General features: G+C 42.8%; 1 protein-coding gene across 3 annotated transcripts; it reads left to right on the top strand.

Moving 5' to 3' along the window:
- Positions 1 to 42,833: 42,833 nt before the first annotated feature.
- Positions 42,834 to 118,908, top strand: tcerg1l (transcription elongation regulator 1 like). 3 transcript variants are annotated; one of them, XM_023820240.2, is made up of 15 exons: positions 42,834 to 42,867; positions 43,294 to 43,644; positions 44,409 to 44,708; positions 47,037 to 47,183; positions 47,432 to 47,612; positions 62,742 to 62,918; positions 103,902 to 104,030; positions 106,971 to 107,053; positions 108,266 to 108,354; positions 112,984 to 113,138; positions 114,066 to 114,138; positions 115,902 to 116,040; positions 116,453 to 116,542; positions 116,686 to 116,804; positions 117,701 to 118,908. In XM_023820240.2, the coding sequence occupies exons 3-15, from the start codon at positions 44,445 to 44,447 to the stop codon at positions 117,855 to 117,857; spliced, it is 1,803 nt and encodes a 600-aa protein (XP_023676008.2). In that variant the 5' UTR covers positions 42,834 to 42,867; positions 43,294 to 43,644; positions 44,409 to 44,444; the 3' UTR covers positions 117,858 to 118,908. The 3 variants fall into 3 exon arrangements, with proteins under 3 accessions (XP_023676008.2, XP_072559873.1, XP_072559872.1); XM_072703772.1 differs by lacking the exon at positions 42,834 to 42,867 and having other exon boundaries at positions 42,900 to 43,644; positions 103,905 to 104,030; XM_072703771.1 differs by lacking the exon at positions 42,834 to 42,867 and having other exon boundaries at positions 42,901 to 43,644.
- Positions 118,909 to 144,179: the final 25,271 nt, after the last annotated feature.

The raw sequence follows: 144,179 nt of genomic DNA, 5'->3' as shown, positions 1-144,179 counted from the left end.
TGACATACAATCAAACCCAGTACATTAACAACCACACCACCTGCTGTTTCCCACACGCTCCTTCTGCGGTAACCATGGCAATACAATAAGGTCATGGCTTCCTCCGAAAACTGCAGTCTCATTACAGAACTTGTCCCTTAAGACAGAGCTGGCCGGTCAGCAGGAAGCTGAAACCAGGGTGAAATTAGCTGCCTGTCCCTCTTGCTGCGTGTTTCCAGGTGAGCCCCTCTGTTCAGGCCAAAACCGTACAGCTCGTCTAGCAGGTCTCACCCTCCCGGATGACATAGGCAGTGGCCCTAGTTGACCGTACTCCCTAACCAAGGCAAAACAGCAATCCTGCTTTGCGATACAGGCCCCAGTTCAAGTTAAGAGCAAAAATCCCTAATATATATAAATTCTGTGTACAGGTGTCCCCCTGTTTCGCCAGTGTTTACTTTATGTCAGTTCACTTTTACAAAAGACCTATATTAGCACCTGATTTTGCTAACGAAAGAAATCTGAAGAGGATTTTAATTTTCACGAAAAAGGAGCTAATTATAAATATAACAACGTTTCGTTTAACGAGGGACCATATTTATGACGGTGGTCCCATAAGATTATGATATTATATCGATGTTGTAGCCATCTTAACATCGAAGTGCAATGCATTACTCACGTGTTAGTGGTGATGGTGGTGTAAACATGTAAAAGTATAGAATATATAGTTATGTACAGTACATAATACCGGATAATGATTTTTATCACTTAGGTTACACCATATAGCTTAAGTGTGTAGTAGGCCGTAAGCAATGTGTAAGCAATGTGTAAGCAACGCATTGATTCCAGTAAGTGAAACTACACTGTACTTGCATTATTTATACTTACTATAGGCTGTGTATTAATGATATCATTCCTGATTTTACTATACTGTATGTCAGCGTAATTTTAGGGTTAATCTGTTGTGGTAGGTTATTTTTTTGGGTCAATTTTTTTTCCCCAAATAAATTAACGGTAACTGCATCTTTACTTTACACCATTTTGGATTACGGGACGTTTCGTAGCAAAGTTTTCTCGGACAGCATAGGGAACCTGCATGTGGGAACCTGCATATGGGAACCTGCGTGTGGGAACCTGCGTGTGGGAACCTGTGTATGGATTATTCATCATACTGAGTGTCAAAAATAAGGAGAACAAGGGATTCAAACCAGCTGACGCAAGACTGAAAGTGTGCGGCTCATCTATACTGCAGAATTAACCAGCAGCATCGGGTTGATTAATTGTGAAGAAGGTGGTCAAAAAACTTCTCAAAGTGTCCTGAGAAACTAACATCATTCCCCATCCATTTGCTGAGACCCAAGACGAGGTCACCAACCATGGCAACTGTCAAGAAGAAACAGCAGCTCCCTGGCGAGAATAAGGAGTCCGATTTGCTGCAAAATAATAAGCATTGGTGTTGGTTATCAGAGCGAAACACTGCAGACCCAACATGCCCCCCCATGATGATTTATTATGCGAATGAGACCATCTTTGTCCTGCAGACTAACAGTCTCACAGGTCCGTCGTTGTGGACTGTTGGGTGTCTGATTTTCACACTTGTTAGTGCCATTTTGGAAGAAAAAGAAAACACATTATCACATCACCCCCCCCCCCCCCCATTCTCATTAATTTCCAACTTTCCCAGAGCACCAACCCCAGCCCCCACCCCCAAAGGTTTTATCAAGCTTTACCTTTTCTTTTCCGCTGACGCCTGGTTGGCCAGTGCGTGTGAAGGTGAGAATACCTTCGGAAATCATGACTAAAATGTAATGTATAATAAACAGATGTTCTCCAAACCCAGGAGATTCCACAATTATTCAGATCGAAGACCACACAATGAATTATAAAGTGTGCATGGGGGGGGGAGGGGGGGTCTCGTAATTTTCCTTTTAACATCCTCAGGAAAGAAAGAATTGCGGTAATTAAAGAACTCCATTTTGAACAAAGTCACCGTAATGCCAGCTTGCCTTTAAATTAGCTCTCCAGTTAGCACGCCGGATGTTTCTAGATTTCCAAGCTACTCTTGCTGTAATGAGATTGCTCCCCTCAACACGACAAACTCATTACCATCCCGTGCTCTTTCCTACAGAATCGCACGCAAGCAGTGGGGCTTGCGTAGCTCTGTGAACTCGGAACGGCGAACACCGAGTTTAGAGACGCGGCTCGCTTCTCTCTTTCATTTCCACCGGAGAAAAATTATTGATAATTTATAATGACTACTGCATCAAGAAAGTGGTGCCCAGTATGTGAGGATTTGCTAAGGCTAGTAGCTTGTATTATGATTTTGGGGGGGGGGGGGACTTCTACAGCCACATTGGGATGAAGAGTCAGGTGACTGATTTATACTGATTCCCCCCCCCCCCCCCAACGGCACGGCTGACATCATATTGTTTGTTTGTGTCAAACCATCTTCTCCGTTTTACCGTCTCTCTTACTGTCACACTTGCCCCATCCTCATTTTTTTGTTCTAGTTTTCCCCAAGGAAGAAACCTCCAATCAATGAACTATTCCTCACCGCTGAGTCGCCTGTCCAGATGCCTGATCCTGGATCAGTATGCATGCGACTATACAGCACACATCTTCCTTCCAGACACATAGCTGGACATTTTGCTGGAGCTGGTCAGGGCTGAAGTCTTTGCTCTGGGGGGAGGGGTCCCTGAGTTTCAGTGCAGTTACTGCGGCCTCATTGCCATGCTACCTGCGAATGATCGTTTTCACATAACGCTCCGGTGCTATTAAATCTGCATTCAACTACTTCCAGGATGGTGCATCATTATCGGCCCGCTTATCCGGTCCTTTACAAGGCTTCCCAGGACCTGCTGTTATGGCCTTGTTGATGGAGATAAAGCACTTCTAGTTAATACTCAAGCCACACAGGGCAAATGCTAAACTAGCATGTTGCATGAAGACTATGTAAAAAAGAAAAAAAAAATGTTCTCGGTGTTGCAAGGCCAGATTTCTGAAATGATACTTGTAAGGTCCAGACTCTTTACTTAGGAAGAGTTCGTTTTGAATTACATAATAACACTTATTTAAGTTCAAGTGATACAATAACATTGCACAGAGAATCGCTGCTGTGGGTCTCCTAGACTACAGGCACAATCGTTACCTTGAAACATGCAGTAGATGGAACGAGGGTCATGTGATGTGACTGCGTTATGGAAAATGACAGCAGTGCTGTGACAGCCAGCCAGTCTACCTCTATGGGGCTGCTGGCAACAAGACTCGCAATGCTTCTGTGTGGAAGAGCAGACTGCATCCAAGTGCTTTAATGCTACAATCATAGTCAAAATTCAGGATGCAGGGGTCGGGACCAGGCAGGTAAAACAGAGTTTAAAAAAAAAACTGAAACAAGTCAGAAAGCAGGGAGTATTTTTACCGGTCCAGATGGTATTAAGATCAAAGGAACAAAGAAAATTTGGGAGGGACATAGTGAGGTAGTGACTTTTTCCCCAAACATATTAAGGAGAAACTGAAGTTTTGTTAGAAGGGGGCATCTAGTTCGGGTGTGAAAAATCATGTTTCTCTCTTTAAGTTTCAGGCACCATAAATGCATTGTTAAAGACTACTGTGAATAGTGCCTGACTCACTGTCTGGGTCAGTTGCTGGGTGTGCAGCACAGAAACTGTAAAAATCCTGGCTGTGTGGGGGATGGAACTGGGTTTGACAAGCCGCTCGGTGCCCGTGAAGAGACTCACAGATGCTGCAGTACATTACGGGCACAGGCAGGAAGAGCGGAACGCTTAGGGGACCCACGTGCTTTTCTGGGGTCCTTTAGCAAAAAACCGCAACCTGCGGCAGTAGATAAAATAAAAGACTTTAATAGTCTTCACAGGAAGTGGGATGTTGATAAAGAACACAACTAAACTGTTTATTTTTTTCAGAAATCCCTAAATTCTTATCTATATGTATCTGTAAAATGTGCATAAATATCTCGTGTGAAGAACAGGACATGAGGCGGGAAGCCAGTCCATTGCAGAGGACACGCTCAATTCAACTGGGACTTGAACCTACATCCCTGCTTGAGCCAGGCTGCAGTACTACGCAAATCAATCTGATCATAAATGACATGTATGCTAGAAACCACGTCGGCGTCGAAACGGAAAGCATGCTCATGTTTGCTCATGTCTGAGGATGAACAGTCAGCCTCCTTCCTTGTGGACAAAGGCCTTCGTTCACAGTCACAGTCACAGTCACTAGACAGACTGTTTCTCCGTGGGAGTGAGATCAGCCATAAAAAGACCAGCAAATGTAATTTGCATAAGTCAGGGCAATAAAAATAACTAACAGTAAACATTTAAAAAATTAAATGCATTTAAACGTCCATTTAAATAAGCTACAAGTACGAGACTTTATATCTTTGATATCTTTTATATTAGCAATAAAAATGCATCATATTAATACACAGATGCAAAATTAAGATAATGCATTACAAATTCACATTGCTTGGCACTGCTGAACAAAGTAATGTTAAACAAACAAATGACATGCTTTTAAATAAACAAATGATTGTTCTGGCGAGTGTGTAATGTGTCACCATAAAAAGCTAATTAAAGAAGTTTCCCGGGGAGAGAGTAAACTCTCTATCAGGTGTGTGCTCTTCCAGAGACTCCTTAGGCACTCTGAGTGAGTCACTAACAGACGCGCGTGCTAGGGGCCGGCGAAGGGGGAAGTCTGACGCAACCGCGGCCGAGAGTTACGGGGGCTGTGGCTCGTCAAAGGGAGCCTGTGTAGAAGGAGACAGGGAAAACAGGGCCTACTGAAGAGGTGCCGCTACGGGAAGGGATTAGACTCACGCGGCACGCCACCGACATGACCGAGATATCTACAGGAAATGACACGCATCCAGAACAGTGCCGGTGGCATGGTCCCCCCATGTCGCTGTGGGGTTTCCTCCGGATACTCCGGTTTGCCCCCCACTGCCCACAAACATGCTGAGGGATTACCTCCTAGTCCATAGTGCGGCTGTGCCCTGCGATGGGTTGGTGCCCCATCCTGGGTTATTCCCTTTTGACCTGTAACCTCCAGACCCCCACGACCCTGTGCAGGATTCAGCAGGTCCTGAAAAATGGATGGATGGATGAAAAGGGGTAAGAGAATGAAATGCCAAAAAAGATGACGAGTGAGCGAACATCAGGAAGCGTTTGCTGTCGGCAACACTGGTTACAAAACAGAAGGAAACATATACAGTAGGTGACTTGGACACTGTCACACGCATCGAGGTTAAATTAAAATTCTTAAAGTCTAGTAAAAAGCTGGGCTTTTGATACCTATCTCCGTTTCAACCTACACACTTCCTGTTTATACATACATTCCTGGGCCATTTCTATGCGTCAGGGCATTTCTGTTCTCAGTACACCAAGCAATTTGAATGTGACATAAAAACACCGACATGAGACATTCCTAAAAAAATAAAACAAAAATGGCCTCCTTTGCTCCTGTCCCTTGTGGGTTGTGCTTTGGGCTGTTCGACGAGCTGTGTGCACATCTGTTCTGAGCCAATCTGTCTGCAGCGTGTCAGTCGGGGCTTTGACAGCGAGCGGGCTGCCAGACTGCACGTAGGACGAGATGTTACACTGGACATCACCGCTTTTCGTCAGCCCAAAAACGTACAAGGTTCGACTACCGTGTTTTGAAATGCCTTGGAGAATGACTTGATTCGGTAGCACTTTACATTAACTGCGCCTTCATAATGCCTTTATAATGCATTCATAGAACATTCATAAGCAGCACATAAGTATACCTTAACATCCTAACATACCTTAACAGCTTTAATATACATTGATAACAGACATTACTTGATAATAATAAACATTTAGATCTATAATATTTAATCTATAATATTTAATCTATCGAGTTTAACGTTTTGTCAGCAGACACTTCTGTCCAATGCAAAAAACATCCCTTTTGCCCATTAATTAGTTACACAGTCTGCTGCACAGCAGTAGAACATCGGGACCCAGTCCAGGACGTTAACAAAGCCTTTTCATCGCAAACGCGGGTCTTTAACGCTACCTGCAATGCTAATAACAAAACGGCGGTCCACCGCGGCCCTCTAATAAAGAGACAGCTGACCCGGGACGTGCCCGACGCGGGGCCCTTTATCGCACGTTATTACAGCCTTAGCGGACCTTCTCCCCCAACAGGTGGAATCGGCTGCTCCCCGAGAGAAAAGCCCAGCGTGCCACAGAAAATTTAATCAGTGCTTAACGGCACAGCCGAGGAATGGAGGCGTCTGCTCTTATCACGCGGCGACGGAACGGCTGAGGCGCACACGGCTAACGCCATATGGTAGGATTCCCTGCCAGACAGCCGCTGAGTCGCGGCTTAAGTCGATTTTCAGATATTATTCACTATTTCTCTTCTTTGTGCTGTTACTCCTTCAGATGAGCCTGACAGATACCCAGTCACTTCCGGCATTTGTTCTTATCTCCAGCGGCACATGAGACACTTTTGTACAAAACCGGCAGTTACGGTCCTCTTGGGTGCCCGCGATCTCCATTTCCATGAGTCCGTCCATCCGACGCATGCTGCACAGTTGACAGGAATTAGACCAAGGAGATTCTAATTAAGTGTCTTTCTTTGGCCAACTGCGACGTCCGCTGAGATCGCGAGGCTCCGACCTTCCGATCAGGAGCTCGTTTTTCAAGAACTGTGCCTCCTGCTGGCTGCAGTGTAACAGAGGAGAAAACTGGATCTAAGGCTAATATGTACAGAAAGGATGTGTGTACAGTTAAGTGTTTCCGGAGGCGGTAGTAGGCTGGGTCGTGACCACATCCTGTAGTGTTATCCGTGAGTCAGTGTAATCCTGCAGTAGATAAATCCCAGAGAAGATTGATACTCGCATAGTTGGGCCAGTGTAATCCTGCAGTAGTTAAATCCCAGAGCAGACTGATACTCGTGCAGTTGGGTCAGTGTAATCCTGCAGTAATTAAATCCCAGAGCAGACTGATACAGTGTTGGGTCAGTGTTAAGCACTCACATGTTTCCTGACACAGTTTGACACAGGGCAGAAATTAAGTCAGACAGCTGTGGTTGGTTGTGTCTCTTTATATTACAAGCAAGCCTAGTTCTTACTGAACCTGAGATTCTGGTGGTACTGCTTTTGGGTAGAGAGGTGCCTCACAGGAAAGGATGCCGAAACAGACAGAGCTGTAACTGAACTACAGCCTAAGCTCTGTTTCCCAAAAGGGGAAAAAAAAACTCCTCAGTCAATCTCCAATCCCCATAAGGGAAGCAGGCGCACAGTTTAGGCTCTGCAGTAACCCAGAATGTTTTGTGAGCTGTAAGACCGACTCGGTAGGCTGTGATGTCATCTCGTGGGTTTCCTCCCCATGTCACTGTGACATCCCCCCCGTAGTCACGCTGCTCGGGTAAAATAAACGTGCGACTCAGATGCCCAAGTGCATGATCTCGGTGAATGTTTGCGCGTGAGCTTCTCGGATCTCAGACTAACCATAATCGTAATTGGATAAAGGCTATTGAAAATGGATTATCTAACGGGGCAGCAAATCGCAAACTTAATGGCTTTGTCACCATCACCAATAAACATTTCACACTCCTAAGGAAGAGTTTTCAAAAAGTGTCAAGAATTTTTATTTACATCTTCAAAATTTTTAAGCAAACAAGGACAAGAGAGGGCTAAGAAGATTCTGGCCCTCGGCAAAATATTAATAAGAAATTCATTCGAGAAATAAGGAAGTAGATGTACAAACTAAGTCTGAAAATCCCCCTGTATCCAAATCCCTTAACAGCAATTGATGTTGAACACTTTAGAAAAGGGATTAACCCGATTCACCCCAGTTCTTATCTAGAAATGAGTTATATTGTGAGATACGTAATTACTTCAGATAAAAGCACCTTGTTCAGCGGAAAATGGAAGCAACGTCAAATGCGGCAGTCACACTGCCAATATAATCTGATTCATGCATTCGAAAAAGCGTTTAAGTGTTCGTGCTCAAGAGTGTACCATTGACCGTCGGAATGATAAGGTTTTGCGTGACTTCCAGAGAAGATCATGTGGCACCGCGAATCAAAGCGGATCCTCTGTGAGTTCTAGAACTTCGCTTAATGGAAACAAACTTGCGCTTTACCACCTCCTTCAATGTTTTCTTATGGATTACACCATATGGTCTGACGATTATACCTGCCTCCTCGGCGTATTTGTTTCACTCCATCGACAGCCTGCCTGATTTAGCCCATTAACGGCCAAATCAGTAGTTAATTAGGGTGAGTCGATCGTGGAATATGGAGGAACAACAGCAGCATAGATGCAACTGCTCTCGGAAATGTCGTGTCTTTCTGTTCGGAGGTGTGGCTTCCGGGAGCATGTTTTGGCTATTTAGCCAATGGCAATTACCCTCGAGGCTCCAGATAAATAGCAAGGAACCTGTAAAAACATGAGGCATTCTGACAGATTCGCTCCATCCATCCATCAATCAATCTCAATGTATTGAGTATTGTGCCTTTTTACAAACAGGTCTGTCACAGTGATTTACGGTAACCCAACGGGAACATGCGGATACACAGCCAATTACTCCCTGACCACTTCAGAAGGCAACAGACAGGTCTGTGGCCCATGGCTGGAAGAAATGCCCTGATGTTGGGGGGGGGGGGGAATCATAGTCTGCTGCTGCAGTTTCTGGAGACATGGGAACATAAGCAGGATAATCATCACAATGCTAGGAATTCATTCCATCTGGAGAAATGATTCACTTTTGGTCTTATTTATGACTTCATATAGGTTTTGTATGGAATATGATGGGGACTGGATGGGATGCAAAAAGCCCCCCAGCAAAAACAAAACAAAACAAATCACATTTCTTTAGCTCAGCTGGGAAAGGACTGGATTAAATTTATCTTACAGAAAAATAATAAATTTGGTGCTGCAAGCAGGCAACCAAAGTCCCTAAATTCGCTCCATGTTAACATCAAACGAAAGCGGTCCTATTTGGCCTGGTTTTTAAAATACTGGAAACACTGAATTTTGGGTATCAATCCAATACACAACCGTGGTGAGTCTGAACCGGCACCGATCCATCGCAGAGCCCAGATTCACACACCACTACACACTAAACCACTACACATAATTTTAACCAACCATGTTGACGGTCAGAATATACTAGAATAGCTGGAACCTATGAAAACCCAGAACAACATCATGAACCCTGAAGGTGCGAGGCCACAATGTTACCCACTGAGCTATCATGCCCCCCCCCCCCACTGAGCTATCATGCATGGTAAAAGCTGATGCATGGTACAAAGCCGTCATAATGAATAGTACTTATTTACTTTTCAGCTTGCTGTAGGTAAAGATGAATATTTAATGAAAAACCAAATTAAAAGTTCAAGGGGAAACTGTCAGAAAATGACTCCGAAATGTAGCCAAATCAATAATAAATTACTTCCCCTTAATTGGGATTCAGATGAATATACACTTTTCATATGCCGAATATAGGAGTTTAAATATTTACTTAAATTTGTCAAAATATATATCCACGGGACCACAATTAGGGGAAAGCCACGAGACATTTCTGTGTAATTAAAATTTCACTGGTTTTCATAGAGGCTAATGGAAAACAGGACATTCTTCAGGTCAGATTTTTCAGTTTTCGAGGAGACTTTGAGCTGTCAGATCATTTATCCGTCTTACTGAAGAGAAAATTGCTGCGCCCATCAAACAGTTGGCCCTTCAGCTACAATAATCTCGTTAAAATAGAACAGAATAAAGTCTGAAAGATCTTTTCAATTTATTGTGTTCGACGTACAGTACACTAAATTGGCTTTGGCTCACGTTGGTCCCCGCTTTGACATTTCAAACACATCGTACAGATTCCCCTTCCCCAGCAGGAATAAAGTGTGCTGTAAACAGTCACCGCTAATAATGATGATGCTACAATAAACGTTTGACCATCTATAATAAATAGGGGCGCTATGTTTCTGCCTTGTGGTCAGGCTAACGCTGCCTACGGCCTCGCGTTGGGCGTTTGGTAACATCCGGTCATGTGCCTGACCACGCCCTCCTCGCGTGTGAGGCTCCCTCATCATTTCCTCAGCGAGAAGCAGCGATAACGTGAACGTGCAGATGGCCCCTTAAACCGGTCATTCATGCGACGTGCTTCTCTGTTCACTACAGGTGCTTCGTCGGTCTTTTCCCTGGACGGAATGAAGTTTCCTTTCCTTCTTTTGGCCACTTACCGCTAATGCTCTGCACTCACATGTGAGGGGGGGCTGTTTATTAACTAGTCATTAAGAAAGTCAGAAACCCTGCCAGACACCCCAAGCCCAAGCAGAGATGCTTAGCGTCCAAAGCGTTCGCCCAAAGTGCATCTGCTGTCTGGCTGTTTCTCTGGCATCAGCTACCATGTTGGACAACTGAGATGAACGTTCGGCAAAACGTTTCTTTGCAGAGGTTTGTGCCTGGAGTTACCGGCACACCATTGGTGGGTTTGGCACGTGACACGTGTGGCTGAATCAAAGGACCACATTTCAGTAACCATGGCGCTCGTGTGCTGTAGAAAAATTCAAATTTAATCATTCACAAATGATTTAATTATCTCTTCAGTTATCATTAATACCAATTGATAGTAAATCTGCGGTTGCTATTTTTAACATCGTTATTATCCTTTAAGTGTTGTCGGTATCCAAAGCAGGGGTGGCCGATTCCAAGCCTTGGGTACTCCTGGATGAGCTGGCTCGCGTTCCCGCAGAGATCTTAATTAATTAGCTGTCGATTAGCTGTTGGCAGTGCGAATTTGCACGCTTAATTTTTTTCACTGTTCTTCAGTCTCGTTGTACCAAATTTATGTTAGACGAAGAATACCTGAAGGCCAGAAAGTGGAGAATGAGACAGTGTCACGCTTGTCCTCATAAAAAATGTTTCCCTTCAAAATTCCGGGGAACCACTGAAGAATTTCCATCTGAATTAAATTATGTGAATTGTTTAGGAGCTTGGAACAGTTAATTAAATGTTGATTATTTAAAACATGGACATTTTATTATTTATAAAGGAACAAAAGCAAATAGGCTTTGGGATTCTTGAAAAAGAAATTTTTAAATCTTTTATATGGGTTTTTCATCCTTAAGATTGGTTTAACATACATTAACAATAAAGACTACTTCATTAAGAGCTTACAAACAGCTCCATACAATAAGATTACAAACACCAGAGCAAAACCATAAGTCTTTCTTACTGATCCTATAGTATGCTTTATTCTGAAAGTCGCTTTGCTGGAAAGCATTTGCCTAATAAACGTAAATATCTGGTGTGAGCTTGGTCTGTTCTTCAACAGCACAGCATTCCCCGAGCGACTATCTGTATGATTGGCCCTTGCTAAATGTCGACAAGATACCCACTCTTTCGAGCTCATGAGCTGTTGGCTTGCAGCCTTCTGCAGGTCATTAAAAGTGAACGACGCTGTTTACGGAGCCTCGCCCTGCTTCCATTTCAAGGGCAAAGCCACTCGACTCCGAAGCCTCATTGGCGCACTCATCCGCGGTCGTCAAACGAGGTCGTGCCTCTTGGTCTTCAAAGGGATCGAGATAAAAAAAAAAAAAAACAACAACGGCAGAGTAAAATTATATCACAGCAATCGCCTCCACAGCATCTGTCAACAAGGGATGTCAGGAGGAGATGATCGCGGGGCAAATTCAGCCTGTTAGTGCACCCAGTGGACCTCGCACTTTGTTTCTCGACTTATAAGGGCGCTCCTCCGAGGTCGGGCCTTTGAAGAAACCTCCAAACGACCTCAGCCGACGCGTGGCCCTGCTCTCAGAAGAGCTTTAAATATTATCCGAGGGGGGTCAGCAGGCCGGCGGTAAAAATAATTCAGACGGCGTTCCGGTTAATTAATCACACTTGTGAGTCGGGAGAGGCGTCCCAGGCTGAATTAAGATGGGCGCCGCGCTGGTCGTGACGCGGTCAGTTCGAGTTAAGATTTCAATTACGTGAGAGCCTGTGAAGGGGGGACTCTGCGGCGATGTCAGGGGGAATATCGCTGACAAGGGCTGCGGGCGGCTCTGCGCAGCTGGGTGCAGCCCGCGAAGACCGGAACCTTCCACGGCAGTGCCGTACGTGGCCGGCGAAAGCTCCTGTCACAACGTTTTAGAGGTTCTCCTCAAAGTGCTGAGACAAAGTGTTTCCTTCACACTTACAAGGAACAGCGTGACGGTGTCGGGACCCGGACTCGGGACCCGGGACTGGCACATCACGCTCCTCCAACAGATCCGTGTTTGTCCCTCCGGACCGAGGACTCAAAGTGAATCACGGCGGTAAAAACGTCTCCATGCTGTTTGACACTTACGCTTGTAACTGGCCGTTCTGCGGAAGCTCAGCCTAGTCACACTACAGCTGGCTGGCTCCTTGACTGCTGTAAACGTCTGATGTACTGTCTGCCTCGCTTGTATGTTGTTATGGGCAAAGTGTCTGCTTAATTAATAAATGTAAATAAAATAAATACATGCACAGCACCGGGCAGAAGTCATAGGCAGTCAGAGAAAATGACGTTTAAATTATCTTCATGTTAGTGTGAAACTGATATGTCGGTCTGTCAATGTATATCAGCTTAGCCATTTCCAAACTTCCGTTAAAGTCACCCCAGTATTTACAGCAACCATCCAATACACCAAGGTATTTATTAATAATTTTTTTTACTTTTTTTGATTATTGAATTCATTCATTTTTTTCTCTATTTGCTTCTGTTCTGTAATTTTTGCATATATTGTACAGTGAAGCTTTCCGCTGTCTTGGAATATTGTCCAATACCTCATTCTTGGCACCAAACCACAACCAAATCCGGTATGTTTACACATACTGGCAACGAAGTGCTCCGAGTCGGAATATAGGTGTGAGCACATCAAGTGTGCAACTCCTCTGAGGTTCATGAGTCATGGACTGGCAGCAGCCGGGATGCTTATTATCACCTGCGCCGATCCGCACAGCAGCACGTCCGCTAATGCGACCGCCGCATCCTCAGAAGGCGCAGCGGCCGTCCCCTTCACGGGACTCAAACGCGAACAGTCAGCTGCTGTCGTCATATTACGCCGATGCTTAAAACCACGACGCTCAGAGAAAATGAGGAGAACGATACTTTGAACTATCCAGCTGTAACAAATGTACTTATACTTACTTATAAAATGTATATAATTTAATAAATGAAATTAATAAATGCATGAAATTTGTACTTAAACTCTCAGTTTAAGTACATTCTTCATTTAAGCAAAGTATTTCTTTGAATATATCTTCCTGGGTTGTGGGGGGGCAGGGGGGGGGAGTTGATGAACCCTTTGATCACGCTACTGATCTTTTTGGTTGAGGTTCACAGTCATCTTGTGAGACATTTCAATATATCTAACTAGCTACTGAATTTAGTCATTCAAATCCAGCCAGGAATACAGCAGCCATAGTTTGAGGTCCTAATCTGTGCTTAAACATCACCCTGTATGGACCATCATAGAGGGTGAATCACTCCCAGCCAATTGGTTAATTATCATGGATGTTGAACTTAACCGACTTGATCTGGTCATGACACAATGGTTCTCTGAACGTTTGCTCCGCACTTCTGTTGGTTACCCATGATTTTTTTTGAACAAGCCATGAACAAGAATGATTTCTGCAGATGCGAAGGTGACATCAAAAGTTACCAATCCAGAGCAGTGCAACCCGAAAGATTACGACAACCAAGATGGTAAGTTTACTCTGCTTTTCAAACTTGTTTGGGGAGACACACGATGGGGACAATGACAGTAACGCAAAACGGCTTCCTTCAGTTCTCTCTCACAACGTGTCACACCTCTCACTCTGATTCTCAGCTACATTTTTTGTATGCGCGTTGGCTCTGCATTATTAAAAGCTTGTCCTGAAGTTTTTTTCTACCCCGAGTTTATCACATTCGGCGCCAGGAGAGAAGCCGTCAGATGGCCGGGCGTTTTGTCTTTTTCGGTTCACGCTGGAGTTCTTATGCACGACGGCGGCTGATTCACGACGCGAACGCATCACAGCAGGACTGGGAAATGACATCTGAGGAACTCGCTTCTGAGATGAGAAAATGGGAAACAGTGAGGAAACAGAATTGAATTTGTCCTGGCGTCCATCTCAGACATTTATACTTCTTAGATAGTCAGTATTCATCATCCATTTACTTCATAAAACTATTTTTTTTTTAACTATTAGCTATTTATAACTATTTTAACTATTTATATTTATATTACATCTAAAAGTACTGCTTACGACTTACTAATTAGAATTATAGTTTATAAAAGAATGTCATATTATTAAGTGCAATTACCATTACTTTTGACTTAATGATACCTGATATTGATTTCATACTGCAGTGTACTGTACATGACCAGTGCATAATCATAGAGACTAAGCTATCAACACTAATTTCCTGGATCTGGGATTTCAACCTGCCTCCCTGCACGAATTCTAAATATATCTTTGGCCACCTGTTTCACACAGAACATGAATGATTATTTAATAATGAAAATGAAAGCCTCACTATCTGTGGGTCTGATTGATCCATGCTGGTATATTCATCCCCGTCAGTGACTCCGTAATGGAAACAGCATTCGTACAAACAGACTGGCACCATCGATCATTCCACCAGGACCCTCTTAGAGCGCAATGTTGGGCGGTATTGAAAGCGAGCGACTCCCCTCTCGACGGAGACCAGTCTAATCATCCTGCACGCCAGACAGCTACCTGGAGAGGTCCATCTGGACCTGCTGGGGGGGGGGGGGGGGTGAGGTGGGGTGGGGCTCAGCATGCAAGCTGGCCTTTGCTGGTGGGATGACCATGAAATCCACGAGCATCTGTTCAGATTTCTACCACCGTTTTAGACAGACGCAGGTCCACAGAATAAATACTCTCAACTGATAATGCGCAGATGGGGCGTCAGTGAAGGACCATGCTCTGTGTTCCCATGATAGCAGATTCTCCATGGTCCTTGGCTTGAAATTGTCTCTACAAAATACATCAAACCTGACCCACTCCCCTGGTTCTGACAGGTGTCAGTAGACTGTGAAAGCCTAACCTGCTACACATCTAGCCAAAGGCTGGAAAACGTGATCACCGGAAGCCGACACGCTAAACAAGACGACTGCACAGACGCCAACCGTATAATGATGTCATATAATGATGTCATAACGCATCCGTCTGGAAGGTCCTGCTTATCGCTTTAGAGGTTTTGATGGATTGACTTTCACTATATGACGGAAAGGGCTCATTACCATGGATTCTCATAACCGTCATGTTACATTTTCTTTTTTTCCATCCATCCATCCATCCATCCATCCATATTCTGAAAACACTTGTCCTATTTAGGGTCAGTGGGGTCTGGAGCCTATCCCAGAAGCTACTGGTGCAAAGCATGGAGCACCAGTCACTGCTCACACATGCACACTTTGGGGCAATTTGGTAACAATCAACTCAGCATGTTTTTGGACTATGGGGGGAAACTACGAGTTACTTTTCCTTGTATACCTCAAAAACTCGTATAGCCGTAATCTTTTTTTGTTTGCACACGGATTCTCTCGACTGTGATATTGTCTTGTCACTCATGCCGTGGCAAAACCATCACAGCCGCTGGGAGGTCTAACGCTGACAGAGCCCCGATTTCATTCCCAGCAATGCTGAGTTGATCCTCCCCCAGGTTTTTAAAAATTTTATACATTAAAAGTAGCTTCTGTCACACAAAGGGGACCTTTTTCAGCTTAATTGATTTCGGGGGTTGGGGGGGAATCTTGCTTGAAGGGATCCTTCCGGAAAGTTCCCCGTAAGAGCTGAAGAACTTTTGCGGCACTGTTAGCCAGACCCCTGGTGCCCAGCACGCAGCCCTGGTTTTACGCTCCGTCGGGGCCCGGAGTCGGGGCCAGATCTTTCGGGTCATCCAGCCACCAATTAAGGCCTCCGTTCATCAGGCAAACAGTCCGCAGCAGATTGAGGACCCCTGTCTAGGCTCTGTTTTTACAAATAATACCATTAATAGGAATATAGAAAAAGAAAGGCCCTGTGAATGTTCTGTCATTTTGTATTCACTCCAAAAGTGCAGCTGCACGTTTACACTGTGAGCAGACAAAACTATTAGAAATAAATAAGAAAAAAGGCCCAATTGCAAAGCGGGAGAGGGGGCAGTGGGGGTGAAAGAGGGGCAGGGAAAGGCCAATCAGCTGACAGGAGGGAGAGGGGGAGTTAGGTGACTGGGATTATCCGTATTGATTTGTTCCACCTGTCCTTCATTCTCAGCCGTTTGTATATACTGTGTTCCGATTCACTCTGTCCCACAGTAATCTGAAATGTGTTCCCAAACCCTCTAACCCTCACTCCTCTGCTTGGGTCCCATTCTCCTTCCTAAGCTCCAATCCCAAGACAGATGAAATTTCATTTTCCATTGTCCAACCGGTAACAGTTTGCTGTTGTGTTGGCCCGGTCTTCATCCCTCGCAGAAAACAGAAAGTTGGTTCCTAGTAAAGCCGTCGGCTGAGGTTCTGTTTTGCGTCTCCGTCCAGGACGGACTGCACAGAGCCGGATCCAAGCACAGGGAAACCAGACAGATGCCTTGGGCCCAGAAATAGTCATGAATAAATTATGTTATGTACTACAGAATTTAGATTTAGACAAAATTAAAAAATATAAAAGTAATAAAACCTTATACATCAAAATGAATGTTTATGTGCAGGCAGAAACATGGCCGGCTCTCACTTCCCCAGTCAGGCTTTATATAGAACAGTGTTTCACAACCCAGTTCTTGGGAAGTCCCAGATGCGCCACATTTTTGCTCCCTCCTAGACCCCTATCAATGAAGACCACCGAATACCTGGTATGGGTGTGTCGGGAGCTGGGAGGGAGCAAAAATGTGGGCTGTCTGGGGATCCCCAAGGACCGGGTTGGGAAATGCTGGTTTTGAGCCCGTGAGAAAGTAGATCCGGCCTTGGGGCTAAACGAAGGGCAAAGACAATTAGCGGTAACTTCAAGTGCTTCAACTGTAATTAAGGAGCCTTATGACGGCTACCAAATCAATTGGAGAACAACACCGAGACAAGGAGATGAAAACACGATGCCCACACACACACACACACACACACACACACACACACACACACACCTGCGGAGTCTCTGCTCGGGGACCTTCATTGCTTGGCACTGTTATCTTGTTGATTTATGCTCACCCTTGAGTCTAAGACTGAAGATCGTAAACCTTTCCTGCTGAGGCTACGCGGAGGATCTCCGTTCTGGGAGCGGCCTTGTTTCTGACCGCTCAGGTGCTCAGCCCAGACGCCGACGGGAGCCTGCACACCTCTTATCTCCTCAGTGTCCGTTCCTTGGACTTTAAGAGCTCCGTGTCTGATCTGCATGCAGACTCCATGGCTCCAAATGTCGCAATAAATGACGTCCCTCTCGTTTAACTGGCTCCAGCAGTATTTTATCCGTCCGTTTTCGTTTACTGCATATTATAGTGGAAAAAAAATGTCAGTCTACTATGAAATTTCACACTTGACCGCCGCCATTCCCGAGAGAACATAAAATGGTAACAGGGGACTTTTTTCTGTGCACAGGTTGGTCTGGTCTCCTGTTAGACACCATTTTATTCAAACGGTCTTTGATATTATGGTGACTGTCATTTTTTGTTACTTTATGAGGTCAGGAATGGTCTGGAAGGCACCGTAGGCTGCTGGTTTTCCCTTTCTGACAGTCATATTGTATGGAAAAATTACATTTATAATACACGTTCAAAGTTTTCTTCCCAAAACACAGGTACCATGCTTTTAATTCCATTGCATCCCATAATCCCTTTGGCTGCATATCCATCCATTTTCCATGACCTCAGGGTCACGGTGAGCCTGGGGCCTATCCCAGAATGCACTGGATTTGAGGACCCCCTGGATGGTCTCATTCCATCACAATGCACTTATTGGCCAAGTAGCATTGTCTCAAAAATTTAACCTTGCAGCCAACCAACCAAGTAAACAAACTGGCCCAGGAGTACATCAAAATGATATCCATGAGCTGTGTATTTATTATAAACAGAAACAGTTTAAACAAACCCATCCATCTTTGTCCATATACAACATGTGGAAAAGCTGTGATCTGTTTCAAAGTGGGCTGCCCTATTTAGGGAAAAACATGAACGACCACCATTTTGAAAAACAGTTGTGGTGCCTCTCGCACTTTTTCTAAATGGCTTTTTAACTTTTTTATGTGATGTTTGTCCAATGTATTCACACAAATCTTTATCAATCTACCTGTTCTTGGCTTTAGAACCAAGTTAGACAAACCACCTTGGCTTAACATGGGTCTTTTAAAACTTTTAAACCGTTAACAACACGTCTACTCTAGTACCACTCGGACACAGATATGAATATGAGGCTTTGATTCTACACTCAACTGGGTGGTTGAAACAAAATCTTGGCCTGGACTTTTACTCTCTGGACCTGGACTACCCGCCTCTGATTGGGTGTGACCAGGGTTCCACAGATCATTGCCTTGAAAGGTGTGGCTACACAAAATAAAACCACACCGACACCTTCATGACACACGCCTTAGTGCTTCAGTCTCACATATGGAGCTTTTCCACTGGTATACAGGAACCGAACCGTACGGTGAAGAGAGACTAGTTACAGTGTGGTTCCAGTTCACTTCGGCTTTCCACTGCAGAAGGATCAGCTTGGTAAAAGTGTTGCCGGGTTTGGAGAGCCCGTAAAACTGATGCTTACTTACTGTTCACACGGTGTACATCATGATTTACACAAGCTGTCTTACGTTACTATCAAATGCTAATGCAATAAGCATTCGCTTGCGTCCATTTGCATTACGAATCCATTCTGTTCAGCTGTTCTGTAGTACTTTTTCAAATAGGAGGTTGGAAATGTTCAAGTTCTGAGTAGACAGGCATGCATGAAATACATCACGATCTGCGATACTACTAATAATGAATAATATGTACGATATACCCTTTTTTCATTCGGATAATGTATGCATATTGACGCAGAACACCCGTATCTGTGTGCATTCATCAATCAGATGGCGGTGACACACATTACAATGGAAAACTGCAAGTTTGTGGTATAGCTTGGGTACTGATTGGATTTGAGAGACAGGAGAAAAGCACAATTACGATATAACAGAGAGACACACATATGTTTATGTGAACAGTATTTAAAAACAAAATACTTTAATCATTTAAAGTACATGCAGTTCACCGTGCCTAACAGTTAACCTTCCAGGTCTCTAGGTAGCTATCCTTGCACATCACAGTAATAAAGTATCTCGAATCCCTTATGCAGTCTCCTTCAATCTGCATGGAGATATTTTTTTAAGGAATCCTCTCTAATTGGAGGGCTGTATATTAAACTCAATGAGCAGAAGGTGTCAAGGACCATATTGTTTCCCTCGCCATGCAGGCATTAAGAATTCTCTTCGCATGCTAATATGCTGCACTTTCAGCACAGAACATCTGCTACTGTAGGAAGGCCTTTTACGTGGCCTGTGAAAGCTCATTCTGAGAGCAGCAAGGCAATTTTCCAAATTTCCACTATATACTTTGCACGTTATATTGTCTGGTCGCGTCATGGACATGCACAGAAAAGCGCGACGCAAGATTCAGAGCGCTGCGTTACCCCATATTTCACTCAACCGACTGTCCTATAGTGTATAAAAGGATCCCTGAATCAACGTATAAGTCTGCTCAAAATATTAATTCCAAACCTAACAGTTCCGAGACACATCAGCTCAACCGCCTGGCATTGTGGGACGTGGCTTATGGCGTATGCGTGCGCCTCTCAAAAGAGAACAAGATGGCATATGCGAAAACGGGCTGAGATGCTGTGCTTGTAGTCGAAAGGTCCCTGGTTCAAATCTCGTGGTCGGCTGAGTAATTTCACCATTGGGCCCTTGAGAGAGACCCCTAACCCACAATCGCCCCAGGGACTGTCTGACTGCTTTCAACTGCAGGTCACTTTGGGTAAAAGCATCCCCTAACAAAATAAATTGTCATTACAACATGCATACATTTTGTTTGAATGACTTTATTCCTGTTTAAATGTTTCTCGTTTGCTCTGATCCCACCTGCTCTCCGCCATTAAGTTGTTGGTTTCCGTCTCGTTGCTGCTGCTAGTATTAAACCAATAGTGGCTGTTAATAAAAAGAGCAGCTTCCATTTTATTCAAGCTGCCATCTCCTTTACAAAACTGATTCCCGAACTCACAGTATATTTATTTGCGCTCTGTATGTGGGTCTGCGCCCTTGAAAACATTCTGCGCCATCTATGATCATAGGGTGACACAGAACGAACAAGATGGCAGCGTCGTTTTAAGTATGTGCCGTTTCGTTTTGTCTGGACGTCGTTCGAACCGTGCGGCCAGCTTTAGGACTCTGCCTTCGGTCTGACCTCAGAGTGTTCAAGGCCTGAACTGCATCCCTCTACGCGCGTCTATGTGCTGTTGTACTGCATCCCTCTATGTGCTGTTGTACAGCCGTATATCTGTAAGCCTCAGGGGGTAAATCAACCGCCATGACTGCTCAGTCGCCGAAAAGCGTTCATAGATGCCCGGTGACACACGCCGCCGAGCTGCAGTGACATCGAGGACTTTGCAGGGAGCCCTGCATCGGCATGCAGTGTGTCACCCCCACCCACCCCAAATGACTCGAATCACTTCTCATTTTCCAATCCCCGATTTTTTTATACGATACTTTGTTTAGCGGCTATGAAAAGAAGAGCAAATTCATTGGGGTGATAAAAGGGATAAAGAGAGGAAATAAATCTGGGCCGTAAAACTGCTGGTTGAGCTTTTTTACACCAGCGGGATCAGGGCTGCTGAACTTAAATCAGCTGAAGACTCACACCTCTGGACGAGCTGATCTAATCAGTAGGCAATTAAAAGTACTCATTTCCTCACCAATGCTGAAGTAAAAAAAGGTATTTCCAGAAAGAAGTTGCATTGCTGAGATGTACTTTTTTAATCAGGTGAAATGGATCTAATTAAGATCGTTTTCACGGATAAGGCATATTTAGGTCTTCAGGGATGTTACTTAGATAACAGCTGCCTTTTAAAAACAGAAGCAGGAATGACAATAACTACAACAGCAACTGTTATTTACCGCAAAACCCAGAGGTGCCGCGAATAGGAGCTACGCTGCATGAAATTGAAGTTCTTTGTTAACCTGGTTTTAGATGTAAATGGGCCCCTCTTTGATAATTAAGCCATAATGTTCGGGACACATTCCGGAGTCACAGTTTTCTTTTTATAGGAGTCTGATGCAGAATCTTTAATGAAAAAGCCGCGCGCGCAGGCGCTCTGCGGGAGTTGCTCCTAACGAGGCTCCGCTTCACGTTTTTACGAAACCAAAGTCGTGCCAAGATAATTGTGTTCAAAGGGGGAGGGGGGAGGGGGCATGTTGCAGTTCAAGTACAGACACAGAAATGATGTTACCACGTTTTACCTTACTGGTACCGGGTCAATGAGGTCGATAGAGTGGATCAGTGAAGTTCTCTTAACGGATCCCCCATGGCAGAAATTGGGACGCCTGCCGGCTTGATGGGACCGTGATCAAGCTGAATTTCCGTGAAGGTTTAGGGGCGTAGGCTGCAATGGATGGTCCCCCTCCAGTTTACACGGCAGCACTTTCACAGCGCTATCAGGCTCCCGAATCACTTCCAACGCCCACATATGAAGTCTGGGCGATAATAAACACCGTCTGACTCCAATCGGTGTTTTTTAATTGAACCGGAGTGTCTTAAAAGGGCGCCTGCTGAGAAAAGGCGGACCGCTGGGGCTTTTAAAGTGTCACGTCGCCGTTTTTTTTACGACCAGCGACATTGTAACTGCGGCGGGCGGCGGATCGGTTCTGAAACGCTCCTTGCTGGGAGCCCGATCCGGCTCCCGGGGTCCCGTCGGCGCTGAGTGGCTCCCCCACCACGAATCCGCATTTCCAAATAGACCCATTAAATAACAGCGTCTTTTCAACGTAATGGTTGATCAAGAAGTAATTGTCAGATTTCTTAAATGTCTTTCTGCGCGGCGTTGCTATGGCTGCCTACTGTACCGTAACACAAGCTAAAAGTGCGTTGAAATATCTCAAAGAGCGGTTACCTGAATTTTTGTATCATTTTAATTTTCTCCCCATTTGTATGCTTCACTGCCTGTTTTCTATTAATTATTTACATTTAGCTTGTTCATTTCTCCGGGGCAAAATGGATTTCAATCAACGTTTGCTGTTACATCCGGGCAAACCGAATCTGTTCATTGCACGCCTCATTTTCATCCTGGAAAAATGATCATTTCTGTTACATTTACTAGCATTGTCATTGCAATGCATAATGTGGTGTTTTCATAAATAATTAGGTTTTTTCCCCCTACTTCTCCCTCAGTGGAGTCTCTGATTTTACATCCTTACAGTTTAAACACTCCGTTATTCTTTTGAACACGTCAGATTGTAATTTTATATCTCGTTGATACATGGATGTGCATAATTTCCCCCAACACAGCTTTGGATGGATAATTATTTTCATTTCACAATTGAAATGAAATATTACTTGTTCTGTTCCCTTGGCTGTTTTGAAGAACTATTTCTTTGCGTTGTCACGCATGCAAACAGAGCATCCAAGGTCCCCTGTAAAGCGTTGAGTCTGCTGAGTTCCCTTACTGCACTCCTGTATGTCAGGATCAGCCCTTGACCTGCTGCTTTTGTTATGTCACTTCCCCTAGTGACCAGCAGGTGTCGCTGGTCATCTCAGTGGCTTAGACTCCTAGTATGTTCTCCTGTTCCCCAGGTGGCTTAATAGGCTGAGTGGGTGGCTGCCATTCACATTCCTCTTTATTGTCATGGTTTATAATTAACATTTCATTTGTTATTATTTGGTGTTTTTGTACAGTTTCTTGTTGTTGTGTTGCGTTTGAGCTCTTGCATTTCCTCCCGTGTTACTGTGTTTTGTTCCTTGCTTGATCCCACCATGTCTTCCTAGATGTCTTTTGATGTTAGATTTGCTTCATGTTAGTTATAGTCAGAGGTGCACATAACTGGTGCACAAGTACGCATTCACCTTTAAGAACGATACGTGCGACAATCGATTGTTTGTAAAAGCGCAAACAATACTTATTTTATGTGCATTTGCGCTGTTATGACAAGAAAATACCTTGCATTTTGACCCATATACCGCAAATGAAGTCGAGTTAGCATATAAAGATTAAAATACATTATATTTTGTTTTCATATCAGCGCAAATGCACATAAAATACATACGCATTCACGCTTTTACAATCGATTGTCGCACGTATCGTTCTTAAAGGTGAATGCGTACTTGTGCACCAGTTATGTGCACTAGTTTTCCTTTTTTATTTTTATCTGCTCGGTTTTTACCCCTCATGGTGCCTTTGTTTTCCGGTTACCCTTTTGTGCGTCTGTTATTAATAAAACCCCTTTGTCAGATGTGCTGCTACATAGATCCTCCCCCGTGTCATGCCCCACTGTAACGTTTACATGTGTATGTGTGGTTGTACATCCATATAACTGTACATCTCAGAGGTAGAAAGAATGTCATACTGCCATGAAATTATACTACGGTACATCAGTACTGGTAACACCTCACTTGAGGGGACACAGGTGACTTAGTAACTCAGTTACTGCTCAAGCATGAACCGTTATGATTATTGATGAATGAACATGGGATCGGTATGGAACTAACACTTAGTTCCTGGTTAATTAATACATTAAGTAAGAGTGTAGTACCACATTATTCGTACCCCCTCAGTCCTCATTGTAATGAAGGCAGGGCATTCTGGGGGAGGACTGCTTTGGACTTGGCCTTCAGGAGTTAACTTGACATCACTTAATAGTCATACTACTACTACTACTACTACTAATAATAATAATAATAATTTCATAACACATTAGCTAATATAAGGTATGGGCAGGTGTGGAGCCTATCCCAGAGAGGACATGGCAGAGGTAGGGAACAACCTGGACAAGATGGCTGTTCATTGCCAGTCACACAGCCAGAGCCAGGGGGAGGAATCGAATGACCACAAAGCCCACAATGCACCACTACTCCTGACTGGATAAGTGCAGTAATCTTGTGAAAAACTGGAGTCCCTTATTGGATTAGTTGTAACAGAAGGCGGAACCAGTGCCAGAGGGTGGGCAACATGAGGCCGTCCAGGAAAACTCAGCTCTATGCCAAATGGCTTCTAATTAATGATGACCAGCTGCCGGTAATCGTGGCTTACAAACAGCAAGGAGAATCAGAACAACTGGGACCCAATGCGTTTGTTTCCTGCCGTAGGCAAAGTGAGGTCTGCAACCTGATCTCTCACACCTGGCAGAATCGCTAAAAAGTTAAAAAGTAGACGATGTAAACATGCCTTAAAGAGCCTAATTATCAGGATTATCACAGTTAATGTGCAAATACCTGTGATTTAGCACCATTAACTGTACTCAATGGCTTAAAAGCTGTAGCACAATAATAAAAAAACTAATTATAGTAGTAAAGACACATGATTATCATTAAATTAGTCACCAGGAAAAAGTCAAAAAAAGTCAATCTTTCCAATTTAATACATCTTTTGTGTCCCTATTTCCTAGGTTGTTTGGTACTGTTGTTTGGCAGTTTTTCCTTTCCAATACCAATGCAGATATCAGAATGTGTTGTTAGTCAGGCTTAGTTGTACAATCTGTGTTAATGGAAAAATCTTAATCAGTTCATTATCAACCCAGCATATTCATACATTATATAGTCCATCCGTCCATCCATCCATCCATCCATCCATCCATCCATAACTGCTCATGTTCAACCTGGATGGCCTTCAAGAAAGCAGAGGACCCAAGCCAGGGGACAGTATCCATTGCACCCAACAGCAGGACACAAAAATCTCTGTAGCCCTACGGATGTATTTATTCAGATTATGATATTTATTTGTTTGCCATTCAGATTGCAAAATTCATATTGTGTGCAGGGACTGTCTTTTATTCACAGTGATTAAAATGTTTCTCATTAATTGATGAAGAATGCGTATTAAACTAGATGGCAAACTGTTGTTTCGGATCGTCGTGATAAATTGAGCGGATATTGCAGCCTTTTCCGTAATTTCTCAGTACACAATAAGTAGCATCAGGAACAAAAAAGGGGCAGCGCTGAATAAACAGTCATGTTTATTATACACGCATCTGCATTTATTTTAATTTGGCTGTTAATCTGCCGTCAAAATGATTATTTGCTTCGGAATGTCCCATTTAGCTGGTAAGTAGGCCAGTTTTTAGATCATCTGTGGCAGGCCTCATACGATGAGCATTTTAATATTCGCTTTCTAGATGTTTAGTCATTACGTGGAAAAGTCTGTGCTTGACTGAGTAGAAAATCTACGGTGAGAGCTGTTAATGTGAGCGGAATATGGAGGGAAACCCTAAGACATCCACTGACAGTGAATTCAGAATAAAGAAACAGATTTAGTGTCGGGCACAATGTATTTCATGACAATGTCTTTTTAAGAGGTCGCAGGTGTTTACCTGATGAAACGGTCAAATAATCAGGTATTGATGGTTGAGTTTATGGCTATAAGTATTTAAATATAAGTAATATTAATAATATTCTAGTCAAATCAAATAAAATGGGCTTTATTGTCATACTATCCACATACTGGCATACAGTGACAGGAGATGATATTTCCCCGGGACCGCGGTGCGACATTCTGCCAGCTAGTGACAAATGGAGGGATTTATAATGATTTTAAAAGGGCAAAAACGCAGGATTGAGCGAGAAAAGAGAGGTTAGGTTTAAGACGGTATGTACAAAGTGCCCGAGTTTCAAAGCAATGAATAATTAATATCAGCTGAGAACAGTGTTATAAATTAATTCATTAACAGTATTATTTTGCTGTACATTCATAAATGAGTATATGGTCCTTGGCAGAGCCAGGCGCTCACACGTAAAAGTCGCTGGTGTCACTTCCTGCCCAGGTCCCAGTCACAGCTGGTGTCTGTCCCCTTAATGAGAACTGGGACAATAAGAGCCAGCTGCACTGCCTGGGGAGGCAGAGACGGAGGCAGAGACGGAGGCAGGCGCCTTACGCTATGTGTGTGTCTGCCTGCGTACCTGTGTGCTTTGGGGGGGGATCAGCATTCTGACAGGCAGCCTGTGCTCAATCAGCTCCTTTTGGGGGGGAGTTCCATTAAAAAAGTGAAAGTTTTACATCTTATTCTGCAGTAGACTTGGTTTGTGCATATCCACCCTGCCCAATAATAACTGCATAAGTATCAGTAACATATGAAGTATTATTTCGTCTGCACACTCGTGAATGTCTGTGCGCTTGTCCATATTCCACATTCTTTAATGCTTTAAAAAATGGCTTTTTCCACATACATAATAATCTAGTTGGACTGCTTAGTGCCCCTTAGTACATAGAGAGAAATATACTGTATTCAGGGTTCGATAATACTTTGGGCAGAAATCAAGCTAACTCAGCCTAGGAGACCTGAGAAAGACTCTCATTGCTGTCATTGTGAGACAATTCTACCAAAAAATGGTTTGTTAAGGTTTTCCTTATGTGTAGCTAATGTTTTTTCTCTCTCCCTGTCACAGCCTGCAGTGGCTTCCAAAAAGAGAAGCAGGAAGCTATTTTACGGAAGCCGACATGCCGAATATATCATATCACCGGCCGCAGTGGCTGATGGGAAGTCTGTTAGCCCATTAACATATAGTTTTACTGAAATGCTGGGTAAAAGAAATTTGTTTTTGCTGGATTACACAGAATTGTTGAGTTGTTGGTGTTTTTGTAATTTTTTAAAGAGGCGTTGTAACTGTGTTCTGGATAAGCGATTATAGAAGATGGAGGGTAGGTGGATTTTTAAAAGGTCTAGAATTTCAAGGTCAAATGTTAGGCAGAAGCAGAATTAACACCCACTTATGTACCGTTATTGGATAAAGGGGATTTTTTTGTAGTTTATTTGGTGCCAGTAAAGGATTTTTGCAAAACTACCCAGTTTGCAAAATTCACGAGACCTCTGCACAGTGCCTGCTTCATTAAAGTAATTTCGAGCCATGAAAAGCATCATCCTGTCTGACTTTGATTGGTACCTAGAGAAAGATGACGTAGCTAATTTAGAAGCTAGGAAGCTTCCTCGAGCCCTTTCCTCAAACGTCCAGGAACGCTAAGCTGCAGACTGCCTTATGAGCTTCAGGGGGACCTTAGAGGAGTCGGCGTGATGTTTGTGCAGCGATAATGGCACACTGGCAGTCTGGAAATCCCTTATTGGCTGTTGATGGAGCTCAACATGGCTCTAATAAAAGACGTTTGACAGTTCAGCCCTGATTTTGTATAATGGTCTATTCCTTTGTGGGGTAATATGTGCTTAAGAGCACAGAGAATTGGATAGGTAACTCAAATTTCCATCCATCCATCCATCCACTTATCCAGTAAGGCTGTAGCGAGCTTGAAGGCAGGAACATCTTGGACCAGCACATCCTGGGCCAGTGCATCTTGGACCAGCACATCCTGGACCAGTGCATCCTTGACTGTTTTCAGTAGTAAATCAGTAAACAGTGCCTTCATTGCCTTTCCATTGAGAGAGTGGGTTCCCAGATAGAAATGCGTGTGTGGCTCAAATTTGGTAGGATGCAGGGACACAAACAGTCTTTTTCGGGAGCTGTCTGTCAGCACTTCCAGTCAACCTGCGCATCCGTGGTGGACAAAAATAACCTGGCTGTCTGTGTCTGCTCCCCCACTCTGCTGGATTGGAGTGGCTGAGCACAGGCAAGAGGCTGGATCAGTGGCTGAGCACAGGCAGGAGGCTGGATCAGTGGCTGAGCACAGGCAGGAGGCTGGGTCACTGGCTGAGCACAGGCAGGAGGCTGGATCAGTGGCTGAGCACAGGCAGGAGGCTGGGTCACTGGCTGAGCACAGGCAGGAGGCTGGATCAGTGGCTGAGCACAGGCAGGAGGCTGGGTCACTGGCTGAGCACAGGCAGGAGGCTGGATCAGTGGCTGAGCACAGGCAGGAGGCTGGGTCACTGGCTGAGCACAGGCAGGAGGCTGGGTCACTGGCTGAGCACAGGCAGCAGGCTGGATCAGTGGCTGAACACAGGCAGGAGGCTGGATCAGTGGCTGAGCACAGGAAGGAGGCTGGATCAGTGGCTGAACACAGGCAGGAGGCTGTGTCACTGGCTTTGCACAGGCAGGAGGCTGGATCAGTGGTTGAGCACAGACAGGAGGCTGGGTCACTGGCTGAGCACAGGCAGGAGGCTGGATCAGTGGTTGAGCACAGACAGGAGGCTGGGTCACTGGCTGAGCACAGGCAGGAGGCTGGATCAGTGGTTGAGCACAGACAGGAGGCTGGGTCACTGGCTGAGCACAGGCAGGAGGCTGGATCAGTGGTTGAGCACAGACAGGAGGCTGGGTCACTGGCTGAGCACAGACAGGAGGCTGGATCAGTGGCGGGAAGAGTCAGATCACTGTCAGATTCCTTCAACTGTCTACTCTTTACTCTCCTTAGAGTGAATTGGGAGTAGCGGCAGCCTCGAGGCATTTCTGAAGGGGGTCTTTAGTCACGATTTAGGTTAAAGCATGGGTTAGTCAAACTAATTATTAATTACCACAGAAAGTTTAACCTTTAACCTTTAACGTTAAATAAATCCCAGGCAATATCCACTGTTGTCCATGACACTGTACCCGAGTCTACTGGGGTTAGTGTGCGATTCAGTGGGTTGAGCTTCTGTACCTGTAATCAGATGGTTGCTGATTCAAATCCTGTCCACAGCAGAATAGTAATATCTCAACTGGGCCCTTAAGCGAGGCCCCGGTCCCCCCTGAAACGCTCCAGGGGTGGCAGATCTCTGTGTATCTTAAAGAACAGCATGATGGGATATGCAAAAGCTAAAGAATCCCAGTGCACTTGTGCAAATGGCAAATGAAGTATCACACCATTCATTAGTGTCACACCCCTAAAATTGTAATTAATCACAGAAATGAAGAAACATGAATATTGTTGCTGCCTTTCAGTAAACTTGTGACCTGTTCCCTCTTTTTAAGTGCTAGATTAATAATGAAGAACACGTAAAACATTCCAGTATACTGGATACATTTAATTATGATCAATTTTGTACCGTCCATTAAGCTCGCTCTCACATGTGTAAACACAGTTTACATATGGGTGGCTAAGAGTGAAGAATTGAGAGAACAATTATTTTTGACACCAACATTATATTTTTCCTCAGAGCACTGAAGTAATTTGTGTTCTAAGCGTAGAGAAACAGTATTCTCCAGAGATTGTTTGGCAAATACCTTGCATGGAACCTTTAGGAAAATCAAACCTTCATACATTCAAATCTGTTCAATCCTAGTTACTTAGTTTTATAAAATGCTTTCCTGATTATATATTAAAGTCTTAAGGTAGGAGAGGAGCTTATTATTGGCACAAACTTTAAATAAGGAATGTAGAATGAACAAGCCAGTCCATAAACATTCGATGTATGTCTGGTAAACTCCAAAAAGGCCCAGAAATAAGCTGTGCTTAGGTTACAATATTTGTCTTTGGTTTCATCATTAAAAGGAAAAAACATTTTCAAAGTTCTAAGGTAAAGGGGACTGGATTATGAGCCTCACACTGATAAATCAAAGCTGATTTATTGCCAGCCAAAACTGTCTGAAATACCAGCAGCTTGGTTTGGAGGTGCGCTATGTACCTCAAAAGTTGTTCCAAAGGAGAAACTCACTTGGTGGTGATTTTTCCCCCTTGTTTTGGCTAGTAGGCGGTGGGTCCATCATGTTAAATATCCCACTGGGATTTTATTTAGCAAGCAGATCACTGTGACAGGGGCACCTGAGGATGGAACAGGGACTTCTGGGTCACAGTTTCACAGCAGTCAGTCAATCAATCAAAGTTTTATTTGTCACATGCACAGTTACACTCACTGCAGTGTGCAGTGAAATGCTTGGTTGCCCAGCTCCAAGACAGTGAAACAGGGACATGAAGAATAAACACTGAGGGTTGGAACGTTAGTAAAGTAAATGGCAGGAGACTTTCGGCATGGCGAAGGATTGTAACTGGCTTGGCAGTGAATTGCTGAATTTGGGTTTAGGAGCTGTAAAGTGGGACCATGAGCATTTTCGGATGTATTGAGGGCGAAGGGGCCATTTCCAAACCCCAGGAGGTCCATGCCCTCCTACGTCTTCAAATCCTCAACACAGTTCCTTCAGATGCTCCTTAAAAATACAGATCATTCTTAGTTAAAGAGGTACGGTTTTTCAGTCTCCTAGCCCGGGAGTGACCCCACACACTATCAGTGACACTCTTAACAGCTTCATCCTGAAAGCCAGCTTTGTCCTCGTTGTAGATGGCGCTTAGCGTGAATAGTGTCTCAGACACACAGCTCATCTATTCCGCATCTGAAAGACTGTCAGCCATTGAAGCTTGCCTGGATTCCTCTATGTTTTGAAACCTTAAGAACACTGAAAGCCTCAGTGTAGCAGTTGTGTGTCTTAGGCTGAATGCTGGATGATGAAAACTCTTTAAGCAACTGTGACCTTTTGTAAGGCCAGAGGCTTGTCAACAGGCACGTTTTTGGGACTAGAAGCAGGAGTACTGGGGAAGATCATACAATTCTTGGTAGAACCACATTTAATCTATAACACAGTACCACACACAACATACAGTATGTTAAACACAATTTAACAACCTTAGTGCGATTTGTAATATATCATTTACATTTGTATTATTTATCAATGCATCTGTATCTCTTGTCTGCAGGAATTAGCCCTTTTGATTATTTAGCTTTCTGCCACCATTTTTGCAAATGCCAGGTGAATAGAAAATTGGCAGAAATGAAACCCCCAGAATTCATTGACTGTGCGTGCGGACATTCCTGGGTCTGCCCAGGCTCTGCCTGTAATGAAATGTCATTTTACCTTACTCTTTGATCAATGATTCATCGTGTGACCGTTTCAAAACAGAAAATGACTTCTCCTGTGAAGTGTAAAGAGTCATTTTTACCTTATTGAAAATGTAATCTCTGAGGGACATTGCCCCCTCCTCCCCCCATCTTAATGGTGGACCCGGGCTGAGTTATCGCACCCAGAGCACCTTTGTGCTAAATGAAGGGCCGACCACAGAGCTTTGCGTTTGCCCCCCAGTGTCTCTTACACTTATACGGCAGGCTAACTGGCTAAATTTAGCCAAACATTCACAACAGAACAGGTGGAGCACCTTCAGTGTCTCGGATGGAGATTTCTGTCTCGGAAGAGTAAGGAGGACGGCGATGTCCTTAAAAGCCTTTCTGAGGAGCAGGGTGACAGCAGTTCAGTCTTCTCGGTCTACCTGCTGTTTTGCTCTCTATTATGTCTCTTACCATCAAGACTCTAGCCAGCGTGTCAGTAGAAATGAAATGTTTGTTTAAAGAAACACATCATTTATGTCAGGCTGAGAGTAATAAGCTGATTCGATCGTCCGAAGGATGAATCTCAGCTATGCAGTCAGATGCGAGGTCGCTGCTTGGTGTCGATGTCCGCCGCAGACTCCAGTCGGCGATGCATCGCGGTGTCCGGGGTGACGGCGTTCTGTCACCTGCCACAGTCTGACACTGCCGCGTTTTCCTGGGCGCACTGTCGCTTCGGAGGAATCCGACAAACAACAAAATGTGTCACGTCGGCTTCCAGAAACACCTTTCACTGGCGAGCGGAGAATGCTGACTGCAGACATGGTCTGCATCAGGCAGGATATAGGACAGGTGTACAGCTCCCGTCTAATACACAGGCAACATGTGAAGGCTGTCGCTCAGAATATAAATAAAGGTTTATTGTTTAGTGTAACATGAATCATATAATGTAAATGACTCCAGCTATAACAGAAGGTGAATGTTTTATCTTGCTAATATTTATATGCGAGGCAGTGTAACTAAGCCAAGAAAACTAATTAGAGGCATATGGGTCATTCTGGCTAAACTAAACAAATGTTTGGTCTCTTACTGTTACGGCCGTAGCTGGAGTGTTGGTAGAAATTAAGTCTTTGTTTAAACAAACGCGTGATTTATATTCGAAGGTGGCCAACAAGTATGTCCCACTTGACTGGAAATATTTGGTGTAGCCCGTGCACAGCCGTCTCAGAAGTGGACCATTTTGTGACATTTTGTTTGCCCCTAGGCCAATATGAAAAATCCCAAATTTTTCTGGCCTAGCTCGTATAGTTTAGGAGTTACACTGGTTTGAAATTTAATGAGATTCCTTTGTCCTCAAAAATGCTCAGGCGACCATTTTCAGATGCCTGTGTCTTTACAAAGGTAACACCTAGGCACCTGACCAAAAATTGTGGATCCACAAGACTTAGACCTAATTCCAAATATTTATTTAGTTGTAGCATGTGCCCAGTTTATGATAAAAAAAAATGCTTTCTCTAATCTGTGAAGAGGCCCAGAATTTCAAGAGGAAGCAAAATGCCGTCATTTTCATTGTGTCATTTGAAAGTTCTAGGTTTCCTTTACTACACAAAAAATGCAGAAATGTGTTTTTTGTTTAAAAGGTTTTTTTATTGAGTTTAAGAATTTTATTTTTGTTTTAAGGGTTTTATTGACAATTTGAATCCCCTTAACATCTTAACATACCTTCATTTATTATACATTAATAACAAACATTATATGATTATAATGCTTGTTATTATTGTATAATAAAGCTGTTAAAGTTAGGCTGTAAAGGTATACTTCTGTGATACTTAGGAATGTTCTGTGAATGCATTATGAAGGTTCAGTTAATGTAAAGTGTAACATGATGTTTTATCATAAATTTGTGGTACGTGAGTCCAGTATAGTGTAGTGAAACTCCCAGGAAGCATAGGGCACAAAACAAGGTACTCAGGGATAACAATCAGTCACTGGGCACACACTGGGCACACACTGGGCAGTATAGGGGCAATATTTCACCTGGCTGCCTGTTTTTGGGCTGCAGGAGTTAAATGATTATACCGACAGGAAAGTCCTGTATCCACAGTGCAATTGTGCATGTGACACACACACAGAGGCAGGCGTGGGATTCAAACCCACAGCTTTGGAGGCGTGAAACCACGGTGCAACTCACCAGGACACTGCACTGCCACAAATCAACATAACAGGAGAAAATGGATCCAATTAGTGTAATGTTTTCTTTAAAATATAAATAGCATGGAACTATAAAATGTGTTTTTACCTTTAATTATGTCTTGACATATTTTTAAAACAAGCTGGACGTAATAAAATGATTTTTTGAGTATTATTTTTACACCATGGTGATAACATTTCTTTTTACAGTTATGACTTATTTTCCCACCACTTGTGCATTAATTTCAACATCTAGTAATGAGTATCTTTGTGTTTGAAAAACACTTTACTGGGGATGTATGTGGGATGCTGGTGAGATTCCCTTTCTCTCCTGTGATCTCATTTTGTATTTGAGTGCTTGTGCCTTTAAATGATCTGAATTGAATGAAGTTATGATTTAAACAAGGTCGTCAAAACCCGACTTGCATTAATGTTATGCTGCGTTGTGCAGGTCTGCATTCATTTTATCAGCTCGGAGCTGCTGACGGGTAAAGCCGGGTCCGTGTCATAAAATTTAAGAGTCGCATAGAGCAAAATATCTGGTGTTTTTCAAACACAATAACGATTTAACCTGTGTGTGTTATAGAAGGCCAGCCAATTCCAAGCTCTGACACTTAAAAGACTTCTTTGCTGACAACAAATATTACTGTGAAAGTTTCCATGTTTAGAAGTAAGAGACTCGTGTCAGACATCAGGACGGATCTTGGTGAATAAAATGGCTAACGTTTATTTTTATTTTTTTAAAGAATTCAAACTAAATTATATGATTTCATATGAAAACTCATGGATGAAATATACAATGCATTTTGCCTTGTCCATTACAGCTGTTTGTAATTTCATTCATTAGTCTTCCAGTCATTTATCTGGCACAGGACCTTAGGGGGCTTGGAGCTCACCCAGGCAGCATGGGGCACAAGGCTGGGCTTCATCCAGGAAAGGATGCCGGGGCAATTACACCCAAGTCCTTACATTTATCCCATAATTTAGGGTACTATTAACCTCTTTAACACCACACTGGATCACAGAGAAGTAAGATCTAAAGCAAGGGTGCCCAACTCCAGTCCTGGGGGGCCGGAGCCCTGTGTAGCTTTAGTTCTTTACTTGTTTCACGTTAAATTATTCAGCTCAGGAGCTGTGTGGTAATTAGCACAAGGAGTTGAATCAGGTGTGTTAAATGAGGGGAAACCCAAAAATGTGCAGGGCTCCGGCCCCCCAGGACTGGAGTTTGGCACCCCTGATCAAAAGTGTAGAGACCTTGGCTCCGCAAATACGTATCAACAGGAATGTTGTATCGACAGAACACGGGTGATACATGTGCTATGACCGATATTAACATCACATAAATGCTGATGATTGTTCACTGTTTTTCAATCATCACACTTCCAAAAATAAACCCTGAAACTCACATAAGTATTGATGATTGTTCACTGTTTTTCAATCATCACACTTCCAAAGAAAACCCTGAAACTCACATAAATATTGATGATTGATCACTGTTTTAAATCATCACACTTCCAAAAAAAAAAAACATGAATCTGTAGTTTCTCCTTTTCACCTAAGAATTTTGTAGCTGTTCCTTCCCCGATCAAACTCTGCGTAACATAATTCTGTTACTAAGTAGCGCAATCTGGGGATTCAGAAAATTAACAAAAAAAAAGAACTAACAAGATCTTTGTTTGTGTCGGTGTCTCCGAATTACTTACAGGGTGTGATTGTGTGTGTGAGTGTGTGCGTGTCACCATGCCCCGTGACAGGCTGGCGTCCTGCCCTGAGTGTCCCCTGTGCTTTCGGGGGTCGACTCCACACTTATGGTGACTGTATTGGAGAAGCGGCAGTGGTAACATCTACAGAAAATGAATGACTGAAGGCCCTAACTAACCGCACTCAGAGCACGTGGCGTTCCGAGGGCCCGGCAGTCCTGCTTGTGAGATGCTTAGAAGCGGCTCTTGAACTGGCCAGTCTGCGTTGGACATGAGGTGGAGCCAGACTGCCCAATGAACCGCAAGGTTCCCAACGTCCTGATAATCCTGCATTGCTCTTCCTAAAAGAGTTTGACGGTCATCTTATCCCGCACACGCAGGCCCTGTGAAACTCGGGATCAGCTGCAATGCCTGAGTTTTACAAAGGCCAGGCTACTGGAAAGAAGACTTATACGTTTATAAGGTTTATACACTGGCTGCTCTTAACTTTAAGACAGGGGTCATACCTGGGGCTCAAAAACAATACGCTGCCTGACTGCTCGGGATTGAAGAATGACCTCAAAGTTTGGGGCGACTTCCTGAATGTTTAAGGCAAGTGTTGGGAAAGGGCAAACTGTAATACTGTACTGTATATACTGACCATATGTCTATAATCTGCTGGCTAGAGAAAAGCATGCTGGGAAGAGAATGGTGAATGTTATGTGGCATAATTATTCTGTTAAATACTTGTATTCTTTCTTTGTTTTATTTCTCTCGCCTCTGGTGCTTGTAGTAATGCAGCACATGTAAATAGTTATTTAGTGGGAGGAAAGTTCAAACACACCGTAGGTGAGTGTGCCAGCAGGCCAGAACAGCTTTGCGGGTTTCCTCAATGCAATAACATCAAATATCTGGCAAGACGTCTTGTCCAATAAAGGAGAGAATTCTGTCAATTAAGTTGTATTATTCTCTAACGCTCTAGTTACAGCAGCATTGACGTAGACGATAAAACCGAAAAAGTCAATCAGTTTTCATTGGACTGGCTGTATAAAGGAAGACTCAGTTGTGGTTGGAAGTCTAACACTGATTAAATTGTCGCACAAAGAAAAGGTTTCCTGGAAGATGACTGGGAATTAATTTGATGAAAGTGTAGGAATCACCTGGCAGATTGACTCTTTGGAATAGTGACGTTGCTTCATGTTTTTCATATATGGAGTCGTTGCCTTAATTTTAACTACAATCTATATGATAAAATGCCATTGCATAGTGTTATGCTTTTATTTTCTACCTTATATACCAAATCAGTGTTTCCCAACCCAGTCCTTGGAGACCCCCAGACGGTCCACATTTTTGCTCCCTCCCAACTCCCAGCACACCTGAACCAGGTATTCAGTGCTCTTGAATGTTCAATTTGCTCTTGATTGTCTGGTTCAGGTGTGTTGGGAGCTGGGAGGGAGCAAAAATGTGGCCTGTCTGGCAGGGAGCTAGGAGGGAGCAAAAATGTGGTCTGACTGACAGGGGCCCTAAAAAATTTGGAACGTAATTTGATTGGTCTGAGTTGGGGGGCCAAATTGATATGCTTTCATGGGGCCCGAAATCCCTAGTGGCCCCCCTGCATGCATTTCACAGTTAGGCTGGATAAACAGGAATTATTATAGGTGAATACGACCCTTGTCTGACAGGTGGTGCGTTTAATGTAAGAAGAAAGCATTTGTGATACTCGCTTGTGAAAGTGCGGCATGTGATAAAATTGTAAGCAATATAAACAAATAAAAGAAATGAGTGATTGCTTGAAAAGTGAAGCGGTTGTAACAATGCAGATTACAGTTTTTATTTACATGTGCCTCTTATTGTTTTATTTCACAGCGTGTGCGGTGCTGTAATGCATTTTAATGTCGCCTGTTATGTTCACGGCCCATCTGTCTGGGATAATTTCGGGGAATTTCAAGTCATGCAGACGACGTTATTTGTATTTCCCAGGAAATGCAAAACAAAAAACTGAAAATGGAGATCTCAGAGCTGCGTCGCACGGGATTACTGGTCCATATGCTGCTGAAGGGGGGCCGTCGCTGCTGGCCATCCAAATTCATTACTGACTTGGAATGAGTCGGACAATCATGGGAGCTAATGCAGGAGCCCCGGTGCCCGGGAATTACCATTATCGATTAGTGCTGCCTCGTCCGACTGGCACGGTCATTCTCCTGATGAAAATCACCCCTCTCGAGTGCTGCCGGCCCCTGATTCGTGCCGAGAAAGGAATGGAAGAGGAGAGCGTCCATGCATGGTCGCGTTTGTGTGTGTGTGTGTTTGGGTGGGTGGGTGGGGGGGGAGTCAATACTGACTGTGTTTTATCAAAAAAAAAAAAATTGAAGCAGATATGAGCCAAGAGGGCACTGGGTGATACCTGAATTATCCGAGGTGCATTTGACAAAAGAATTAAATGTGTTGCCCTGCAGTGGATCTGCATAAGTCAGGTGCTGAGAGGGTCCATAGGAGGTATGTGTAAGACAGTCATCATGTGGAGCCAAACCTGCACCCTGCACTCTAAAGATAGAAGGTGATTTTATGCAGAGGCTCGTTCCCATCCCAGGGCCCGCGCAGGGGGGAAGAGAGCCAGACTTTTCCATTTCGTGTGAAATGCAGATGGTTGCAGAGGTGCTTCGTACAATTGGGCCCGACAAATCCTGGGAGAAGTGAGGGGTGGGGGTTGGGGGGGGAGGGCGGTGATGGCTGATTGAACCTGAACGAACTGTCGAATTCAGATGTGTGAGGCCACCTTGGCGCTACTGCAGAGCCCCCCCACCCCCCTCTCCTGCTCCCCATCACCATGGCGTTGAGTCCCATGGCCAATTGCTAGTGTAATGGACTGTGGTTAAAATACACGGGCATGGAGCTCAGCTGATTGAGGATATGAAAGTATGTAACACGGGCGAAATGCCTCGCGAAGATGGGCTGGTGTGCGGGCGAGCGACCGAGCGGGTCAGGGGGGTGGCATAATGCGACAGCGAAAGCGAAATGGGCCTAAATAGCTTAAAACACTGCCCCCCCCCAACCCTGCAATTTATCCACGTTACTGATAACAACATTTGTAGGGTGTCTCAATTTTCCTTTACTTTCACTCAATTTTAATTCATCTATCCGTCTTAGATGTATTCACATATTTTTCCATTCCATCCGTCTTCTAACTGGTTATTTGGTCAGCATCATGGAACCAAGGCAGCACAGGGCAAAAGTTGAGGCTTTGGGTGGATGAACAGCAACACGGTAAGAGTGCGGTAAACAGCATGGCTTTATTACACCGTTATTTCCTGGATCGTGGGTCTCAAATAAGTTGCTGAATTTATGCATCAGATCCGCACGCCGTCACAGCGCCGCCCTCCAAACTCTGGGTGGGAGAGAAAACATGATGAACCCTATCAGAATGGAACAACCCGGCTAGTTCTGCTGTAAAACGTGAACACGACACAAATCAAGAAAATCAGAGTTTTAATTTGAATTTCAGCACTTAAAAGACCACAGGCAGCTGGAAAGAGAGAAACAGGAATTTGCATTCTGCTTTGAATGAAGAATCCTCTTCCATACAAAGCAGGTAAGCTGTTTGTACCAAAGCACCACGTTTCGCTCTTCTGATCCTTGTTGTAGTAAGGCTGCTGGGCACGTTCCTAACAGAGAATGTTCTAGATAAAATAATTCTGAACAGTGTTCAACCACTGGGCTGAGCAATTCAGCGTGTTTTTTTTTAGCAGAGAGGTTTGCAGCAGTTAGTAGCAAGTTGGCTCTTCCCAGACGCGTCGTGCCTCAACAAACGGGGTCCCATTGTTAAATCCACACCTGTGATGCAGGCTGATTGTAATTTGTTTGGACAATTGGTTGAATTCAGTAGTGCCCTGCTTTTGGTACAAAGCAGCTGGGAAAGTAGGAACCACCGAGAGCGCATGTCGCTCTGAAACATTCGCCGAACCCCTTCTTTGTGTGAGACGGGGGGGGGTCTGATTTGATCCATCTCCGCTAACGAGGCGAATAAAGCTAAACAGGCAGTTTACTAGAGAGTGCCATGTTCCTCTTCATTTGCATAAGGACGGCGGTACTTAAACAGAATAAATGCAACATCACCGCGACGGGTTTAACCCCATCTTTGGTTATCCCCCATCTTGTGCGGTGGCTTGTGGGATAGACTCCCGACCCCTGTGACCCTGCGTGGGATTAAGTGGCCAAAGCGGATGGATGAACGGAAAGCAAATAGAAGAATCGGCAGCCTGTTTGGTCAGTACTGCAGCCCATTCGCATTCTAAAATAGTTCCTGTTAATATCTGTGAAGCACATTGTTTGCTTATCCTGCCTATCCCAAATGCAGGTCAGTTTTTATTTACGATGTATAATATTTATTGTAATAATTTATAGTTTATTATGCAATATGTCAGTTTAGAGAGGTTCTTAGTTAATGTCTACATGCTAATGTCAGAGTAGCTATTCTGTTGCTATTCTATTTAATGCACCTGCTCCCTGCCTCTGATCCATGCACTGTTTTATACCAAGACAAGGACCCCTGTGTTCCCAGAATACACCAGGGCACCTAAACAGGGTAAACGCAGCGATTAGTGCCAGTTCCAGATGCCCTTTGGGCCTGGGGCCAAGCGCTCCTGTCAGCTGGGTGCACATACCATCTATTGCTGGAAGGCGTTAGCACAATGCTGGTTTTTTGCATTAATTTTCAGCCTTCAAAAACAGGCTACTCCCCAGCGAATACCCAGTGAAGCGCTTTTCCTTTCCATCAAAAACACTTAGATGTCGGTGTATGTTACCAAATGGCACCGTCTAAATGATGGCCAATTCCCCACTGATATCCGCTCTCAGTTTATTTATTTACGATTTTTTGTTATTTTCCTGTTGATCTCAGCTCCGTAACTGATACTACTTTACGTTTGCCATCCTGAAGTACTTCTTTGCTCTTGCCGAAGACTAACTAAGCTACCGTCTGCTTTCGTTTGCGACTCAACACATCACTACCATTAGCCAGAAGCGCAAATTAATTTTCATCATCACTTTATTAATCCCAGTGGGGAAATTGTCTTTACGCCTCCCACAACTTGCTCTTTGTAAGCGTTTTAAACATTTACTGGGCGCCGGGTGACAAATTGGGTCGCAGGAAATGCTCTGGTGGCCGTAAAAGTTGGTCGCTAGGTTCTTAACCTGAATTTGTCCTGAAATATATGCAGCTGTGTTGCAAGGTGAGGTTACAGGTGACACTGGTCAGCTATGGAGGAGGGAAGAGATTCATCCAGCACAGGATCGCTATCCTGGAAAGTACAGAGTGTAAAAGCTATGGGATATTTAGAGACATTAGATCGACAGATGCAAGCTTTTCAGCTGTAGGAGAATAACAGTGTATGTGGAATATTCCACACAGCACTGGGAGAGCATAGAAACTCCACACACACACACACACACACACATTTGTATTGTTATCTTTATGGGGACTGTCCATTATTTCTATGGGCAACCTTAACCCCTACCCAGCCCTAACCTTGACCATATGTGAGTAAACAAAATGCAAGATTTTTTGGCATTTATTGTTTTTGATTGCAGTCACAGATTTCTATGAAATTTAATTTCTCTTGTAGGGACCAAAAGCTGCCCTCACAATGTCAAAATAACAGGTTTTTATCACACTGCGGTGGTCTGATATTATAATATTTACATAATCCACACACAGACTTGGGGTTCACCTGAAACCCACCTAAGCAAAAGAATGAGTTTCATGTGGATTTTTGGTGATAGCGATGCACAGTCACGTCAGGTGCCCACCAACGGCGGAATGAGCCGCTGCAGAGGTCTGATTTTTGGGTTCCCAGGTTACAAACAAGCAATTAATGGCCCAGTGCTGCTTGTCTGATTGAGGCTGGCTCCCGAGGGCGATGCTGGTCCAAACCCATGTGTTGTCTTAGGCAAACTTCAATGCCCAATTTCAGTCTGTCCGGGGGGAGGATGGGCGGTTCAATAAATGCAAACTATTATCTCCAAGAACGCCGATAAACTCCACGTGCAAACACACACAGTCATGCACGCACACTCTCTCTCTCGCACGTGCTTACGCGTTGCCGAAATGCCTTCGCGGTCAAAGTGGCTCAGTCAAACATGACAAGACACCTAAACGAGAATCCTGCCTGATATTTACTCATAAGAACGTAAGAAATCTAAAAACTAGAGGAGGCCATTTGGCCCATCAAGCTCGTTTGAGAAGAACTCAATTAATAGTTCAGAGTGGTTAAAATCTTATCTAGCTTTGATTTAAAGGAACCCAAGGTTTTAGCTTCCGCTACACTACTACAGTAACAGGAAGACTATTCCATACTCTAACTACACGCTGTTTAAAGAAGTGCTTTCTCAAATCCATTTTAAAATGTTCTCCCGCTAATTTCCACCTATGGCCACGAGTTCCAGTATTTGAACTAATATTGAAGTAACTATTTGGTTGAACAGCATCCAGACCTGCGTACACCTGGATCATGTCCCTCCTTAGTCTCCTTTGCACACGTCTAAATATAACAATCCGACCTCATTTGCCAGTATAAAGGCCAAGTTTCTCGAAGATTTTTAGTGTCTTCTCCCAAGAGTTACACAGGTATTACACATTTAAGTAGATTCAGTAGATTGTTAAACTGTTCTAAAAAGACTGGCTGCTCATGTCTGAAATGGCGGTTTTAATTCACTTGCTTACTCAGGCATCAGTATTGACTGTCATTTGAAATCAACGACATGCATCTGATTTGTACGACTGATTTTAAATCTTTGTCTGACATATCGACCATGGCTTAATTCAGTTCTGACCTGCACTATCTCTTGGTTTGCTATGCTCCCCTGTCGTTGATTTTCATTTCCCCGTGATGCAAATCCGCATTTATCAATAAATTAAATAACACGGTTTATTTTATTTTATTTGAAAGGCTGCAGATCCGTGATTATAAATCATTACACACTTGAAATTCTTTGTCTGGAAATAGCAAACTACAAGTAATATGAAGTTCCCAATTTGCTTGTTCAAAGAACATCCACTTAAACGTAAACCAGCTTTTTGAGTGGTATTGCTAATCGTGTTTATTTCGAATGTTTATCGAGGTTACAGTAGATTGCTGCATTATGGTATGAGCAAGAAAACGCATCCAAAAAGGCAGGCACGTGCGCGCGGGGGGGATGAGCACCTGCCCGTTTTTCCCGAACTATTTAATGTGAACTTGTGCGTGAGCTTTAACGATACTGAGTGTCTCCTTTTTAACCTTTGATCACCTGCCCCTTAAGAATTCTCTGCACAGCCGTGCAAAAAGAGGAAACTAATTCCCGGGATAAAAACGCATTTATGCACAAAAAACACGCATATAAAGCATACATGCAAAATACAGCTAAAATACCCACATCTGATATGAAGCAGAGTGGACTTGGCTGAGTTTGAAACCCCTCTCTGTTTTACCGTCTGCTTAAATCTGCTGTATTCAACTGTGTCTGGTTCCATTTGTCTTACCGGCCTAATAGTTATTTTTAACTTCATGGCAAGCCCCTGGGATTTCACCTGCACAGAAAGCATAATAATATTCCTCCAAAATCCATCCGGCAGCCAAACGTGGAACCTTAATGGTTTATAGCACAATTGAGCTGGCAGGTCTGGTGCACCTTTACTTAATCTTCAGCAAAGGTAATTCATTGCACTTCGAGGCGCCATTCAGACCGCTCCGGTGCGGGTGGTTCCCAAGATAAGGCTGAAGAAAATAAAAGAGACGCCACTGTGTTTCACACTCCAGATGCCAAGAGACAGATTTGATGTATGAAAATAAAATCGCATGCCTAGAAAACATTAAAAAAAAAAAAAACACACGTGGGAACGTTTCTGTTCAGATTCCTTTGGGATTCTGAGTACGTTGAAGAACCATCCAAAATATTCATAAATATAGTGCCGTGGTTAATTAAAGTAAGTTCAAAACGGACAGAGGGAGGAATTACTTATAATTTCTGAAATCGCAGTAACATGCTTGTTTGTAAGGTAGGCTATTGAAACGTTCCCCCTAGCGGTAAGAAAAGCGCTCCGATCAACGCTGAACTCCAGTACAAGAGCGACAGGAAACTGGCACCTCAACAACGGTAATGAATTTTTGCAATTAAAAATTACACATGCCGAGAAAGTGCACATTCAGTCCTCAAGGATAACAGAGGATTAGAAACGCCCAAAAGCGTGCGGTTAATTTGGCCCTGAAATTCCCAAATTGATGGAATTAGCGGACGTTTAATTTAAAATCATACATTAACTTAAACTGTATTCTGGCATAAGAGTTATTTACGCCCCAGAAGAAAACATGCAGGGGTGAGCTGTCGCGATTTTTGGGCTCTGACGTTCATCAAAATTGAAATCCCTTGCAAGCTGGGGCTGGATCGTGCCGCGTCTATTCGACCATCCGAAATAAATACGACGCTTCAAACTTCTTTGCAAAGCCTTACATCCACAATAGTCAAATGCCCAAAGAGTGCGTGTGGATGGATTGAACAACACGGACTGCCTTTTTTTTGCAGGAGAGTCCCGCGTAAGAGGTGGCGTCCTTTAACAGGGAGGAGGCTGGAACAGGGTGAGAGATAATAAGAGACAGGGATCGTCTCCGCTGGATTGCTGTACAGCTCTCTCTATACAAAAAAAAGCCAGACTTGGAGACCAGCCGTTAAAGGATGTATTTGGAAAACCTTCCTTGATTCTGTGATATCAGCACAAATCGTCTCTTCTTCTGACTGAGATCTGGAGTCGTATCAGAATCTAAAGAACAGCCCTGGATATTAGACCTTGAATAAAACATACTGGGAACACACATGTTACGGATAAAACCATGGTACAAATAGGTAACTGAAGTAATTCACAGGGTGCGTTTTAAGGTGAGTTCGGCGTCTTTTATCACCTGTAATATAAAAAAATAACTTTTTACAAAGTTTAATCATATATCATATGTGAATTTCATTGTGAATTTTCGCTAATAACTCGGCTGTCTGTGTTTTATTTTACAAAGTGGGTAATGGACAAACGTTTCGATGGCTTGTCTGTTAACGGCGCTGTGTTGTCTACTGCAGAATAAGGGAAGAGCGATCGATCACACATGCATATTTCTATAGGGAAAACGACGTGTGTGTATACACATAAAAAGCCGAATAGTCTTTCTTAATGCACCCGATATGTCAAAGGCTGATGTTGCTAATGACAAAAAAATGTGCACGGATGTTTGGCACGGAAAGCATTTCTGTTATTTTATTACCGTTTATTTTTGGTGGAGCATGTTAAAGCACCGTGTCATGGCGTGTTCCACGTGCATAAGTGCGCATTAAATAACATTTGTCTCTCTTTCAAACCTATTTCGGTCTTGTACCACTTTCAGCGTGCTGCGTTCTGCATATGCCGTAATGGGTATGGCAAACCAAACTGAACACTGTCTCACTTTTATCGTTGTTGCCAGGGTTAAAATACACTTTCACATGTTCGGATGTGGTGATAAAGGATATAGGGACGCTTTAATTTCAGCGCCCGGCGCTTCTGATTTTAACCCTTTATAAGTGTCCCTAAAAAATCTGATGAGACGATTGCCCGTCGTGGCTGCGCGGTGGCATGTCGCTGTCCCTGTTCACCTTGTCTGGCGATGTCCCCTCAGGGATACCCACCCAGTCGGCCGGGTGTAGGATGTAGGATGCTCCCCATCCCAAGACTAAAGGGTCAGCCTCAGCTGTGGCAGATGAGCGGGGAGCCACCTTCCTGGGTGTGGATGCTCCCGGCTACCTCAGGGCTCTGCAGGATAAGTGCGGCTCCCCCTCCCCTCCTAATCTCCACGCACCCGCCTCCGCTGCTGCAAGCCGTTTCCAGCTGGCAACTGTCCTGTGAGCCGCTCCTGCCCTTGGTGCGAATACCGTCCGCGGAACCGGCCATCCAACCGTACCCCCTACCCAGCGTCCAGGTACCTCCGCCTTATATGTCTGCGACCGTCGGTACCCTGAACACACAACGCCCCAGGCACATTACAGTCAAGCCAGCCAGCAAACTCCCCCACACTCCCCCAGAGAGCGCTCTATCGGTTCTGCTGTTGCGCACATATAAGTTTTCACAGTCGCACAGAAGGCGTGCAGCGTAAACTAGAAACGTAGAAAAATGATCAACATTTATTTTTTTTCCATCCACACCATGAAAAACGTGGCACCACAGGTCACCAGACTCAGTATAGTACCCCCCAAGAAATTATCGATAATAATGACTGAAAGTTGCTGGGCTAAATGTCAGAGCAGTCTTTCATCCGCATACCATTTACTCTGAGCTTTGTTATTTATACCAAAAACAATTTAGGTGGCTGCAATAAACCTCTGCGCTGACAGGCTGCCCTTCTGTTTGACAGCCCTGCTCCGGACTAATGCAGTACGACGATTAAGGGCAGCGCGCAGCTCGCAGTGACACCTGGCGCCCACTAGAGGCGCTTTCCCCGCAATTAAGTTCAGTCCGTATCTTCTGTGTCATCCTTGTCTTGCACCTAGACGCGGCGTGACATTTAATCGGAACAGAGCAGGGAGAGGGATTCTCGAGAGTAACAACGGCCTATCATCAGTGATTTACACCCTGATTTTACAGATAATTACAAGGAGGGATAGTCTGGGAGAACGGGGTGGTGCGGGGGGCGGTGACATTGGGACCTATTTGCAAACACCGGAAAACAGGAAGTACATTTTTTGCAAGATATATAAGATGTAAGATCTCCAGGCCATTTGCCCTGTGGGGGGAGAACAATTTGGTGGGGCTGAGCAGCCTGCATGAATTTTTTAATTTTTAGCTCTCGAAGGATGGGCAATGAAGAGGACTCGTTACAGAACACCTTTGAAAGATGTAAACATTTCAATCTTGGTAATGCATACTTGGTAAGACTAGTCTGAATTTAGCACTGTAATATGCAAAGGCAATATTCATATATAATACACACACACACACACACACACACACACACTGAGTCAAAGCATTATAGCCCCCCCTGTGCTTAGGTAGCCCCCTACGCAGTGGGGATTGATGCCCTGTGTGTCGTGACGTTACTCCCATAACCGTCATCAAAGTCGTGCCATAGTAGCCCTTCTGTTGGTTTGTAGAGCCGTGACAGTCTCCGTCCACATCCTGCCTTGGCGAGTCCTGGTCCGGCGGTTCGTGGTTCTTCCCCACTCAGAACACTCTCCATAGGTGTGGCCACGGCGGACCGCGAGTGTCCCACAAGCCCTGCCGCTTCGGAGACGCTCTGACCCAGTCGTGTGATCACAGCGATTTGGCCAACGTCAGAGTCACTCATATCATTATTCCTGCCTGTTTCTTCTGCATTCAACATGTCAACTACGAACACCCAATGTTAGCGTGCTGTCTAATATATCCCAGACACTGACACGCACCGTTTTCACTCAATAGTGAACATTATTCATTTCACTTGGGGCAGGTCATACTGTTTGACTCATCTGTGTGTGTGTATATATATATAGGATTTAAAGATTCAAAAGGATTCTATATATATTCTACATATACAGTATATGAGGTTAATGGTTGTGGACTATTCTGCTGATATATCACACCGGCAGGTCTTCATCTCTGATGGCCCAGCCAGTGGCTAGATGACATTGCTGCTGTCTGTTATCAGCATTTAGTTGTGTTTTCATAACATAAAGCTATTATATTGACGACATAAGATGGCTGAATGTACAAACTGGTCCATCATTACCCCAAGAATGGTCTGTTCAGATGAATAAGCTGAGTTTTCTTGGGTTAAGGGGTGAAACTGTAGTATTTGCCTTGATATTGTCCTCCTTCACTTGCTCTGTAGTTTATAAGTCCCTATAGCAGTCAACCGTGAAACAATGCAGCATTCTGGTACTTTAAACGCAATGTTTTTCAGAGATGTTATATTCCTAGCAACTAAATGACTTTAAGTGCCATAGATGAAGGCCGATTTCTGAATCAAGGGACGCTTGGGTGACCCCCACTCTATTCTTGGGTTTTGAAAGGTGGGACCATAAATCATACAGAGCCAATTAGCCAATGATATGTTTTGCATCATTGAGTGACAGGAGAGGGGGCCAATCAGCTTTCAGGTGGGGCTAGCATCCCTGTTGCCAAACCCCCGTAAACACCACTGCTTCCAATCAAATGAATGATTCACATCACACATGGCCCATGATCCTTTGCACTCTGAGTACTTCCTCCGGCTTGCATATGTCACCATGGACTTGAGCTGTGTTTGAGGAGCTCTCCTCTGGTTCCTTTGCAGTGGGAGCTACCCTCCCGTCCTTCACTTATGGGTTTCCAGCCATCCACCAACATGGACTTGGTCCCCGTGTTCCCCCGTGTGTACCGCTCCGTGTTGCCCCCTCACGTCGGCAAAGGATGGGTTGAGAAGAGGATCCCAGACTACAAGGTAATTGGAAGACGTTCTCCTGTGCCTCGAAAGCTTCCAGCAGCTTCCATCGTCCGGCTCTCACCCATGACACATCGTTTTTGGCTTTGCTTCCACATCTCTACCCCCCCCCCCCCCCCCCCCATGTATACTGTAATCCGCCTTTGGCATCATTAACTGATTTGCTACATCAGTGTCACCAAACATGAACCATAAATGAGACTGACTGGCTCCACGGGTATCACAGGCTCTGCTGTCCTGCTTTCCAGATTTACCTAAACAACGCGTTGGCTTTGGATAGCACCTGGATCAGTCCGGAGGAGATACGATTACTCCAGAGGCTGGAGAAGCCAGTGCTGATGACTAATCCCATGGCAATGAGCATATCTAGGCCACCTGCTGCCTCTGGGAATTTCCACACGCTGCTGGTGTCGCCCCAGCGTGTATCAGGTTAGTCTCCGAATTTACTACCTGTGCCTGCTGTATAAGCCGGTCTGTCGAGTGGCTGTGATTTATCAGGGACCCGTTTCCCATGGCCCCCTCCCACCCCCCCACCACCACCCCATTTTTTTAGGCTCCCACTGTCAAAGTTTAATCTCCGCTGTTAAGTGTTTCAAAATGGAACGGAAGCTGCTTGATGCGTGTTTTGAACATCTTCCCCGCAGCTGTAAAAAAAGGTTGTGGGACGGGGACAAGGGCCAGGTGTGGATTTAGACGTCGCGCGACACCTCATAAATCGTCGTGAGTCATTGTGAATCATTCATCAGTCAGAAACAGAATGCGATGTACACAATCGCGCGGATTGAAAACGTTTTCATGGAAGCCGACGGCTATGAGGTTTTTGTTGATTTCAAATTTTTAACAAGCGTGGAAGTAATTCAAGAAATAACCAGTAGCTTTTAATAAATTAATTTAACCTTTATTGTCCCTCATGGGGAAATTCTTTTTACGCCTCCATCAACTTGCTCTTTGTAGAACAAGCTGTCTGCGAAGGGCCTTAAGGGCCTTACTGAAGGACCCACAGACGTGCTGAGGCTGGGTTTAAACCGGCGACCTTGTGATTACGAGCACACAGGCTTAGCCCACTGAGCCACACGCTGCCGATGCCGTCAATTAAAGATATGGATCGCAATTAGATGGAAGGTATCTGTGTGCAGTTTTTTGCGGGTAAGAGGAACAGTTAAAATCGTTTTAAAAGAACACAATAATTTATGAGGCACGCACGATTACGTTTGCTGTGGTAAATGGTAATTAAACAGGGAGTTTCCCTGACATGGAGTGTAGGTGCGGAAAATGCTGCATATTACAAAAATACGCATGTGCACCCATCCTTCTGTGAAATCACACCCCCCCAATTTCATTCAGACGCTTTCACTCTTGGACGGGCTCAGGCAGCAGCAGAACAGCTACCCGGCCCGTAGTCTGTCCCGTTCCATGATTAAACAGTCAGTCATGCGCCTGAGCCATCGATTTTTGCATCTTAGTACCTTTGGAGGAAGTTTCAGACCTGCAGGTCTGCATTGGGGGGCTGGACCCTAACCCCCACCCCTCTGTTTCTGTCAGAGTACCATGTTTGACATCTGACCATGGAGGAACGCGCAGTAGACTTGGCTGGATGCTGTCAGCCCCATACAGAAAGCTTGCCTCGATTGACTTTATCTTCCTTTGGTGCGAGGTGGCCGTAGTCCCACGTTTTGCCCTCTAGGGGAGCCGTACAAACTCCCGCAGTCCGTATCTGCCAGAGTGGGAGGCAAGGAGCTGTGTATCAATCAGGCAATCATGTGGTTTAAGAAACGGCCTTATCTGCTCTGTCCCAGCAGCACCGAACAAAGTGCTATTGTAGCCAGGAGACCATAACAGGCCACTCTTATCTTATAACTATCAAAAATAAATTACAAAAAACATGTTTCTACTTGTTCTCAACAAAGCAGCGAGAAAAAAATAATCATGTTTAGTGTCCTGGGCAAATTGGTTGCTTTTTAGCTATGAAGATAAGGGGCGCTTGCTTTAAGGTTTTTGTGGCTGGGTCTCCGCATGTGATTGATCTCTCCGTGCCTCGTCAACGGACCAGGGATCCATCCATCATTGGCGCCTCTTCCCCTCAGGCTGTGCCGGCTAATAAGCGAGCGCTGGAGGGCTGGGAACGTGCCGTGCCACGCCAGAAGTTGCACTTTCGGAACGGACGCGTGAAAATGTCTCCACACAGACATCGTAACACACCTGCCCGCGGGGAGACATTGTGTCTCACACAGATTAAGGATTCTTCCAGCACTTGCCACTTCTGTTTATTTGTTTAATGCTAATTTACGAGATTCTCTCCAGCTACGGTCATATTAGCACGCTAATATTTTGTATTTAATTGGTTCTTGGGTGTATGAATTTGTTAGATCCCTTCAGTTGACTGGGTACCCATTCACCCTGTGCATGCTGGGCTCAAGACAATGTGTGATCCTGTTTGGATCAGCAGTTCTTGGAAGAGGATGGATGGATGGATGCTTTCTGTAGACATTATTTTCCAACTTGCATGTCCTGGATTCTATACCCTGCACATTATTGATAAAACTGGATTTGTAGCTGGGGTCATTGAAGTTAATGGGCACTGTAATTGGGTTTCGTTACAGCCGTCCATAATCCAAAATTCATGTGCAGAATTAGACGTGTAGCACCAGAAGAGCTTATCAGAACAGTGCACATTTTTGTGTCCGTTTTTGTCTGCTGTCCAAAATATACAAAACTGAAAACAGGTGACTGGTGGAAAATTATACCCCTAAAATTTCCTATATGAACTGATAAGTTATACTGGTGAGCAAATGCTAGTGTTGTCTTCAGAGGCAGAATTTCAAATTTAGCACAATATTAATGTTTATTAATGAATTAATTAGTTATGGAAAAGATCATGACTACTTTGAGTCACATTAGCAATCCATGGACTGGTTCAGTATAGTTTGTATACTTAGACGACTAACAAGTAACTGAATATATGTCCTATTGATATAACTGCAATTAGACTGCATGTGTCCAATGTACTTATTCAGTACTAATTTTAAATAGCTTTTTGGTGGTTTGATCTATGAGTTTACGGTATGTATTTGCCAACAATCTGGAATTCTGAAATTTTCTATGGTATATACAAACTGTGCTTCACAATAAAAATACAGTGCAGCACATACTTTGACAGCAAAGAGATCTAGGATGCAATTTAAGATGGAATAAATTGCCTTGTGACTGAAGTAAACCCTTGTTGAGTGTCTGAGGGCCACTGTTTTATAGGAACTATAATTTAAAATACCGCTCGTGCAATAACCGACCTTACACACTGACAGCCAGCTAGCAAGTTTAAAGCACCCAGCTCCGATTTACAACAGCCAGACCTGTGAGGAGATTTGAGCCCATAACCTTCATGGACATTACTCTACTCGCTAACAGACTAACTGTAGCAGAGAGTCAGAATCCCTCAGTGGGTACGGAGAAAAGACTCCTAGACATCCGTGGCACTAAGCTGAACATTCAACGGCGTTATGCCAGAATCTGCGCCGGTAGCTACAGCGAATCTGCATGTGACACGGGAGGCTGCTAGCGGAGAGAGTCAGGGGGAGTCAGAGAGAGTCAGAGGGCATCAGAGAGAGTCAGAGCGAATCAGAGGGAGAGAGAGGCTGGGAGCTGAAATTGGAACTCGCCTAAGAAATTAGCTCAGAACCATCCACTCAATGATCTTAGTTGTGTTATTGCAAATTTATGACTTAAATACGCAACAATAAATAATAAAATAAATATATATATATATATATATATATATATATTGCAGATGCTGGTCTCCTTTAAAATGTACTTAGCATTTTTGCACCTCTGCCTGAGCGTTGTGGAACCTTATGGCTGAGTCACGTTTGGTGAGCTTGCTCCCGTTGTGAATGTGTAAGTGCCTTTGGCCTTGGGGCTCCAAAGTGTGTGTGTGTGTGTGTGTGGGGGGGGGGGGGTGGTTTATAAGCCCTTTCTTGTGCCTTTATTCCTTCTCACAAGGCATGAGGATTAAAAAAGCCAAGGGCATTTTATTTTGAGGGAGCTATTCAGATACGAGACGACAGTTTAAGCACAAGCTTTCTTCTGTCTCATGGTTCTTTGTGGAACTGGGACACTGTATAATAAGGATTTGATTATTAGCTGTTATCTGCAGTGCTCTGATTGGTGACAGTGCATTTTTATGGTTACATTTCCACATTCCGGAACTCCTTAGGAACACACAGGTGGTCCCGAAAAACCGATGACAAGCATTTGTGTCGCCTCGTAATGAGGAGTCATATCTGCTCACCTGACATGTATTCTTGGCTGGCACCGTGTGTGGGTAACGGGGGGGGGGCGGGTCATGGACCCCGGCCGCACAGAGCCAAGGACGTCCTGCAGATCACTGTGGGTGACTCTCTCGTTCGCCTTGACTTTCTTGATGAATTCTGGGGAGATTTTGCCAGGGGAGTCACTGCTGGGAAGACAGGCTACTGTCCAATCTGCTTTTCTCCGTTTGAACATTGTGTGCCGCTCGCTGCGTTCGGTGAACATTCAGAGCCTTAGGAATGACTCTGTGACCCCTCTTCCAGGAGGTCTTCAAGACTTTTCGTCTTTTATGATGTTCTGATAGGAACCTGTGTATCATCAACTTCAAGCAAGGCCACTTTAACATTTTTACTAATCTATTTATTAAAACAGCCGAGCCTAAACATGAAATACCCCGATTACCTCACCATTTGGGTTCTTTTAACTTCTCAGACCGAAAGATTACCTTGAGCACTACATTAATAGAGGAAACCTTTTTATTTTACATTAATCTTCTGTCTGATACATAGTGCACACATAAGATTGGACTCTTAAATCAATTTTCATGGATCATTGAATGCGTTTCTAAGCGCCATCACTCAAGACGCTTAGTTATGCAAACCATCTAAGTGACAGTGGTTAATTAACTGATGCTTACTCCACTGTACTTATGTATGTGTGGGTGTGTGTGCATCTATAAGATATATATGTGTGTGTGTGTTTTTATATATATATATATATATATACACACACATATACACACACACACACACACACACAAACATACACTGTAACACTGTATATAATATATATACACATACACACACACACTGTATGTGTGTGTATGAACTGTATATATGATATATTTTTAAGCACTATATATGAATGACGAGGGTATGATTTTCTTTGAAAAAAATATACAGTATAACTACAAAATTAACTCATTATAAAATTAACTGCTACAACAAAGGAAGAAAAGACAAGATTAAAAATACTAAGGTTCCAGCCTCACCAAGACCCTCTACTGAATAAGTAGGTTGTGGAAGATGGATGGATGCATGGATGGATGGATGGATAGATGAATGCATGAGTGGAATCAAACCACTCTTGTCTATTATTTTTAATTATCATATCATACAAAAGCCTGCACTTCAGATGTGGATGAATGGTGATATAATTATCAAGCATGGAATCCGCTACCAGCCCGGAGCTCATGATGCTTCGCTGCCTGTCAGTCAGCCCGGTGCGTTGGGGCACAGCTGTAGGCTGTCTCCCGGATTTCACAACAACAGGAATCTGAAATATTCATCTGCGCAACGTTTCCCGAGGTGGAGATGCGCGTCGATGCTTTTTTTCACATGCAAATTCAAAGCGTGAGTCATTCTCCAGTTCGCACCAATGAGAGGGAGCTCGGCGGTTTCAGGTGTAAGTGGGCTATTTTGTACGTCTCAGTGGGCATCGGGGCACAGACAGCCGAAACACCTCCTTCACAATAACACTATATCCGGACAAAATCCGCTATAACTTACGGCCAAAAACATGCCTGAGCTTATTACTGTTAGTATTTTCGATTGTTACTCAGGTGCACAGACGCCGAATGTCATTCCCATTTTATAGTGTGCGCTGTGATGTTTACAGAAGCTGGTATTCCCGAATTCACCTTACCCCCCCCCGTCGAGATGGACTTTTCTTGTCAGAAGTCAAAGTATCCCCTGCTGATGTGTGGAAGTCCTAATCTGCCGTGAAATATCGTTCTTGTTGGTTGTAGTACAAATGAAAAATAACGAGTAATAAAATAGAATATACATACAAAGACATATAAACATAATATAGACAGGACATTTTACAATGTGATCTTAAGGCAGAGGCATACAGCTAACTACCTGATTGGTGGGAAAAGATTGTATAAGGATTGTGCTGTGAGCTTGAGCATTTGCTCCTAGCTAGACGGCAGCATGGCTGCTGATTACTGAGTATAATGTGCAGATGTGCGTTATCTATTTAAATCGAGGAATGCAATTTACATGCATTTGGTCCTTGATTAGTGATCTGCTGGTGTTTACCAGTTACACATCCACAGTGATAACTTTAAACATATTCCTGGGTATAGCAGCCGTTTCCCTTGAAAGATTGAATTTAATTTCACGTGGACTTTGCATGTTCTTTCCGTATTTCACCGGTTTCCTCCGGGAACTCTGGTGTCCTTCTGCCATCCTAAAACATACTGTACGCTTAGGCTAACTGGCATTAGTGTGTGATTGTGTAAGTGTGCGTGCAGTGGACTGGCATCTTGCCCAGGGTGTCCACTAGTGTCCAGCCTCCCTGATTGGTCAATTGATAGCTCCAGGTAAGTTTATAATAGCGGTGTAGCGCAGTTTGCACACAACGCATTAGGAGGAGATAAGCATGTGGTTGAGATTATAACCAGAGGTTCACTGGAAGGAAAAACAAGGACTGTGAGTGTGGGTGATTTGGGGTGGGTGAGTGGGTAACAAAATTACCGGAGACCTGAGAAATGATGGAGTGATTTGCCGACAAACTAAGAAGGCTGTTCCAGTATCACCGCTGACGCAAAGTGAAGTTAACAAAATACAGGCTCACAAAAGCTATCCCTGATTTACGAAAGCTATATGTTGCTTAGCAACAAATATTTTTGATCGGGGAGTATATCCTTATATGAATAGCTAAGAAAGCATTATAAATCGTTTTTTATTAAACATGTGTTTTCAATAGTAGCAATAATTTTTAAAGTGGTTTTAAAGCCATTCTAGGTCGGGCTATATCATGGATATTACAGTCCTGGCAGATATGGCTGTATGCCCTTCACGCTGTGTATAATGCAGTCCTGTAGGGCCGAGTGTGTTCGTGACATACCTCACCGCCTTGTAGGCCTCAAAACAGATTCTTCTACGAATATGCCACTTGCGACGAAACAGCCTTTGAGGGAACAGGAAAGGAGAAGGACAGACGTCACCGCTATGTATGATATCCCACTCATTCTGTTGTCAGATGGTGGTTAACTTCGCCGGCTGGAACTCATCCGTGACGTAGCACCTAGCAGAAGCTTAGCACGAACGCTGCTGATGCAAACAGATGTGGCGTTCGTGTGCAACCTACACCGGAGGCCTTCCTCCTCATTATCGATTTCCTCGTCGTCTTCTGAGAGCTGGATTTACCCTGCCAGTGTTAAACTTCCCATGAGGAAAAATGCCCCCCCCCATCCCCTCACACAGATGTATTATCTCTCCATAACACTTTTTTTCTTCTTTTCCATCTTTTTTTTCATCCACAGCTCCTTTTTGTAGACTCTTTGCAGCCGGATGTCTTCCTCGTTGCCGCATCCTTCAAGGACTGTCACATTTTTTAAAGGTGACATCTGCACGCTCTCTCTCCGGATGCATATCGATCTGTTTTCTTATTGATGCATCCTGTTGTTGTGACGGAAGAGGGTACAGAAATGATAATTAATATGGCTACTGACAAACGGTCTTACAGCCTCAGACCTGTTTGTCTTGTAGAGCATTTTTAACCAACAAAGATTTTATGAAATAAGATTTTTTGTCATTGCAGCTTCTACAATGAAATTTTGTGTTGCAATTGTCCTTAAGGCAGCAGACAATACACAGAATGAGACAATGGATGGTTCACACAATATACAGAACACAGTTTTTCTTAATAACGGTCCTTTTTCCCTTATGGCAGCAATGTCAACATATTAAAGTTATGAAGATACGGAGCCCAGCCCGACCATTTCAGAAGAACCATTTTAAAGGCCCGTTATATCTGTCACAAGACATTTTTACCAGAAATACACAACAACGGCCATTTCTTTGTCTGCAGATATCAGGAGTAATTCTGTATTAGCTACAAGCCATGCATCACTCAAAATCACAAATAAAAAGCCAAGCAGTGAGCTTATTGTATAATTTAAATAGGCCATCGTGACTAAAAGCAGTTCTAGGAATAGCTGTATAATGGTATAAACTATTCATGACTGTAAACATGCATTTGCCGAGAAATTTGCCTCGACTCTCTTTGGAGACAAGCTTTCAGCATTAAGGACTTTTCAACTTTTCTTAGAGTGAACTTCAGGCGAGCCAAGTCAAAAATATGAACGGAATACAAACAGATTGTGTAAGAGTGTTAAATCCACAGGAATTAATCCACTGCCCTCTTCCTGCGTTTCTCGTCACCCAAGTACATTTTATTGTGCGTTGTGCATTTTATGCTATAAGGAATTAATTTGAGGGGAGGTGGTGGGTATCGTAACCAGATAGCCTTCGCGCTAACGAACCCCTCTGTCCCAGATGGCTTTATGTCATGTTCTTCATAAGCTTTTCAATTATGCCTGACTACTTTGTTTTTGGTACCGCAAGTAGTGATGGTCATATAGAGAAAATGGAAAATGGAGACCTTTATCGCGCATCTCGTACCTCCCAGAAAAGTGGCTATCAGCTCTGCATTTTCCCCATGTAAATGTGAAACAAGTGATTTAGCGGATTTAATGGGATGTGTAGTGTAATTCTGTGTTGGCTGATGGTCTTTGCGGAGAATTTCAGTCGGGGGAAGAGAAAATCTAAATTGATTTAGCTGATATGAACTGCTGAGCTGTTCTGTGACATCTGGTCGCCTTTTGTGACCACAGTTGAAGCTTGTGGGTTTGAAATTAGCCAGAAAGATTAAGTAATTTCTCCTGCATGTATCTTTTACAGTCTTGAGATCCCGAGGACTAGTCACCTGGTGTCGGAACAGTTACGTTTACTACAGCTTATCTGTAGTAAAACAAGGTAATAGAATGTTTAGATGAAATAGCAGCTTCTTTTGCTTGTGATGAATGAATGCTTCCTTGAATTCCAAAAATCAGTTATCCATAGGGAAGGGATGCTTTTGATCTGCGTGGCACACAATGCTATGAAATGCATTGGCATATTTCCATGTGACGGATTCATGAATATTTCAGTTTATTTTGGTCCACATCTGATTTCCCAAAGCACCTCCGACATCAGAAAGGAGTAGGAGTGCCTCTCTCGCACTTCTCAAACAGAATCCGTATTAGAATCAGCTGAGGAGTTAATTAAACCTGCGTAATCTCTGACGGATATTACATGTACTCACTCCCTGGCACTGCTGTGTTTGTCCTCTGCCGGTAATCTCATCTTATCTGGTCTGCGACTTCCTGAAGACCGGCTGTGGGTGAAGGCATCGCCAACTTTTTCGGTTCACCCCGGCCAAGTACAGGGAATGTAATCCTTTCCCTTGGTATCCTGGTGGGGGGGGGGGCTGCTTCGAAGCAGGCTTTCATTTCTCCCATAGATTGGCGTGGGAAAGCTCATCCCCAGGTATGTCGTGCATGAACATTTTGCTGTGCAAACAAAGGCCAGCGGTCTGATTATCTTGCCTTTGTTTAGCGGGAACCACAACGTTTTGTGAAGAAAATGCCAACTCGGCAAAAAGAAAATGGGCCAATGTTTTGCTCCTCAGAATTGGAAATTGAACTCGAGTAGCTGGTTTATTACACAAAACTTGTGACACGTCGAGCCGGTTTTCTTGGAATGGTTTGTCGCAGGTGGTTAGCATGCTGCGTTGCGTGGAGGTGTACTCAGAGACGGGCGAGGGTCCACGATATGCCAAGACTGGGGTTTTCACACCAGGCCGATAAGCCCGGCCTTCCGCTGGCTCCCTCACATGCACTGTTTGCAAGGTTCCATCTTATGTCATAGAGTGGCTCGGTATCAAAACATAGCTAATGGAGGTTTGCTAGCCAGGCTACGTGAGGGTCACGCGTCCAGGAGCCGATTCCAGGCCCAGTATGGAGTGCTCTCCTCCAAAGCTTCTTCACCATGTCCAGGCTTCCCTAGCATAAAGACACACAGTTGATGTGAGCTGATTCTGTATCAGTTTTTCTCAGCCTAGTCCTCAGGAACCCTCAGACATTCCACATTTTTGCTCCCTCCCTACCTGTACCAGGTTTTCCGTGTCCTTGAGTGTTGGTTCCTTCTTCATTGTTCGATTCAGGTGTGCTAGGAGTTGGGAAGGAGCAAAAATGTGGACCACCTGGTGGTCTCCAAGAACTGGGTTGAGAAACACTAGTCTATAGTACTCCTACATGAAGATATACATTTCTGGCCTTTGATGTACTGGATTGCTGCCCAGGGTCTACTCATCCTTGGGCAGGGCTGTTGGAAATAGACACAGGTTTGTTAGATGTAATGCAGTACAGTGACAGGCTGGTATAAGAAAATAAATGAGGGAAGTCTGGGTCAAAGAAAGTGTTTCCAGTCAATAAGACCAAAGCAAGAACTCAAGGTAATGGACAAGGTGACCCAATCAAATAGGCCATGCCGTTGAATCTTCATATATCACCAACCAACTTATTCCTGCCTTTGTCCCGACTGTACTTGTGTCTTGACCAGTACTTTATTTTAGGAATAGGGGAAGGTGGCCGAAAACGTTCTCATTGTTGACTTTGTTGATATTTTGTTTTATCGCTTTGGCAGTAAGTTTCGTTTCGGTCACTTCGGGACTGTGTCTGTGCGCGTGGCGGTCTCAAGGGAGGTCACCTAGTTTACAGACCACAGCGCCTCACAGAGTGGTGGGAACCTCAGACGAGCTTCTGTAGTTTTTGTGCGACCTCCGGACCCAAAACACAGGAAAACCCTTACTGCAGGTTAACGTGTATTTCAGTTTGCAGACCATAACATGAAATATTGTCAAGTTTCCATTTTTACATACTGGGAGCGAGTTATGTAACTCCATATTATGAGGATCAATATCCTTATTCCACTATTTTCTAATCAAAATCCATTTGACAGTCTTCTCCAGAACATCTCACAAAGCTGTAACTGTGCTGTTTTTGTCGAAGAATTATCACCGTGGCAGTCTAAGATGACAAAAGCCTCTCCATAAAAAAGTGAATGGAGCTTGTTTTCGCGTACGAGCCCAGATTGCCGAGGTTTAGTGTGGCTCACACAAACGTGTTTTATTCTCCTGCTCTTGTCAGTGTAACAGATCAGAGCCCCTTGGTGCCGCTTCTGGGATGAAACGGAAGAAAATGAAACGGCCTCATAGTTTATTCATGCACATATTAAGCTACTGAAGGAAACCTGACGGAGGCCTGGATCTAACATCATGACATATTTTGTATCTTATGCAAACTGCCTCATGTTTCTTGCAGCAGCAGCCCAGTATTTTAATTAACCTACTTACAGTATCGACCACAACAGAGAAGTGTAAAGGATCTAATAATTACTTTATCTATAATTGTCAGCTAAAATTTGCAATGCATTGTTTTTATTTTCCTTTATTGACACAAATAGAGCACTAATGAGGTTTTAACAAGCAACATTAAGCACTGGAACAAGAGCAAACCTTGTGCGGACACGTTTCAGCATTGTAGATGAGATGGTATGCAAGCCTATTTGCTTAGATTATGGAGTCATCCCATAGCTTATGCTTATACGACTCTCTTTTTTAAGGATGTCACAGCTAGGCACATACTAGCCTGCAGCACCAGGGATCTGTACTTGAAAAATTTCAGTCCCTTAACTACTATGCCTCCTCTCTGCAACTTGATAATTGGACCAAAATAAAGTCAGGCGGCTCAGCCTCATATCAATTATATTAATGTAGCAAATGCTAAATACGAGTGTGGAACGCTTTGTGTGAGAGAGGGTTAGGGTTAGGTTTAGGGTTAGGGTTAGCCAGCATCTAGTGATCCTGAAGCAGGTGGTGATAAGGGCCTTGCTCAAAGGTCCAGTAGTGACAAGATTACCATCCTCCAGACATGGGTGCGGCCCCCAGACCCGCTGCGCTACACACCTATCTGTCTTTGTCACTCTGAAATGAATTACTAGGCATATTTTTGCAAACCCTTTCAAGATCTTAGCTTACAATTTCCTTTTTCATCGGGCAGTTTCCATCTGTAGGGCCCTGTAGGAGTTGCTTCTGGATGGTGTACAGAACGCGGTGATGGGGATATTGGCGGAAGGAATGGGGAATTTATTTGGGTACTGGAGTGGAGACTGGTTTAACAAAAGGGTGAGGAGGAGCAAAAAAACAAAACGGAGCTTGTTGATGGATGGAAACACGAAAATGAAATGGGTGTCAGGTCTTAGGATGTGCAATTGGGGCCGGAGAGAGAGCAGATGCCGGTTTTATTGTGGAAAATGGCATGATGGGTAATAAGGCATGGATGAATGGACTGGCTCGTCAGCTGCCCCAGATGATCAGCTCCATCTTAGAGGCATCTAAAGACACCCTTGTTTAAAAATGTAACTCCCATTGCCCATTTATGTCTGCTTTGCTGCCATGACTTTTTCTAGCTACCTGGAGAACTCCAGATCAGGCCTATTTAAAATAACGGGGAGCAACACTGTCGCATGTCTGCACTGAAGGGGGTGTTTAAGTGCCCGCGCTTACATATTTTATCACTATAGACGAGACAAGTCACTGAAGTTCATTCCAAGTTCTGGCTCCCTTCCTTTTGTCAGCTTCTCCCAGGCAGTGGATTACAAATAAATAAATAAATAAATAAAAACACAGGATCTTTATTTAAATCCTCTCAGAAATACGCCTCAGACATTACCCCATGAAGAGACGTCCCCAGTGTCCCTGCTATGGAGAGCCGTTGCGAAACGCATGGAGCGGGGAGGAGGCATCGTTCTCTTGTCCTCCCACACAGCCGTCAAGTAAAGAGCGCCTCGTTTTAGGGAATCTGCACCGCTGGGTTAACGGCGCGGAAATACGGGTGCGACAGTTACCGGGACGTTCCGGAATGATCCGTCTCTTGGCAGTTTTTCGACAGAGCAAAGGGTGCCCTGGGCAGGCTCATCGTGTACTTTACACGGAGTCTGTAGCTAAAGCAAAGCTGGTGTTTATAATTGGAGTCTCTACAAAAGGTACATTTATTCGAAAAACACTCAAAGCGAGTTCAGTAAGGGTTTTTTTTTTCTCGTATTTTTCCTCTGGTCTGTACAGCAAAGCGTGTTTTTAAAGTTCCTTCAGTGTAAATTCCAAGTTATTCCTGAAGACCGAAAAAATAAAGTGGAGCTTATTTTAAGCAGCACATTAGCACACTGCTAGGCATGTGCTTGTCTCTGGCGGCACTCCTGACACAGAAATCCCGCGTGTGGGCTTGATTATCTCCCCGCTGTGGCAGCCCCAGCGACTGTGGCACACTGGAAGTTACTCAGGAGCGTGAGCGGGAGATGAAAAGAGCGGTAAGAGCGTGAAAACGTCTGCTGCCGGCTGGTTAAATAAGAGAACAAAGGCCGGCTTTGCGTTATGTAGCAGGAGAAATTTTCTGGGAAAACGCAGCGGTTTCGTAATGCGTTGTTGCCGTGAAGCTCCAGTTACAGCTTCTGTAATTTTACACAGTTAGAGAACAGGGAATAATGCTCTGATATGATGGTGACATACTGGGAATAATGCTCTAATATGACGGTGACGTACTGGGAATAACACTCTGATATGACGTTGACATACTGGGAATAACACTCTGATATGACGGTGACATACTGGGAATAACACTCTGATATGACAGTTACAAACTGGGAATAACACTCTGATATGACGGTGACATAATGGGAATAACGCTCTGATATGACGGTGACATACTGGGAATAACGCTCTGATGTGACGGTGACATACTGGGAATAACGCTCTGATGTGACGGTGACATACTGGGAATAACACTCTGATATGACGGTGACATACTGGGAATAACACTCTGATGTGACAGTGACGTACTGGGAATAACACTCTGATATGACGGTGAAATACTGGGAATAACACTCTGATATGACGGTGACGTACTGGGAATAACACTCTGATATGATGGTGAAATACTGGGAATAACACTCTGATATGATGGTGAAATACTGGGAATAACACTCTGATATGATGGTGAAATACTGGGAATAACACTCTGATGTGACGGTGACGTACTGGGAGTAACACTCTGATGTGACGGTGATGTACTGGGAATAACACTCTGATGTGATGGTGACGTACTGGGAATAACACTCTGTTATGATGGTGAAATACTGGGAATAACACTCTGATATGACGGTGACATACTGGGAATAACACTCTGATATGACGGTGAAATACTGGGAATAACACTCTGATATGACGGTGACGTACTGGGAATAACACTCTGATATGACGGTGACGTACTGGGAATAACACTCTGATATCACGGTGACGTACTGGGAATAACACTCTGATATCACGGTGACGTACTGGGAATAACACTCTGATATGACGGTGACATACTGGGAATAACACTCTGATGTGACGGTGACGTACTGGGAATAACACTCTGATATCACGGTGACGTACTGGGAATAACACTCTGATGTGACGGTGACATACTGGGAATAACACTAATTTGACGGTGACATACTGGGAATAGCACTCTGATTTGATGGTGACATACTGGGAATAACACTCTGATATGACGGTGACGTACTGGGAATAACACTCTGATGTGATGGTGACGTACTGGGAATAACACTCTGATGTGATGGTGAAATACTGGGAATAACACTCTGATATGACGGTGACATACTGGGAATAACACTCTGATATGACGGTGAAATACTGGGAATAACACTCTGATATCACGGTGACGTACTGGGAATAACACTCTGATGTGACGGTGACATACTGGGAATAACACTAATTTGACGGTGACATACTGGGAATAGCACTCTGATTTGATGGTGACATACTGGGAATAACACTGACCTGATGGTCACATACTGGGAATAGCACTCTGACCTGATGGTCACGTACTGGGAATAGCACTCTGAGTAGCACTCTGATTTGACGGTGACATACTGGGAATAACACTGTGATATGATGGTGACATACTGGCAGGCACCGTGCTCTTGGATTGATGGGAATTAGGCAATCACGTTTTACCTAACCCTAACCCTAACCCTCCTCCCCTGAACCTAACCATGGCCTTAACCTCTCGGTCTAACCATAACCTCTTCACCTAACTCTAACCCTAACCCTAAATTCTTCACATAAACCAAAACATAGAATTTACCTGCTCACTTAACCCTAATCCTAACCTCTTCATCTAATCCTAATCTCTCCAACTAACCAAAACATCCTCATCTAAGCCTAATCGTTTCACATAACTCTAACCCCAACTTCAACTAAACTAAAATTTAGCCTCAACCTGCTGAACTAACCCTAACCCTAACCCTAACCCAACCTTGATGATTGTCCATCTTGTAATGGCTACCTCTTGCTTCCTGCCAGCCTGTCCTGTGGCCATCAAGAGAGTGGGCAGCCACAAGCGTCTGGCTCTTGCCGCGGCGGCCATGATGACGATGGACTCAGAGGCTGTTCAAGGGTCCATGGCTGCCTCCACTCCTCCACTCCACCTCCTCTCCCTGTCTCAGATGAAGATCCCTTTCCTGTCGGCCAGGGGCACAGGTAAATTGCCCGTTTTGTCCAATCGCAGAGGTTATCTGTGGATTGTTCGCCTGGTCTTAGCACTGAATGCCTTACATTGTGTGCCTTGCTGATTGGTGGGTTCTGTGAGTTGTGCACATGATGAGTTTTATTGCTCAAGCTAAATGTTAGCTAACTGGCGAGATTTTTAGGCCCTAGTGGGATAGAATGCACACTTTAGCGCTCCACATAAAAACGGGGAAACTAGGAAAACTTTGTCAGGTTATATTACACTGTGTATTTCTCAAACCTCTCAGGGGTAATTTGCAGAACCCCAGTTTGTAAACTCAAAGCTGGGACATTTGGAGTTTTCCAGGCAATAAACTCCAGAGCTCTGTGCTACCAATGACTGCGTTACCCCTGCTGGCATTTGAGGTGACAGCAAGATCTGGGAGATCCCGGATGTGGCCCCATGGATCAGCTTTGACCCTGTTGGTTTCTCCCTAGAGGATTTAAACAGAAACATTACTGCTTTGGGGATGGTGGACACACTTCCATCAGGTGTCAGAATCCCCTGCTGGGAGAGTGATTTCTTTCCCGTTCACGTCCATGGTGCGTTCTTGGAGCTGTGATTTTTGCCCTGAATGACTTTTATGCTTTTTTCCTTCTTTAATGTTAAATTCCGCCATTTTAACATAGAATGCGATTGATTTTTCAGCATTTTTCCCTGTGATGACGTCCCCACTGCTAGCCTGGAAGCAATAGAGCATGATTTCTCACATATATCTATAAATATCCCATCGTTCTTTCATCCTCTTTCTGTTCTTTTAAGATCTTTTATGGTAGTGTTTAGAAAGCTTAATAAATTGTTACTAAAATGATTTTCTATTATATATGGTATACAAAAACATTATGGTATATTTTTTTATCTATATGCTCTGCTATATGATCATCCTCTGGCTTCCTGTCCAGGCTGTACCCCAGCCTTGTACCCTGTGCTCTGGGCTCCAGGGCCTCTGTTACCCTGACCAGGAAAAAGTGGATGGAAGATGGATGGGTATATTAGACCCCGTATTGCCTGAAGGGTACAACAGCATGTTCCCCTAAAGCCTATTCAATGAGAAGACTTGATAGGTTTACAAGTGCTGAGGACAGACTGTGATCAGCTTCTTAGCTGGGGAGGATTTAAAGTGCATTACTATGCAATGTCTTTCCTGAAGGTCAGTTTATATACTGCCCGTGGGAGTTTTACTTACACAAAAAAAAATTCTGAGGGCAGAATGGAAAATGATTGGTTCAGAGAGATAACCAATCATATTATAGAGGAGGAGGCTCCAAGCAGCCAGTGGAGGTGGAGCCAAGACATCTGATTGGTTGGTCCCGACTCCTCTAGTTGCTTGGACCCACCTTCTCTACAATCTGATTGGTTATCTCTTTGAACCAATCATTTTTTGGTCTGTTGTGAGCTTATATATCACTTACACCACAATATCAAGTCGCTCCTTTATATGTTGGCCCTGCACTGAAATCACACTGGAACACTTCGTGTTTTTGATTCACGGTCTAGACTATATCCAGCCCACATTAGGTATCATACATGAAACCTGCCAAATCCCACTCTTTATATAATCATTATTTTTAGCCATACCAAAATTCATAAAGGAGCAGGGAGCATTATTATTATTATTATTATCATTATTACGTCTTATTTTAACCTCAGTGTGTAAACATTAATCAGCTATCATGTGTAATAACAATATTAACAAACTGGAAAATTCTGTGATTTTTCTTTTTTTGCTGCTGCACAGGGGAGTGGGGTTAGATGTGAGACGGTTTGTGTTTTTTCCTCAGCGCATGAAGCATTGTGAGACGAGTGGTCCAGTGTCACATGCCGCCTTTGTGTCTGTCCTAGTGCAGGAAATTGAACGTGTAGATTAATTGTGCATCTAGTTTGAAATTAATCGAGCTGCTCATGTCATGATATAAGCATCCGTTGTAGGGGTATTATGGCTGTGACTGTTGGAGGAGCTGTATGTACGAGGATAGGAGTTAAGCAGGAGCATTCTGCATTCCTCTCTCCTCCCTCCTTTAACCCAACAGTCCACAAGCAGAAGAAAGGACTGGATGTCCTTCTAATCCACCTCATCTATAAATGTTACACCCAACAGTCCACAGACAAACTGGAGGATTGAATTTCCTATAATTCTCTTCATCCATAAATGTTAGACCCAACAAGTCACAGTCAAAGTGAAGCATTGAATGTCCTTCTAATCCTCTTGATCCATAAATGTTAGATCCAATAATCCACAGTGGAGCTGAGTACTGTGGTACAGACGCTGAGATGTTGCCTGGAAGAGAGAAAGCTGAGTGGAGGAGGAACTGTGAACCCACGCGGGGTTTAAATCCCGTCATCCATCATAACAGGATGCCGTGCACACTGTATGGTAAATGCATTAATATAATTAGGCCACTATCTTAATGAGCTCAATTATTGATTTATGAAATTGATTAGCGCCTGGTGGAAGTCAGCTTGTGTAGTTTGCCTTTACATCATGCAATAAAGCTAAAAATATTCACAATAGGTGTGTAATGGTCATATTTCTGAGTGAAATGCCACTCTGTAATTCAAGTGTACATGCGTTTATATGTGTACAGTGTGCTTTCATTAGCCCCTTTTGACATAAATGTGATTTTTTCAGTCCCGAAGTCAGCTGTCACCTCTAATAGGAGAAGCCCTTTGAGCACTCCCATATTTTAACCTAAAAAGGTCCCTTGCCCTGGCCTTGTCCTCCCATCCGTGGCATGTCATATTATTTTGCGGGTTGTGTGAACGGGACCCTCCTTGGGGGGCAGCCAGCCGGCCGTGGCCTCATTGTGTATTGCACTCCCCCAGTTTTGCAAACACAGTGAGCACCTCGGGCCAGAACTGGCCGCGATGGGTGGGGGAGCTGGTTTGTTCTGCGCTGGTTTGTAGGCAGAGAGAGCTTTTCAACTGCTACTGGAGGGCAGAGATGGTGTGTGTTTGACTGCATGCTGCTTTTGAGAACGGTGTGTCTCAGAGCCCGACATCAAATGTTTCTACACTCTTCCACTGCACACAGGAAACATCTACAAATTCATGCTAGCAATTAGTATTTTTTAAAAAAAAACCTAACTTTGAGGCTGTTTAAAACTAAGTGATTTTCACATTGCTATTGATCTTCCTGTAAGCCAACACACTGGTTCTCCTGCTGAATCAGATAACTTGGTTGTGTTTAAGGTCAGTAGTACATGAATTTTTGGTTCAATTCAATTCAATTCAATCCAGACAGACAGACAGACAGACAGACAGACAGACAGACAGACAAACCCTTTATTAACCCTTTAGATTGGCTAAATGTGACTAGCTAGTACTCAGTGACTCTACCTCAAAATCACGAGTATATGATATATTATAAATAATTTGAGACATCTGCAATCTGTCTGGCCGCCCTTCTGCTGTCCTGTACTAACAGACTGGAGTTCACAGCTGACTGAACAAACTTGAGCCCTTCCTTAATTAAATTCTGCTTGAATAGCGTCAGATTTACAAACGCAAGTTCACATTCTCTCAGATTAACAGCAGATTAAATATGACAGATGAACAGATGGGCATATCATTTTATCCGGCCATGGGAGTAGGTTAGACTCTGTGCATGTGTTATGGTTTTATATGTATATATATACGTATATGCATGTAATTTTTCATTAATGCTTTGAACGGCATCGTCACTGAGCAGTGGCTAACAGATTAGCTTCAGCCATTGTTCCATTTCATAGACGCCCTCAGAGGATCTGTTATGAATATGTCTTGCCTGCAGACTTGCACATTCCCATATATGGAACTACTGAAGTATGAAGCTTACTTTAAACTGTTATACCAGACCCATGCTTGTCACGAAAGTTTTATTTGATTAAGTCTGATCTTTCTGCTGAAGTCTGTAATTACAATGTTTCTAACGATTTGATATCCACAGGACATGCATAAAAGTTGCAAGAAATGTATTTTGAGATTGCTGGCCTGTTTCTGACCTGTCTTTAATTTATTTATGCACCAAAGTGCCTCTTGGCTATATAAAGTAACATTACTTATGCTTCTTTTGTTGTTATAAAAATAGAGACCTGTAAACCTTAATAAGATAAGCAGTTTCAGAAAATGGATGGATGGATGGATGGATGGATGAATGGATGGAAACCTCCAGTTTGCATGAACGATTCACAAAGTCCTTTGTGGGAGCACATCATGGGGGGGAATTAAAAGGTTCAAGCAATTTAGTATTGTGACGTGTCCATCATAGTGGCAATGAAACCCATTTGTATGTTGAGTGCTAGGGTCATTTTTTTTCGGCAGTCTAGGTCGGCAGCTTTCGAATTTTCATTTCATTGCTCATTGGAGAACCTGATGGAACCAATTTCATAGTTCATAACAGAGTCCTGTGAGCAAAGGGTCAATGTCGAGGGACGTCTGTCTCTGTGAGAGATTGGTTTTCGAGTTTATGTTTATCTTAGTGGAGAATAGGGTGAACGGCCCTTAATTCCAAAATATTGCTTAGCATAAAGCCCTTTATCTAAACTTATTTTAGCCTGAAATCTCACAATGACTTTCCAGTGACTTTTCTCCTGTTCCTTGATGTTTCGGCAATTGTCGTTAATATTTTAGACATACTGTATTATTAGGGGGGATGGATGTGTTATGACTGTGGTCTGGTGGCTCCATATTTAAAGCTGTCACCTGCTATCTCCAGTGCTAGTTTCCTCCAGTGCTATCTCCAGTTCGCCTGTTTGTCTTTTTAAGCTCCATCTTTATCCATCACCGCTTCAGGTAGACTGGGGACACTTAAATTTCCTTGGTGAGCATCTGCGTGAAAGTCCTATGATAGACTGATATCTGCCTGAGTTTCTGGGATGCGTGTTTTACTAACGGTCAACGCATTAGGCAGCATATGCGGCCACTAAGGGCGCCGTCTTCTGATGTGCAGCTTGTAGACCAAGACAAAGTGAAAATGGGTGTTGAAGTTTGTCGGGGGAGGGGGGCACTGGGGGGTGAAGCTTGTCTGGTGCACCTTATGAGCTTCTACTAGCAATGGTTATATATAGTATAGGATATGGCCCAGCCTAGGCCCGCAGTGGTCAATTGGGTAACTTGGGAGAATGATATGGCCCCGCCCAGGTCAGGAGTGGCCAATCAGGTGACTTGGAGAATGATATGACCCCGCCCAGGCCAGGAGTGGCCAATCAGGTGACTTGGGAGAATGATACCGCCCAGTCTAGGCCTGGACTGGCCAATTGGGTCACTCGGGAGAATTCCCGGTGGGCTGCTTAGCTATTGTGCCAGAAACAAAATTATTTGACGGGTTTAAAATTGAGCCGGTCAGAAACAAAATAATGTTGTTTAAAATTCCGCAACAATGCTTCAGAATGTTAACCAGCAAGTTTTCTCACGCACACAATAGACCACGTTTGTTCTGGATGGAAAAACACACGAATACACGGCATGCGAGTTTGCCTGATCACTTGTGGCAGTGGGGGTGCCACAACTAATTGCCGGTTATTGCTAATCACTGGAAGTTTCTCGGACAGCGGACAGTAAAAAGGTACCAGGCAGGGCTGAGAAACTCAGAGTACTTAGACAGTTCATATGCTTTTGTTAGTTTTCTGCCTGAAATGTCAGTAATAAATTTATCGGTGTAATAAGACTTGAACCGTGTCGTCGTTTATCAAAGTTCCCCCAGAACGAAGACAAAATGGACGTAAAACTCCCTGGCTGAAAATTAGTGCTACTCCATGCCTGGCCCAGCCTGTGACCCCCCCTAGCCTGTGGAAAGTAGTGTGTGGATCCCATCTCAGTCAGCTACACGCTTCATAATATAGCTAGCACTGTGTGTTATCTAAAGTAATGTTTCTTGAAGCAGGCCTGGGGAAGCCCCCAGACGGGAGGTTGGGAGAGAGTAAAAACGTGGACCGTCTGGGGCTTCCCAAGGACTGGTTTGAGAAACTGCCAAGCAAGCACATGTGTGTCATTCTCATTGGCCTTAAGTCCTTAATTCTGCCTGGGAATTTTATTAGTGTCCATTGCTGAAGAGTTCCAAGTGGGTTTGGAGGTCAGGTGGATTTTTTGTTTTGTAAGATCTCCCCATTTTCACCGACCATTGGAGCTAAATGAATATGAATTATTTAAAGGTTGAAGGTGCCTTGCTTCTGGCCCGTGTCCCAGCTGAGACTCTGACTCAGAACCTTCTGAGTCCAGAGTCCACTGCTGTGGATGCTGCAAGAATGTGATGCTCCCATTTGGGCTACACTTACTTAGAGAGGGTTTCAGGAAAGTCAGTGAGGTTCCGATTATGGGCACAGGAGTTTCCGGAAAGGACGTGCATGTGATTATTGGTGCTCAGGTTATGGGAATATTTCAGTGAATTGTGCAGGGGGGGGGGGGGTCTGTACAGTTAAATCCCGGCACAGTGTTGTTCTGCAAAGGGATCATCCCAGACTGAATAAGGACATCTCATTTCCTGTGGGCCACACCGCTGGCCTTTAAAGTGCAGTTTCCATCGATCCACGCTGAGGACTCCGCAGGTTGACTGATATCTATGCAGCAAGTTCTCAAAGCCAAGGACTGTTTGTTTAACACTTCACTCGATATCGACCGGCAGTGAATAGAACAGACCTGGTGTGGGCAACACTGCAATTCAATGCCGCCGGTCTATCAGTCTCCCTCACTGGCGGTTCCAGGTTTGCCCGCAACATCACCCTGGATATGGGCTCAAATCTTTGAGTTCTCAGACTCGATGGGTTTTGGCCCAAGCAACTGTTTCTAAAGTGCCATAATATCCCTAGATATTCCTCCATGTGTTGATGCTATTGCAAAGGCAGAGAAGATTTCCCAAATGTAAAAAAATAATAATAATCATAGAAAGGAAATATATAATGCAGCCCAAAAGTGTAGTTTTACTACTTTGGGAAATTTTCATTAAATAAGTAAGCGACTTTTTCATAAGCCTTTGAAGGTGAAACTATTATGATTGTCTTAGTAGTGTCTTGCTAAGGGGCTCTGGGCTGGATCTGAATCCCGTGGTAGCTGTGCCTGCTTCCTTTGTTGTAGCAGACCACACATGGATTTGCTACACTGCAGGTACAATGATAATGGACGTAAGGGATCATTACAGGTGGCTAGTGGGCCCAGGAGTGAGCTTCCTGAATCTGCTTTGTATTACAGTCGTTTTGGAAAGTCTCACACCAGAGCAGAATAAGAGCATTTGGTGTCCAAGGACTGGGCTGTGTCGTCACCTTAGTGGTCCCACATACCAGGCTTTGCTGGTGCGGCAGACTAGCCATGCAGGAATGCGTGTAAGAAAAATGATTTTCAAATGTTTAACTCGCATTATTCGCCCTGCACTGGAAAAGCAGAGTTCCGGGGAAATTAATGAAATACTGTAAAGCAACGAGCTGGCCGTGTTTTCCTGCCTGTGTGTGATGTGAAATCAAATACGCTCGCTTTCGCGAGTCACATTCATCTTCCGTCTGACGCAGGAAGTCAGCGGATGGCAGCGTTACGTTCTGCGGCTCAGTATTTCTCAGATGTCAATATCGACGCCCGTCACGGTTCTTTGTTATTGTCAAAGGCTGCATTTTAACTTATTAGATTTGCGTATAATGATACGAGGGAAGCCGTTTCTGCTTTTCAAGGTTTGTCATCTGCCCTTATTAAGGAATGCTTAGTGTTATGAAGAGAGTGGAGTGCTATCGATAGTGGAGAAATGATCTTTGAGAACTGTAGCATTGCTAAAACTGTGAGATAAAGCCTTTTCAGCAGCGGGGGGGGGGGGGGGGGGCACAGACAAGGTCATAAGATTGCTGAGTGATGTCTAGGAGGGTTTCCAGCTGAGGTGAACACAAGGAGAGCGATATGTGCTGTTTTCAGTGGATTTCTCCCCTTAAATAGACTTATCTTTATCTATACAGTCCCAAAAGACGACTGGTTTGCACGAAGGGTTGGGAACATTACGCAGTACATGAAGCAGGACATGAAGCAGGACATGCCACAGCCCCAACACTACGAATTTCAATCAAGTAGAAACATTTTCTGATGTGCCAATTTAAAGAAAAAGAAAAAAAAACACACACACACACACACACACACACACAAAGGAAAAACTAATCAGACATCTGTTCAAAATACCATTTTTTTCATATGCAGATTTGGTATATTTACTCTCATAGAGTTTTTTAGAACTTTTAAATCTCAGTTTGGGCACCTTGAAAAGATGAAGTGCTGAAGGTATGAGTTTGAGTGATATCCGGAGGGAGGGCAGCGATAGCGTTAGCCGTCCTGACAGCCGGAGGTAAATGTAAATGACACGCCCCACTCACATTTAACACTTGTCATGATCCAGAGGTGTAGATTTAGGTATGTGGGTGGAGATATGTCCCTAACAATATTATGGGCATACCATGTGCGTTTAGGGGGGTGGGGTGTTTGGGAATAATTTGGACCATACCAATGTTGAAACCAAACCTACGCCCTTGCATAGTTCCTACCCGATCTGATTTATGGGCAAACTTTAACAGTCAGACCAGGCTACATTAAAATGCCAAAACATAGGATTGATTCATAGTACTACTAACACAGAGACAATGCATTTTCTCAGAAGAAAAATCAACGGTGCCCTATTTTTTACAGACAGCATCTGCATTAGCCTCATATCTTCGGTATTCGGTACTTTTGGACTGAACAGCCATCATAAAAATATTTTCAATGATCCACTCAGCTATCAGTGGTATGTTTTGAACCTGGAGCAACTTTATCAAATCAGCAAACATGTCATTCGACTCTGACAGATGTAGTTGTAGGAACGTCTTCTCATATCAGATAGGATATTCACGAATAACAATCCCATGGCATGTGTCCTCCTCTTCAAGAAGGCCAACTATGACAGGATCGGAAGATTTCACCATCTGCCGCGTTAGCTATGAAAATCACGAGTGTGTTAGAAAACGAGGAGAGTCAAAAGACCACAGCCAGTAGCTGGATAAAGCCTGTCTTTAGAGAGCGTCGGGCCTTGCTCGCTGAGGCTTATCGGGAAATCCACTACCCAGCCAGCATGGGTTGGATCTCACTTAAATTTGGGGCATCATTCTTAGATTGAAGAGACTGTTGGTTGGAATTTTACAGAAAGAAAAAGCAGAGTCTCTATAACTTAGAAAGCAGCAAACAGCTTCTGCAACGGCAATCATGGGAAATTGGGAATAGGGGAAATGGAATTTAAATTGGTTAATACGCTGTTGCTTTATTGTGTTAGGAACAGACTGCTTTTAATGTTTTGCTTTTAATATTATTTATAAGCCAAGAATGAGGCTGGGGCTCCTTGTAAATCTTCAGTCCTATATTTTACACTGAGTACATCACCACATTTTTACATTTATGATATTAAGATACATTTATTGGCTGTCAGGGGGAATCAGAGGGTTGCACAGTTGCCTCTTTTCTTCAGGGTTGAGGCTTTGGTCCTACACTTGCTGTCTGTGTGCAAAATGGTCCTTCTGGTGCCGGGACACCTGATTGCTCCTGTAATATGTGCTTCAGGATTGTATAATATGTACATAGTGTCCCCTGTACTCTCCTTGATGCCGATGTACTGCTCATGTGATCAGAAGATGAATGGACGCCTTCACATTTATCTCAATGTTACTGCACTCGAGTTTGCACCATTTAGACTATGTCAAGTCGAGCGGCTCTTTCTGACCGCTCTCTGTTGTGCAGTGAAAGTCGCGGCTTTGGCATAGTAAACATGGCCATGTGGATCGATTCCTGTTGAACGTTTGTGCCACTTGGAATAGGAACAGCTTTTGGGGTAAAAAAAAAATACATACAGTATAGGAACCAAAAAGTGGCAAAAGAAATGGAACATAAAAATCCACAAAACATTTTTCATGATTTGGTGGTAAAATTACCCAGAATGCTTGCTTTTTGTGTGATACACAGCTGATTTGCTGCAGCAAAGAAGGAAACACCCAGGTGTAGGAGATGGTGAGATTAGAGGATAGCTGTAAGTAATTGTGTTTAGGCACCTAACATGAACATTTGTCTGGTGAATCCTTCCTTCCCTATGCAATCTCACCATATCCTATTAGATATAGATATATATAAACCAATCTCTGGCTGTGCAACCCACACTGTGGTTTGCCAACTGTAAAACCCGGGGAATCAGAGGGGTACTGTAAAGCTTCACACACCATAGGACGCCGTCCTCTCGCTCCGTCCTTCCACAAAGTCGTCCCGGCAACTTTCTGAACTCTGCCAATTAATATTTCATCCGCGGCGGGCGCTCGTTAGCAGCCCCGACAGCGTGCGCTGAAACCGCCATCCAGCCACGGCGCCGCATCCAGTTGAAAGTGCATGAGAAAAGGATCTTACTGTATAAGAAGTAGCTCTTGTAAGGGTCACTAAACCTAGCTCTCATATTTTTTTTTTTCTTTCCTCTAGCCGGGTCACTTTAAAATTCTCTTTTAAATTTTAATCAGAATATGTTATATAAAAAAGGCTACCTCTGCAGTGGTCTGTTCTGATGCACTCGTCCCTTCTGATCAAAATGCATGAGACTCCATTTTGTCTTGTAATAACGTAATCTCTCCTCTTCACATTTTTGTTTTTTTTTTGCATGAATATGCACGTATACAGTAGGTTTTATTGTCAAGTTTCTCATTTTAGATAGTGGAAGCTTGGGCATTTCTGTTATGGCGGAGCGCGACACAGGCAGGAAGAAGAGAGACGATCCACAGAGCGGCTCACATGAAAAGGGATGTAATTAAGCAAAACTGAACAGAAAGGGCAAAACAGAAAATAAAGCGACTGTGAAGGGTCAGAACAAAATGGGAGACACAAGAATTAACTAAAAGAAACCACAAAGTAAATACACTGGGGAACTGGGCAACACAACTAGGAAAACCAGGTAGATTATCCACACACAGTAACATTGACACAATGACTGACTAGAGAACAGAGCAGGAGCAGACACATAAACACACAGGCAACCAGGCTAACGAATGGGGTAGGTGTGGAACATAAGACAATCAACCAAACAGAACAGGAGCTGGCAACAAGCAACAGATGGAGTGACTAACACTCAGGAGCACAGGACTAGAGAGCTCTAAGAAACTCTGAAACAAAGAAACACACTGAGAATACTACGCAAGCATAATATAAAAATATATAAATAAAAAATATATAAATGTGACAAGCAGGGCTAACCTATGACAGGGAAACAAAAAAGAAAATAAAATACTGAGGAAAACAGAAAATCAATAAATACAATGCATTCATAAGGCATTATAATGGCCAGTATAATGCATTATGAAGGTATTTATAGTGCATTATGGACAGAGTTGATGTAATTCAGGTCCAGAGAGTAAAAGTTTCAACCAAACAGTTGAATACTCTCTGACTTTATACTCAACTGGTTGGTTGAAACAAAATCTTGGTCTAGACTTTTACTCTCTGGACCTGAATTACCCAACTCTGATTATAGATGACAGCTTCATAGAACATTCATATTGCATAATAAACATTGCTATAATGTGTTATGTCTTTTTATAAATATTTCTAGCCGTGTTCATAAATACTTTATGAATGCATTATAATGCATTATGAGGGTATGCATAATACATTTGATATGATTGCCTTAAGTGCCACCGATGAATTCTTCGTTTAGTGGACAGGATTTAAATGTATTACTGTATCCTCTGTTCACCAGCTCCTCAGTGCCCGGGCGTAATAGTCGGTGAGGATATGGAAATGCTGACTAGTTTATGCATCACCTTCATGTGCAGGATAGAAAAAAAGTGTTAAAGGATCCACACAGTGGTGGTTTGATTCTTAATTTCCCGAAGGGTCTGCCCATCACAGCAGGCTGTAACCCACTGTGTGGAAAAAAATGGTGATTAGGCCGACGAAATTAACGCTGGGGAGGTTCACAGAATTTTGAACACATTCACACGGCCCTGCTTCAAACAGGCATTCATGTCATCACCATGGCTGTGATCCTCATGCTAGGCGATCATACACGCACGCCATCGTTATGATTATGCATGTGCATCTGCCCGCCCACCCTTAAATGCTTATCCAGCATCGGGTTAAGCTTGAAACCACTACCAGGAAGTATGAAGCAGGGACCGCCGTGGACAGTCCATCACAGACACACAGACTGCAGGCCATCGGACAGCAAATTTTTACAACTCGGTCCATTTCTTGCTGTTTCTGAGATGAGTCCACCAGTGTCCTGCCTCCCCATCAAATGTTACAGTCTTGAGAACCAAAGCTCATGAAGGCCTCATGTAATCCAATTAAGAACGTCTGTTGCCTTTCCACAGCTCACTAAGTCCTCAGAAATGCTGCCTGCTTATAAACATATTGGAAATTTGCTCTTTAATCTAGAGACACCAGTTCACAAACCAATCAGTTTTTGACTGTGGGAAGGCCATTACAAAGAAATGGGTAACGATATACTTGATGGGGCACAATTAACTTAGTGGCTCAGTTACTACTCAAGTACAAATCATGAACACATGTAGTATGTACATGAATACATGAACCAGTATGATTGATTAATGATGATGAACATGGGATAAGCACATAACTAATACTTAGTTTCTGGTTAATTAATACATTAAGTAAGAGTGTACTGCTACATTATTATTTGTGCCCCCTCAAGTAAAGTGTTACGAACAAGTAAACTACACACACACACGCATAGGGCTGGGCACAGAATTAAAAGCTCTAACCACGATGTCGCCCACAAAATACATATAAAAATCATAATCATAAAATAATTCTATTACCTTCTATTACGTAGAAGATGTTAAAAAATATGAATGATTAGAAAACAGAATTAACGGGTGCAGGGTTGGTCAAAATCTTTTGCATATACTGTAAATGCCTATTTGCAATTTATACCATGTTTATAAGATTCCCTTTCTATTTTTCTTATCATTCATTCTTACATTATTAATGGTCATTTGCAGATACCACTTGCCAGAGTTACTTCCAGCTTAGTGTTTTGATCAGCCTGGAAAATCTATGCCCAAGACCAAATCCCAGCCTGACAGCATGATAATTATTATGCCTGTGCAGTTCTTCACCTAAAAAGCTGCCTTTACAGTCAATGTGTCACTAAAACAAAGATGAATTTGTGTCGAGGCTGACAGTCAGCTGCTGGTTCCAAGTGTGCCGCCCATCATCTGTCTGTTGGTACATTCTCGGCTTTGGTGAATGACAAAGATACGACTCTAAGTGGGTTTATTAGGCGTGTTCATGTAACACTGCGTCTCAGGCTTTACAATATAGGAGACGGCTCTTATAAGGAGCAGAAGGCACCATCTTCCAGTCATGGATGCTGATCCCTTAACCCCTACGCCTAGGAAGACATTATTAGATGCCTTAATACATCATAACATAACAGCATTTTAAGCTCCTTTGCTGCAACGCTGATATTACTACAGAGAATGAAAAAAAAAATTGCATTTTGGCAGTCATTACCGACCCTCTGGGCATAATCTTTGCCCTTGGTTGCGAGCTCTTGATGTAATCTTGACTTAATGAGCACAGAACATGGTCCAGAGGGCAGGACTGCACCTGCAGATGCAATGAGCAGTGACCGCTCGCTATTGGGCAGAAGGAAATTCCAAGACCTTCCCTGCGACTGTCCGCTGGGAGCTAATTGACTGTGAATTATTTAAAGGTTGATTTAAGACCAAAGTGAAATGTATCATTTGGGATGTTCGTTTCATGTTTCACGAATTGTTTCATGTCTCAAAAATTATTCTCTCCCTGATACTCTGCTTTTGCCCTCTGCTTATTAAATTTGGATGCATAATTTAGCCAAATGGCTTTGGATTTGAGAGAAGAGTATCATTAGCGTGCAGTATTACATTACTTTCTGTAAATACGGGCTGGACATCTCCCACAGAGTTGTTAAACACAGGCTCCTCATGAACATGAATGATTATAGCACAAAATAAGACCACAGACTGCTTTTTCATGCCACAAAAACACTACTGTTGCTGTTCTAGCCCAGAGCGTGTCGTCTAGCAAAAAACGCACAGCCAGCAATTGCAATGTTCTCAAAGTTATTAATTGCATAGGATACAGGGCATTACTATTACCATACAAGCCATCAATGGTTAATCGAGAAATATGGTGGAAATGTGTCACTTGAGACATGCTGATATTCAGCTAATGAAGAGAGAGGAAAAAGTAGGGAAAAGACGACAGCTGACTGACAGGAGAGTCTGATGAAACTGGGATATAGTTAGAGCTTTGATATGTGCTTGTGGGTGGTATATGATGGAGTGCAAGCCTGCTGCTTTTACTACTAGACCGGAAAACATTATCTTGGTCCTGTTTTCGGATTTTGTATTTGCCAGGCTTGGGCTATACACATTCTGTAGGGAGACAGCAGTGGTTGATTTAAGTGGGAAAAAAACATGGCCCGGTCCTCGGGCAACACCAGACAGTCCACATGTTTCCTCCATCCCACCTCCCAGCACACCTGAACCAGGTATTCAGTACCTTTGTTTGTTGTTTCATTCTTGCCTGTTTGGTTCAGCTGGGAGGGAGCAAACACGTGGACCATCTGGGAGACCCTGAACACCGGGTTGGGGAACATTGACAGAGCACAGCAGAGTACCGTTACCGGTAAAATGGGCCGGGGGGTGAGAGAGTGGCGATGAAATTAGCCAAGCGGGTGATACTCAGTGTTTTACGGAAACACAAGGCAAATCTGCAATTTTCATGGATCTATACAGAAAATGACATTTTATTTTTCAGTATGGGCTGATCCCATAGTATGCGAGTCGATCGGCAAATGAACTTGAAAAATGAGCTGGTTTTGGGGGAGAACGGAAAGGACAGCTTTTAGTCAGAGTGCAATTCCGCAATGTGGGAGTCGGAAAATGTGATCAGAAGCGCTGCCTGTCCTACATGTGATCACTTCCTGTGTTTATGTGCGTTGCACGGAGAGCTACTGGTCTTCCCTGGGGCGCTCAGAATCAAAGAGTTACTGGCTTAATAATCAGCGGGATGATACCTGGGGACAGATTTTTAAAATAATTACTTTTTATTGCCTATATTTACAAAGTTATTAGTCACTTAATACACATTAATAATACAGCAAGAACGGCAGTCGGGGGGTGATCCTGTGACTCATTGGGTTAATCTGCCCATTATGAAGCACCGGGTACGAGCCACTGAACCAGGACTGTGATGCATCATCTCTCAAAAACACTGATTTTACCTTCTTTACTGATTAACCCCATGGCCAGTCATGGAACTCCAGCACACTCAGTAGCGATTTTTTATATATTAGCTGGATTGCCAAGCAACTTTCTTAAAATAAATGTTAAAATGTGTGCTTATTTTTGTGTATTTATTTTTATTTGCGCTCAGTTGCGCACTCCCGTTATTGTGAGTGTTATTGTTAGCTGTCCAAAAGCTAACTTTTCTTAGCCTCCGGCTACATCCTGCAAGTGGTTCACACGCTTCTGAGCAAACTGACACGCCGCCTAACAAAGGACGTCGGTTACCTCGCATTTTCGGGGTCATTTCCTCGGCTTTGCTTTCATGCGTCCCGCCCAGTAGAGCTGTCACATCCGCGCCCCGTGTCAAACCCCCAGCTGCCGTCAGGTTAAGGTTGGACAGGCGACAGCGAGTTTCGCTCGGGATTGAATCTCGAATCTATCCTTCTCAGAGATGTGAGAAATGACAGGTGATTATAATTTCCTAAAAGACTCCTGCAACTGTCAGGCTTAATAGCACAGCCTCTCCATTTACGCTCACAATGACATGCAAGTTGTTAAATATTGTATTCTGAAAGTAAAATCAATTTGATGTCTTGGAGGTATTGAGACTGCTTTGTTTACCATTCCCCCTGAGACCCCATTTATACATTTAAGTCAGTAAAAACTGTAGTTTACAGTTTCCCAGCTCCAGTGCTGGGTTTCACACCCAGAATACACTGCTTCTGGTTAAGCTGAACTTGTTCAGCTATTGGTCAAATTGTCATATCTGTTGATGCTTAGTAGCTACTAGGTTCTTATTATTTTGCTTTTCTATTACATTTGGTTTTATTCATTTTATCCGAAGTGATGTACAAGCATTGCTGATAATCTATAACATGCATAATACATAGAACTTGCTGTTGTCAATGTGCCAAATAGGATGTAAGTGCTCCTAGGCTAAGCTTCCAGAGATGAACTTGAAACAAGTGCAAGACCACTGCGCCAACAGCAGCTACAAACACTGCTTAAAACTTCATTATAAACATAAATATAAATACTTAGTATGACTAATAAGAAAACAAGTGTGACTCCAATATATAAAACAAAGAGCATCCAGTAGCACTTCACAATGGGACAAGTCGGTGTAGGCAGTGAGCCAGTGAAGCTCAATGAGCCAGTGAAGGTCAGTAAGCCAGTGTAGGCAGTTAGCCAGTGAAGGTCAGTGAGCCAGTGTAGGCAGTGAGCCAGTGAAGCTCAATGAGCCAGTGTAGGTCAGTAAGCCAGTGTAGGCAGTGAGCCAGTGAAGGTCAGTCCTGGAGATGAATTTTGGCATGTTCCTGGAAGAGAAGAGTCATACATTGCTTCTTGAAGTTTGTCAGGGATTCTTCAGATCAGATACATAGTCGGGCAGCTTGTTCCGCCTCTGTGGAGCCACACATGTAACACATAAAACGTGATACTTGTCTCCAAACGGTGTTAACCTGCTGATCATAGGGAGTGGGATGGAATGTAAGTCCCGGTGAATGACTGAGTGTAGGTAGGTGTTGTTCCATTGATATCTCCTAAGACACTCACAGAGGACCTTTCCTGGTTGGAAGCACCAGTAAGGAGCCAGTGGGGGGAGACATGGAGAGTGTGCATTTCAGCTGATTGATTTCTAGCTGTGTTACTTCGTTTTGTGTGAGTAGCCTTGAGATGAGGAGTGCCTGGACAAGGAGTGTATTCTGACAGATATGGGCTGAGGTTGCTGATGCTTTGCAGGGTAAATCTGCATGACTAGAAATGGCACAAACAGCCTTCTCTGCCCCCCCATGAAGAGGACCCCCCTGAGGGCTAAGACCCAAACCATCCAATAGCCGCCCCCGGGTCGCCAATGTGAGATGATGAGGGATTCTGCAGGTTCACTGTCACTACAGATCTCCGTCCAGCAGGAGGAAAACTGAGGATCTAGATGCAGCACTTGCAGATCCCAGGGTGTCCACCAGTACTAGGAGGGCGCTATTACTGACATTATGACCAAAATTATTACCAATGAAAAGGTGCAATTGCTTTTTTAGTTAGTTTTGGCTGTAAATAGCTCTAAAAACACAATAACTATAGTGAAAATGAGGACTGGTCTATCAGAGCTGCCCAAAACCTATGAATAAGATGTAGTCACTGATGAAGCTCATTTGTTTTTTATTTATGGGAGCAGCTTGGCTCATTGAGGACCTTCGTGACCCCACACCTCCCAAGTTGTGAAGTCACTTCCTGCCCCTGGCTGTGAGGTCACTTCCTGCCCCTGGCTGTGAGGTCACTTCCTGTCCCTGGCTGTGAGGGCAAGTGTACATATTCTTCCAGATTATATCAGTGTTTCCTCTGGGTACTCTGCTTCAATCCTGCATTGCAATAACTTGCAGCTATGTACTGTAATTCAGTGCTGCCAGATTCCCCACAGTGCATGTGATTGGCAGTGCATCTAGTGCGTTCCCTTACTTTGTTCCCCCTGGTTTCTGGGATTGCATCCAAGGTCACTATGACCCTCTGCTGGACAAGCACTTATCAAAGATGGCTGGGTGGATCTTTCATTTATAATAAACCATATAGTGGAGGTCAGAGCAAGCAGAAATGCCATGATGTCAAAGTGCCGTCAAATTAAGGATATGTTACAGTCAACTGCTCAGTCAAGCCTTATAAAACAAAAGGATGTAATCAATGTAGTATCATATCCGTAGGTATAAAGCAGAGCATTAATATCTTCAATGGAAAAGTTCCACACACTTTGATTTTTAGAGCTCAGATTTGTAACAAAATGCAAAAAAGCGCAAGTAAAACGAATGAAGAAGCTAGCGGCCCCCAGGAAAACGTTATCCAATTGTACTTAGAAGACTCTGTTTTTCAAGTAGGAAATCGATTACATCTTATTGTGAGTGAAGGCCGTCCACCTGTCTGACCTCCAGGGGTATTAAACTCCCATCTGCTTCTGGAGGTTTTCGTGTCTTAATCAAAGAAACGCACGAATCGTAGGCAGGGGCTGCCCAGCGTTCTCTGGCCGAGAAAACGTATCCATTCCAAGACCGGGGGTTCTCTTCAGTCTCTGTTGAGATAACTTTCCAGGCCTACAGACCTTTCCCTCAAAGCTTTGACCCCAAAGATCTACTCGTGGATCTGACAGTGCATGAAAAGGTACCTTTCCTCACAGTGTGGACGAAGGCATGGGAGACGGTTCACTTATTTACCACGTGAAAAGGGATTTTTCTATGCAGTCGCACAGGACTTGGATATTCTGCGACAGATAATCTATAACCAAGTCTCAGGAGAGTCCTGGTTGTACCTGGGATGGAAAGTTGCATAACTGATCACTTTGAAGGCTTGTTTCACTACTGTGATATAAATGCAACAATTAGGTAATCCCATACAAAAAAGTTTAAAAATCTAGTGTTGGATGATGTGTAATATTCTGATGCAGGAACCTGTGTACCACCGGACACGATTTTTCTATTACAAAACAGACATCTAGAACTAAGAGTCACAAAAAAAATTTGTCATAAAATATTTAAAACATCATAGCAAAAAAAGAAATATGTGGCATAACCTTTGAATCTCAGGGTCAAATGGGATAGAAGCAATATTTCTGTCAAGCACTTACACTAAACTGCAACACACTGTTTAAATGTGGGGATATACAGTATCAGCACTTTCCTTTCAGTTTCATAATGAAGGTCAGGGTTGGATAATCACCAAGATCTTCTTCAAAGTGCCAAATAAGGTCACACTGAACAGACTTTGAATTTGACTGATCATTCAGCGCTGCTTAATAGAACTTATCTAATGGTTACATAGTTAATCCTTTTAAAAAGCTATTTGAGTCAGCAAATGACACAGTTTATTGACAGTTATTACATTTAATTTAGGATCAGACCAGACCAGTTTCAAACAAAAATATATATCTTGTATGATGTTTATTCATGACTGGATAAATCTTTATAAAATATTACAGACAAGATTTATGTCAGAAAATCACAGTATCCATCATAATTTTTTTGCATGATATTTATTATTTTAAACTTTCCACTTGCTTCTGCTATAATGCATGTAACATATTATTTTGTTGATGTTATAGTAAGGAAATAATGTGTTACTACTGGGTAGTTCAGGGTATTGTTTTTAAGAAGACGTTTCAGTACCTTTTTGAAAGAGGGCTAGTCAATCTGAGAGTAAACATATTAATGGATCATTCAGTAATTTATGTCATATTCAAAACAACTAATAATTTTACAATATTTTATAGATATTTAAATTATATCATTAAGTTCCAGATCCCACTGGGCATGATAAGTGATTTGAAAATAGATGGATGGATGGATAGATGAATGGATGGATTGACCTGTATTATTTTATATTAAAACTTGAGTCAGTCAATGGATGGATGGATGCATTGAATTGTATTATTTTATAATAAAACTTGAGTTAGTCATAAATTAAACTTCCTCTGAGATATAAACTGAAAACATACAGCACCGACTTTAAATTTATCGGAAGAGTTTTTCGAATGCGAGCCGTACATGTTGACAGGCTGGCAGTCATCTGTTAGCGCAGAATAATCTGTCTTCTGATGCTAAAGATCCAAGTGAAGCAAACGCAACCATAGCTACTGATGCTGGCGTTTTGTGGAAGCGCATGCGGCAGCATGCCCCCCCCCCCCCCACGATCTCCCTCCTTACCGGCCTGCATTTTCCCTGCCAGGATGACAGATGACCTCGACAACCTCCCAGTGATCCATAGGGTAGTTAATTAATGGTTAACGGAGGTCTTGGATGGTCCAGAAAGTTAACTTAATGTATGTAAGTGGTATTCTGGGAAAATGTGCACGATCTATGGTTGGATCCAAATGATATCTCATTTACTGATTATCATTAGTCACACTTTACCTGCACGAAATAAGCGTTTCTAACAGTTGAGTGGTGTTGCTTTCAAGAAATAAATAAAAATATAGTTTCTATGTTATGGATTCTTTTAGATGTACTTCTTATTTATGTGAATTTCTGCGTAGGTCTTGAGCAAAATAACCTTGAATTAAATTAGAGCGGTGTGTGGCTCAGTGAGTAAGGACACTATATCCATGATAACAAGGTTGCTGGTTCATATCCCAGGGATGACTGAGTGATTTCATCAATGGGCCTTTAACCCCCAGGACTGACTGATCTTTGCCTGCTTTCTCAACTGTATGTTGCTTTGTATGTTGCCGTCTGTTATATATAATCATACCTTTTCCATCAAGAAACAACCATGTATTTTTATCACAGCCCAGTCAAAATATCTTTTTTATGCTCATATATCTAATAAAATGATGAGTTTATTGCCATCCCACGCACCTGCCGTGTATATTCAGAAATATTTAAGTATTCGAAATACTGGGATTCAGAATTGACATTCTTAGTGCACCACTTGCACAAAAATGTATTATTTTATTCATATCCCCTGTTTATTTGAATAAATGTCAGGGTGAAATAAAATTCTCCATCACTAATAACCCAGCAAGCACTATCTGGTGTGTTCATATTTTTGCATATACACACACACACACACACACACACACACTGGGGGGAACAAGTAAGCCTACTTCTTATCTGATTTATCTGGAGAGGAGCTATAATGTAATTATTTAGATAATTATATAAGACCTGGATGGCAGATAACTGGAGATCAGATATAACATTTTTGAAATTGTTTTATTAAGAGCGGAGTGGATTACAGAATATCAGCATATTTTTGTTTGAGGGTGTTTCGTAATCTGATTGCGAATCGTTGCCCAGCAGCCGACCAGGAGGGTTACTGAATCTCCCCACTGAGTCCCCCGCCAGGTGATTTTGGTAAGGCGCTCTTGCCAGTAGAAACACGGTAATTTCTCAACTCGTGGTGCAGAATGCGGAGCCTCTCGCGAGAGCGGTAAAGGGCTAATGTATAATTGCCTGGTGCCGGTTCTGTGACACTTAGCACAACTTATGGGATGTTCATCAAATGCATCGTTATTTTGGTGTCTGATAATGAAAAAAATGAATGCTAAGGACACATGACATAATATCGCAGTCATAGTGCCTGGGTATCTGATCTTATCTTTATCTGGGTATCTGATCTTATCTTTATCTGGGTATCTGATCTTATCTTTATCTGGGTATCTGATCTTATCTTTATCTGGGTATCTGATCTTATCTTTATCTGGGTATCTGATCTTATCTTTATCTGGGTATCTGATCTTATCTTTATCTGGGTATCTGATCTTATCTTTATCTGGGTATCTGATCTTATCTTTATCTGGGTATCTGATCTTATCTTTATCTGGGTATCTGATCTTATCTTTATCTGGGTATCTGATCTTATCTTTATCTGGGTATCTGATCTTATCTTTATCTGGGTATCTGATCTTATCTTTATCTGGGTATCTGATCTTATCTTTATCTGGGTATCTGATCTTATCTTTATCTGGGTATCTGATCTTATCTTTATCTGGGTATCTGATCTTATCTTTATCTGGGTATCTGATCTTATCTTTATCTGGGTATCTGATCTTATCTTTATTTGACCCACCTTCAGTTGTGCATCCCGGACAGGTCATGGGGAATACCCAGCCCTTTCGCATAATATCTGCCACATTCCATCAAAACTCTCTCATTAATAGTTATCTTGATAATTTTATTCTCTATTTTGTGTAGTGTTGATGCTATTTCTATTTCAGGCCAGCTAAAAGACTGATTACAAAAGGAGTCTTAGGAGGATTATTTAAGATTTACGAAGATAAGTCTTGAAAAAATAGCATGATCTTTCTGTGTTAATAATTTGTGTATTTGCTAGTACTTTAAATATAATAATTAGCTTTAAACGGCCGACGGGAGGTAAACAAACATACTACGATGCGGGTTCTGGGGTGATCAGATCGGGCGTTCCGTTAAAAGGCGCTCCGTGTGGGATTCGGACATCAGTGGGGTCCCTCGTCAGACGACCCTTTCTGACAACGGAGAGGCGTGCTTCAAATGGCATTTCCGAAGGCCGTACCCAAAAGACCTGCAATTAAAACCTGACAGGATCCCGGAATATATGCATGTGTATAATGCCATAAAACAAGCTGATCTGTGCTATTCATGATTTACGCATTAACACTGAGCTCAGTTTCGTCCTGTTTTTGTTTCGCTTCATAGTACAGCAGGATGTCACATTTTCCTTCAGCTGAGGTCATGCATCCTGTTATACACAAAAAATAGTCATTTGTCAAGACGGAATGCCATCCGTACAAAACATTTGAGGGTGTCCTTATAGTCACTTTAAATCTGATATGTGCAAGTATTTTGCAGCAGTTATGATACGTCATAAGAGAACAACTGTTATTTCTCAAATAGCGGTATGAGTTTTAATAGTTATGTGTGTGTGTGGTTTTTTTGCATGGTGGGTGACCTTATTTACCATTTATTTCTGTGATGTTGAATGACATCTGTATAACTTTAGCAAGTTTCCCTCCCAGTCCCCCCCACGCTACTGTACACAGAGTAAAGTCACCATTAGAAATCAGTACTTCGTTGAAGTTTAATGGCTCACTGTTGGGCTTTTACTGTAGCCCCAGATTTGCAAACGCTATTGCCAGCGTGAGCCCCGGCCGCTTGGAGAGACGGTGTCCTTTTCCCGCTGAGATCCGCGCACAGTATCATGTCATTGTGGATTATGGAGACAGACCGGTTACCAGGGGGACCTTATCCGATGGGGCGGGGGGGGGGGGTGCTCTCATATTTGAATGCTGTTGCGTTGCAGAAGGAATCATCACCGGTGTCTCGTAAAAGAAACCCAATAAAAGTGACAGGGAGGGGTATTCGGCTCATTAAACAATCCATCATGATGCACCGCTAATAAGGTTAGCGTCACTGCATTCAGGGTGAAACGATATACAGATGGGGACGAGTAACGCTGGGCATACACTGCGATTTTCGGCCCATTTTGAGCCGATTTTTCACTAATAATTCCAGGAGTCGGGCCGATTTTCAGCTTGATCGTGCGTCGTATATCGTATAGTGTACAGGATGTAAGGAGTACCGATTAACCCCTCCCGACCAGGTCTCGACCGGCAATCGTATGATCATGAGAAAATGAAACCTGTTTGAAATTTTGCTGGGGATATCGCACTGTAGAACAGAGCCACGAGCCGACTCACTTTAACCTGAGTGTGTTGTCCTCACTGCGCATGTGCGAACATAGAACAGAAGTACTCAGACATGAGATTAGATATGTGCACACTTGCCTGTTGCCAGAAACCATATTGTAACAGAAAGCCTGAACTTGGGGCTGATCGTTTTTTGACGTTTACAGTTCCGGGTACGAGAGTCCGACGTGTTCATATTGTTTGTGTAGTAAGAGTAGTCAGGTCACATCCGAGCAGGGGGGTCAGAAGCATGTTGAATGTGGGGGGGGACACACTGGCATAAAACTAATATGTTATGTTAAATATGGCGGGGGGGGGGGGGGAGGGGTCCAAACGAATAATTATGTGTAGTTGTTGTAGCTGCCCCTAATATTTTCAAGGGGATTCCTCGAAATTGGTAATTAAAATTAATGAGGTGCTGGACTTAGCCACTATTACCTAGTTAAAACTAATACCTTCACAGTTGATAAAATTTTAATCATCAGGGAAGTTTAGAGGAAGTGTTCAAGACAGTATTTAGGACATGGATGCTTTTTAATTATGACAAAATTCTCTTTCTGTATTGGAAATTTGCCCGCGGGCTCCTCAGAAGTAAACACACCACAACCGTGATAATTAGGAAACAAAACACGCTGCAGGAGACACAGTCGACACACGTGTGCATTAGGCAGCTGCTCGTAGGTAAAAATCGCATTTTCGACCAGGATAAGGTTGCTCACAATGTTATTGTAGTCCACGCGTTCCTAAGCAAATTAAAAATTAAACCTCTGCTCTCTGTGTTTGTATGCCTAACTACATTTATAACTGGGATTTCGCTGCAGTAGACTTTAATTGGACAAATTTGCAGCACTAGGGTCTGGAAACTGGGTTGAGGGGCAAGGGTAGTAATGGTAAGTAATGAGGTGTTTTGAAGGAACCTCTCAGTAGAATCTTATTCCGTTTCAGCCAGGCTATTGATGTTAATACCTTGAAAGTAAACTGGTTATTTTATGTAATTTTAACTGTCAGGGAGAGGCGGTGATCAGGTGAATAGGGACATTAAAAGCTTTACACACCTGTAAGTATTCATGTCACATGCTAATTCGCATGGTTTTCATAATGGAATATGCAGGCATTGTGCCGTGAAAGCCAGTCGGATGAAGCAAAAACCAATTTATAGGTTTTCCAGTACAACAGTGCTCATTTTAGAACCTCCAAAGTGCAGGCAATCTAACCGGCACAGCCAATCTCGCTTTTATTTTGAAACGTTAAACGGGATGCTTTACAATCCTATTTCCGCATCCAGCTCTTTCCCTTCTTAATCTGTATTTACATTTTAGGTGTTCCCAAGATGCTTTTAACCTGAATCAGTGTGCATTTTATCCATATTGCTTTCATTTTCTGGAGAAAGTTGGGTTAAATATCTCATTCAAGGGTACAACAGTAGAGCCCTTGTCAGAACTCAAGCCAGTAACCTTCCTGTGATCAGGAGTCAATGTTGTTAGCATGGTATGCTAGCTGTTGCTCTGTTTCCTGCTTTTTCTGTCACTGTAATCCCTCTTTGGCAAAATCATAATTATCAGTGTCAGCACCAAGCGACACATTTCACGGGAAAAAAAAAACAGGCATGTTATGATGACCTAAAACTTAATTCAGCGTTTTCTGAGTTCACAACTCATTCACTGCAAAGAAATGCCACTATTTTTTTGCCTGGGATGATGGAGCTGGGGAGTACAAACTGAGGAAATTAAATATTTAAAAATTGTGCCATACTGACTCCGTACATGACAGAGAAATCGAAGGAAAAATGCCAGCTGCTGGAAGCTTGTGGAGTTTGAGGAGAATTTATTGGTAAAAAGCTGGTGAAAAAATAAAGAAAGGACCTATATAATGTGTGTAATATTATGCATGTGGCTGCATAGGGTAATTTCTCACCAGTATGACAGGCATAATTATCAACAGAGAGGCTGCAGTAATGAGGCAAAAATGGACATGCATTCAGGTTCTGGATTTTCATTTCAGCACTGCCTTTAAGTTTTAACATTTAAAAGCATAAGCAGAGAAGGAACAGGAAACACAGAAATGCGTTTATCTTCATGGAGCACTTGCTCAGTGCGGGGTGCTTAGCTATGCACCATGCAAGCATAGTCTGCTTTGTGGTATTCCACACAGTTAATTCTCACTTCTTACTGAAACAGACCGATGGTGTTTGGATGCAGTCCAGAAAAAAAAAACAATATGTTATATGAAATAGATAAGATAATTCACACAGACCTTCAGTGGAGGTTTGAAAGAGGTTCTTCGTTGGCTGTAACTGCAGAGTTTATAAACTAAATACTTTCTATAGATCCATCGATCCATCCATCCAGAGGCGTAGGGACAGGGCAGTCAAGGCAGGCAATTGCCTTGGGCCCCAGAGTTTTTCGCTTAGGGGCCCCAGAGTCCCTACAATCACCTCTGTGTCTATCCATCCATCCATCTGTACATTAGTGCCTGTCTAATGGTAGGTTGTGATGAGCCAGGAGCCAATCCCAGAAAGCACAGGGTCAGAAAGTGGAAATGTCATAGCTGGAGAGGAGAAACCGGCGCTGTCTACTCACATGCACAAAGGGAACTAGTGCCCTCACTTTTGGACTTTCATATCTTGTTCCCATATGCAGAAAATAGTATATTCCAATACTGCTATAATTGTATAAATTTTCCAGCATCATGACTCTACAGAGAGGTAGCATTTTTCCAATTCATAAGAGACTGAAATAGCTTCTACTGGCCAGGTGCATTTGCAACTGAAAAGGGGGATTTTAAGAAACCCACTATCACTGCAGTTCCTTTCAACCTCCGTCTACCATCTCAAGAGTCAAAAGTAACGAGTCACAAACGAAATGTGACAGAGAGCTTTGCACAGAGGTCATTTTCAGTTTGTTCTTTGTGGGGCCTAATTGCCCTACATGGATGGAATGAGGCACATCAGTATTATTACAGACACATATGCATGTATAGAGACACAGACACACACAGGCATGTGCACAGACACACAGACACACGTGCATATGAGCATACTTGTACACGGACATGCACTGATCAACAGTTTGTAAAGATATTTACAAGGTAGATGGTCAACATAAGCACAGCTGTCTGCGTCAGCCAGTGAGGTAGGATGGAGGTTCAAGACAAATCATTAACTTTATTGCAGTGGGAATGAAATGCAGTCCGTGAATACAGTGCTTTACAGTGAATACAGTGCTAGGAACTTCAACACTGACAATTTAAAAAAAATTTGGGCAATTCTACATTTTTAAATGATCAGGACTCAAACTTTCAGACTTTTTTTTAATATTGCTCTTGCTTTGACCTTAAAGAAAGGTGCTCTTCTCAGCAGGAAAACACGCTGACATTTAATTTTAATTGACTGCTGTGACCTCTTTAATCCATATTGACCTCTTCATATGATATTTTCCAGTGAAATTATGGGGCGTATTAAGAACTGTTTTCAGAATCACACAATTGTATATATTGTAATGGAGGAAATGCGCACTAGTCAAGGAAATAGATCATAATAAAAACAAACAAAAAAAACGACTAGTTGTAGAACATTCTGCAAGTCTCTTGCCGGTAGTGATGTGCAAATATCTTAGTCCTATTTATTTAAAAGAAAAAAGTGATAGAAAAGAAAGATAATACCTTTGCTTACAGAATTTCTTCCATCTGTCTTGCATAACAGTACAGGGTGATAATGATATATATTTGCAGAGGAAAGTAATTATGAAATTCTTTATGAGCATCAGGTTGCAGTGAACTTGAGAGCTTTTTTGTTTTTTGAACATATCCATACTTATTTTGAAACCATTAAAATATTTTCCATTGTGTACTTTCCCAAGTCAAAAGAACTGTGTCAGACTGTGCGTTGCAGTGTATTTTGTCCTATTGTGATTTTTATAAATTGCTTTCATGTATTAAAGCTATTTTGTTCTTTGTTTTGAGATAACGACGGGAAATCAGGTCAGGAATGTTTCACTTCGGTAATGTTTACTTCGAACATTTTTCCTTTAGATATGGTTGTTTTTTTTTGGTGCTGCGAGTCTGTTTACATGCTTGGGAAACAGCCGATAAGCACGTTTTTCAATTACTAGTGGTCTTTGTGTGCCCCAGCAGACACGCCCCTTCCCGTTACCTTTCGGCGGACACACCTGAGGGCCGGTTTGTTAAATTAAGTGCTTTTGGGTCCGAAGGGTCACCAGAATGCAGATTCAAGGCTCGGCGGAGTGGGGAAGGTGGAGAGGAAGCAAGGAGAGGACGACAGCGGCGATGAAAATATTCCGCCTTTTAAATACCCAGAGGGAATTCTTTTTTCTCCCTTCTTTTTGTTTTGCGATTCTATTTTTCTGCCTTAGAAAATACCGCTTTTATTTGCATTTTGCAAATGATGGAAGACGATGAGAAGACCATGAAGCGTACACTTTGTTTATCCCCTAGCCTGATGGACTCTGGAGATTTCCATACCAGGCAGATAGCGAGCAGATATTTGTATTGGCACACTAACCTGTTCAACCACACCTGGTACAAGAACTATAGTATACAAATAAACAAACAGATAAAAGACAAAACTAGTAGCACTCAAGACATTACAATTTCAGTAGACAAACAACAGACAAAACTAATAACAGACATTAGAATTCTTTGTGCAAAGACACCGAATAGACAAAACTAGCAACACTCATGGCATTATAATTGACGTAATGTAATATCACAGAATTCCACATTGCGGATACAATTTCCGTACTGGATGGATGGATAGTTGTTGGCACTAGGAATGAAATGGGCTGATAACTAACAGCACAAACAGGGCCTTTCAAAGAGCTTTCAGTTGGGAGTGTTTTGTGGATAAAGATACAAAGCTTTATTCTAGAAGGACCAGCCAGGGGCTCCAACTATGCTCTCTGGCTCCTGTACGTCTCTTTTAAAAGTGAAGAGAGGGACCTGGACCCAGCTACATTAGTACAAACATTACTGCAGAACAATGGCTTCCATAAGCTGCTATCCAGCAGGGGGCAGTGGTGAGTATGGAGCCCATCACAAGAAGCACAGGGTGCTCCCTGTGATGGGGTGGTAGGTTCGACACTCAGTGCTCATGTAGATTTAATCAGAATAAATCAGGTTGTGCAGATGATGTATCTAACAGGTGCATAATTCTTGGACACATCTTATAGTTGCACAATACCAGTCAAAAGTGCTCAGTATATATGTGTGAACTCCTTCAGGACGGCTGGAAAAGCATCCCAGGAGGCCACCTCATGACACTGACATACAGGAGAATTTGGGGTCAGCTCGTCCCTGGAGCAATTGGGGTCAGGGCCTTGCTCAAGGGCTCAGTGATGGGATCACTTTGGCAACCCAGGGATTTGAACTGATAACCCTCTGAGTCCCAACCCACAGAGTTGCCTCCCCCCAACAAATTATATATTTTTTTGTCTTACACTTCTGTGGTCACTATATGAATCTATATATGTTATTTTATAGTGTTGGTGTCTTAATTATTCTAAAATATACAGTAGATAATAGTACAAATAAAGCTTTGTATGGGTAGGTGTGTCCAAACTTTTGACTGGTACTGAAGTACTGAGCATGCTGATGTTTTTGACAATCAAACTGACATCTTGCAGTATGGATCAGATTATCCAGAACTCCCCCCTTCAAAGCGTTAATGTATCTGTCACAGCAGAACTTTCTGGAATCAATTACAGTATACCAGCATCTTGCCACTGTCAAAACATAAAGGGTACTCTTGGAGAAATGATGCTGTGTCATTTAGAATGAATCGCGCCATGGCTGTGAATCACGTTTCATCTTTCATTTTCACTTATGAATGCATTCACAGTTTAATTCTCAAAATGTCATCATGGCAGAGCATTAGTAGTTGAGCAAATCATTTCTGATCCCCTGCTGGAAGACTAACAGCGACAGCATTTGTTGATGGACTGTTTTGATCGCCAACAGGCTTCACTGACGCTGTCTGTTGAGGCCACTCCCATTGTTGACTTTAATACTGCTGTCTGTTTTCGCTGCTGTCATTCTTGGTTTCTTCATTTTACCCAGTGTCACGTTTGGTTTCACTTCACTGTCTGTTACAATTACCATTAGGGCTCATTTTACTATAAAACTTTGCTTTTGTCTGGCTCCTGTTATGGTCTCTTTCACTCCAAATCAATTTTTAAAACATCTGATCTTATGGCACACACCAACCCATACAAAGGGTTATTTCTACTATTATCTACAATTTAGAATAAGTAAGACATCAACACTATAAAATAACATAAATAACATATACAGGTGACCAGGTCACGTGACGTGACTCTGTTGCTCTCCTTTGAAGGCAGCTTGGTGTGTCCAAACTTTTGATGGGTACTGTGGACTCCTAAAAATCAGTCTCCTTGCTTTACTCCGATCTGGAAAAATGGTTTATCATAAATTTTTCTGTGTATTGCTGTTATGAATTTGCATCATACACACTTGTAAGTAAAATATAATTTGCACAGTTTGTATTTTCACAAAAATGAGGACACACTGTAAAGTAGATAGGGGTATATTTAGTCATTTGTGGATATTTAGTCATTTGTAATTATGGAAAACAAACATAAGCACATAAAGCTTTTCGGTGACTGAAGTTATACTGAGGAAGTCTTGCTCTTACATATATTTACTTTATGTGAGGCCTTTGTTTGCTCTCATGCTTTAACAAAGTGTTTGTGTGCTTGTTGTTTGCTAGTCTCTGCTTTTTTGTCACCAAAGAACAGGGATTACGGAAACATAAAGCAATCTTTTCCACAAGAGGAGAACTGATTGATTTTGAAGTCTTTTTATCTCTGTGTTAAGTATTAATATTAATAATAAGAATACTCTGCTTGCTTTGTAGTTCTGAAGCACCAGGATGCTCTCTCTCTCTCTCTCGCTCTCTCTCTCTCCCTGTCTTTCTCTCTCTGTCTCTCTCTCTCTCTCTCTCTCAAAGAGAGAATTATTGATGAAATATAGCAGCAGAGTTTTCTAAAATACTGAACATATTTTGTCCCATAAACATCCAAGGGCTACAATTATGTCATTATTTTAAAAATATATCATTGTTGCCATTGAATACAGACAATTTTTTATACAGAATAACTCAACACTGAAACTGTGAGTGATACTGTATGTACAATTACATAATATACACCTGCAGGGTCCATCTTGATTTCCAATTAAACTAGGCCCTGAGTATGACAGTAATATATGTGCAAGTTCCCTGCTGGCTGCACCTATGGAGCAGGAAATCCTAATTTATTTATCCCTCACTTTCACCTTGAAGTTTCCGGGACGATCTCGAAGTTGCCTCCTCGTTGCAGCAGCAGGTTCACTGGCTTGATCACGGCAGCGCGAAGACGCACGCGGATCCTGCCCCTGTAAACGCTGACGGCGAGCCCCCAGACCCGGAGCGCGGGGCGCTCCGGCTTAATGCGCCGCACGTCGCCGCTCATTGATTCCGACACGCCGCTAGTCTCTGCAGCGCCCGCCGCCGCAGCGCGGAGCTTAAATGGGTCACATCTGATTCACTTTGTTTCTTTGATAGGCAGCGTTTTTGAAGTGCATGGGAGGATATGCTAACTGCGAATGGGACTGCAAGGAGCTTTTTAAAAGCAAAACTGTAACTTCTGGGATACGGTGGCTGGCTACAGGAAACACACACACACACATATCAGCCATAACACTAAATTATCTGCCTAATATTACAGTATGTAGGTCCCCCGCCTTGCTATCAAAACAGCTCTGACCCAATGAGGCATGGACTCCACAAGACCTCTGAAGGTGTCCTGTGGTATCTGGCACCAATACATTAGCAGCAGATCCTGTAAGTTGTGATGTGGGGATTCTATGGATCGGATTTGTTTGTCCAGCACATCCTACAGATGCTTGATCGGATTGAGATCTGGGGAATTTGGAGGCAAAGTCAAGACCTTGAACTCTTTTTCATGTTCCTTAAACCATTCCTGAACAATTTTTTTTTCTGTGTGGCAGGGCGGTTTATCCAGCCACTGCCATTGGGGTGTACCATTGCCATAAAGGGGTGTAGCATTGCCATGAAGGGGTGTAGCATTGCCATGAAGGGGTGTAGCATTGCCATGAAGGGGTGTACCATTGCCGTGAAGGGGCGTAGCATTGCCGTGAAGGGGTGTACCATTGCCATGAAGGGGTGTACCATTGCCGTGAAGGGGCGTAGCATTGCCGTGAAGGGGTGTACCATTGCCATGAAGGGGTGTACCATTGCCATGAAGGGGTGTACCACTGCCATGAAGGGGTGTACCATTGCCGTGAAGGGGTGTAGCATTGCCATAAAGGGGTGTACCATTGCCGTGAAGGGGTGTACCATTTCCATGAAGGGGTGTAGCATTGCCATGAAGGGGTGTACCATTGCCATGAAGGGGTGTACTTGGTTGGCAACAATATTTAGATAGGTGGTGCATGCCAAAGTAAAATCCACCTTACCGAGAGCATCACACTGCTTCTGCTGGCTTGCCTTTGTCCTGTAGTATATCCTGGTGCCACCTTGTCCCCAGGTAAATGACACACACACACTTGGCTGTTCACATGATGACACAGAAAGCATGACTCATCAGACCAGGTCACTTTCTTCCATTTCTCCATGTTCCAATTCTGAAGCTTCCATGGTAGCTGCTTTTGTTGGGGGACAGGGGTGAGCATGGGCATTGTGTGTTCTGACACCTTCCTATCATAGCCAGCACAAACTGCTCGGCAATTTGTGCTACAGTAGCTCTCCTGTGGGATCGGACCAGACAGGCTAGCCTTCTCTCCACAAGTGTATCAATGAGCCTTGGCCACCCATGACCACATGATGGTTCACTGGTTGACCTTCCTTGGCCCCCTTTTGGTAGGTACTGACCACTGCATAAGGGGAACACCCACCAAGACCTGCCACTTTGGAGATGCTCTGACCCAGTCGTCTAGCCATCACAGTTTAGCCCTCAGAGTTGCTCAGATCCTTACGCTTGTCCATTTTTCCTGCTTCTAACACACCAACTTCAATAACTGACTGTTCGTTTACCTAATATACAAAGGCACTCTTGAAAGGTGTCACTGTACTGTGATAATCAATGTTATCACTTGACCTGTCAGTGGTTTTAATGTTATGGCTGATCGCCGTATAACCAGTGCCGTTTACTAACTTTCCGACTGGCAGGTGTTGGTGGGGGAATTTTGCATGATTATTAATTATCAAAAAGAGAACCTCAGAAGGGGCAGGTGCTCAGGAGCCCCCCAATCCGGTCCTTGGGGACCCACAGACTATCTGTTGTATATAAATTAGCAACACATTGTTCAATCCAACTGATACAATATACTGATGACACAATACTACTTTTCTTGGTTTTATAGTATGTAGGGACAATATTAATTATGTTTATGAAGAATTTTTATACTCTGTTACTTCAAAAATCTACCATAAAGCTAATTGGTGTGCATCTATGTCCCTTTCTATGATTTCTTTGTGCTTTTTGGAAGGCACAAAAATCCTTAAAATTAGGAATCAGAAAACTGGAGAGCTCATATGTCAAAAGAGGGCAAAATAATTGCCATCTCTTAGATCAAGGATTGCAGGTTGCTCTCCACCACTTTAAAACATGAAACATTCAACCCAGATAAGATGACACAGTAGAACAAGAGACTATTAAAATCGGCCACATTAATATCAGGAGTAGTTTAAAAAATCTAAATAATTAGAACATGTTTGCACTGCCTTGTCTTGAAACCTGTTACTTCACCAACCACCCATCTTCCCAGATTCACCCAGCTGCCCCTTTTTAATGCCTAATTAGGGTTGGCAGTCTAATCAGCACCAGGCCAGCTTCATTACCTGAGGCATTTCTTGGCCTTGGGCTGATGATCAATTGCCATGGAGACACAACTGATCAGTTTAACCTAGGCTAGCGCCTTTGCCCCGGTTCTTACAAATCCACACCAAAAACCCGTGTGTCGAACGTATTTTACTGTGTGACAAAACGTTCATTTTGAAACAGAGATGATGTGATCAAAGAGGAACCAGGGTTGTGACCGCAGTCTCAGGTTGTAGCTGCATATGTTACATAGAGGATCTCATGACTGGTCATATAAATGATTGATCAGTGTCAATTTTTTTGGCGCTTCCATATTCACGGCCATAGTGGTTGAACTGTAATTGACTTCACAACTGCAAGGAATCCCTGTTTGCTTGTTTTGATGGTGATGTAAGATACAGGAAATTAATGTTTCAAAGCCATTTTCCAATACGCCTACTTGAGAGAGATCGTTCATGAAACCCTCTAGCAAGAAATGTCTCCCCAGCACTGAATATACTCTATTGCCTCTGGCAAACATATGGTGCAGTGGTTAGTACTGCTATCTACAGTAACACCCGTCTGGAGATCGGGGTTCAAGTTTCAGCCCTGGCTGCACATGTGTGGAGTTTGTTCTCCGTTTTGTTATTGTGGGGTTTCCTTGGAGTTCCCTAGTTTTCCCCTCCGCAGTCCAAAAACAAAACATCCACAAGTTGTCCATAGGTGTGAATTAAGCTACATTCACATTATAAGCCTCATTGTTCAGTTCTGATTTTTTTGCTCAGATCGGATTAGTCTGTCTTGATGGTTCTCATTCATATTTAGGTGACCTATATCGAAGTGTAATGTGAATGCATATGTCCTCGAAAACGGTTCGCATGTGCACAGTGATATGTTTTTGCACGAGTCATCTACATCACCAACAACAACAACAACAAAAAATGTTGATTGATGATGACAGCGCATGCATATACAGTAGGCAAAAAACCCACATGAATTCCATATCAGATGTAGGACTACGCATGAAAGTGACTGAAATCTGATTTGAAAAGATCGGATTTCTGTGTACATATACAGAAGTCACTGAGTCACATTCAGACAAAAAATCTGATTTGAGTCACTTCAGCTTTGTAGTGTGAACGTAACCTTAGTGATGGACAAAATGTCACTTTATGCACCATTTGCTGTATTTTTTTGATCCCACTATATGGTGCTCTCTATCCAAAAAAGGAGGCTTGGTCTGCTTTTGGGCATGCTTTGTGTCCTTTATTTGGATAGAGAGCACCATCTAGTGGCTTCAAAGAATACAGCAAATGGTTCATCAAGTGTCATTTTGTCCATCACTAGTGTGAATGGTGTGTGTCCCCTGCAAGGGGTCAGTACCCCCTTCTGGGTTATTCCTGGCCTTGTGTCAGTAGCTTCCAGGATAGGCTCCACAGCCCTGCATAGGACAAGCAGGTATGGAAAATGGAAGGGTGGATTTAATAACGAGCAAGAAACCCGAAAGCACTGTACCACATTTAAAGTGTAACTCTCTTCAGAATACAAATGCAACTGGATATGCATAATATTTTGGAATACATCAGAGCCGTATTTCATAATTACTTGATTTTAATGGGACAACCACCCGAGATTTGATGATGCTCAACAGTTAAAATCCATCTTCCTTTCAGAATTAATTAAATGGCTTATTTTTAATGGGTTGTGATATATTGCTGCTTTTTACTGGATCTTAATCAAAATGGAATTTGAAACTGAAGTAGAATAATTTGTACGTAGTGATGTATAGACGCACAGTGAAATGACAAAAACTGATAATGAACTGATTGGTAATGAAGTGACACAATGTTGCACTACAGGCTAAATTGATCTTGATTTAATGTTTCAGCTCAGAGACAATCCCAAGGAAATGACTGGCATCCCGGTCACATGCAGTTTGGTCAGACAGGTAGCACAGCCAGAGTGACTGACTGGCGTGTTGTTTTACGCTACTAAATCCCATTGTGTCTTTCAGAGCAGAGTACACGGTTTACATACAACACCCCCCAATGTAAGATAAACGTTATTGATCGCAAAGGGAAATTCTTGAAAATAAATCTCCTTGGCCAAGGAAGGATGGATGTCACGCTGTGACCTGGATTCAGACCAGCATCGCTACAGCTATAACACAGACTACGAACCACCACATGATCACAGGGAGATACCTGGGATGTGGCTAGATTACCTGGATTTTCTTACATCCACAACTGCTCTTCAATCCCAGCAGTTATGACAGAGAACATTTACCTACAAAGCCATTCAATTTTTTCAGTTAAGCAATTTTTACCTAAAGTCTGACACTTCTGCTACATCACTCTAAAGAAAAATATCATATCAAATTGAAACATATATGTTAAATGGATCTATATCGATCGCACACCTTTTTGCTGTTTGCTTATATGTACGGCCCGACCTCACGTGACGTATCCATTTACTCTGAGATATTTGCAGCTTCTTAAGTGCCTGTTAAAAGTGCCTTTTGTCTTCAAATCAGTTTAGATCAGCTGCATTATTCAGACAGGCCATTCCCTGATGTCTCCATAAGAAAAGATTACAGATAATGGTAGGCTGTCACTTCCCATTAGGGAGCTTTCTACATAGAGGGCCTCTCAGAATCTGTCTTAGCAATTCCTTGACCCTCTTCCTTGTGCATAGTCATAGTGTCTCAAAGGTATGGAAAGGCTGAAAATTGCCTTAAATTATTCTTTAATGGAAGTTACATTATAACTTAGCTTTGCTTTAATGTATCTTTAATGTCAATGCGTGCACATAGATGTTATGACAAGACTGTCATCATAAAGTTTTCAAGTTGACCATACTGTAAATCTCTAGATATACACAAATACTTTTTCAATCACTCATGTATGAACATACAAGCTGTAATGTTTAAATATTGCTATGTAAATATAAATCATATCAATGGTCTGATTTCTGTACTGAGTGTTGATGTCCAGATATATTGGGTTGTGTTTTTGAGAGAGCTGAAGGTCAGTGTCTTGTCTAGAGTAACAATCTCAGGCCTCCTATTGAACCTTTCTGGGTCATGTTGCCATTTTATACATGTATGTGATAAACTTTACGGCGACATAAGCACGCTAAGGCCCACATGTGGCATATTCAGCATGATCTGCCACATTTGCGTCACGCAGCCTGTCTCATGGATCCGCCGTCACCGTGCTGAAAAGCTAACAGGTGTCCATCTTATGCAATTGGGTTCATTTTAATATAAGCGCAGACAAGACTGCGATGGCTCTTTACTTCTCCAGCTTCTCACCCTTCCGTTGGCATTAAGTGATGACGATCTCGATGAAACATCATCATTACACAACCATTTCACAAATTCTGGTATTCTGCCAATAGGAGGCACTGATGCAAAACGAACACTGTACCGTCTGTACCGGCGAGGTGGCTGCCATTTACTGTTGTAAGGGGTTAAGCTCCACCTGTCAAAGCTCAGCTTACATTGTAGGCCCCTAACGTGTTTCTTAAAGGGATACCTGCTGAATACTTAAATAAATTTGGCCTGTCAATGTCACTGCACCTATTTGGATTGAGGCAGAAGAGCACATCTGCGGTAGTTACTCTCTCAGTGGTGCACAGTCTGGTAAATAATAACGTCTACTGAAGTTTAGATTTCAGTTCACTTCTGAAAAGGTCTTCAGGAAAAAAATCAAAGAAAAAAACTATTAGAAATATATGAAAACTGATTGGCTTGGCCTGGGTAGAGTTTTGTTTAGTTTAGTGTGTGATAATACTATACTGTAAATCCACAGCACTGGGATCATTTATAAATTTGTTATAAATCTTCATATTCTTCTCCTGGATACTTCTCAACAAAAACTTTTGAGGCAAGAAAAGAGTGTTTAACACTGACTACATCTAGGTAATTTTTAAAGTTTTTTTTTATGATAAACAGAATCCGGTTAGACTATTAGGGTTGAAAGCTCTTTAGCAAATGAAGTTATAATGATTATGAACAGATGTTAATGTTTGTTAATGTTTAAAACGGCGTTTCAATGTGTGAAGTTACGATGCTAAACGGAAAGCCATATCACTTCTGGATAATCTCCTCTATATTCTGGTTATGAAACAAGTTCATATTTGTGCATTTTGCAGTATGTTTGTTTTTTTTTTAGCACAAATAATGTGCTATCACACATACCAGTAATTAATATTTTTATGTTTCTACCATTTTTTTGTTGTTGAATTACTTCCAATTCCCAGTACCTCAAAAATATCTCAGAGTATTTCTGTTTGCATCATATTTGACTATATCTGGCATATGTTCTTTGAAAAATTTATCTGTGTGCGTGTGTGTGGTGGGGGTGTATTTAGTGACCACGAGTGCCAAGAATGACAGTCATAAAAAATTGGGTTAATCAGATACAAATCCTTCCCTCCTGCTATTATTCTCTCGACTGGATCTTTACAAAAAACCCCTACAGATAATTCCCCAAGCTGTGTTGTTCTCAAGGAAATGTGCAGCCAATGTATGCATCTCTCTACTGCAGCGCCAGTCCAATTTCACACAGCTAAAATGAGGATAAAAGCTTTTGAATAAATAGCACTTTCTCCCAAGTTCCCAAACAACCAGTAAAAGGGCAAAAGCAGTATTCAGTTGACACCTTGAGAATTTTAAGAAGAGGATTATTTACTTCATTTTATTCGTCCTTCTACATCATCAATGAACTTGGCTGTTTAGTTTGTTGTTTGCATTAGTCTTGATTTTCTAAAGCAGGGTTTTCGTTTAGGTTTATTTAAATAAAGAATACAATGAAGACAAACATTTATAGCACCAGGTGACTGTTTCCATTGTACAATGACTCATCCTGTCTGATTTTGCATGCAATTAGACTTTCTACACAAATTGTTCTTATCTGGATGGATTCAGAACACTGCTGCAAAAATAACAGTAGAAGTGCCTCCCACGGCTCCAAAGGAGCCAGCTGGATTGCTGAAGTTTTAATGTAGTTTGTTTTATTTATTTTTTGGGGTAGACGAAGAGCGCCGAGAGCGGCAGGTGGATCGGAGGGTAGGTCTGGTTCCTCTAGCTACCCAAGTTTCCTGCTGCAGTACTAAGAGAGAAAGTTAGGGTAACTGACATCGCTAAATTGCCCATAGCATTCGCCTATGTGTGTGTTGATTTGGCTAACTGGCATCGCTAAATTGCCCATAGAATACGCCCCTGTGTGTGAAGATCAGGCTAACTGGCATCGCTAAATTGCCCATAATGTACGCCTGTGTGTGTGTGTAGATTAGGCTGGCTGGCATGGCTAAATTGCCCATACTGTACACCTGTGTGTGTGTAGATTAAGCTAACTGGTCCATAGCAAACACCTGTGTGTAGATTAGGCTAACTGGCATCGCTAAATTGCTCATGATGTACACCTGTGTGTGTATAGACTATGCGAGCTGGTAACGCTAAAACTGGCTAACTGGCATCGCTAAATTGCCCAAAACTGGCATTGATAAATTGCCCATAACGTATGCATGTGTGAGTAGATTAGGCTAACTGACATCGCTAAATTGCCCATAGTGTACACCCGTCTGTGTGTAGATTAGGCTAACTGGCATTGTTAAATTGCCCATAGCGTACGCCTATGTATGTGTAGAGTAGGCTAACTGGCATCACTAAATTGCCCATAGCGTGTGCGTGTGTAGGTGCCCTGTGATGACTTGATGTCTGCTCCTGGATGCATCCATTACTTGTAACTCTGAGTTCCCCCAGTCTCAACCCTGTACTGGATAAGTGTTTGGAAAATGATTTAATGGAATTTCTTTACATAGTGTCATTTGTAGAGTGTGATTGTAGCCTTTGATAAAATCACCTTATCTGTCTGGACTGATGAGTCACGGGGAAAAAAAATAACATATAATCACAACGACCGATTTCCATTTTGCTCTCCCTTTGATTTCACGTCTTTTAGAAACGCAGTCGGAATGAAAGAGCCGATAAATTGTCCACAGCAAGTGCCTGCTCAGCATAGCGTCAGTAATATGGGCCATCTTTTAAGCCGACACTGAGCGCCAACATTGTGTCCAACAATCGAAACGTTTCTCAGAAGCCGTGCCTTTTCATTTCTGAAGAGCTAATGACACGTGAAAGATCTGACATGGAGAAGGTGTTTCTTGGGGACTGAGATGTCCTGGGCAATGAAGGCTTCTTCAGGAGGGTGCTGGTGGTAACCTAAACTAAGCTGTATTTCCTACAGCAGGGCTCATCAAATCTGGACCTCGATTCCAAATCCAGGCCTTGTATTGAATTTTCCCAGGTAGTTTGTTTAGTGATTACTCATTCTGATTGGCCAGAGGCTTCATACCTGGCTGACAGGTGAAGGAAGGCTGGAAAATCAGCAGGGCTCGGACCTTGATTTGAATAGCTCTGTCCTACAGTGATGTCCTTGAAAAATCAAATCACAGTTAACAAAGGTTTTTACTTGTGCCCATTGAAGAATTATTTTTAAAATAATCAAATCATAATCAGCTTTATTATTATTGCTACATTATTATTATAATTAATAACATTTTTTGCGGTGCAGGCTATGACTGTTGCCAAATGGAAATTGTGTTTTTTAGGACAGATTTAGTAATCTGACTCTGATTCAGTTCCTGAACATTTGTGTCTTCAGGTGTGTTGGAACATTATCAAACAAATTGACTGAGATACTTGTGCAAGACCCTTATGAACCTGAATGCATCCATCCATCCATCTTACAACCATTTATCCAGATCCGGGTCCTGGGGGGCTCTGAATGGGATGTCAGTCCATTAAAGGACATTTACACACACAATCATGCTAGGGGCGATTTAGAGACTCCAGATTTTTTTGGCCATGGGGTGGGGTGATGGTGTGGTAGGGGAGGGGGTGATATTCAGAAAAAACCCATGGGCAAATTGCGTAGTGCCAAACCTATACAACTTCATTTCACAGTCTTCAGTTAATTCTACTGCTTCCAAATTCAATAGATAATTCCAAGAAAAGTACATGCTATAATATCACGTATGTTCTACGTCAGAGAGCTGAAATAGTACTATTATGATGTAGATGTGGAACAAGACAGGCTTCAAAGCCCAGAGCAGGCGGAAAGACCCAGAGGGAACATGTGTGACACGGGGATAACATGCAAACTCCACATACACAGAGTGCAGCTGGGATTCAAAGCCCCAACCCTGGAGGGACAGAACTGCTTAAAGTAAAACTGTGCAGACACATTAGTCTTTATTATTATTATTGATACTTTATTGATCCCCAAGGGGAAATTCTCTTCATGCCTCCCCCAGCTGTAGGTGAGAGCAAGCTGGCCGTGAAGGGCAGCCATCCATAGCAGCACCCAGGGATCTGGGGGTTATGGGTTCTGCTAAAGCACCTGCAGACGTGCTGGGGCCGGGCTCGAACCAGCAACCTTCTGATCACAGGCACAGAGGATTAGCCCACTGAGCCTCAAGAGCTTGCATCTTCAGAGGAGCTTCAGTGTTCTACCTTTAACCAGTGATTTCTGTTGTCATTTGAGAGGGCCACCAGCAGGAGCAGTATTGCGTAGCACGCACTGTGGCAAATGGGTGATTTGCAAGACGATTCCAGGGTCCCAGTCAACCATTCCCCCCTATGTGATGCTCTGAAGTGGGTGGGAACAGGAAAACTGCCTCTCTCCGCATTCCTTGACGTTATTGGATAACTGACATGCTTTCCTGTTTGATTGACAGCAGGTCGCGGCCCCTGGGACGGACTGCTGGGCCCTGTTGTCCCAACACACATCGCCAAGGTGACGTCAGCCCTCTCTGGACCGGGAGTCACCATAATGGCCAGCGACTGGGCAGATCAGGCACAAGCAGGTAAGGTTTTGCATGTTAGTCCTTCTGCCAGCCACTTTACAGAATAAATTCAACAGTACTGTTTTTCCGTAACTGTAATTGGATTCTTAGTGCTTATTTTTCCAAGAAGTACAATCCAAACAGTCACACCATGCTATGCCCAACATTTGTCAAAACATAATAACATGTTAGTCATATTCTGCCTATGATGAGTGCGTTATCGGCAGAATTAATTACACTACTTCTCCAAGTGTGACAGACCTATGGTTTTAAAATTCATTTTTTCAATTTACATCTATTCAGTTATTATAAAAGAATGCTGAATTTTTGCACAAATTGAAGAAATTATGGGGCTGTTTGCCACAAATATAAATATACACACATTATTAAAGTGTTCCACTAACATTAATAAAAAAAAAAAACGTTAAAACATGTTTTGACATTTATTTTCCAACCGGGCTATTCAATACGGCGACTATGTAATTAAAATCAACATCTGTAATATTTTTTTTCTGCCCAGCTCTAACAGAGCTATTAATGAACGCGAAAGGAGTTTTATAATGATGCAAATGTGTTGCTTACTGGGAAAAAAACTGACACATTTAATGTTTTAGACTTAATTTCTCTGGACACCAAACATCATCTCCATGTATATATCAATGTCGGTTGTAGTGTCGATTTTTGTGCTGTAATTACGTGCAAGGAAATGCTGACTCATTGTCGGTGTATGTGACTGACGTGGGTCATCTCCCGTATTTCCCTATTGCCTTTGCAAATTCGTTTATGGATGTACATCCTGCCAAGCGATGATGTGCGCGCTGTTTCTTTGCACTTTCCAGCCTGCTTTGCCGATCGCATATTGAGCGTATGGCCTTGACCTCCACGGTGAGGCAAAGCTTCCTGGGATTTATTTTGTTTTAAAAAAGTTATGAAGGAGATCCGGACTTGACAGGATGTTTTTGAAAGTTCCGCAGTGTAACTCCTAACTGCTTCCGTCCTGGGACGGGTTTATAAAAAAAAAAAAAGCACAGGATTTAGTTGCCTAAGCTAATATAAACCCTCAATGACAGAATGAAAGACTGAGGAAAAGCCGCAGTGATTCGGGCCGAGAAAAGCCGCCGTTTGCCGGTCGGCTGATAGCCGCGTCTGCCGGAGTCGTGCCTCGGATGCGCGCAGACGCGCTTTTCCCATTTATCTCTGCGGCAGTTAGGCGCGAGCTTATCAGAACGCTGAATGCTCATCCCGACAATCGGTCTCAGTGTCACATCTGGTCATTTTCTCAGCTTGAATTTCCGTAAAACAATTATGTCTTGGCGGCTCGGAGAAAAAAACTCTCAAGAAATCAGGCGGAAATACATTGGCTGATTATTAAGGACAAGATTTGTTAAAGTTGTGTAGCTTTTTGCTTTGTTTTTTTTTGTATTTGTTTGGTATTCAAGTTTGTTTTTGTTTTGTTTGTATTTATTTTTTATTTGCTTGTAAATTCAGCCAACAGGAAGTAAACGATTTTCACCCCCCCTCTCCACCCCCGAATCTAAACTCAGGTTGTCGTTTTATCAATGTTTCAGGAGTGTAGAGTCTGATATTTTATGCTTCTGTGTTTTTATGTCCGGCGACTTCATACTGCGTGATGAATGTCGCCGGCGGTGTAAATCGATAGCGTGATTGCGAGCCGTCGATACAGGATGGTCTTAGGCCCGCAGTGGGGATTTGTGAGTGGGAATGGAGAGTGCTACTCTGCCTCAAACAAAACTTTACAAAAAAAACACAGCCCTGTATATTATATAATGGCATTGGCTGTGACATTCACTAAATATGGGTCAGATTTTAAAACCTGGTGGATACTTCTATCTATTTTGCACTTGATATTTGTCAATCCATCCATTTCCTGTAACCGCTTGTCCTATTCAGGGTCACAGGGGGTCTGGTGCCGATGGATGTGAGGCAGAGAACAACCCAGGATGAGGCACCAACCCATCACAGGACACACACACCAGTCACTCACACCACATGCAGTTTGGTGATTAACCTCAGCATGTTTTTGGATTGTGGGGGAGGGAACTAGAGTACCCAGAGGAAACCCCACAATGACACGGGGAGAACATGCAGACTCCACATACACAGAACCCTGGTGGAGACTCGAACCCTTGTCCCAGAGGTGTGAGACAATGCTAACCACTGTGCCACCAAACCACCTCACACTTGAAATGTAATAAAGCAAAAATATACTAGATGTTTATGTAATACTAACTAAATATAGCTACATGAGTATTTATGTGAGGGATAAAAGGACGCTGCTGTAATTGAACATAAATCATTTCCTGTATCCAGGGGCAGCTCTGGTGGGATACCTAGAACTTAGGCCCAAAACTGATGCATCGTAACACAGTGACAGTGATTGTAAACAAAGAAAAAGGGCGTCACTAAAAACATTCGGGATACAAGCCCTATGTATTTAGCTGTGCAAGCAGCAGTGTTCCGTGAGTGGACGCGCCAGAAGTTTCCCCGTTCACTTGATAAACAGGATCAGCAGTGTTTTTACCTTTGAAATTAATGAAGAACAGAACTGCGGGATATAGCACTTCTTTATAATGCTAAATAATGCTCAGAGGTTTAATAACAAAGCAGGTTCTCAGAACTTCCTTTCTTCAAAAGTGCAAGTAAAGGTTGACTTCAAGAACAACTTTTCAGGTAAATTTTCCACATGATTTCCAGAGAGCTGACTGAGAAAATCAGCAAGCTCTGCCTTGTGGCACATTAATTATAATGAATTCTAGAATTTCCCATTTTGACCAGACACCACAGAAGGCGAAGTGGACTTCCAAGGTTTCAGGTTGTGGCCAAGGAGATCACGAGTCCTGACATTCTCTTACGGCATTTGTTTTGTTTTGTCTGCCTTTTCTTCACAGTGGTCCAACACAATGAAAACACATATTAAACTGTCTGTCTTTGTACCCACAGATAAAAGCCTAGACAGAAGAAAAATGCCCAGTGTCGGGACAGTGGTTCTACGTGCCAATCCATCACCGGAAAACAAAAACGAGGTCTGTGTCATATCTCGTCGGCCGGTTGTCGGTTATCCAGTCTTGTCCAGTATCTATTCTGTTTTTAAATTAATCAACAAATCCATTTAGCTACATGTGCAGCCCATAGTGGCGGATATGCATTTAGCAGGAGAGCTAAACGGGCAGGAAATATGTATAGGAAAGTGAGAAGAGTGAGATTAACAGAGATATGAGCTACATCTGTGTGGGGTGAGCGGACCTCTTAACCAGTAATTGTGGTGAGAAAAATCTCCAGTACACCAATTAGAAACAAACTCTCCACAAATGAAATTTGTCTGAAAATGAATGTGAGATGCAAGAAGTTCTACAGATTAGGACAGTAAGAGAAAAACACAATAAGTAATCTTTGTGGTCAGCCAAGCATTGCTGCCATAATTCATTTTTTTCCCCCCTCTCTAAGTGCGTTAGGGTATTTGTCATTGTAAGCCAGTTATCTTAGAAAAAATACCTCAGCCTTATTTTGTTATCAAATCTTTGTGCACCCCATGGAAGTGAAAACAAATGAAACGTCTTACATTTGAGTGGATTTGTATGAAGCAATATTGCAAACAAAATAAGCATGGATTTGGACTTACATTAAACTCCATAATTTACGTCAACACGCATTTATATCACAATTACAGCCACACCGTCCAATTTATTTTTATCGTTCGGTTTCACTACTTAATTTCTACTTTTCAGGGTGAGCATATTCCTATAAATATGTTGCTCTATTGCTAGAAATATTTCCCCTAAAAACAATGGAAGGAAAATTACTTAAATTTACGTAGAGGGATACTAATACTGGTATGTTAGTTTGTGATGTTTTGATTTATCCACACCAACATGTAATGTACTGTAGGGCTCTTTTATTAAACTGATGCTCACCCTGCATGCCAGTAGCATTTAAACAGATAAGGCACACATGGATTTTCCTAGTCTCAAGTTCACAAGGTTCATCGTTACTGCCGGCGTCGTTCGTACTTCACTTCCTGATGAATAATTAATTATTTATGGTGTCCCTGTTGGAGAACCAGCTGCCAAAGGACAACATGCAGAAGGGTGGAAGAGCGTGACGGGCGATGACACCCCGGCCTCGGTCCGTCTGACCGCAGAGCTCCTCCGCTGCCTTCGCCGCGTCCGTCTTCACTGACTGTTGACGAGGGTGTGAGTTCTGCGTAACTGACAGGGGCCATGTCCGTGTTCCTAAAGGACGACTCCCTCAAGATCACTGTGGACGGGGAGGGGGCACTGAAGCACAAGAGACCGGTTGCGTCGACTCCAGTCCCTGGATCGCCGTGGTAATTGTCACCCAGAAACACCTTTTTCGAACTCAGCATTTCCGTGTTTGGTACTAGAACCATTTAAGAAATCTGCTAATAATAATAATAATAATAAAATAACAAGTCCATGATCAGACTTTGAATTGAAATGTAAAATGTTTCACTTATTTTCTGATATATACAAAGAAGTAACCAGCTACTTTTTGGCTAATAGGCTTATTCAGCCTGGTTCAGTTAAAAGAGGATGCAGTTAATTTAAAGCTTGTAAACAGTAAGTAAGTTACACGACGTACAACTTTCCATCGTTTGGATGCAGTAATACTACTTGCAGTGCTGCAGTGGTGTAACTGGTGCGGCTGCACTGGGCCCATCCATCTAGGGGGGCCCACCCAGAAGAGGAACTGACCTAGAGAATGATAAGCTACATAATAATACGTTTTTTTTTTTTTTTCATTGATTGTACGCAACCAAATATTAGGACTGCAATGGTACACGTATTTGTCATGTGCTGTTCAATACCTTATGTTTGGTTCACTACACACAATGGAAGGGATGGATACATTTATTGTCAATGGTGAAATCTAAATTCACAAGTAGATGTTCAACACGGGAAACTGATTGCTAATTGTGGTTGTGAGTTGGTTACGGGTAACGCTGGGTACCGTCATAATCAGTGGTTTGGGAACCTTTTGGTTTCCTAAAATATTACACCAGCACTCGAGAGCGTATTTGATAAGAACTCGGATATGTAACCGAAAACACGAGCAAACATGGGAACTCATTTGAGACGACATCATCCAAGTACGTGTACATCCTGAGCGAGGCAGAAACAGCATGTGCATGTTAGTCTTCCCGTGGCATTTAAGGCACTTTTATCCGGAAATTCAGACTAGGGTGAAAAATACCGAGAGGAACAGGGATGTTTATTGCTACAGATATGTGGCCAAACTCAGTAGTGGAGAACATCTGATTTAGTTTTGTAATTGTCATTGTTGTGATATCATAATTTTATTTATGTATTTGTTTGTTTGTTTTACATAATTGTTTATACAATGTGCAAATAAGCGTCTCTTAGGTTTTGTTATCCCGACATGTTGACAGAGGCATTGCCTTTGGATTGCAGCTGTTCCTAATTGTGTTTGCGTTTGCAGTAACTTCGAAACAAATTCTGATTTCTTTGCTGTACCAAATTGTGAACCCAAACCTTAGGTGTGTACCAAACCGTGAGATTTGTGTACCATTACATTCCTACTAAATTTACGCTGGAAATACACTTAAGCAAAATCCTATCTTGGACATGTGATCACATAGCGTAAGCTAACGTAATGTGTGTGGGTACTCTGCCGTTTGGCCTTAGTTAGTTACACTGTAGACTGCCTGCGACCGGTGAGGTACTATTCTTCATTATAGTTGCATCAAACAGTAACAGGCACAAAGATTTCCATTGATGTTGGTCTCAGCTAGGGTCCGCAATAAGTTGGCTCCTCCTGAACCCCCCCTCTCCTCAGAGACAGGCCTGACGCCACCAGGGTCTGGCACCTAACATACTCTATTTCATGTCAGCCACTTAGACTTAATTGAAAGTACTGGTAGATTTTATCAGATAAATCTTGGTTAATGGCTAGAAACGCGAGGGATTCGTTCTCGTTTTCAAGGGCTTGGTAGCGACAGTGTTGATATCTCACATGTCATTACCATACATTGAAATGATGATGTCATTAAAATGGGCTCGTTAATCTCCCTCGCCATGTCGCGCAGCGCCTGCCTGTCAACTTGCCTGAACTCCGCCTTCACTCTTCCAGCCGAAAGAGCACCACACACCGCAAAACATGGGTCAGAATGTTAAACCAGGAACAGAACCTTAGAAATGTGCAAATAAAATATTTGACTTTCAAGTGTTCTGTGACGTTTCGTCCTGTCGTTCCAGGGACATTGGGGTTCGGATTTCCATAGTCAGGTTTCTTGTCAGTTCCAGGTGGCTGAGACTAGCTGGATTTGTTGAGAACATTGTTTTCCCATTTATTTATCAGATACTTCTGTCCAAAGCAACGTTCAAGTGAGAGAGAACGGTCAACCAGTCACTGGAGCAATTGGGGTTAAAGGCTTCGCTCAAGGTCTCAGCTTTGAAATCACTCAGTTGGCCACAGGTTTTGAACTGATGACCTTCTGATCATAGACACAGAGTGCTAATAGTGCAGTTACACACCGCCCCCACAGCAGCACTTCTTGAGGGTCGATTCCATAACATTCTGATATAGAATTCAGTACCTTAATTGTTATATAGCCCATTTGCGGGCTACCATTTCCTTTTGCATTAGTGGGCTCAGCACAGACTGAAAATTGCATAAGAACTTTCAGTGAGGAATGGCCTTGAAACACGAGTGGAAAGTCCTTTTTGACATAACAAGCATTTTCCTCCCAGTAATAGACAATTCCGACGATGATCATTCTGTTATTGAAAGCCTGATTTATTTGTTTGCTGGGCCCGTATGCGCGTTTGGTTCTGCTTCACAGGTAATAGCTATTGGTTGTCAGGCGTTCTAAACTCTGACGCATGGCTCTGAATAATTGGAAAAAAAGACTTAAATGAGACCTAGAGTTTACTGCTGGAGGTATTCTGTTTGGCCTTTTATACCATTAGCCGTAAAATGATATGCTTTTGTTCTGGGTAAATGACATTAAATTTGCCGTTTTGTATATTATGTGTAGAGGCCCAGTGGGCTGCACTGTTGCATGTGTTATTTCCTTTTCTTTGGGGTTTACATACTTATGGGTTTCTGGTTTTCACCCGCAGTCCAAAGGCATCCCAGAATAGCCCATTCTTTGTTCGTATGTGTCGTGTGAGGGTGGGGCATGCGGTCTGGGGTGTCTTTTCCCCTCTGGTGCCTGGAACAGCAACCCTGCCAGGTATTGCCCAGGTATATTATGACGGCAGGCATTCTGCGCCAATACGCTCACCACACAGTAGCTAAGGTGATGAAGAGGGCAGGAGAGAATTCACCAGCTAAATAAAGGGGATGATTAGGAGGCCAGATTTGATAGGGCCACTGTGGGCAATTTTAGCCAGGACATCGGGGTACCACCCCTACTCTTACAAAAGATTTCCAGGGATCTATTGATGTATTTACATACACTCAAAGTGTGAAAGGTTGTATACTGAGTCAACTTGCCTCCATTGACCATGTAATCCAATATAAACAGAAAAAGAAAAAAAACAACAATAGTAGATTGTAAGATCTCAGAAAGGCAGCTGATACTGACAATACATTGAAAAAAACTAAATGCCACAGATTCTTGTTTGCATTGGGACATGATTGTAGTTGCAGAGAAAAATTATTTTCAGGTGCGTGTTTTGGAGCCCTGAGTATTATCATTGTCAGACTGACTGTCGGAATGAGCTCAGCATCTGCAATCAAAGATGCAAGTGATCATTAGCAGAACTCGTTAATGTCACACAATGGCAGTATTATATGAAAGCCCTCATCTTAAAATATTTACATGAAAAATGCCCTGGTTAGGGGCAGATGAGGTTCTTGTGCTGTTCGCAAATGCCAAAATGTGTTTACCGTACATCCCTGGTGATATTAGAACTCTCGAGTGCCTGATTACAGTATTTCATTATTAATCGTCATTAATCATGGAGGTATGCATATGAGTTCTTTACATCAGTCGGTGTCTCTTTAGATTTGACTGGGCTGCTTTGTCATCTGCTCTGCCTAATCACGGAGTTCTGTGACAGAAGGGATGTCATGGTTACACGTAGCGCTAAGGAAAACAATCTCCACCTGACCTTTGAGAGTTGCAATCCAGTGTATTTCCAGTAGATGCGGCTTAATTAGCATGTGACTAACAGCCAAAGTGCCAAGTCAGGTATCTTGTCATATCGTTCTAGACTTTAGGGTCGATGGCGGGGTTTAATTGTTATTTTTGTCTCTGCATAGCAATGGCTTCTGGAGTGACTAACAAGCTCCTAAATGAAGGGGCAATTAAAGCAGATTGTTTTCCCTCCTAATTGTCTGCTATTCCCATCACTGGCAAAAATCACATCATCGGATGCATGTTATATAAAGTGTGCAGTGAAAATATGCCACAGCAAGTCCTCCTAACCTTGGCCAAATTATTCTAATATTTTAGAATGTTTTATAATCTTTTTAGAGTCTGCAGGGTTACATGACTTTTATAGTCATAGTGTGACTTTTATATTGCTACAGCTTTTGGATTTGAGATTTATACTGTATTATAAAGTAATAGTAATAGTTGATTGAACTGAGCCAACATGGCCTCACAGAGGAATGTAAAGGGTCTTCACTACATATAAGTACATGATTCATATTTACTTTGCCTCACAAATTGTTGACATGAATGACAGAATATTATAAAATCACGTTTTGGAAGCTTACCTATGGTCTATTTCATCCTTTGTTTTGAATAACCAGAAAATCTTGAATAATTTGAGTTTTTATTATTTGAATAGGTAGCAGAACTTGAGTTACCATATTGACACGACAATATAGAATAGCCTTTATGAACAGAATGGATTGTCAGTGGTGCTTGTTCTGAAATAATGACAGAAACCCAATTTAACAAAAGCCCACTTGATGTTGTCAGCTGTGACTGTTCTTCTTTCTTTCGTCCTTTGGCTCACAGGTGCGTGGTCTGGACAGGAGATGACAGAGTATTCTTCTTCAATCCCACAATGCAACTCTCTGTTTGGGAGAAACCTGTGGACTTGAAGGGGCGGGGAGATCTCAACAGAATTATTGAAGATCCCCCACACAAAAGAAAAAAGGATTCATTATCAGGCAAGTGTATTTCTAAGACATATTCACATAAACATACCATAAGATATTTCTACTATACAGACTATATTCTACTATCAGGACATGATTTACATATTTTTGTACATATTTTTCCACTAAGGTGATGTATAAACTTTAACGTATAAAAGTTACAAAGTATCAGGATTTCTGTATGTGTGTCTGGATGTATGAAAATTGAGTTACGCTTGATCTCGTTAGCATATTTTTATTTAGTACGCCAGATTTCCCCCAAGGTCATTTGTCGGATTTAGTCTTCATTGATTTAGCCTAATTGCAGTTGTTGGGAGACCACGTGTCACTGATGTGCCATTTCAGAGCCACTTCTCACATCACATTGATTGCCCATCTTGATTGAGCAGTTTATCACTTACGACTGTTATAACAAAGGTCAGGGAGTGCTATTAGCGTTAGGTATGTAGTAAAATTTAGTGTAGTGACTGTTTTTGACCAGCAGGGGGCCTCACATAAATATGTGGTTTGAGTGGTGTTAAACTCCCGCCACTGTGCTGATAGAGGTCCGTGGGCTGTTACTGTAAAGGGCCATCGGCTTATACGCCTCTTTCCGGCGGTGCCATTCAATTAACCTCTTAAGTGCTTTTAGTCGTGGCATCTTAGTACTGGTGCTAGGAGCCAGTGAGCAGCACATTGCTGTCAAGCAGAGCTGACTCGAGATATTGCCTGATTAAATTCTTTAAAAATAAGTACTGCCACAAGATCACTGCCATGGACACTGGTGACCCATTAATTTCCTGCCGTGAAAGCAAAAAAAAAAATAATAAATCACACCTGCAGCTTGAAAATGTTCCTTTCAGATAAAAAAGAAATACATTTGCCTTTCTGAATGGAAGCCCCCGATGCTGCCAAGGGAAGTGTCACCATTTATGTTTCTGATGTCGGTTCTGTCCGCAGATGACGGGTCAAATTCTCTCTCGGCAGAGGACGAGGATGCAGAGGGCCACAGTGCCAAATCCAAGAGGAACAAGTACGTGGTCCTCCTATCTGTACGTGTATTTGTGCCGTGTGAGTCTCTGCCTGCAGAAAAGGCTCCGTTTAGCCATCAGAGGCATCCGACGGAGAGACATTGGTGGATTTTCGCTCCTTGAAGCTATAGAGATTTCCCCTGGATTTCTGGCAACGAGGCGAGTGGACCGCGAGAAGCCAACCCTAATCGCTCAGTTCCCATCTGCGTCGGGACTCGGGTGACAGTACAGGTCCTTTTCAATCCCGTCATGCAATTGTCTGGCTGTAGACAGTAGACGTACGTAAAAGAATTTTTAAATGCGGGGAAATCTTATGAGGTGACTGAACAACCAGAAACCAGAAGGATGTTTTTATCCTTGAAGTCACGACAGTCAGGGCTGGAAAATAAGCTCAGCTTCTCACCTGAGGCAAGTCATTTAAATGAAAAATGATTGGTTGAGAAAGATAACCAATCAGATTGTAGAGGAGGTGGGACCAAGACATCTGATTGGTTGGTCCCAACTCTAGACCAACCCCCTCTACAATCTGATTGATTATCGCTCTGAACCAATCATTTATCGCCTTGCCCTCAGAGCATTTTTGTGTAAATAAAACTCCCATGAGCACAAACACCTGAACACTAGCCCTCCGGCTGGTAAAAAGAATCCCCACTCCTGTAATATAGTATAGGTATGCAGCTCTGTGTTCATAACCAAAAAAATGATGTGGATTTTTCCATACAGTACATAATGGTCAAACATAGTAAATAATTTGATTCGCACATTCGATTCCCCATCCTCTGGCTTGGTGGGGTGATGTATGATGTAATCTGCCAAAGGTTACAATGTAAGTGCATTAAGGAATATCTGTAATTATGCGATGAATAATTATAAGTTCCATATTCATAAACCAGCCTCTTCCCACTATGTTTTTTTTTTTTACTGAGATCATTTGCACGGAGACTTGGCTTGAGTGGCTCATAGCGAAGTACGGGGCCATCAGGAGTCAAACGGAGGCTACTGATTTGCTGGTTCCTGTGGCGGGGGCAGCAGTGAAGGGCAAAGGGCCTCTCCGCTGCCTCCTTACCCATTCAGAGTACGCCCAGCCGGGGCAGAGGTGTACCACAGACATCAGGGGTTACGGTCCAGACCATTCAGCCTTTTCTTTGGCTGACTGTTGAATTGTGTTTTATAATACAGATGTTTCTAGGTAGGTAGTCCTGCCTGAGATCAGGTGTGGTTCAACGGAGAACGAACAGACAGACAGACAGACAGATAGACAGATAGATAGACAGATAGATAGATAACTTCATTAATCCCTAAGGAAATTGCAGGTATACAGCACAATCCACACTGTTAGACAGTAAAAAAAAGACAAAACAATACACAGTGACAGTGTGTGAATATCAGGAAATGAACTGCATGGAATTCTGTAGTATAGTAGTAGTCTTTTTGGTTCTCACATTAACGGGGCTCATATTTGTTTTCCCCGTGCTGCGTGAGTTTTCCGTGGGGACTCCAGTTTCCTCCACGAGCACTTTAGCTTGTAAATGTCTGTGCACGCTCTACAATGGACTGGCATCCCATCCAGGGTGTTCCCTGACCTGTGCTGCCTGGGATGAGCTCCAGAACTACACGAGCGTTCAGAAAATGGACGGATCGATACATCCAATTCAAAATTCATACCGTCAGTCCCAACTGCTGTAAAATGACCCTCTCGTGTGTTAATGTCCATTAAGCGTCAATTTGACTACTGTCTCTCTTTTATCTGTTTGTTTTTTGTAAGAATGGATGACCCTGCTACCTCTGACCAGGAAAGAGGTGACGAGGAGGAAGAGAAATGTGCCAAAACATCACCCCAACTGTCCCTCCTTCCCTTCGAGCTACGGGTCACCCATTTCAGGGACATGCTTCTGGAGCGAGGGGTAACGCTTCCCGTTCGGCGTCGCCAAGATTACCGCCGCAGATGGAAATAGAAATAGCTAGTCCTGCTCATCCATCCATCAAATAATTTATAATTGACATTCATGTCACAGCTACGTCTGTACTTCGCGGTGATAAATCTGCTTCGATGCTTCTTCGTGATCGTAGGGGAGTCATCCACTGCCAGCTGTGATATCCCTGCCGTGTGTAAAATTATCTCTGGAACTGCAAATCATACATAAACATAACTGCTAGTCAGCAATAATAAAGAAATTGACACTGATCAAGCTCCTTTAATGATAATAAATGTTTGTATGTGGAGCTTTCTGCTATATATATATGTGTATATATATATATATATATATATATATATGTTTGTGTGTGTGTGTGTGTTTTTTCCATCTTTTAATGTAGGTATCTGCATTTTCGACTTGGGAGAAAGAGTTGCACAAAATCGTCTTTGATCCACGCTATCTCTTGCTGAGCTCGGAGGAGCGGAAACGGGTAACGTAAAGTCTCCTTTATTTCATTTACAAATAAACGTTCCCGTAAACTTGATTCGCTTTGTTAGCTTCCATTGTTAAAGTGTGTGTGTGTGTGTGGGGGGGGAATCACATTCATTTTTGTTTTTTGCTTTTGGATTCCAGATTTTCGACCAATTTGTGAAGGACAGGATAAAGGAAGAGTACAAAGAAAAGAAAAGCAAGCTGCAGCAGGCGAAGGAAGAGTTCCGGAAGCTTCTTGAAGAGGCAAAAATTACATCCAAGTGAGAACAAATCCATGCCTCTGTTTCAATAGACACATTCAATCCAAAATACAATAATAATAAAATCAGAATGAAATAAACCTTTATTATTAAGTATATTGGAAAGCTTTGCCTACCAAACCACACTCTCCATGAGACACATATGCAGCTCAGAGCGAGCTGGGGGCCACAGCGAGCAGTGTCCCTGGAGCTGGGGGTTAGGGGCCTCGCTTAGGGGCCCGAGGACATGACTGTGCTGCCAAGGCTGGGGCTTGAACCGGCAACATTCTAATGAAGGCACAGAGCCTCACTGTGCCACTCGTGAAGTATGAATTATTACAACAACTGTGGAACAATTATACAGTTAATGGTGTTCTGTCTACCACAATTAAACCACAGTAAATCAGTGCTATAGCCTAGATTACAGCTGCTTTTGACAGATGTTGCCGAGAGAGAATTTGACACCTGAAAATCAATAGACGAAGGTCTAGGGTTTGCTGGACCTCTTTTCTGAACACGGGTTTAACTGCAGATACTTCCAGTGTATGTTTTTATTGATTAAAGAGAGCCTTAAGCTCCTGATCCAATACAACATACTTTTGTGACTTTTCAACTTCACAGTTTACACATCACATTAGTACAAAAATATCTACAAAAAAATGTAGATCACGTCCTTGAGTGAAAGTGATTTTTTTAATAATAGTTTCTCCAGATAATTATTTTGCTTCCGGTACATAATGAATGTTCTAGCAATTATCTGGGATGCACACATTTCTGTTTTTAGGAAACACTCTGGCAATATTAAAAAAATTCACATGATGTACTTGACCAAAGATTTGATGACTTTACTTGAACAGAAATTAGGGAAACAAACGTAGCAATTAACCCGCATGCTTGTGGTTTGTTTTGCCGTGCAGGTCGACTTTTAAGGAGTTTTCTGAGAAGCATGGCAGAGACCAAAGGTTCAAGCAGGTTCAGAAGAAGAAAGACCAGGAACATTTCTTCAATCAGTTTGTCAACGCGTTAAAAAAGCGCGATAAGGAGAACCGAGTGAGACTGCGGAAGATGAGATGAAAAGACACGGATGTTGCAATAACTTTGTCAAAATACTGTGAAAGGTTCGGTGACCACTAAATGAAACACATTGTGTAAAATGCCAGCCAATACCCTTGAATCGATATTTCAAATGGACGTGGCCAGTAACCTGTCCTGTTACTTTCCCAGTACGTTCTTGTCTTAGCCATGGCAATGTATGTCTTAGCTGTACAAAGAATGAAATAAATCAAAGATCAGAGATTTAAACTGTTTCATATTGAAGCTCTATTTTAAAATATGGGATATATGTGTTCAGATGAAATATAGTATGTCTGTATGCTACATACACCGTACACTTGTAAATAAATTATACATTTTCAAAATACATAGTGTAAAATCCTTTTGAAATTACATAGGACAGTTTGTATTAATATAAATTTCAGAACAAAATCTGATTCCCTACAGCATCAGTGAAATTACATAAAAGGTATTGTGTATGTAAGTGTGTCCTGTGGTGGGTTGGCGCCCCATCCTGGGTTGTTCCCTGCCTTGCACCCGTAGCCTCTGGGATCGGCTCCAGACCCCCCGCGATCCTAAATAGGTTAAGCGGTTACAGAAAATGGATGGATGGGTGTTGTGTATGTAAGATATACAAATGTTGTCTAAAAGTGCTTTGTGATTGAATCAAGTCATGGCATTGTAAAGATATAGATATCTATGTATATACAAATTGTTTGGTATTTAAGTAATTGCTGTCATCAAGTTGCTGGCAATGCAGCAAAACAAAAAAAACTAAAAACAAAAAACACGTAAAAAGACCTTGTGAAGAATATAAACAGGATTGTTGTGTTGTTTTGAAAGTGCTGTGCTTGGTTAAGTTTCTGGACATACTTGGAGTCTTTTATTAGTAATGTTTTCTCATTTATTTTTCAATTAAAAAATAAGGTTTTGTGGACACTGCTTAGCCTTTATTAATTGAAATGTGTTAATGTGTAATAGTTTGGAGGCTCTATTTTAGGTGATATATGGTATTTCACTTTTTCTATTAAGTGGCCAGAGTTTTGTGGTCAATAAAAAACTATGACCAAAAGGTACTGTGCTGAATTCAGAGGTGTCACAGAGATCAACTTGCAATACACAATGACATTTTCCCTCCTCCACGTTTAATCACCTAATAGCTAATTCATGACTCAATCAGAAGCCATCATTCAAATATAAACATCAGATTGCTATTTGGTCGATTGTATGGGGATGCAAGACGAGAATTCACTTCATGTAAGCCACGTCACTTCAGATCAAACTGTTTTTGATAGGCAGTTGGACTTGTTAGGGAAATGTTAGCATATGTTTATTTATCAGTATTAGTTGCTATTGAAGCCTGTCAAGGAACAGAAAGGAACAGCTACAGTTAGGTAATGGGATTGATTTTGTGCTAACATGGGACGGCCTTATCACCCAAAATTATGTTAGAAGACAAGAGTTGGAGGAGGAGAGTTGTTTGTTTTTTTTTTTGGGGGAGGGTTTGTTTAGGGTTGATTTGTTTCTCAAGTGAAGTGAGAAGTAAACAGTATGAAGTAAATAATTTTGCAATAGCGAAGTCGTACCATTTCAGGTTGAAATACTGAGCCCAGTGCAAGAAGCGGCTCCGATCCCATCGTAATTTATTTCAAGACATCCTGAGATATTTGGTGTGGGGAGACTTCTCTAAGACCCTGCGGAGATCTCGTTTTCAGATCTAATTTAGTCCAGCAGTACCTTTCAAACACGATTCTTAACAGAACCTAATAATCTTCCTGTTGTATTGATTTTGTTTTCATCCAGAAATAAGACTACAGATGAGATTTTTCCTACCAACTCAATCTCTGAAAACCCAACAGCATACTGTAGGCGAAGAGAAACTCCCAGAGGGACGATTGAATTAAGGGACTCGTAGCTTAAATCCCTGCCAGTCTTTAGTAAGTTAATACTATAAAGTCAGCATTACACAGCGGGGAAAAAAGACCCTAGTTAACCATAGTCTGAAAAAATAATGATTCCATTGTTTCCGTGCCTAAACAGAAGTGCTCTAATTAGAAATGAATGAACCAGGAAGAGGCTGAAGTGTATAGCTTGCAGACGGCGCTTTAACTCTCCTCATGGATTCAGTTTGACCAAACTATCACTCCCTGGGCCTCCATCATTTTCCTTTGGGGTGCAGCTAAGGCTCTTGAAGCAGCACTTTAATTCTGGCTTATGTGGCCTTTTCCAATGTACTTTACGACAAAGAAATATGGCCTGCTAGGTATTGCTGGTCTCTAAATTGCACGATTTTTACTGAATCAAACACTAAGTAGTGTTTTGGTTTGGCTTCCTGGGGTTTGAGCTGGTTCCTGGTTCTGTGTGGCTTAGCAGACTGGATTGGTTCCGTCTGTTCTGGGTTTGATTTGTTGATCGCTGTCTGGCTTATCTCGGCTGGATCCAGTTCACCAGATCCTGCGTTGATCTCTGATGTCATCCTTGGTTATTCTCATTTAGCTCGGCAATTCAGTCCAGCCCAGCCACCTCAACTGCAGTAAGCAAACCGCTGTCCTATCAGCATTGAGTACTCAGAGACTAACACTTAGTACTCAGAGACCAGCACTGAATACTCAGAGTCCAGCTGGTCAATGGGGGAACAGTCTGAAAAGCAAAAGTCCTGGGTATACAGATTGAGATGTGACCATTGACCAGTGTCCTTCTCCTTATTTTGAGCTTTGCTAATAAAGTTCTGTTAATTTTCTGTCCTTTGACAAAACAGTATTTATTGCCATTAATCATATCATTGAATGAGTAGTGAATTACATAGCAGAATAAATGGGAAACTGGACATACTTCTCTGGATAAGTATTTACTAAACAATACACAGTAATACCACTTTGTTACATCTTTGGTTGTGGGATTCAAAACAGCTCTGTTTTTGTTTATAATGAGTACCTCAAAGGGTCAAAGACACTGATTAAATTCCCAGAATGAAAGATGAAATGTTTAAAAGTGTGGAACTCATATGCACCAAGTAGATGCCAAATGTGCTTTGAATCCTTATCACTTTTAGCATTCTGAATTACAACACGTAACTTATTAAATACAAGTATACATCTTCTATACACAGAGTAATACCTGTTTGTAGTACCTCGGATGGAACATGAATTGGCATCTTATCCAAGGTGTACCCCGGCCACGTGCCCTTTGCAAGTTGGCATAGGCTCCAGATCCTAAAAACGGCGAGATAACGGACGGATTTGAGGAACGCACATGATTTATTGATAAGGCCCATATTTGAAGCATGTTATAACTGATCACAACATTAACGCGCCAAGATTGATGACTTTCATATACACGTGCCAAGCAAACGTGATTAAGAACCAAAGACCTCACAACGCGTAAGATTAAGTTAGCTGCCTTACCGTGAGTTATTACAACGTTTCTACAAATGTAGGAATGGTTTCGAAAACATGTTGCGCACTGTGGGATCTCACATCACAGATCTACACTTATATGAAGGAGATTAGGTTCCACGATTTAACGCGCTCATCTCATTTCCCACCGATAATGAGGAAGGAGCATTTTGTCTGAGGGCTGCTTTTCTCTTTCCATTAAGCTCCAGCTTTCGCTCTTTCCTTTCACTTGCCCGGCATGCGGGCCGGGTCTGGCGCGTGTCTGACACCGTGGTGAACTGGACTGTGAGCATGAAAATTTGATGGCACTTTGCATGTGGAGTGCGGACATCATTCCTCAGTCCCTCCCGGGTCCGCCGTTGTGCCTGAGTCAATTCGCTTCCAAATCCATGCCATTTCGTGACAAATTAGACCATGTCGTCTATAATGACACGAGACACGCCTGTTTTCCTCACACTCTGATGTATCTATATCGACAATATATGTCTACAAATGACCTAAATGCACAAGGAAAACCAGCCTGGGGATTCTCCTGCAACACAAACGGAGAGCTGGTGAATAATATATTTACAGGTTACAGAATATAACAACAGTAAAAGTGGAACTACTGTTGTCAGACCACACCCAGTTCTGGGACCCAGTCCACCAGTTTCTTCACCAGTTTATTAAATCCACCTGTTAAGCATTTACTGTGTAATTAGTTAAATACCAGTTCTCTCTGTTGATTTAACCATAGGTGGCCATTTGTGTTCAAACCGTCTGCCTGTTTCTTGACTTTACGATTTTGGTTCTGATTCTAGTACTGTTCTGCCCTGTTCTGGGTTTTGGACTGATTGCCCAAGCGTTGACGACTTTGAGTTTCGTTTGGCTTTGGTGAATAAGCAGTCATATCACTCTCTCTGCATGGAGCTGCACTATTTACTATTAATAACTAAATAAGTAGGATTCAACATCCAAAAAAAAAGAGTTATGTAATGCTAACATATCTATGTAATCTATGCACTATATTTAATTACATATAAAAAACATCCTGTACTGGATATGCAGTTAAGGACGGTGATCGAGTGGATCCATGGGCTTTGGGTCCGTTTCTTGCGGCTCGTACACGACTTCTTAAATATGTGATTACAACCTGGTTCAGAGAGCATATTACATAAAAAAAAGTGTTTTACGACAATCCGTTTGTAAAAATATCTTCCATAACAGGTGAAATTGGACTGAAATGGCCCAGAAGACTAGGATTCGGTTCACGTCCGTTAGGAAGCAACACCAGTGATGAAACATGTTGTAACACACAAGTTACTAATATTAACTAGCTATACTGTGGCTTTTAAATCAAACTTCTTTATTAAATGTGTTGGATAGTGATAGTCCTGTGTATCAAAATTTGGTATTAATGTGTATCTTAATGCATGTGACTGTGTAATAACCCAGAATATTAACATTTTTATTGCTGCACATTGGAAAAAATTGCAGCTAATTATAACATGAAGCATAATGAGATGTTCAGCCAAAACATAATAAAATTATATGATAGGCAAACATGGCAGCCGCGAACATCTCCATTTTGCCTTGTCTGGAATGGTTAATGAAACAAACAAATGATACAAAACACTGACAGGAACCATGAATCCAGGTAAAACTCACTCTGTGAAGGTTTTGGTTGGCCTTCTCGGCAGCCGTGGGCTATTAGGCTGCAGAAACCATATGTTCAGTTGGCTGCTTTTAATGGCAGTGTTTTCTGAGCTGGGTCGATAGGGCTACTGTTGAATCTTCAGCGATAATTAAACCCAAAAACTGCCTTTTTTTTTCTTTTTTTACCAGGCCTGCTAATTACCACCACAAAGCAGCCCCAAGTGAAAAGTTCAGGACGTGCAATATCTTCACCGGCCTGCCTCAAATCATGCTGTATCTAAACACGGAGGCCGAAAATCGAGTCTCCTGGGACAAATTTAACACAGTCACTGAACTTTATGTTCCTATAAAGTACATTATATAGTAAAAGGTTTTATTTTGTTACTTAATAGCCATGTGTAAGACTAGAAAAATCACGGTTCACAGGCAGCCTAAACTCAAGTACCAGCTAGATAGATTTTGTGAAGGACAGACAGATCTTGCCCCCCCCACGGCCTTTTATACAGACACCCACATTATGCCTTGTTTTAGCTATCTGCAGACATGGGGAGAGCCAGTGTAATCCAATGTAAACCAGAGGTGGAAAGTTCAGGTCCAGCAAGTACAAATCCAGACCAAGGTTTTGTTTCAAACAACCAGTTGAGTATAAAGAGTCACAGTCACAGAGTATTCAACTGGTTGGTTGAAACAAAACCTTAATCTGGATTTGAACTTGCTGGACCTGAACTTTCTGCCTTTAATGGAATACATTTGTGAGTAACTTCTCCAACACTGGAGAGAGCAGAGACGGAACACGGGCCTTTTTCCCAGGTTTACGTGTGTCACTTCCTGTGGCCACCCACTGAGCAGGGGTAGAAGAAGGTGTCTGAGATACCGAGCTTTTAAATTACCGACTGCATGAGGAATCTGGCGAAGAGTTAATCCTCAGGAAGCAGAAAATCAGCGGACATCAGAAACCCAAGGACAGACGTCATATGTAAGGCCAGCTAATTTATCAGTTAATTTTGGTCCCTGCCAGCAGCTTCCAGCACAGCTATCGATTTTCCATCTATATTACTGTCTGACTCATTTACACTTATCCACAACAGGCTCCTTATAACTGAGGCAGCTTATGGGAGGATGGCTCTCCCATGGCGATATCATAATCATGGACTGTGGGAGTATCATCGAAAACATTACCTACAAATAATGAAATGCAAACTGCTCAAACTTCATTAATAAGTGCCCGAATGAATAAACACCCATTTTCTTCAACACAAAATGTTATATCTGAATTTCTCAAAAGCAAACAGACACGTAGACAGGACATTATGCACCATGGCTGTTTTTTTCTGTGGTCTAGGATCAGAAGTGCAGTGCGTCTCCTTGACCATAAGGCTCTTCATGGGTGTAAGTCCTTAAAATGAAATGATTCTTTGTTTGTCATGTTGGAAGGCTTCTGCTTACCTACACCATCTCGTTCTCCATGAGACACATAGACACACATACAGGTGAGAGCAAGCACAATGTCTGCCAGCATGCAGTCCCCCAGGAGCTGGGGCTTAAGGGCCTTGCTCAAGGGCCCATGGACATGTGGTTAAATGCAGGGCTTTGAACCAACAACCTTCCGGGGGTGAGCCACCCCCACAACCCCTTAGTCACAACAACATCTACTTCACCTCCCACATACACTTTTGGACAAGGCTGTCAGGTAAAAAAAAAAAACACCAAAACAAAAAGCATGAAGCATAAATTTGGCAGCTAGGAGGCACCAGTGCTGATAATGTGGTTGAAGGGGGGTTCTAATGTCATATCAGCTGGTTTTAGGGTGTGAAGATACTTTCCTCCCAAGAGTCTGAAAGCGGGTTTATAATGAGCCAGGGTGTTTCATTCACATGACGCAGCATTAAGCAGGAACTGCGAAAGTCCTTCAGGTGTTCATTTGGACCTGACAGGATTCAATAGAACAGAATTACTTCACATCAATTCCACTTCTTAGTCTCGTGCTAATCAAAGGTAGTATGTGCTTTTTATAAGAGTCATGCTAAAATAAATCATACAAATTCTTTTTTCCTTGCAACCTTCAAACACATTTGTCTATGCCCCCTTAGCCTGTGCCTAAAATTTGTTTTTTGAAATTCTGCAAATGTTAGTTTCATTGATTTATTGTAGCAAACCCTTAATGGCTTAATTTCCCTCACTGCACCAGCTGTGGAAGGTTACATTTTACATCGCATTCATTTGGCTAATTGTTCTGTTGCAGCACATATCCATGCCTGATTGAAATAATAGTTAAATACAGGTGTGTCAGAGCGTCCAGATCAATGGCTTCCTAGTGTTCTCCTCTGGGACCAAAAGCCGGGCCAGATATTTGTTCTCTCCGCAACAGCAGCCCTGCCTGGTACAGATAATCAGCTAAATGCCACATCTCTCATTAGCCAAATCAGGTGTGCTGGTGTTGGCGTGAAATAAAGTCCGAAATGGATAGCGGACCCTACGGAGGCGGCTGGCAGCCACTGGTGTTATTCTTTTTGCAGCCTGTCCTGTGGTTTGCACCCGTGTCAGTTTTTCAAATAAATCCAACTTCGCCATGTTTCCGAACTCGTCGCTGACGGGGAAAGTGACTCACTCGGTTGCTACAGTAGCTCGTTTTCCGGTCATTTGTGACAGGAGCTGGTCATCAATTCCGGCGTAACGTAGAAAAACGTAGAACTAAATCATGGAAAGCTTGTGATCTGTTAAAGAACCGTGATCTGAACACAACCTGTATTTAAGTAACACAATGACGGCTGCATCCACAAATCGCGAGCAACTCCACGCAACAATAAAAACAATTCAGCAATTAACAGCTGAATGGTAACTAGATGTTCAATTTCTTGACAGCTGCTTATTTCTACAGTCATATATATAATGGCACTGTTTCAACTTTGGGCCCGAAAAACAAATTTGACTAACAGCATAAAATAAAACCAATTAAAACTTGGAATAATTGTGCCTATCAGTCTCCTCCATGTTAATGGTTTTAATCAGAGCACTGGGCGAATGACGGGGGCCTGACTGGGGCCGGCGTGCAATCAGATGCCGCAACAGATGAATCTGCCATTTCAGGTGCTCTTTGCATGACTGCCAGGACCGCGTCTTAGTTGGCAGATGGGACAGCAGCTTCCCGGAGCCTGAAATAAAGGTTAGCAGAGGCTGCAGAACCACTGGCTGCTGCCCATGCAGGTGGGGGCCCACAGAGTTAGTCCCAGCCATCTGATCTTGTGCCCAAATACACCGTGATCCTAAAAAGCACTAAGACAGATGCTGGGATTTACTCGGTAGTCAGGTCAGTGCCGGTTCAGACTACTCGAGCTGCCTGTCTCACTTCTTCTGCTCACCTGGTTATTATGGGATGGTGGAGGACTCCTTGTCTACCGAAGTTTGACCCTAGATGTCTCCAGATTGTATGTCCCCCTTCAAGCCTGCTGTTTACATTTCAGGGGAACCGTTGAGCTCAGCTCTGTCACAGTGTGCTACTTTTGCCTGGGGTGAACATACATGACTGTCTCAGTAACAGTGACATACTCGTAATAACATTACGTGCACAGAGTCGCTAACCACTTAGCAGCCTGCGTTCAGTAGCGAAACGAAACCTGGGGAATGAGATGAAAAGGGAAGAACCACACCTCGTGTTTATGCCACTGACTGTAACCAGCCATACCTGAGCATCTGGCTTGGCAAGACTCAAGGGGCCGTTTGTACAGACACTTGGGCAGTGATTTTAAGATCTTAAGTACAAACGCTCCCCTGGTTACGATGGTCCATGTTACGATATTTCAATTTTACGATGGGTAAATGTTTTTCACTTTCAGTACATTATTCAATAAATTACACAAGATATTCAATACTTTGTTATAAAATAGGCTTTGTGTTAATGATGTTAATGATTTTGCCCAAACTGCAGGCTAATGTAAGTGTTCTAAGCATGTTTAAGGTAGGCTAGGCTAGGCTGTGGTGTTTATTAGGTTAAGCGTACTGCATTAAAATGCATTTACGCCCTACGATATTTTCGCCCTACGATATTTTCGCCTTACGATATTTTTGCCTTACGATATTTTCGCCTTACGATATTTTCGCCTTACGATAGGTTTATCAGAACTATATAATGTGTGGGAATAGGATCTCCAGCAACATACTATGGCACAATCAGTGACATATTTAATACAGCAAAACTGTCAAGACTGGACTCACAAAATTCAGTTAGATGCCTTTTATTTGGCAAGACAGGCACCCAAACCATCTTGCACAAGGGCAGGTTGTTTCTGGAGCCTTACTCAAAAGGTCACTTTGCCCCCCTTCCACATATGTACTGTATAGTGACTGTTAGCGGCCAATAGGGGGCCCTCAATGTTTGGCGGGCCCATGCAAATGTGAGGCTTGAGTGGTGGTAAACACCATTGCTGATCCGGTACATAAGGTAAGCTGCGGGTGGTGTGGCTGCGAACTTACACAGAAGGTTCCGGAATGGGGTGTGCAAGAAGTGGTCTCAAGTACGAGAGACTGGTGGAACTGGCGCCGAGGGACACAAACTAGACGACCCGACCACAGAATCAAAATCACCATCATGAGCCTGACCAGACAGACGCTAAATGTCTTGCTCTGGGAGCACTGGGCCTGTGACCTCAGCAAGCCTGTCACTCAGTATCTCTGTACGCTGTGACTTCCAGGTTCAATTAAGTCCCAGGTGATAAGGATAAAACACAAACGAAAAGGCAGTCATACATTACGGGAAAGAACCCACAAAGGGGACACAGAGACACGTTTATGATCCTCGGCTCAGTAATTTCCCGTTTCGCCGTGGGCGATAGCTAATGCTTGCTCTCTCTGTTGGCTTTTCCTACTCATTAAGTCCCTGAACTGCAGTCTCTGTATGCAGGAACGACAGCCCCTCCTCACCGAATCGCACCTGGGCTCCCTACCTTTCTCTTTTCCTTTCCCTGAAGAGTGTGTCGTTTTTAAAGGTCTAAAAAAATCTTTACAAAATGATTGAGTTGATAGTTAAACTATCTACAGAAATCTGGTCTAAATGCTGTAACCATGAATAGCAGAGAGAGACCATGCATTAAAATACATAGTGGCTTTATGAAATACTAATATTTATGGAAAAAGGACCTTTTTTTATCCTTTTAGACCATCATTTACATTTGCTTTTTAAGTAACATGTCAGATTTCATTGCATCATTTATAAAGCACCTGATTTCCCAATAATTAGTTTCCGTGGGCCTCAAACTTCCAAACAAACAAAAGTATTTAATGCAATTAACACTGGGACTGTCACATTGTTTGTGGCCACTCTGCACCAGACAGAAGCCTAAAGACAGACATACACCTTCAGGGAATTCTCCCTTTCCTATGTGAGATTATATTAGGTGACTGTAATATTATCGATCGCATGGACTTCAGCTAATAGAAACCGGGAGGAGTCGATACCTGTTTTTCTGTGCTGTGTTTAATAATAATAATAATAATAATAATTGATAAGGGTGTGTAAATGTTTCCCTGTTTATTCAATTGCAGAGATTAATGGTACACACCTGTATTTCCACAAAAAAATGTATCAAGGAAGAGACAGTACTTTAAAAAGTATATATATTTTTCGAAAAATATATGTACTTTAAAAAGTATATATATATTTCGAAAAGTATATAAAATCATTAGGATTTGGTTTCAAAGGTCCTTTCAGCAGAAATCTGACCTGGAGCTAAAATCCTAACAAATTAATTATGCCTTACCAGCTGACAAGAACCTGTGACCTTTATGTCACAACAGTGCTTTCTCCCACAGCAGACATAAATAACCCACATCTTTTAATCATCTCTGCAACATGGTCATAAATAAATGGAATAAATAAAAAGACAGTGACATCTATTAAAATGCACTTCATTACACCGGCATGTGTCTTACGCCTGTGCTGTTGCGCTTAAGCATTATGAATCTGCTGCCTTTCGCTAAGCATGTTGCTGTGGGTTAGCAGCGTCAGCTAAATGAGTAAAATATTAATGCGATTCCTTGTGGTTGTAGCTCAGAGATTTGCTCCCCAACAACATCGGTCTTTTTTATGCGCAAACTTTCCCTTATTTTTTGTCGTACTTTGACAGCTTCACTAATTCAGTCCAAACTGCAATATATTTACGTTGTTTTTCGGAACTCGATTAATTCTGTATAATAAAATATATACACATAAGATCATTTTAAACAATTTCATGGCATTGTAGCTAAAGGCACCCACATCAGTCGAGAAGGGGGAGCGGGAGTTCTGCTCTGATTCCGAGGACAGGAATCCAACTGGATCGAGCAGGAAATTAAAGCGGTTTCATCTGATGGGTCGATTACGGAAAACGGGACCACAAGAGGCAGGGCCTGCGCCTCAGTCGAAGGAGGAAAATATGATTAACGGAAACCACAGAGGAATAAATTAACACGCTGAGGAAAGAGGGGAGGCGTCGGGGGGTGGAGGGGGAGAGCCACCGGATTGAGACAATCAGCAGAAAAGCGTTACTCCCCTTTTCCTCACATAACACAAAGCGGATTGATTATCTCTGAGGTTAACCTAGGTGATCTGTGGATGATGACGATCGGGATTCGCACTGTAAGTCAATGAGTCCTGACACCCAACTGTGGGTTGATTCATGACGCACTTTTACGTTTCTTTTTGCTTCTTACAGTACCTCCTCCAGGCTTATGTTTAGCTCACAAAGCTCTTTACTCCACGCCCGAAAGCTCGGTGGAACTCTTCGACTGTCCCTGTGACCTAGATGTTTAATCTGAATTTCTACTGATTTTATGGTTATTTCCATTATATCTAAGGGTGGAGCGCATCCTAGAAGGCAAAACGAATAAGATAGAGCGCATTCTGGAATGTACCATAGGCCAAAGCAGGTACTCTCATCGAGAGGAGGATGGTTGCAAAGAATCCCTGATACCTACTGAGCCTCCATGCCTAGACTTTTATTCCTGAATCACTCTCTTTGTGGATGGATGGATGATGGATGTAATTCAGGTTCAGAAAGAAAGAGTCCAGACCAAGACTTTGTTTCAACCATCCAGTTGAGTATAAAGAGTCAGAGTCACATGATACTCAACTGGTTGGTTGAAAGTAAACCTTGGCCTGGACATTCACTCCGGACCTGAACTACCCACCTTTGGTTATTTCCTTCTATTCTGAGCTCATGAATTTCCCCAGGACATAGTTGCCTGGTCTGTGGGTCTCATGGCCTCTGCATTGATCTGGGCCTATGACAGATTCCCTAAACAGGTCCATGACAATGCACTCATGTAGCATCGGCCTGTTCTACATGCACTGTCACACTGACGTTCAGGTAAAGCTCCTTAAGCAGTCCTTCACTGTATAGGCAGACCACAGGAACACATGCAGGCTTGCCTTTATTCCACATTTTGCTGATTGAATAGGTAGAGCGGCTCTCTAAGCTGGAAGATTCCCAAGTGAGCAGCCTAAACAAGTGGTCGTGTAGGGGGGGGGGATTTTTTTTGGGGGGATAAGCTTTCCCATGGATTTTCAAATCAAAACGACTATAAACGGCGCTCTATCAAATCCATGCTTCCTACTCAGCCAGAGGAAAGATCCATTTGACAAACAATTCCGCATTTCAGAAACTAATATCAGAACCACGGGGCAATTTCAGAGCCATGAATAACAGTGTGGTCACGAACTTCCTTTTTTTTGTTTTGATGTGTGACCAACTGACATTGCACCGATTCATTGCACCTAAATATTTTTTCTATTGCTTTTATTTTTACATCGAGACAGTCCACTTTAAGACTGTTGTTCTCAGTGAAATATCCTGATAAATTTTATCTGGAAGCCACGCTGTAACTCTTAATCAAATCAACCACTCGCAGCATAGGTACTCTGCCATCTGACACCAACGTCAAGACATGTCACCATGATCTGATACAAATACATTAGATTATTTGAATATATACAGATATCTACGTGTGTCTGTTTTACATTTCGTCAAAAACCTGTGATCCTGCAACCTCATTACAACTTCTCTAAACACAAGATGAACATTGAGAGAGAGAGAGAAAGAGAGAGAGAGGTTTCCTTGGCCTAGTTGCGTAGAACTTTGTTTGGAAGTATGGAATTTACCCATGAAACTGTTCAAGTTTCACCTGCAACTGCGAGAAGACTTTCGGCATCCATGGCCATGAATATGAATGGGCCTGCAGGATGACATACCAACCCAAAGTCAGCAGGAAATGCATCATTTATGAACAGCAGAAGAAGAGCACCACCTCAGCGTGTCCATCTGGCACTGGGAGGACCTGCAGGTGCTGTAAACAATAAAGGCATTTCCATATGGTCAACTTAACTTATGTCAGACTATCTTTGAATTCTAGCTAAGCTTAGCTAAATCCTACTACATCACACATTTTTAAGAAGGTTTTTTTAGTATAATACAATGTGTGTGTGTGTGTGTGTGTATGAATGTGTCTTCTAGCCATCAAGAAACAGCTCAGTCTTGCCTCCAAGTCATGGCAGTTTGGGCAGTTTGCAGAAGCTGCAGCCACATGCTGGGGCTGCCAATCGAAGATTATTCTGCCCAGCTAGCTGTGAACAAACAGGCCATTCTTGCTTCTCCTCCATCTGCTGCCGCAGCCATTCTCCTCTCTTCCGCAGCCCCCCCCCCCTCCATCTTCTGGCTGCAGAAGTGCTGAACATCTGGCATGGGACCTCCATCATTTCGTTCCGTCGCATTCTTACAGTATCGAACCCAGATCCTTTTTTACTCCTATTTTGGAGGGAAATGGACAGAATTTCGTAATTGTGTATTCTCTGATCTCTCAATAGTCATTTCATGAGGAAGAAGTTTTTATGAGTTTTGTTGTGCCTGAATGTTTACTGCTAACACAGGATCCATAGGGGTCAAATGGCATTTATGTGTTTCAGTTTGAGAGGGCGTTTAAAAAAATGTCAGACAAATTCAAAATCATCTACAACCGTTCCATCCTATTGATCATTAAATATATAAATAACACAGCATAATACCATCAAATTGTTTAAAAAATGTATTCTTTTTAAAAGTTTAAAAATAAATGTTAAAATCTTATTGAAATACTTGAACAGTGATGGAAGAAAGCATTAATTTAAACACTAATTAAAATGGCATCTTCCACATCAGTTGCTGGCCAGTCAATGGCTTAAAAAGCCAATTATACCTGTCATCTGATAAATGCTCTCCAATACAGAGAAAACAGCACGCAAGAATATGCAAATAATTTGATTGAAATTGATGCAAAACCTTTAACACGTTAAACTAATGACATTGCTACTCAGCATCTGTTCAATCTAAGCTGATGAGAATTTACTGTATGTACGGCTTCATTTATAATCCATCCATCCAGCCATCCATCTTCCAACCAGTTATCCAGATTCGGGTCCGGGGGGGAGGTACATGGCTGGGGTACCTGCTGGATGGGATGTCAGTCCGGCACAGGGGATGTGCACATGCATACTAACACACAATACGGGCAATTTAAAGACACCAATTAACTGGTGCATATAACATTGTATAGAGATTAAAATGTGTGTGGGAGAAACCAAGCCTGAAAGCCCATAGTGGGTGGGGTTATGTGTATGTATCCAATCGCTGTGAGAGTTAAACAAGGTGAACTCCGCTGAAGTAACCAATGGGAGGACAGTCTGCTGTATTCCTATCAAGATTAAATAAATGTCAAGATTAGCACATATAAATAAACAGGAGTGAATACATAACTAATTATTTTTCTCAGTAAAAATTTGTTAAACATGTATGTTCTCTTAAAAGTAATAGTTTTACAAAATAACGTTATCAAAATCACATTTTATCCATTTTTGGTATTTTGACCATTATATTTTAGCGTAACAGATACTCAATTTCTCCAGCCTGTTTACTTTCCTTTGTAGATCTGCAGCTTCTGGTTTTGCCAGCTGTCGCATTTTTTTCTTCACAAGCTAACACCTTCGGGTGCGGCGCATGTTGCATTTTGGAAGCCAACCAACTTGCGACAATTCGGCACCCTTTGACGTCACATATCGAGGCCCCGGGAGAAAAAGTGCACGACCTATCCTCCCGTAAACACCCAGTCAAACGGCTCGAAGGCAAACTGTCACACTGTAACCCACCTAATTGCCTTTCTATCTCGTGTTTGTTGTCTTGTGTTTTAAAATCGCGGGTGATGCCTGGGTTCATTAAGGTTTTAATGAAAAAGAAAAGCAAAAAATGTTTCCAGATTATCTTAAGCTCCCTTCTGCCGTTTTACAGGTAAAAGATGGCTCCCGTGAGGATATTCGGAATCGTACAAAGTGTACCCAGAAGGCATTGCTCTAGATCATTTATTTAACCTTACAGCCCCATTTTCTTCAGGTCCCAGAACATTTATCTCAGGAAGGGCAGGGACCAGCTCTAGGTCTGAGGCAGGGGACACCCTGGATAGGATGCTAGTCCTTTGTAAAGGTATATATACACACACACACTGTGGGCAATTTAGACACACAGGTTAGTTTAATCAATGTTTTCAGCCTAAAGGAGAAAATTGGAGTACCTTCATGCACACACACACACACACACACACACAGAGCTAGAGGCAGGATTCAAATAGCAGCCCTGGAGGAGTGAATCCACAGCGCCACCCACTGAAGATTATATCGCTTATTAATCATGTCACTAAAGCACATAGAATTACATAGGCCCTGACCGCGAATGCTCACTTGTATTGCGCAGAGCCGTGCATCATTCATTGAGCCTCTCTATGGCCTTACCAGGCTGTCGTGGCTCTTATGTTAAGACGAGATCTTCATACAGCTGGCTCTCCTTCCTGCAGAAACACCTGCGTCTGGATGCGTCGCAGGGAGAGGCGGTCGCAGGCTTTTCATGCGACGCCCTCAAGCGCGACACTGCAGTAAGCAAAGGAACACACCTGCCTTCGTGCACTGAGGAGCACGTTTTTCACTGCGCTGATTTAAGTGATTCCGCCGTAAGTGCGCATATTAGCATCCATTTCAGATGTAATTATCCTTTTCCACGCCCAGCTTGCACCGAGAAAATACTTGGTGAGGCATTTAAATCGCTCCCATTACTCAGGTGAATGTGTTTGCCCACTATTGGACTGAAGCAGAGGAGGGTTGCATTTCCTATTCACAGTCGCATGGCCTCTCCAAAAATTGCCCTCAAGAGTCGCTTCAGATGACAAGTGCTACTAACAGGTGATTATGTACGATGCGCTGCTGTCGCATGCAGAGCCATGCTTCTTAATGCAGGAAAACCACACAAGCAGCAACCCCCCCCCACCCCATGGTCTGCCATCCATGTATCTAAACACACCCAGGTGACCGTGACATTTAATGAGCACATCCGGATGCATAATCCAGCCCTAACGAGAGCGTGACACAGGCGGGGCCAAATCCCAAGCTCACCGTAGGGTGTCGGACATCATCATAACGTTTCGGCCAAGCTAATGCAGTTCTTGCATTTTCATTCGATTATCCATGTAGATAAGCACTCCGGAGATGAAAAGATCTCCCAGACACACCAATGGATAATTAAAGTTTCAGCGGCCAAGCCTTAAAAAAGACGAGGCCCGGATCACTTCTCGCTAATCGAACAAGATGTCCGATTCATCCCTGTGATTTTTTTTTTTTCTTTGCAGCGAGATTGGTGCTTAAACGGCGGCTCTCCGATCCCGGAGTGCCCTCCCGAAGACGGTCCATCACTGCAGCTTTCTCCAGACCGCCAGTTTCCTGGTATCGGATTTTTAATGGGCCTTCCTTTTATTGGTAGTTCCGACTGAGGAAGTGGCAGAAAGGTCAAGGCACTGGCACAGTTTATCACAGAAAAAAAAACAGCGTGCAGTGTGCAGACTGTTCTCCTCTGTACTGGGAATCGGCACGTAGAATCATGTGGAACTTTCTATTGATACATAGACAGCTGCTCTCTTCATTTTGTCTGCAGTCAGGACTTTGTATCATGGTATAATTTTGAGTGTGAAGCGTAATTTACTTCCTGACTTTGTTCTCACTTTATCTCATCTTTTGTTACTCAGCACTTACGAGCGCCATAGTTAGCATTAGCATGTTATTTTGTCATGTAATTGCAATGGTTTTGTTACCATATTTGGGTACCACTTGGGTACCTTCAGGTTATTGGCCACAAACAGTAACTACACTGCATATTAAATAAATGTATTCCTTACTTATGAGATGCCAAAGCGGCATGTTCTACTAACTAGCAAGGCAGCTCTGATTCAACTTGGTAGCTAAAATTACGACGTTAATATTATATGCAACCGTATAGCAATTTTATTTCAGAAGGAATGAAAGGAGACGCCTGATGTGGTCTCAACCAACAGGGGGCCCAGAGGTGACATTTTGAGTGGGACCCCACAAACGACAAACGGGCCCTGCTCATTCATCCCCCTTCCATAACTGCTTATATACATGGTTGTGTGTCTGTGTGTCTGTGTGTGCTGGGGGGGGGGGGGGGGGGTGGAGCACCTGACTGGGATACCCTCTGGACCGGAAGCTGGACCATCATAGGGCACACATCCAATAAACACAAAATGAGTCATTTGGAGGTAAAGAGACACCGTGTCACATGACTATATGTTTTTGGATTAGAGGAAACTGGGGGAAACCATGCAAGCACAGAAAGAACAAGCTATCTCCACACAGAACATGATAACTCCTCATAGAACACATTAACTCCACACAGAACACGATAACTCCTCACAGAACACACTAAGTTCACACAGAACACAATAACTCCTCACAGAACACACTAACTCCACACAGAACACACTAACTCCACACAGAACACGATAACTCCTCACACGCAGAGCTCGGATTAGTAATCGCACGTGCAACCTTGAATGTGTGAGGCCGGTATGCTGTTGGTTTGAAGAGTAGAATCAAATAAAAGAGTGCGATATAAACATGCCGGTGCGGGTCAAGGAGTCCTGCGAGAGGAAGGCACTACTACGATGATGATGATAAGCATGTGTACCCTCTTTGATAAGCTACACTCTGCATCTACGAAAAGGCCTCAGTGACCAACCCAGCAAACACATTATGTGGGAATACAACAGTGCAGCTGCGTGTTTTTCCGTAAATCTGTTCTCCTTCTGGAGATAAATAAGAGGATGGTCAAGCTTTATCTTCCATTATGGTCTCATACTGTAGCTGTTGACTTGAATTCCAAGTGCATCAAAACTTGGAAACATGCAGAGCGAATGCCTCTGCTTCGCTTACAGGGCACCTAATTGCATTTATGAACCATCCCTTAATTGGCTGTGTCACACACTGGTAACGAACCGGTCCGTGGTGGCAGATTCCGCTCCACTCTGGTCCCCAGCTATGGCAGCCCACGCTCTTGCGCAAGAAGGGCTCTTGCGCAAACAACAGTTTGCTCATTCATAAAGCTAGAGGTTTCGCTGGACCGGATCGGATTAATTTCCCTGTTGAGGAGCGAGACAACCTCCCCAGAGGTGAATTTGTGGGCTGCTAGAGCATCTTTGGATGGAGTGGGCTCTGAAATTCACCCTACGTGTTGAAAAGTCTTGCCAATATCCAGGCCTATTTTAGTCCCTTAACGGTTATGCCACCTGCTGTCCATCGTCTGCTTGTGCGCATACAGCTGAACTACAGACTATCTGAAACTCCTTCAGCAATTGACTTAGAACACAGTTTCATAACAGGTTGTATGTACGAGAAAAGGAATGTACAGTCAGTGAACGTTAAAAAGGCAATAAGTCTGGCATCTTCAATAAACACATCAACGATGAATGAGTAAGTGTTGTAACTGACGTAATTCCCTGGCACACCCTTAGACCTGTCTTCGCTACACGCTGCTGATGGCTTCCGGATGATGAAGTAAGTGATTTGGCTCGATAGCAGTTAAATGTATGCCTAAGCGCAGCTTCAATCGATTTAAATGTAGGTGCTGGGTCTCAGCCAGCTACTGTCTTTCTGGGAGCTTTTCCAGCCTTGGTGTCGTTCACTGGGAAAACACGTCTCCCAGCATCACCTTCGGTGTTCCGGCCTTCGGAAAAATGACAACTCATTTCGCTCCGTTTCGAGTTGACCTTTTCCGTTCGGCTCATCACGCGACGGGCTTACCCGAGTCATTCACCATGAATGAATTCCCCCGGAAACGTGGTTTACAGCAGGCAATTAGTGTTTTCTATTTGTCATGCATGCTCGGCTGGTGCGTTGGGAATAACGGAGCCATTCTTTCGAATACAGGTGTAATGGGGGCCAATAAGGCTTGAGACATATGCCATGTGGATGGCATTCGCTCCAACCATGACCACCGGAGACCATCTTGACTGTAACAGATACAATTATCTGCAGAATGTGGCAATTTATGTTGCTGTGCTTCACAAAGTATACATATCCAAAGGGGAAGGGTGTGTTTGTTGGTGGCACTAATGTCCAATTTCCTTGGGGAAACTCTCTAGCAGTGTTTGTCAAACCCAGTCTTCAAGGACCCCCAGAGAACCCACATTTTTTGCCCGTTCCCAGCTACATTCGGTGTACATGACTGTTGGTTCATTCTTAATTGTTTGATTCAGGTGTGCTGAGAGCTGGCAGGGAGTAAAAATGTGGACCTTCTGAGGGTCCTCTATGACCTGCTTGGGAAACACTGCTCTAGTAAGGTTCTTTGTTAGAATAATTTTGTCCTGAACCTTCCTAAACACCGGGGCATGCTGGGAGATAACTGAACCACCTCCTGTCTCCTGGGCCTTGTGTACAAGTCTCTGTGTCCCGCATTCACACATTTGCTGTGAATTTCCTGCAGTGAGTTTGCTGCTTTATCCCTGAAACTGAAAAGGGTGCAATGAATGTCTGACCTCACATTGTGTCTAGCGTGTGTGTGAATGACCTCCGATGGACTGGCACTGCGTCCCAGGAGTATCGCACGCCGCATCTCACTAGAGCACTCTTTGTTTCCCACTGCATACAAGGTCAATGAAAATGGATGGAGGTCATTCATAATACCAGGGCTTTAGACTATACTCACGCAGAAGTGTGTTACGCTAACATTTTTTGCTAAGTGTTTATTGATTTTTCCACTGATCGCTGTAACAACCCAGCTGCGACTCATTTGCATTAGTTATGTCCTTGGTAAGTTTTGAAATTTTCACAGTTCACTGTCAATATGACATATAGCAGGCTAAACTGTAAGCATGGCAACAAATTACACATAATATATATGTTGTACTTATATATTCACTGATTATTTTTCCAGGATAATGCAGCAATCTGGTTATCTAGATAACTCAATTTTCAATTTAAAAAATTCAGTAATAAATTTGTTGCACATGGTTAAGTAAGGCTATCCTGGTCCGGTGGGAGGGAACAAAAGCGGTAAACAAGATGGGAGGGGGGTCAACATAGACAAGACCCGGAATGGGTACTGGGTCCAGGAAAAAGCTGCAGTTGAGGGGTGGGTTGCGTACTGGGGGTCTCAGTGTGTTTTCTGGGGGCGAGACAAAAAGGAGGTGTTAATCTACCCTCCCCCATCGCAGATCAACCTAAAATGCGTCACGGTAGCTCTGCTAGTTGGCATAAATGGAGAGGACATATTTAAAAGAGCAATATTATATATTATTACACATTTGTATTATGCTGTGGTCAGTAGATGTGTTAGTATTTTAAGTTTTCCTGGGTCAGTGTATAGCCCATAATCCATGCACCATTTCACTCAGGACGGCGGCGTAATGGCCCACGAAAGGGGCCGACATGCCGGAAAGAAGTGCAGAGAAGTTCCTTGTTTTCACAGAAAGCCAAAGAGCTCCTGAACGGCACCGGAAAAGGAGGCTGGAAAATTCCATTTCGCAGAGATTAATGAGAGACGCCAGGCTTAATGTTCCCTAAAATGAAGACGTTTCACGCAGCTGGGCGACTGTATTTCCCGACTCGCCCGGGCATCCGTCTTCGTAGTGGATCGACCTTAGTTTCACGTACATCTCCTTATCGTAAACTAGAACGGCAGCTTATTGTTATGGCAACAAAGTTAGAAGAAAACCTAACTTTATTAGCATGGTCCCTGAGCGTGACACAAAGGGCCTTCCAAAATATTGCACAAACACTCGTGGCTAGGTCTTTCCTCTTCCGCTAATGACAGGAGCATATAAAGGGGCGGGGCCACAGAGGCACTATCCCGAAATATAAGCTGATTGGTCGCTGGAGTGCCCCCTCCCCTGTCACTCACCAATTCAAAGCATACCATTGGCTGATGATAAAGTTGGTCCTTCTGTACGAATCCTGGCCCCTCCTGTGTTTTCCCACCTTACAAAAATTAGCTTGTCAGATTTAAGGCGGTCTGGGCTAAATGTCAGTAAATGAAGTTAAAGTCCATTTAAACCGGGGTACCTTAAATCGGACAAGTTATCTAGCTAAATAACAAATCTCGCTTCGTGATACAGGCCCCTGGAGCTAAACCAGAGAATAAACCAGATGTCTGGACCAATTTAACTCACGCAACTAGACCAAATGTTCAGACAGCGATTCAGAACCTTGGACCAAACGACAAAGCGAGGAGACAGGTAGCAGACTCAGCTTAATTACCTTGATTGCTGGTGTGACATAATTAACTTAAGGCTTCCGAAACACCCACTCTGAAATCTTCTCAGTGGTTAAGCATGGCAGCCATTCAGATTTCTGCAGAAATACATCCAGAACTTTCAGCGACAGCTCATTCGGCCCAGTGCTCCCCAGCTGCACCGCAGACGTGCGGATTTTGGCTGCGCCGCTGTTTGTTTTGCCCGAGCTTTTAATGACTGAACTGCACACATCAGCTCAGGACTCAGCAAATGACACGTCACGTTAAACCGGTGCTTCGGGCGGCTACATCCATCACGGTGAAACAAAACAAAAAGAAAATGGTTTCACCTTTTAACTGAATGCTAATACTCATTAAATAACCAATCAATGTAATTAAGTGGGTAGGCTTTTTTTTAAAGTTATTATAAACATATTCTGTTTCTTTTTAAGTTTAAAAACGAGAATTTCAACTATACTAAGTATAGTATGTACTAAATACTAATAATAAATAGATAAACATAAAATTAAAACCGCACTTATACCTTAACCAATCACTGGATATATGTGTCTATTTTTTTTAACTTTTTTATTAGAAATAACCGTAAACCACATCTTGTCAGACTGCTGCACCATCCAAGGTGCTTCTGTACCTGGTGTTTTTGGTAAAGTGATGGATGAATGGATGGATGGATTATAAATTAAACTATACAAACATTTCTCAGCTTAGATTGAACAGATGCTGAGTAGCAATGTCATTATATTAAAGTGTAAAAGGTTTTGCATCAATTTCAATCAAATTATTTGCATATTCTTGCGTGCTGTTTTCTCTGTATTGGAGAGCATTTATCAGATGACAGGTATAATTGGCTTTTTAAGCCATTGACTGGCCAGCAACTGATGTGGAAGATGCCATTTTAATTAGTGTTTAAATTAATGCTTTCTTCCATCACTATTCAAGTATTTCAATAAGATTTTAACATTTATTTTAAACTTTTGAAAAGATTGCATCATCTCATATAATCTCATATACAGAAACTCATTATGTAATGTATCAAAAATCTGAACAGATATGGGGCCTTTTGAAAATATAGAGGACAAACAAAAGAACAGAAACATTTTCAAATAAACAGTGAATGGAAGCCATTGCAATGGCATTATAATTGACATTTCTCATGAAGCTGTTTAAAGGTGTGGTAACTGCTTTGTTTCCAGTCACAGTCTTTCACAAAACCAATTAAGCACTTAAATTGTGAAATTAAACTTTAATGTTTTTTTCCATCATTATTGGCTGGGCCCTGATGTTTCCCCCTCACCCAATCCAAACCAGACGGCTGGTTTACAGTTTTTATGTCAGATGACTGATGACCTCATTTGGGTCATACCATGTGGAATTTGAGAGGGGGATTCCTGTTCTTCATACAACCTCCTAATCTCCCCATAGTGGAATAAAACCCTTCTGCCCCTGTCACCAACCCTCTAAATCCACCACCCCACAGAGAGATACACAGCAACATCACACACTGCGTCTCAAGTCCAATGTCACACCTTTAACCAGCCGGGCGAGTTGGATGCATCCTGCCCTTCCACACACTGCTTCTCTGATGGTGACCCTACTCCAAAATTATCCTTGGACGTGCTCATATTTCATGTCTACGTTTCGGGACACCAATTAAGCAGAGATCAGCGGATACCATAAAGTTTGTCAAGTCTGTTTAATGGTGCGTGCCTACTGTCCTCCATAGTTCCTCCTTCTTCAAACAGTGAGGTTCAGGTTTTCGGGGATGTGATCGCCTGTTACGGCGCAGCATGGCCACAAAAGAAAAGGAGCATGTGGGGTAAACGCAAATGGGAGAGACAGGAAGTACGAAAGGTAACAGCTAGTGGAAAAGTGAGGATACAATGCTGAACAGCAAGCCAAAGGCAGGCAATTAGATAAACTGAATACAGCAACAAACAAGGGGCAGGTGTGGCCACACAGGACTAAGGGCAACGAGGAGCACAATCAATCAATCAATTAATCAATTAAGGCACCAAGCAACAGGTGGAATAAATTACAAGCACACAAGGCACTTTGAAGTAAGACAGAGGGAACAGGTTAGCCAGCGACACTGGCTGGTCAAAACAAATAGAAAACGCATCTGACAGGGGTGGATAAGCACCGAGCCTGACGATAAACAGCATTGTGCTAAGTGCTTTTTTTTGATGGGTTCATTTCAAGCCCTGATGTAAGATTTGTAGCTTATTTAATTGTGCATGGGACCATTCTGCACGGACGTGTTTGGGACGGTGTGCGGCACTCTGTGTCTGACTAGAAGGTTGCTGGTTTAAACACTGTGATCGGCTGAGTGATTTTACCGATGGGCCCTGGAGCGAAGCCCTCGCCCCTAATCGCCCCTGGGATGGACTGACCCTGTACATCACTTTGGATAAAACCTTCTACTAAAAATATAAATGTAATTGCAGGGTATGAAAGACCAAAAGAGTATTTTGCTGTTCTGTCACAATAATAATGCCTACATTTATAGGCCACTGTGAACTGCTTTATAGAAATGAATTAATTCAATTTAGAACACAAACATTAAGGTAGTTTTCTGGCTAATTCAGATGGTTTGCAAGTCTCTTGATTTTAGATCTCAACATTGCTGTGATCACCCAGGATGTGTGAAGATTTTTTTTTATTAAAATACTAATTCATGCAAAATCTAAGACTTATAAAAAATCTTAAGGAAAAACATTTTTGCATTTTGACATTTAATGGCTTTCTTGAAGATGGTTGCATGTATCTACAAGGAGAGGTCAGTTTTGTCTTGCGGAAATTATTACTAGCATTCGTCAGTGATGGATTCACACGATAACATATAACCTACGACACGTCTTCTGTTGGCACAATGCAAGTGGAAGAGGAACGTTTGGCTGAATTCGTTTGAAAGATCGTTTCAGTGCGGCTCGGCACACGTGGCTCAACATTGGCACATTTAGAATTCCTAACATGTGGATGAGCTTCAAAAAATAGAATTCATTCCATAGTCGCAGCTATTTAATGACCCATTTTCGTTAAGTGGATAAACATCGGGTTGAAGTAAAGCCAGGAGGCTTGTCTTTGAGTCAAATAAATATCATGAATTCCAGCTGAAAAGCAGCGTATTTACGCATACAGTTTATCTAAAAAAAACTTTTCATGGGGGAAATCAATGAAGAGGCTTTTAGTTTATAATTAGTTACATAACTGACACTCATACTCAACACACATTACAGTATTTGCCCATTTGTGCATCTGAACGTATGCTTTCACATTGAGCAGCAGGTGCTGGACTTCTGTAGTCTGCTTTCTCCTCTGATCTAACCCAATATGTTTTGGGCTCAAAGTCTTGACCACAGACTTATCCATCTTACTATTTCAGGTGTAAATGCACACATCAACTTCGATTTATATGTGAGATCAGCCTCTGTTGGTCACTATGTTGTTTTTCAGTTCAATTCAATTTAATTTATTTTTATATAGCGCCTTTCACAACACAGTCGTCCCAAAGCACTTTACATGGATGTGTTGTGATACATTAAACATCACTGGAGTAATAAAGATCATGAAAAATGAAGGAAAGAAATTAAATAAAGAAAGCCAGATGACAACAGAGGAGAGGAACCAAAAACTCCCAAGATTTGGAAACATACTCAAGGGCTTACTCAAAAGGAATGTGAACAATATCCCCTCTGTCTGAGTAAATATATATACACATACACACACACACACACTTGTGTGTGGAGATTACTGTAGTGAGAAGAGTATTTTGTAAGTCACAGCTTATCTGAAATCGAAGTTATTCTCACATGAATAGATGTATTTTGGTCACATTTCATCAGTGAAAGCTATGCCACATTACTAAATAAATGGTTTCAACAAGAAATTTGAAGGCATGCAATCAAAATTACAGAACAATTACATTTTTTTTGTAGAAGAAGCCTACAAATGAATTCTGTCAACTTTTTTTTTTAATGGTTACAACTTTCAGAAATGAATAGGAAGCACAGAAGTCCCTGTTTCCCTGACTGGCACATCAGCGCCCACAGGACAAAACCAGTTTCCCACACTGCTCTGACTTTTGTTTTGTTCCACTCGTCTTCCAGTTTCTTCCACAATTCAGTAACTGTAGTGGGTTTATTTGCCATAATTTTATCACCAGTTCCCTCCCAGAGATTCTTGATCGGGTTCAGATCAGGACTCTGGGCTTAGCCATTACATCACCTTGATGTGTATATATACAGCTCTGAAAAAAATTAAGTGTGCATTTTTAATTCCTGGTGTAATCTTGGTTCTGCTAGCAGAAGGCTACTCTGCGCGGTAGGCTGTTTATATATATACTGTATATATATAAAATTGTCAGTGGATGTCATCAGTGAGATGAATGGGTTTCTAATGGGAGTCGCCATGGTTATCCTCAGCAGGATCGGCTCATAGTGAGTGCATGAGAAGCTGGCCAGATGATCCCATTCCTCTTGCTTTGCTCTCTTGGGCTTCCACTCAAGTTCTGCTGCCAGAGGTCTCCACCCGTGCTGTGTAAAACACCAGCCAGCTCTGCACGTTGCACATCTTCAGACAGACGTGTGTGAGATGTTACTTATGCTACGGAGGGGTGCTGTTGCCTCTTGAGATGCTTAAGCAACCCGCCCTCGTGGCTGAGGATCGGTGACCTCCTTCGCTGGGGTTCTCTTCTGGGCTGTGGGCGAGCTCCTTTTAGGGGATGCGGCACT

The sequence above is a fragment of the Paramormyrops kingsleyae genome, chromosome 20 (assembly GCF_048594095.1).
Source record: "Paramormyrops kingsleyae isolate MSU_618 chromosome 20, PKINGS_0.4, whole genome shotgun sequence".
Classification (NCBI taxonomy): domain Eukaryota; kingdom Metazoa; phylum Chordata; class Actinopteri; order Osteoglossiformes; family Mormyridae; genus Paramormyrops; species Paramormyrops kingsleyae.
The sequence above is the reverse complement of the archived record's forward strand: the minus strand, read 5'-3'. Positions and strand labels throughout refer to the sequence as shown.

Coding starts and splice junctions, on each gene's coding strand:
- tcerg1l (XM_023820240.2), top strand. CDS start 44,445: ATGCTCCCCATCCCAAGACTAAAGGGTCAGCCTCAGCTGTGGCAGATG. Junction 113,139..114,065: donor AAAAAAGGATTCATTATCAG/GCAAGTGTATTT, acceptor TTCTGTCCGCAG/ATGACGGGTCAAATTCTCTC. Junction 116,543..116,685: donor GCTCGGAGGAGCGGAAACGG/GTAACGTAAAGT, acceptor TTTGGATTCCAG/ATTTTCGACCAATTTGTGAA.